We start from the raw sequence: 144,179 nt of genomic DNA, 5'->3' as shown, positions 1-144,179 counted from the left end.
CAGGAACCAAAAAGGGTTCTCCAATGGGGACAGCCGAAGAACCCGTTTGGAAACCTTTTTTTCTAAGAGTGTAGTCCTCTGTAATGTGCTTATGGTTCGTTATATGAAATGTGTCCATTTTGTGTCCCTTTGATGTTTTAAGTAGAAATTGTGCACCAATATTGAATTTGATATTATATTAAATGAAGTGCCCTTTAATATAGTTCAGATGTAAAATTCTATAAATCAGATTTTTAATATGAATAAAGACTTTCTAAAGTGACAAAATTCTGCATTTTGGCATGTCCCTCCGTGTACACTCTGTGACTTCTAGGAAGATTTTATCAATCAATCAAATTGATTTCTAATGCCCATTTTACATCAGAAGATGTCACAAAGTGATTATACAGAAACCCAGCCTAAAACCCAACAATTCCTCCCAAGTTTTCACCATCATTGTAAAAGCCCTAGTTATTTTGTTGCTTTGACAAAGTCATTTCTGGCAATTATTATTTATTTCATGTGATTCATTTTAAGAAAAAGAAAAAACCTGTCCCTCTATTTAAGGTCAACTCTGTTACATGAACTGCACTCTTGTTTTAATATGGTGAAACTATTCATATTTCAATACGTTTTGAACCTTGAACATCTAATAGAAAAATCATAGTGTAAAAGCAGGTGAGCTGGTTCGTCACTTTTTGGTGGAAAACTGAGTGAGTCAAGCATAACACATCAACTCTGCTACACATTGATAGGGGATACCTAGTCAGTTGTCCAACTGAAATGTGTCTTCCGCATTTAACCCAACCCCTCTGAATCAGAGAGGTGCAGTGGGCTGCCTCCACATCTTCTGCACCCGGGGAACAGGGGGTTTACTGTTTGCTCAGGACAACAGATTTTTACCTTGTCAGCTCAGGGATTCGATCCAGCAACTTTTCGCTTCTTGGCCCAACGCTCTGTTCCTCCTGTCACAAGGGGAGTTATGGCTGATTTAAGATGAAATCGTCAACCATGTTACGGTCAACCATGTTACGGTCAACCCTGTTACGGTCAACCATGTTACGGTCAACCCTGTTACGGTCAACCCTGTTACTTTATTTGGCACTTAATAGGCACTTACTATAGTCATTTATTTTACCCCCTTGAGATGGGAAAACATTTTTTTTTTATTAAGTTGGAAATGTGCTCTTTATGACAGAATGTATAAAACAATATATCACCAAGTTACACTACCCAAAAGGGACTCATTTTGTGGAATAACCCTTATATTGACATGGTTGAGGAAGTGTGGTGTCAGGCTGCAATGATGAATTCACTTTGGAGGAAACATACATTATCTGAGAGCTACTCTTCAGGGACAGGATGTATTGCAGTCGGTAATAGAGATTGTAAAACTTATTTTCATCTGAGAACCAGTGGTGGCACAAAATCCCATTAAAGGTTAAGGCTACCATTTAAAGTGGAACTGACAGCGTTTTAACTACATTGTCTATATGAAACAAACAAACAATCATAATATCAGTAAACAATATCAAATTCCCAGTTTATGCTACAAAACCAACTTTATAAGAGGTTTTAAAAAAGGTTCTATTTGATTCAACATTCCATGACGTACACTAAGGCATTTTTGGCAGTATAGATGAATGCAGTACAATGCATGATTCATATGATTCACCAATAGATTTATTAGGAAGTGCCGACTTCAAGAAATGCCCATGGCAAAACGGGCCCCAACCCAGGATAGAACCAGTAGCCCATCAATCAGGGGATTGTGCCTCTGGAGCCAGGAAAACCCCAAAATCACAGGTGCATGAGGTGATTCGATGGGCAGGACCTGCATAAACTCACTGTGATTACCCGACGCTCTCAGGTTAATGGGACACGTGGTGTGGGTGACTCTGCCAATAGAGCGCCCATACAACACTCTGACGTCAGTGGGAATGGAGAGGGGTTGTGTGAGGAGTCCCAGCTCCGACACCAGGTAGCGTCCATAAAGCTCTCGGCGGCCCCAGAGTCTATGAGCACCCGGAGAGATTTGGACCGGTCAATTCACAACAGGGTAGCATAGAGAGGGGTACGAGCAATGGAAGATGGAAACTCCCTGTACGGCTCACCAGCGTACTCGTACTAGTACCTCCTTGATGAGCCTGGTTCTTTAATGAGCAGGTAGATAAAAATGGCCCGTAGCTCGTCAATGCAAACAGCTCTGGGTGTTAAGTCTGCGTAAGCCCTGCCCAGTTGCATGGGCTCCGGAGGAGACGACTCGACAGACCTCGGTGACCTCCGAGAGACTTCGGCCGACATCGGATTCACTCGGATATGTGGGCTTCGGGGATTTCCGGGATTCCTCGGAAGCAAGGTGGAAATCGAGGACGAGCGTCGGCGACAGGGAACAGACTCCCTCTCCCTCCTACGTTCCCGTAGCCGCCCATCGATCCGGATGGTCAAGGCTATAAGGGAGTCAAGGTCCAGGGGCAGCTCCCGGGCTGCGAGCTCGTCTTTAATCACCACCGACAACCTGGAAAGGAGCACGTTGAACAGGGCTTCCGGGTTCCAGGCACTCTCAGCTGCCAATGTGCGAAAATCCACCGCGTAGTCTGCCACACTATGGGAATCATGATGTAGTTGGAGCAGCTTACGAGCCGCCTATCTCCCGGACAACGGAGAATCAATCACTTTCCGTACCTCCGCCACAAACTCCTCCAATCTGAGGCAAACGGTGGATTGTTGCTCCCACGCCGCCGGAGCCCCGGCAAGTGCCCTCGACGGACATCAGCGTTATCACGTACACTATCATCAAGCGATCCGAGGGAAATGAAGAGGGCTGCAGCTCAAAGATGAGAGATCACTGGGAGAGAAATGCCTGGCAGGATCCGGGATCTCCAGCGTAGCGATCCAGAGGAGGTAGGTGGGGTTCTTGGGAAGCCGGGGTAGTTTGGGGAGAAACACCGCTGGTAGCAGGGTAATTGACAGTCTGGGGTGTTACTGTAGTGGCGGGTTGCCTCACAGACATTCTGCGGAATTGCTCCAGCAATGTGTTGAAGGCACGGTCCTGGCGTTCCTCCAAGTTCTGGAATCCTTCCAGAAGACCTTGAAGTAACTCCTTGTGTCTTCCAATGTTGGCTCCCTGGGAGGAGACGGTGTTGTGGAGCTGGTCCAAATCAACTGGGTCAGTCATGCCAGTTCGTACTCTCACGACTCAGGATATGACCCAGATGCAGACACGGGAGACGGATAGTACAGTTCTCAGATTATTTATTAGAAACATGGGGCAGGCAAAGGGTAAGTCGAGTGCAGGCAGAGGTTTGTGATCAGGTCAGAGTCAGGCAGGTACAGGACGGCAGGCAGGCACAGGGTCAGGGCAGGAAGAATGGTCAGAACTGGGAAAAACTAGGAAACAGAACTAGAGAAACAGCAAGGCGGGAAAGAACACTGGTAAGACCTGACAAGACAAACTGGCAACAGACAAACAGAGAACAGGTATAAATACACAGGGGATAATGGGAAGATGGCCGACACCTGGAGGGGGGTGGAGACGAGCACAAAGACAGGTGAAACAGATCAGGGTGCGACACTGTATTGATATAGAATTTTCATAAATGCCTTAGTATACGTAATTCCCAAACATTCTAAGAATTTATGAAAACGTGAAAATGACAATATCTAAGTGCCAGCTTGTCAGAGAATGTTAAAAAAGAGTATTAGATTCTTCCTGGGGGTGTATATGAACAGATTTGAATACGATTTCATGTTGCTAAAGTGCTGTCAGTTCCACTTTAAGGATCACTATTGATTTAAGAATTGATTTTCTATTCTAGTTAGTGTATGTTTTACCGTGTCCTCCTTTATCTGAAACATGAGCTCTAAACCAAGGAAAATATGTGTAAAGGAATTACCATTGTGATACAGGTTTCTGTCTCAAGAAGTAGAGATTGTCATCAATTTTCAAAGAATGATAATGATGAGTGCAAATTGTAATGCCCGTAAAAATATCTAAAATACATGTTTGAATTAAACGTGAGTATGGCATGTTGGCATTTACTTGGTATCTCAAACAAACCATATGACACAGAACACCTCATATGGAAATTTGGCATATAATTTGCATGAAAGTGACAAGAATCTGAAAAATCCATGCTGTAAACCTAGTTGTGGAGATGCCTGCTCCCCAGATGGTCGTTTAATTCAGTCATAAAGGAGCAGTTTGGGCCCAGAGCCAAAGCTAATCTACAAGCAGTCTCTGGAATATAAGTATGAATGGCTGACCTCTCACTCCAAGGGGTAAACAACGTCATATAAATTAATTAACTTGTGAAAAGTACTGTTCTCGTCTCATGCCTAATTGATTTTGTCCTCTGAGCTAGACTGTCACTGGCTTGGGTGTCAGTGGTACATGTTAATCAGATATGATCAATCTTAGTACTCCTTATGAGTGTAAGTCAGTTTAAGGCAGCATTATTCGTCTCCAACCCATTGATAGTGTCTCATTGAAAGCCCATACTGAATGTGTTTTATGCCGTTCCCTGATGACTGTACTTGTGGGATACAGTAGATGTTCAAGCACACTGATATTTGGAGAGATTTGGGGAATGTTGTGTGTTTGACCCAGCGTTTGAAGCAGACAAGCCAGTCTGGATGATTTAAAACGCAGCAGGGCACCAGCTGAAACAGATGGGACTGACTGGCCAGATGTGATGTTTATACTGTACTATAAAATCTGTACTATAAACTACACCTGGATTGGATCGCTCCTCTGATGGACCAACTGAGTAATGGATTAAACTGTAGAACTGTAAGCTCTCGTTGCCAGATGTTTTGGGTCAGACTGCAGCAGAGCAGAAGCTGGCTAATGGACACTGGCTGACGATGGAGAGGAATTTGAGCCCCAGACAGACTCCTCACCCCTCCATCTGTACAGAAGGTGTTCTTACACCTGGACACCTGCCTCACGGCCTGTAGGAATGCATCCCTCACTCCCTCTCACTAAACTATAGTTCAATGTTCTGTGGGGGGAAAAAAACGCATGCATTTTTAATGAAAGCATAACTACATAAAATATTGAGCAGTATATCCCTGAGGCTGTTTAGCTGAATACACCTTTCCCCAGTTTGATATGCTGTACATACAATATAGTGGTCACCCCTGGTGTCTCGACCTTACTTCCTATTTCCTCAATCCCTAAGCTGCTCTAAAGAGTATGACTGAGTTCCAGACTGCCTGAACATTGTTATAGGCAGACATTCAGGCACATTATGCAGGTCTCCTCCCCTGCCTCTCCTCCTGCTGTTTTCTAATGGAGGATGCCTCCCTCGTGGGGTTATTGATGACCAGCTGTCAGGCTGCCATTGGAGGAGCCAATTAACATGGAAAACAGGGCATTCATTAATAATAATGTCCATCTGGGATTCAGAGACTGATTCATCTAGCCTTTCTGACAAATGTGAAAGAACCATAGATACCGTGGAACCATTTTTTTTTTTAAACTTTATTTAATTAGGCAAGTCAGTTAAGAACAAATTCTTATTTACAATGACAGCCTAGGAGCTGCCTTGTTCAGGGGCAGAACAACAGATTTTTACCTTATCAGCTCAGGGATTCATTCCACCAACCTTTCAGTTACTGGCCCAACGCTCTAACCACCCGGCTACCTGCCGCCTCTCGAACAAAATGAGGAACATCTATAACATCTATAAGAACATCTATAAGACCTATTTCCCAACGACCCTGTTTTGGTGACCCCAACGTGATACTTAGATTATCATTAGCGCTATACCTCCTTCATTTGTGCGTTCCTGTTACCTGTGCCTTGGTACTCTGTAACAGTAGTATAGTAGTGCTAATTCAGAGAGGCTGCTGCCAACATGGAGACCCAATCACTGGCCTCTAACAAAGGGATCACTAGTCACTTTAAATAATGCCGCTTTAATAATGTTTTCATATCTTACATTACTCATATCATATGTATATACTGTATTTTATACCATCTATTGGTATAAACATCTGCTAACCATGTGTATGTGACCAATAAAAATGTATTTTTGATTCGATTTGATTTGCCCCAGATCACTATGTGTTATTTAGCAGTAGGAGCTTGCTGCACATTTCTTCCCCCAAGGCTGCTCCTGTCACTTCGAGGTGACTTCCATTACTGCTTTCAAGAGAGGGCAGACTCACCATCAAGCAGCAGCGATGTCTGGATGACATCATCTCCTTATTAATATTGCAATACGAGTAGTAAACCCTGTCTTCACGTCAAGTCGCTGTGATTCAGTCTGGCTGGCTGTTCCGCCACTGTGGAGGTCTAGAGGTCCCAGTGGAACTGCTGTGCTGTAGCTGGGAGGAGACTGGTGAGAGGAACCTCCAGTTATACACGCTGTTCACACTGCTACGGTGTAGGAGGTCCTACGTCTTGCCTGTGTTCAGCCTTCAGTACCCAGGGGAATGAGTTGCCCCGAGAGACTGTCCATTGGACCTCTTTGTCACCATCTCTCGCTTTCTCTCTTTCTTTCTCTGTCTCCCTATCTCTATTCTACCTCTACTCTCTCTCGCCCCTATTGTAATACAAATTTGTTGTTTCCTTTCTTCACTGCAAGAGATTAGCACGGAGGGTTGTGGCCCACTGAACAGCTTATCAGTGTGTGTGTTTGTGTTTGAAATTAGCCCTCCCCTCATTTGCTTTTAGTTCCCTTTTCAATAGTTGCTCTATCAAATACATTTCCATGGTACTGTTATTGACTGCATTTTAGGTCTTTGTTGCCATACAGTGTATGCTATTCTGAAAGTGTGGGTAATGCGACTCTGGTTTGCTCATTAACATAAATGATCATGTAGAAGTATCACCGTACGCCTGATTCCGTGTATGCATCAAATGTGCACGTGAAGGTGCTGACATTGTTCATCTTGGAAAGCATCTGACGACTGCTTTCCATACAGTCCCCTGCGTGAAATCAATGCTGCTGGTTGAAGTGCTATACTGTAGTATTGAATGCACAGTCCAAGGCTGAACTATTTCCATTGAACTTGTCCGCCTATGCCCTGAAATATCCTTGCAGGATCTCACCCCCAGTCTCTGTGCCTCAGGAGAAGCTGGTAGTGGGTCAGCCAAGTGATTCGGTAGTAGGCTACTGGCTCCCCTCAGAAGATCGATGGAAGTAGCATATTTGCACACCGTATGTTCACCTGACCTAGCCAATTCATATGGTTATGATACGCTCCCATATGGTGCTGATGTGAGAGGGAAGGAAGGAGCCAGAAAGACAGCAACATTAGCAGGATCAGGCCCTGAGTGTCAGGAGATGGTGGATTATGGCTGTAATCTGCTCGATTGGCTCGTCTATTGCCTGTAATCTGCCACGTTGTCTCAGATCTGGCATTGAGATAACTGCCTGTCAGGGAGCTTAGCCCCCAGGCAGCCCAGCCAGCTGCAGTCAGTAGAGGACAGCTTCTGCTGTTAGGTTACCGTCCAGGAAACCTAACCTGGGAAATCCTAAACTGCAGACTGGGCAAAAACTGGTTGAATCAATGTTTCCAAGTCATTTCAAATAAAACATCTATTGTGATGACATTGAATCAATGTGTAAAACCGATTGCATTTGAAAAAAAGTTATCAACGTAAAGGAATTTCATTTTTTTCTTCAACCAACTTTTAACCTAAATCTGATGACATGGTGACATTTTTTGTTGATTTCACGTTGAATTCACTTAAATTGACAACTCAACCAAATGTAAATCAAAACTAGAAGTTGAACTGACATGTGCCCGGTGGGTGGTCTCAGATCTGTTTGTGCTGCCATGTGTGACAATGATCATACAAATGTAGGATCTTAATTTGATCACTCCTTTGTTGCTGAGAATATTGTTGGAAATAATAATAATTCATTTAATTTGTAAAGTGCTGAAGAAAATACATCTGATGATAATAAAAACAATCCAAAACACAGAACATTGTAAGCAGATAACAATCAAAGCTATATACAGGTGTCATCAGAACCGGTGGACAGGAGAACAGAATTAACATAGGTCCTTGAAAGCTTTTCTGACAGTCTTTAGCTGTGCCTTAAATGAGGCCAGAGACTCTGCAGCCCTGACAGTTACTGAAAGTGCGTTCCACAGCCGAGGAGCCGCACAACTGAAAGCCCTTTCACCCATCATTTTTAATCTGGTGTGGGGCTGCTGAAGGGAGATGGACTTGGAGGAGCGAAGGGTGCGCGTGGGGCAGGAGGGTAGGATAAAGTCAGACAGGTACTTGGGTCCAGAGTTGTGGATAGCTTGGTAGGTGTGAACCAGGATTTTAAAGTCAATGCGTGAGCATATGGGGAGCCAGTGGAGTTTGAACAGCAGCATGTCACCCTGCATCCCACTGCTGCCTTGCCTGTGAAGCTAAGCAGGGTTGGTTCTGGTTGGTCCCTGGGTGGGAGACCAGATGTGGCTGGAAGTGGTGTTGGAGGGCCAGTAGGAAGCACTCTTTCCTTTGTGTAATTTAAAAAAAATATTGCAGTGATGGGGACATTGCCCCGTGTAGGTTGCCGTCTTTCAGATGGGATGTTGAACTGGTTTCCTGACTCTCTTTGGTCACTAAAGATATCCCATGGCACTTATCAGAAGAGTAGGAGTGTTAACCCTGGTGTCCTGGCTAAAGTCCCAATCTGTCCCTCATGGTCACCTAATTATTCCCAGTTTCCAATTGGCTCATTCATCCTCCTCTCCCCTGTAACTATTATCCAGGTTGTTGCTGTATGGGAATGTATTCTCAGTCAATTTACCTGGTTAAATAAAATAAATAAAGGTGTGGGTGAGGACACGTGCAGCACAGTTCTGGACATATTGTAGCCTTTTTAGGATTTAGAAATGCAAACTTGAGGTTCGAGGTTTAAAAAGGCTTCTAAAGTTTAAAATGATTTGATTTGCCCTAACGAACGTGTATCAACCCCTACAAAAAAATGTCCATGAATTATTATCCACATAATAATAAAAATGTCCTGTTGCTGCAGGATTATTTTCCTTCTGTAGCAAACTGGCTCAAATTAAGGTCCTACATCTGAGTGCAGGCTAGGAGACTCCAGCCTCTGGTACACTCAACTAGGTCTGTGTTCAAGTTGCAGATGGAGACAATGTTGAAGTCTGGTCTTTGGTTGCAAAGTGTAGTAGGATGACCCCCGAGGTAGATGTTTGCAGAGAGTGATACAACACGGGTTTGTTATGTTCTGGTGAACAGGATCATGACTGCAATAGTGGTTGTACGTTTCATTTCCTCATTGGACATATGGTTCAACTTCACTCCCTCTCTCTCTCTCTCTCTCGATGTCTCTCTGTCTCTTTGTCAGTCTGTCTCGCTCTCTCGCTCTGTCCCTCTAGGTAAGGACATGTCTAGTGCCACTGAGCAGAGGCTTATTCTGTTCTACTCCTCATTCCTTTCTCTCCTTTACTCACTTTCCTTTCCTCTGTGTCTCTGCCAGGGGCTGTGATCTCTGTGCTCTGTGGATAAAAAAAGCTGTAGTGATGATGTGATCAGGGCAGACTGGGGTTGTGTGAGAGGCAGGCCATGCCAGAGCTGTGCCACACTACAGATCAGCGACTTGTCTCAGGTCACACCTTGCACTGTCACTTCAGCTTTTTGGACATTTTTGGACTAGTGAAGTGTATTCTAATTCAGAATCATGGATGTGTCAGATGGCCCTGACTCATAACTACCAAACCACACGACTGGACTCTCATCCTCTTTGGAAAGTAGCACATTCAAGTGTAACCCTCTCACCAGGCTCGAATTTGACTCTCACGATATTAACTTAGGTAGAGTATCTCAACAGCATGGGATGGTAGGTGAGAAGGACATCTCCAAGAAGAATCCCTATTGTAAACTATGATTAAAGATTTTTGTTATTGTATAAGGATATACTTTCCCATGCATGAAATTCAATTGAAACAGGAAATGACTCCACCAAGGGAACATACATAAGGTTCAAAATGTGTATTATTACATTTTCAAAGCCCCACATCAAAATAAATACAAATAATTAACCTCAATGAGTTGTGCACACCCGATGTCCAAATTATTTCAAGCATGCTTAAACCCATTGGCGCGCGTTGGAGCTCCAAAAAAAAGGATGACACATATAAAGTCCCGAAGCACCCCACCGTTGTGGTTACTCACTACTGGTAGATATTCCCTCAGTGAAGTATGGCAGTTCCTTGCAGGTTTCCTCACAAGATCCACAGCAAGCGCAGCTATCAATGCAGACAGTACTCCTTAGCCGTAACCGATATCCCATGGGAACATGAACTCGTTAATCTTTCCCAAGCAATTCTCTCTCGGTGTCACACGATGCTAGGCTAACCTCAAGGCTGCCAAATTCCTTCACGATGATACGGTAGCTTCAGTCTTTACTAAGTCTTTCTTAACAAAATTATAACAACTCTCTTATAAAATAAAATCTGTATTTTCCTTCAAAACTCGGTAGGGATGGGTTTTGTTCTATTTCTATCGTCTTCTTTTATAATTTTTCTTCACCAACGGTCATAATGTAATGTCCATCCTTTTCTCAATGTCTCTCCCTCTCTTTTTTTTCCAAGGCCTTCCGTTAATCAGGTCAACTCTCATTGGCCACAGCTTAACAAGCGACCTTATTGGTCAAAACTTAAACTTAAAAGTAAACCAACCTATTCACTTATACATTACCAATTAATTATAACAAATAAATGAAATACTTGGTTATGTAACGGGTCCTATGTGTAGCTGGTGTAGAGAGTCAGGCGCAGGACAGCAGATATGAGTAATCAACGTACTTTTACTCCAAATGTCAAAGATATAAAGTAACAAATACACTCACACCATGACAGACCGAAAATACAATAAACAATCACTCACAAAAAAACATGGGGGAACAGAGGGTTAAATAATGAAACAGTAACTGTGGGATTGAAATCAGGTGTGTAAAACAAAGACAAAAAAAATGGAAAATGAAAAATGGATCGGCGGTGGCTAAAAGGCCGGTGACGTCGACCGCCGAACGTCGCCCGAACAAGGAGAGGGACCGACTTCGGGAGGAAGTCGTGACAGGTTCTAACAAGGGTATTACACAAATATTGAGTAAACTGGGAGAGGTGGTACTGTACACTACCGGTCAAGTTTTAGAACACCTACTCATTCAAGGGTTTTCTTTATTTTTACTATTTTCTACATCGTAGAATAATAGTGAAGACATCAGACCTATGAAATAACACACATGGAATCATGTAGTAACCAAAAAAGGGTTAAACAAATATATTTTAGATTCTTCAAATTTGCCTTGATGACAGCTTTGCACACTCTTGGCATTCTCTCACCCTGTTTCACCTGGAATGCTTTTCCAACAGTCTTGAAGGAGTTCCTACATATTCTGAGCTTTTCCTTCACTCTGCGGTCCGACTCATTCCAAACCATCTCAATTTGGTTGAGGTCAGGGGATTGTGGAGGCCAGGTCATCTGATGCAGCACTCCATCACTCTCCGTCTTGGTAAAATAGCCCTTACACAGCCTGGAGGTGTGTTGGGTCATTGTCCCGTTGAAAAACAAATGATAGTCCCACTCAGCGCAAACTAGATGGGATGGCGTATTGCAAAACATTAGATTATGTTAGGAGAGTACATAGACAACAATAATCACACAGCCATTTTCCAAGCAAGGACATGTGTCAATAAAACCCAAAACACAGCGAAATGAAGCACTAACCTTTGACGATCTTCATCAGATGACACTCCTAGGACATTATGTTACACAATACATGTATGTTTTGTTCGATAAAGTTCATATTTATATCCAAAAACAGCATTTTACATTGGTGCGTGATATTCAGAAAATGTATTCCCACCAAAACGTCTGGTGAATGTGCACATCAATTTACAAAAATACTCATCATAAACGTTGACAAAATACATAACAATTGTTAAAAAAATTATAGATAGACTACTCCTTTATGCAACCGCTGTGTCAGATTTTAAAATAGCTTTATGGAGAAAGCACATTTTTCAATATTCTGAGTAGATAGCTCAGCCATCAAGGCGAGCTATTCAGACACCCGCCAAATTCGGGGCAACCTAAACTCAGAATTAGTATTAGAAATATTGTATTACTTTTGCTCATCTTTGTCAGAATGCACTCCCAGGACTGCCACTTCCACAATAAATGTTTTTGTTCCAAATAATCCATATTTATGTCCAAATACCTCCGTTTTGTTCGTGCGTACAGATCACTTATCCAAAGGCGCGAGTGCGGAACGAGAGACGAAAAGTCAAAATGTTCCATTACCGTACTTAGAAGCATGTCAAACGCTGTTTAAAATCAATCTTTATGGTATTTTTTACGTAAAATTCCGATAATATTCCAACCGGACAATAGCATATTCATTCAAGAAGAAAAAGAAGGAGGGGCGCGCTCGCGGGACCGAGCATATCCAATCAGAGGGCCAGAGTAGTAACCTGTTTAACCTGTTTAAATTGGGTACGTTTTTCATCCGGCCGTGAAAATACTGCCCCCTAGCCCAGACAGGTTAAGTGTGCCTTGAATTCTAAATAAATCACAGACAGTGTCACCAGCAAAGCACCCCCACACCATAACACCTCCTCCTCCATGCTTTACGGTGGGAAATACACATGCGGAGATCACCCGTTCACACACACTGTGTCTCACAATTCTCCAATTTGGTCTCCAGACCAAGGGACAGATTTCAATTGGTCTAATGTCCATTGCTCGTGTTTCTTGGCCCAAGCAAGTCTCTTCTTCTTAATGGTGTCCTTTAGTAGTGGTTTCTTTGCAGGAATTCGACCATGAAGGCCTGATTCGCACTGCCTCCTCTGAACAGTTGATGTTGCGATGTGTCTGCTACTTGAACTCTGTGAAAAATGTATTTGGGCTGCAATTTCTGAGGTTAGTAACTATAACTATTCATCCTCTGCAGCAGAGGTAACTCTGGGTCTTCCTTTCCTGTGGCGGTCCTTATGATAGCCAGCTTCATCATAGTGCTTGATGGTTTTTGCGACTGCACTTACAGAAACTTTCAAAGTTCTTGAAATGTTCCGTATTGACTGACCTTCATGTCTTAAAGTAATGATGACTGTTGTTTGTCTTTGCTTATTTGAGCTGTTCTTGCCATAATGTGGACTTGGTCTTTTACCAAATAGGGCTATCTTATGTATACCGCTTTACCTTGTCACAACACAACTGATTGGCTCAAACGCATTAAGAAGGACATACATTCCACAAATTAACTTTTAAGAAGGCACACCTGTTAATTGAAATGCATTCCAGGTGACTACCTCATGAGGCTGGTTGAGAGAATGCCAAGAGTGTGCAAAGCTGTCATCTTGGCAAAGGGTGGCTATTTGAAGAATCTCAAATATATGTTTTTGTTTAACACTTTTTTGGTTACTACATGATTCCATATGTGTTATTTCATAGTTCATAGTCTTCACTATTATTCTATGATGAAGAAAATAGTACAAATAAAGAAAAACCCTTGAATCAGTAGGTGTTCTAAAACTTTTGACCGGTAGTGTATGTCTGTAGAAATTTTGGCCAGAGCTGTTATTTGCTGATTGTTCCTCAACTGAGGTATGTGTGGTGTCTGAGCCATACATTTAGCACACAAATACAGAAGAGGAAGTTCTGCTAACAAGTTCTATGAAAGTTCCTTGCACAGTCTTTTGCAGGAAATGCTCAATCTATGTGTATTAAATCCATTCTCTGTGAAAATTCTACTCTCTTGAGCTGTCTGACTGAATAGACATTCCTTTTTGCCAAATGAATGAGGAGGAATGGCTGGGCGTGCAATGCTGAGTTGCCCTCTTGGCTGACTGCATCTCAAGCACATCTTCTCAAATCAGATTGGTAAAAGAGAACTATTTTTGAATAGGTTCATTCATCCAAGTGAATCAATGATAGTTTTGGCACTGTGGCAGTTATGTGTTACCAACGAGTTACCAAACTGAAATAACCAATAACGGAAACTGCTAAATTCTCGGTTCATAAACCTCACAGGCTGAGGCACTCATGCAGGACCCATCAAGCTTTTTATTTCAACTATTTTGTTGTGCTGTAATCTCATCAACCATGGTCAGGTCTGTCCGTGTAATCCTGTATCACAGAGCTGTGTCAGAACCCCGGTAGGGAACGACTGGTTAGACAGGGAGAGAAGAAAGGAGGATGAAGGAATGAGAGGAGGAACAGAGGGGTGAATTTCATTATACCCTTAGCGGGCATGGCCCTTCTCTATGAGGCTCTAGTCTGGGATGTATGGAAACAGGGGATGTAGTGAAAGGGCACGTTCTCTCTCTTTCCCTCCCCTCCCTCCCTCCTTTGTGAGGGGTATTTGAGCCAAGGTCCGTTAATAAATAAATAAGTGTGTGACTAAGGATCACCTCATGGTGATGTTTTTTCAAAGTGCAGAACCCCCCCCCTTTCTGTCTTCCTTCCTTCAAGGCTTTGCGTCGGTAAATAATAGACGAGGCGCCTGCAATACTCCACAATCACACAAGGTGACTGGACAGCGCGAAGGGCCACAAGGTCTGGCCAGGTTTACAGACACTAAACAGAAAGAAAGAAAAGGAATACCGTCTGACTGTACATTGTTGTGTCTGCGTGTCGGAGGGATGGAGTGATTCGCGCACTAAACGGCATTTACTTGAGCGTCTCTGGACTTTGCATTCGTGTGAATGTTTGATTGTGTGTTATTGCGTTATTCAAGTAGTTGTTTTAGAGGGTTGTATTATCGCATTTTTTAAGTGATTGTTTTAGAGCACTGGCATGAAGGGAGAGAAAGGTCATTGAGGAAACCTGGTAAAGCTACTGGTACTAAAACAGGGATATTTGATCCCTTCAGCACAGTGCAGTGAAGGAGACCTCTTGTGTTCAGTCAGCACTCTCACTCTGTGGAGCTACAAGCTAACCCACAGAACAGCTCAGTTCTACCCTGTTAACTTCACACACAGACATTGACGGGTTCCCAGCCTTATAAAGAACAAGGCATACATTCATGTCTCAATACCTCAACAGGATGAATTGTAATAGAAGGAATCTATCTTGTATTATTTCACTGAGGCCATATCTATTCACACACATCAACATATCAAGCCATTTAAAACACAGAGGTCGAACATAGAGGTAGAAACAGCGGTTGACTCGGGGGGGGGGGAAAGATGATGTGGGAGAAGTGCCCCTTTAATTCAAACAAATACATTTTTTATTGAGTTTACTGTCAATCCAATAAGGGGTGACCTTGTTACCAGCCTGATAAGGTATGATCAGTGTATGCTGCCCTCACTTGGCCCTTGTGGGTAGTACAGGAATCAATTCACCACAGTGTGTGAATACAGCGGCGCAATGGAAGGAGAAGCAACTGGAGTATTTTCATTGGGTGAAGTAGTTTTAAGTCTCGTTCACTCAGCACATGTTATACTGTTCTGTACCTCCTGGTGGTCATGTTCTTATTTGGACCCTCGTTCCATGTTTGGAGAATTGCCCATTTTAAACAGCTTGATTTGTGACCGCAGCTGTGATCCAACTGATGACCAACTGAAGGACTTAAAGAGCGTACTCAGCCTTAACCTTTCCTGCCACACTCGGTTATCATGTAGAAGAGGCCCCACACAGTCCAAACGTATAAAGTTAGCTAAATATATATATTACTTAGTTATTGTTTGATAATGAGTAATGGCATAAGATGTCCTCAGATTTGTGTGGCGTCAGTCCATCCGTGATTAGGTGTTATTGCTTTGTGGGTTTCCTGTCATTACTTTTAATAGAGTGGGCTGTAATAGGCCTGGTGACTGTGGTGGGCGGATGTTGGAGTAGATGGATGCCATAGTCCAGTGTACTGACTGACTTGAGTCAATAGTCTGCAATGCGCCCAGTCGCTAGGGAAACCACAGAAATCCCGTAATTCAAGGCTGACTTGTTTTACCTCATGCGTTCATGGTGGCCTCTAACAATCAACTGAACATCTGAATTGCCAATGTAACCTTATAACCTGCGTACTCGTCCTAATGCCCTGTAGATATGTCCAATGATGGAAATGTGGGATAAAGCTTTTCTTACTTCAAATGATTTAGATGTACAGTGCATTCGGAAAGTATTCAGACCCCTTGACTTTTTCCACATTCTGTTACATTACAGCCTTATTCTAAAATTGATTAAATCGTTTTTTACCCCTAATCAATTTACACATTTACACACCAAATGACACAGCAAAACCAGGTTTTTTGAAATTCTTGCAAATTTATAAAACATTTAAAACTGAAATATTACATTTACATAAATATTCAGACCCTTTACTCAGTACTTTGTTAAAGCACCTTTGACAGCTATTACAGCCTCGAGTCTGCTTGGGTATGACGCTCCAAGCTTGGCACACCTGTATTTGGGGAGTTTCTCCCATTCTTATCTGCAGATCCTCTCAAGCTCTGTCAGGTTGGATGGGGAGCATCACTTAAAATATATTTTCAGGTCTCTCCAGTGATATTTGATCAGATTCAAGTCCAGGCTCTGGCTGGGCCACTCAAGGACATTCAGAGACTTTTCCCGAAGTCACACCTGCGTTGTCTTGGCTGTGTGCTTAGGGTCGTTGTCCTGTTGGAAGGTGAACCTTCACCCCAGTCTGAGGTCCTGAGCGCTCTGGAGCAGGTTTTCATCAAGGATCTCTCTGTACTTTGCTTTGTTCATCTTTCCCTTGTTCCCGACTAGTCTCCCAGTTCCCTGCCACTGAAAAACATCCCCACAGCATGATGCTATCACCACCATGCTTCACCGTAGGGATGGTGCCAGGTTTACTCCAGACGTGACACTTGGCATTCAGGCCAAAGTGTTCAATCTTGGTTTCATCAGATCAGAGAGTCTTGTTTCTCATGGTCTGAGAGTCTTTAGGAGCCGTTTGGTAAACTCCAAGCGGGCTGTCGTGCTTTTTACTGAGGAGTGGCTTCCGTCTGGCCACTCTACCATAAAGGGCTGACTGGTGGAGTGCTGCTGAGATGGTTGTCCTTCTGGAAGGTTCTCCCATCTCCACAGAGGAACTCAGGAGCTTTGTCAGAGTGACCATCGGGTTCTTGTTCACCGCCCTGACCAAGGCCCTTCTCCCCCGGATTGCTCAGTTTGGCCAGGCAACCAGCTCTATGAAGAGTCTTGGTGGTTCCAAACTTCTTCCATTTAAGAATGATGGAGACCACTGTGTCCTTGGGAACCTTCAAAACTGCAGAAATTCTTCGGTACCCTTCCCCAGATCTGTGCCTTAACACAATCCTATCTCGGAGCTCTACGGACAATTCCTTCGACATCATGGCTTGGTTTTTGCTCTGACTTGCACTGTCAACTGTGGAACATTATACAGACAGGTGTGTGCCTTTCCAAGTCATGTCCAATCAATTGAATTTAACACAGGTGGACTCCAATGAAGTTGTAGAAACATCTCAAGGATGATCAATGGAAACAGGATGCACCTGAGCTCAATTTCGAGTCTCATAGCAAAGGGTCTGAATACTTATGTAAATATTTTAATACATTTTCAAAAAAATCTAAAAACCTGTTTTCACTTTGTCATTATAGGGTATTGTGTGTAGATTTATAAAAGGGAAAACAATTATTTAATACATTTTAGAATACGTCTGTAACGTAACAAAATGTGGAAAAAGCTAAGTGGTCTGAATACTTTCCGAATGCACTGTACTTCTAAATATCAGACACACCAGAGACACCGTAACAAGGTATTTGACAATGTCACAAATTCATAACAATATCACAAGTTGATAATATTAATACTGTGTTTAAAGGGTTGCTATAGCTATCCTCGTCAAAGGGCTTCTTTATGTCTGATGAGACTCTGTGAGCTGCGATGTTCACCAGAACCAGCAATAGCTGCTCTAATCTATTGGCATTGGTCAGAAGAAGTGTCTTAAGGGTCTTCACACATCTGCTTCCTCTCTCCCTGTGCCCTCTCTCGCGCCACCTTAATGCCCTCCTGTTCCCAGCACTATTTATATACCCTTTTTTATCGACAGGATGACAGCACTCTTCACTGCTGAAGCTTTCCTGGCTGCTGCTTTGACCTGAACCAGCCAGGGAAAGAATGCCGACCGTGATGCACTGTTCTGTGGGTGTTAGTCTGCTGTCAATCACAAAGGGTTTTTGCTGTTAGAAAACTTTGATATGAATAGTCCTTGGGTAAGGTTTCCATTATGAATAGACCTTGGGTAAGGTTTCCATTATGAATAGACCTTGGGTAAGGTTTCCATTATGAATAGACCTTGGGTAAAGTTTCCATTATGAATAGACCTTGGGTAAGGTTTCCATTATGAATAGACCTTGGGTAAGGTTTCCATTATGAATAGACCTTGGGTAAGGTTTCCATTATGAATAGACCTTGGGTAAGGTTTCCATTATGAATAGACCTTGGGTAAGGTTTCCATTATGAATAGACCCTGGGTAAGGTTTCCATTATGAATAGACCTTGGGTAAGGTTTCCATTATGAATAGACCTTGGGTAAAGTTTCCATTATGAATAGACCTTGGGTAAAGTTTCCATTACGAATAGACCTTGGGTAAGGTTTCCATTATGAATAGACCCTGGGTAAGGTTTCCATTATGAATAAACCTTGGGTAAAGTTTCCATTACGAATAGACCTTGGGTAAGGTTTCCATTATGAATAGACCCTGGGTAAGGTTTCCATTATGAATAGTCCTTGGGTAAGGTTTCCATTATGAATAGTCCTTGGGTAAGGTTTCCATTATGATAGTCCTTGGGTAAGGTTTCCACTATGAATAGACCTTGGGTAAAGTTTCCATTACGAATAGACCTTGGGTAAGGTTTCCATTATGAATAGACCTTGGGTAAGGTTTCCATTATGAATAGACCTTGGGTAAGGTTTCCATTATGAATAGACCTTGGGTAAGGTTTCCATTATGAATAGACCTTGGGTAAGGTTTCCATTATGAATAGACCTTGGGTAAGGTTTCCATTATGATAGTCCTTGGGTAAAGTTTCCATTATGATAGTCCTTGGGTAAAGTTTCCATTATGAATAGACCGTGCAGTATAAAGGCTACTGAGTTTTGGATCTTTTCAGTCAAGACTCATGGTTTTTTATGATTTTTTATTTAACCTTTATTTAACTAGTTAAGAACAAATTCTTATTTACAATGACGGCCTACCAAAAGGCAAAAGGCCTCCTACAGGGACAGGGGGGCTGGGATAAAAATAAATAAAAAATAATATATATATATATATATATATATAGGACAAAACACACATCACCACAAGAGAGACAACACAACAGTACATTAACCTCTTGGGGCTAGGTGGGACGCTAGCGTGCCACCCGTGGTGCACTCCATCAACAGCAGGTGCATTTCAAGAGCGGCAAATTTGAATCCAAATAAATGTCAAAATTCAAATTTTTCAAATATACAACTATTTTACACCATTTGAAAGATAAACATCTCCTTAATCTAACCACGTTTTACGATTTCAAAAAGGTTTTACGGCGAAAGCATAAATTTAGAGTATGTTAGGACAGTACATTTACAAGAGTTGTGTGTAATGTTTTGTCAAGTCAAAGACAGGGTCACCAAAACCATAAAACCAGCTAAAATGATGCACTAACCTTTTACAATCTCCATCAGATGACACTCCTAGGACATTATGTTAGACAATGCATGCATTTTTAGTTCTATCAAGTTCATATTTATATCCAAAAACAGCGTTTTACTATGGCATTGATGTTGAGGAAATCGTTTCCCTCCAATAACCGGCAGTCAAGTCAGCGTAACAAATTAAATAATTAAAATTAGAAAACATTGGTAAAATATTATATTGTCATTTAAAGAATTATAGATTTACATCTCTTGAACGCAATCAACTTGCCAGATTTAAAAATAACCTTACTGGGAAATCACACTTTGCAATAATCTGAGCACTGCGCCCAGAAAAATACGCGTTGCGATACAGACTAGACGTCATGTTGGGGAGATCTAAAATCGAAAATACTATGTAAATAATCCATTACCTTTGATTCTCTTCATCAGATGTCACTTCCAGGTATCACAGGTCCATAACGAATGTAGTTTTGTTCAAAAAAGCTCATCATTTATGTCCAAAAATCTCCGTCTCGTTAGCACATGATGTAAGCCAGCCGGACTTCTCGTCATGAACGAGGGGAAAAAATATATTTCCGTTCGTTCAAACATGTCAAACGTTGTATAGCATAAGTCATTAGGGCCTTTTTTAACCAGAACATGAATAATATTCAAGGTGGACGAATGCATACTCTTTTATAACGTATTGGAACGAGGGTACCCAACATGAACTCGCGCGCCAGGTGTCTAATGGGACATCATCTTTCCATGGCTCTTGTTCGGTCAGATCTCCCTCCAGAAGACTCAAAACACTTTGTAAAGGCTGGTGACATCTAGTGGAAGCAATAGGAAGTGCCAAAATATTCCTAAACCCCTGTGTTTTTCAATGGGATAGGTTTAAAGTCAATACAACACATCAGGTATCCACTTCCTGTCAGAAAATGTCTCAGGGTTTTGCCTGCCAAATGAGTTCTGTTATACTCACAGACACCATTCAAACAGTTTTGGAAACTTTAGAGTGTTTTCTATCCATATATAATAAGTATATGCATATTCTAGTTACTGGGTAGGATTAGTAACCAGATTAAATCGGGTACATTTTTTTTTATCCAGACGTGCAAATGCTGCCCCCTAGACCCAACAGGTTAAGAGAGACCTAAAGACAACAACACAGCATGGCTGATCCAGCTGATGTTATTGGTGAAGCATGTATAGCATCTGTGTTGTACTCTCACACGCAATTAGATGCTCACTAAGTGAATATTGGACATGTAACTGTAAGCCACTTCATGTAGGCAACAGCTTGTGGCCGTTGTTCACCATTCAGGTATGTTGCTGCCCTATCACTATAGAACAAAACTGTTGTGGTGGTGATGTTGATACAGTATGTGAGCTCTGTAAGTGGATTGAGGTGTTGGAGGATGCAGAACAGGTGGTGTGCAATGTGTGCCCCCCCCCGCCCAGTGAACGTCCCTATAACATACTGTGCCTAGTCAAAGCATCCATTCAAGACATTAATATCTCTGCCCCTGACCCCTCTCTCTTTCTACCAATCGCCCCAAACGTTCTCTGTTAGCCCCCTCCCTGTGTGTTGTTGCTGTTCATGTGTCTTCATTGGAAGCTCCGCTACATGACTAAAACCCGAATGGCGCGGCGGTGACGCGCTCTCTACAGCAGGGATGGGAAGCGCGGCCCCCCCCATTGATTTCGTTAGTCACTCTCGCTCAGATATGGTACATATGATGCTGGGAAATAGGGATGTCACTTTGGTCATAACTTAGGGGCTCTTACTCCTTTAATTGAGTTTAATATGATGATTAAATACAGCCATATTAGCTCATCTCAATAAGTCTGAACATCTCTTCAGCGACCGAGACGCATCTATGGATTTATGATGGGAAGTTCAGCAGACTGGCTCATTGAAAGGAGACCATATGTCTCTTGGCATGAAATGGTGGCCTGCGGATCAATCTGTTTAGCAGCATACTGTGTTATTGATAGGCAGATGTATCAACAGCTTTTCAGCTCAGTACCTTGGGTTTTCCCCGTGGGGTAGAGAAGAGGGGATGTCTGAGTGTCTCCATCTCTGACCCAGTCCGGGGCCCTTTAGCCACCATGAGTAGCAAAGACCGAGGTTCAAGATCTGGAAAACATCCTTTCCAATAAAAAAAATAAAATATCTCACAGTTACTTTCTCTCAGATGTTCTCTGGTCAGTCTCTCATCTGTGAAGATCATTGATATAGTCTGGTTTTCACATCGTCGATCTCATCTAGCGCCTTTTGTAAAAGAGCTTCTGAAGCTGAGCAGCCTGGTCAGCCAAGACGACAGTTTGCCAGAACAATTACGCACCATATTATTATAGTCTGTAAAACTTTAAAACAAAAAAAAACAAAAATTAAATGCTGGCCAATGTTAAAATACTTGCTTCATTACGCCATTAACCCAAAATATTGCCAATGGACATAGCCTACTGACTTCCTAGTATTACCCCCTGCCAGTGGCAGTCTGACTATACTGTGGTGTATAGAAGCCCATCAGAGAGGAGCTGAGCTGGGGATGCGACAGAGAGCCCTGGCTTACTGACCCAGTGGTGGTAGCGCCATCCTGCCCTGCTTCCACCTAACCCCTTAAGGGGATTATTTGCTGACTGGGCACTCATCTTGTAATCTAATCATGGGATTTTCATGAAAGTGGAATTAACAGTGTTGCCAGCGTGCCGTCTGCTGCCTTTTTACAGCGTTTAAAACCCCAAATGCTATGGTGGAAGTGGGACCGACTGGGGCTGAGGGGCGACCTTTGACCTCTGATATAGTCGGAGGGAGGTTGACGTTACAACCATCTGTCAATAATGAGTTATTTACATCCGGATGTGGAATTGCGGCCAAATCCAGTGTGTAGGGGTTAATGCACCACGTTCACAGAGTCGATTTGATATCCCCTCTTCGTAATTCATTTTACGGTTTTATAAAGCGGCAGACAGTATTGTGGCAGGCAGCCTGTTTGCTTAACATAGAAATGTATTGCACTGTACCTTTTACGGCTTGTTGTCCTCCATATCTAGTCTTGGTCTGTTAATTGCCGCTGTCATCGCTAAATGTTAATTTGGGCCTCTGTCTGCGTAACATCACCAGAGGACGATATGTGTCAGTTTTATCGGCGGCACGTGCTGCTGTGATCCAGAAAGCAGAAGGGGAGGAGGGTGGCCAGGGTGGCGCGGCAGCGTCACCACCCTGTAGGCACTCACTCAGTAGGCACCCACCTTATCTGCTGTGCGGCCCCCACTCAGGACAGGATACAGCCAGGGTGATAGTGCTGCTGTCACTGCAGGCCCTCCCAACGCCAGCGAGGTCAGTAGGGCTTCCTCTGCACTGAATCACAGGTTAAACACATCCCCAGACAGCCACACTTAGACAGTTACACGCACACACACGCTCATGCAGACAGTCACACACGCATGTACTCATTCAGCTAGTTCATTCAGCTCTCAGCTGCATACGAAGGATTTTGGCAATTGTGCACACTCACAGCGAAGTGTCAGATCGGTGGTTTGGTAGAACTCACCTGGTTACTCTTGACTCATTGGCTGGCAGGACTGAGGTGACTGAATCGGTGTGATGGCGATATAAATGAGTGACAGGGTTCAGGTAAAAACCCTTCTGATGTCATGTTGTCTTTAGCTCCCATTGTTATCACCAGCCCAACAACCCAATGGGACTGACCCAGCCAGGACAGTACATTGGTTAGATTTGAGCAGGTGCCCAGAGACCATCTGGAATATGCTCATTTCTCTCTTCCTCTTTCTCTTTCTCTCTCTAAAGGATGGAATAAGTCACTCCGGTGAGCTTTTATTAAAAATCTGCCCTCGATTTCTCATCTGTAGCAAGTCTCAGTGGTCCCTGTCAACGACACAGTTAGACCACACCTGAATGACTAGGGATGGGCATTTGACATTTTGTTGACTGTTGAAGTACTCACACAAATTATTTTTCTAGTACTCGAATGAAGAAGAAAAACATGTTGAACATCTGGCCCGTACTGGAGAAAAAAAGAAGAGCGTATTTATCTACATGCCAACAGTGCACAACAACGCCCAATTTATCATAAACATTACAGATAACAAATCCTCATTTCTAATTTGCCCCATATACTGTATATTCAGTCAATAAAAAAAAAAATGAGTGCCATTTAAGATTAATTTATTTAAACCGTAATATCAACTGGTTATTATATATCGGAGAACACAAACTTCAAAAAGCCAGTAACCTTAGCAGTGGTGTGTGCTTGTAGAAGCCTTATGTTAGGAATCAAAATAACTGTGGAAAGGTAGGTTAACGGTTCAGGCTCTGGCGTGGTCACAGCGGCGCTTTTGCAGTGCCACGTGATGTGAGGCGCGATTGCTGCTGCTTGTTCCCCTCCGAGAAAGTTTCTTTGTGCTTGATTACCATGTGATTTGTCAGGGTGTTGATCGTGCTGTGAAAGGAGAGCTTCCTAGCGATAGGGAACGGACGCAGGCCGGGTACATCTGAGCGCACTCAAGCGCACGTGTTCACACAACAGTGACGAGATGGAGAAACCAGACATGTGCTCCAAATGAAATACAAGGAAGAAATTGACATAAAACTGGTAATCATAATTCAAGAAATCACAGCTTTATTATCACAAGTGTTGGGCCGTTTGTGAGCTCTCCAAACAACGTGTCCACTGTGAGAATGAGAACGGAACTATCAATACAGAACCAGTCAAAAGTTTGGACATCTACTCATTCAAGGGTTTTTCTTTATTTTTACATTGTAGAATAATAGTGAAGACATCCAAACTTGAGAGAATGTCAAGAGTGTGCAAATCTGCCATCTATAAAAGCACAAGGTGAGACCCAAATGCAGACACAGGAGGCAGATGGCTGAGCTCCGATATATATTATAACAAAAGGGGGAGGCAAAAGGCAGGTCGGGTACAGGCCAGAGTTCATAAACCAGGTCAGAGTCCAAACAGTACCAGGCGATAAGCAGGCTCGAGGTCAGGACGGGCAGGGGTTCAGTAACCAGGTCAGAGTCTAAACGGTACAAGACCATAGGCAGGCTCGAGGTCATGGGCAGTCAGAGTGGTCAGGCAGGCGGGCTGGGAAAAGAGACTGGGAAAAGCAGGAGCTGAGACACAAAAACACTGGTTGACTTGACAAACAAGACGAACTGGCACCGAGTGACAGGAAACACAGGGATAAATACACCGGGGATAATAAGCGACACCTGGAGGGGGTGGAGACAATCACAAGGACAGGTGAAACAAATCAGGGCGTGACAGTCATCAAGGCAAAGGGTGGTTACTTTGAAGAATCTAAAATGTAAAATATAATTGACGTGTGTTTAACACTTTTTTTGGTTACGACATGATTCCATATGTGTTATTTCATAGTTTTCATAGTTTTGATGTCTTCACTATTATTCTACAATGTAGAAAATAGTAAAAATAAAGAAAAACCCTTGAATGAGTAGGTGTGTCCAAACTTTGGACTGGTACTGTACATTGAATGAATAGAAATGACCGTAACCAAACATTTTAGATGAATGAGGAAATGGTAAAGTCAGTAGCCTACATTTACTGCTGGTGATACTTCTGATATATGGTGGGGAATTCATAAACATTGACAAACAATTCACGCCGTGAAAACAATGAATGTGCGCATTAGCGGAGAAAGACGTGCCTAGTGCGTCTTCGCCGCACAGTATTTGAAAAAAAAAGACCTCTCTATGACCCTATCAGAGAAGTCACAACACAGCGGGGTCACTGTGCCACCCGGGTGATCAGTGAGGTGAACGTTTTAGTCGGCACGAACACAAACACATACACAGAATGGGGATCAGGCTCATCAACACTGTAGTAACAGGCACACGTAGACCTCTAAAGCGCATTAATTTCTATAATACACGTGAACTATTCAATCAATACGCAGGTGTGTAGGATAGAAACAAAGGCAAACTACCTAGGTCTGTACAGAAAACAGATGACAGTGAATGAGAGTGAACTGAGTGGAGGGTTGGTTGACTGCGACCAACTCTTTTCACGCCACCTTGATGCAAAGGGATTGTCGTAGCAGGTTAGGAGAGCGTTTTTGCTAACCCTAACCTTAACCTCAGACTCCTAACCTGCTATGTTAATTATCCTAACCTGCGATGAAAATGTCATTTTGGTTATCAAAGTGGTGTGAAAAGAGTGTTTCCCTTGGGTAACCAGCTTGTCCAGTGGATTATCGATTAGCCTGTGGTTTCTCCAGATTGTATGACCTTTGATTTGCTTTCACAGGCAAGAGGGATAGACGGTCCTTTTAGAGGAGAATTAAAAACCTTAGCCTATGGATGGTTTGTGTTGAAACACAGCGTCAGAGAGAGTTCTGTTTGACTTAGACACATAGGGATTACAGGGTTCAATCCACCGGCTGGAGGAACTGCTGGCTGCAGCACTATTTGAAACCTCACAAAGCTTCTGCCGGGGCCGGCTCTGAATAATAACACATCCCCCAGTCTGTCTGCTGACTGAAAGTTTACATGACACTGAGAATCAACCGTACAGAATTACAAAGAACATAGAAAAGCACTTGATAACGTCATATTCATCCCTGTGCACATCCAAATTGTTCTGGCACTGTGGAGTTAACGGTTGAGTTCAAAGCTGTGGGGAGCATAATATAAAACCCAGGGAGGGGGCATTAGAACTGGAGCCCCTCCCCTCCTGCAGAGATCAGCAGAACTCAGAAACCCTAATCTCTTTTATACAGCAACACTGGGCCAATTAGAATCGGGCTCCTCTCCAACTTCACAGTATCAGTGTACAGAGAGAGAGAGAAAGAGGCGGTCTCCAATGACTACTTGACAAGCCGAGGAAGGAGGAGGAGGATACTGCTGAACGTCCCTCCAGGCTGCCACCCAACGGTGTTTAGTCATTAAAGTCTCTAAGACACTTCTGCTGCCTGCCTGGACAAACAGAGCTCTGATCTCTCTGAGCGTCGCATCCAGAGCCACTTCCAAAGGTTTACTTTTGGACTGTCTGTGTGTGTGTGTGAGTTTGTGTGAGTTTGTGTGTACCACAAAGATCCTCCCGCTGTACATGTCTATATGTAGGCTGAGCTACCCCAGCTGTGGAGCTTCTGTATGAGAGTATGGCTGCTTTTGGCCGACCTTCTTAGAAAGCAGCGGAGAGAGAGTGTGTGGAGAGGTTTCTGAGACGAGTGGAAGATGCCGGCCATTCTGGTCGCCTCTAAGATGAAGTCAGGACTACCCAAACCGGTGCACAGCGCCCTGCCCATCCCTCAGATACAGAACCCTGCCAGGTCCAGGACCTCCAGCCCTCACAGGGCCAGCCACCTCAGACACAGCCCCCTGAAAGCCCTTCACCGGCAGGGAGAGGGCCAGGGAAAGGGAGAGACGACCCCCACCCCCAACAAAAGCCTCTCCACCACAGAGAGTGAAGACCGAGAGGACCCTCAGGTCAGAGCACTGTTCTTCTCAATCTCATATTTGTTACGTACTAAAAAGACTAAAGGACAAAACCCGGAGTGAACTGGGATAAAAGATAGGATCCCTGCACCTGTTCAGCATGCATAGTTGGACAGCGAACACTATCGGCGTTTGCAGCTGCTGTGTGTATAGGAGAGATGCGGGCTAATGTGGGCACGTAATGATGAATGGCATGTGTGTGTGGTAAGTAATGTAAACATATGTCACAGGTTAAAGCATTAGTCGCATGTTGTTTAAGGCAGTCTTAATACTCTAATCAGATGGACATTCAGCGGTGCACGTAGATAACAACAACTCTTCCCTTGTCTTCACTATGTGGAGTTTGTATTGCATTTAACTAGGCAAGTCAGTTAAGAATAAATTCTTATTTACAATGACTGCCTAACCGGCCGACGCTGGGCCGATTGCACACCGCCCAAATATGATACAGCCTGCATTTGAACCAGGGACTGTAGTGGCAACTCTTGCACTGAGATGCAGTGCCTTACACCGCTGGGCCACTCGGGAGGCCCATGCAAGGAAGTGTTTGTTTGAAACCTTCTGTATGTTAGCATTCATTTCAATAGATATCTAATTCTCTTCGGCGTACCTTAGTTACTTTCTCACAGGGAAATTTGAAAAGACTAAGGTTTGCAGTGAGAACAGAATACAACAGCAGGGTTTGGCCTCATGGCAGTTGCTGGTGTGAGAATTTTTACCCCCTTATGTTGGCCTGTGTAAGTGGCAGGCAGATGGGCTTTAAGAGCTCTACACACCTGTTCTGGCTGATGTCTGCATATGCCTTTATATTCATATATTTGCAGAACTGTACAAAGATTATAGTTCAACTGAAAGTGACTATAGATTATAGTCCAGGAGTGCCGGTCTTGTGTCTATATTGCTGGCCTGGCAATGTATAGCCTATATGTAGCCTATGTGAATTTGGCCTTTCCCATAGCCTACTGTCCCAGGCAGGCAGCAGGAGCTGATGTTCTGCTTCATGTGGTGGGGAGGATGAAAGATTACTGCATTGCCTATCATTACACAGTGAGAGTGAACAGCGGTCAGGGGGTTTTCTCCAGCGCTCTATTTGGAGTGGCAGTACTGTGCTGTGGCTCAGTGTGCTCCACACTGCAGCCCGGCTACAGAGTTCATGGAGCTGGGGGCCCAGGGGGCCCACTGGAGAGGAAACGGGAACACACAAGCATAGAATAATATTGTCGTATTTCATATTTCCTTTTTATTTTGTTGTCGTACCCTAATGGGGGACATATGGTGAAAGATTAGAAAGAAAATACCGATTTCTGGGATTGGTACATTATGGAATCATGAAGAGTTAGCCAGTGTGGTATTTTGTGGCGTAGAACTATCCCACTGGACACAGACGTCAATTCAACGTCTATTCCACGTTGATTCAACCAGTGTGTGCCCAGTGGGATTGGGGTGTGTTTGTTTTACATATTGCGAACGTTTGGAGAAGCGACTACCAGTCTTGAGATCCCCCGATATCTTCTGAATGGAAGCACAAAATGTTCATAATGAACACCGTATGCTCAGTGAACCAGACAAGATGAGTGATTCCTTGATACAGTCTCAGCATGTTAGTGAAGAAGATCACAGTGAATCTTACTGCTGATTACCTGCACTCTCTCTACCGAATGAGAATATACACAGCTTCTCTTTCATCTAAAACGTGATTTATCAGCTACATTGATACAGTACATGACATTCGGTATAGTGAAGATAGCTGGTAGTTATTTGCTACTCGACAACACCTGCTGCTGGCAGCATGAGTTTAATGAGATGAGCAGGCCTACTGTGCGTGGGGGGGTGGGTGTCTGCAGGATCTCGTTTGGTCCTACCAGGAAGAGAGAATCCCTTTAAGACACCACCACAGCCTTCTTCTGCAGTAAACACACATCCGGCTGGCCTGCACTGACTTCCAGCCAGACACCACCACAGCCTTCTGCAGTAAACACACATCTGTCTGGCCTGCACTGACTTCCAGCCAGACACCACCACAGCCTTCTGCAGTAAACACACATCCGGCTGGCCTGCACTGACTTCCAGCCAGACACCACCACAGCCTTCTGCAGTAAACACACATCTGTCTGGCCTGCACTGACTTCCAGCCGAACACCACCACAGCCTTCTTCTGCAGTAAACACACATCCGGCTGGCCTGCACTTACTTCCAGCCAGACACCACCACAGCCTTCTGCAGTAAACACACATCCGTCTGGCCTGCACTGACTTCCAGCCGAACACCACCACAGCCTTCTTCTGCAGTAAACACACATCCGGCTGGCCTGCACTGACTTCCAGCCAGACACCACCACAGCCTTCTGCAGTAAACACACATCCGTCTGGCCTGCACTGACTTCCAGCCAGACACCACCACAGCCTTCTGCAGTAAACACACATCCGTCTGGCCTGCACTGACTTCCAGCCAGACACCACCACAGCCTTCTGCAGTAAACACACATCCGGCTGGCCTGCACTGACTTCCAGCCAGACACCACCACAGCCTTCTTCTGCAGTAAACACACATCCGGCTGGCCTGCACTGACTTCCAGCCGGACACCACCACAGCCTTCTTCTGCAGTAAACACACATCCGGCTGGCCTGCACTGACTTCCAGCCAGACACCACCACAGCCTTCTGCAGTAAACACACATCCGGCTGGCCTGCACTGACTTCCAGCCAGACACCACCACAGCCTTCTTCTGCAGTAAACACACATCCGTCTGGCCTGCACTGACTTCCAGCCAGACACCACCACAGCCTTCTTCTGCAGTAAACACACATCCGTCTGGCCTGCACTGACTTCCAGCCAGACACCACCACAGCCTTCTTCTGCAGTAAACACACATCCGGCTGGCCTGCACTGACTTCCAGCCGAACACCACCACAGCCTTCTTCTGCAGTAAACACACATCCGGCTGGCCTGCACTGACTTCCAGCCGAACACCACCACAGCCTTCTTCTGCAGTAAACACACATCCGGCTGGCCTGCACTGACTTCCAGCCGAACACCACCACAGACCATTCCACCAGGATGGTTACATGTTTATTTATGTGAGGATTACATGAACACCACCAATGGTCTGACGTGGTGCGTAAATGCATAAGGTTTGGTTGGGTGGAGTAGTGCTCGGTTGCTCTCTGCAATACTACAAACAAAAAAAGCAGGATCAAACGCAGCCTAATTCTGAATGAGTTATTTGTGTGTGTGTGCGTGTGCATGCATTCATGTGTGTGTGTGTGTGTGTGTAGGACATTAATAATGAAATACAGTGGCTTTGAGGGAGGAAGAGGAGGAGGGGGGAGCAGTAACATGACGTGTTAGAGTTGATTACCTCTGGTCAACTGAAACACATGGGATGCACTGGCCACACACACACCAACACTGCCCCCTAGTGGTGGCTTTTCCCACCTGGACAGGACAGGACATAGACGAGGGAGCTGGTGGACCATAGAGTTTAGACTAGTTTAGTTTATTTTAATTTGCACAAATAGAGACAGTTTGTAACAGTTAAAAAAAAAAACGAAATACATGCAGGAGGGAAAAAGCACAAAAGGGCTTGTCGAGTAGCCTCCACCTAATGACCATAAACCACACATATTCAGCAGTGTGGACAAACAAACAAATTATAAAATAAAAACTAGACGCAAAAGAGATAAAATAAAATAAAATCTAAACAGAAAGTCAAGCTACTGGGGATGTAGAACTGTGATAGACAGTAGGTACCTCTTGATATTTGTTTAAACAATGACGGTGTTAGACATGACTAATGCTTACTAATGGACACCCCAGCTGGATGGTGGACAAACATTGATATATGACTGTAGTTAACTAGCTTTCTGCCAGACCTACTAGCATTAGTATATGTCCAAGTATGGCTTCAAACAGTGTCCAGTTCTGGTCTATGTCCACTCTGTCTTTAGCCCAGCAACCATCATTTTGAAAAGCAAGTGAAGGCGGTGCTCGCCTCATTCAATGTTATATCAAGAATATTCTCACTGTCTGCCGCACTTTGTGGTTGGTGTTTCTTGGCTCACACAGCTGTCAGATGTAAGAAAGAGGATCTTCTCCATAGCGATAGATGGAGGACTCTAGTGCCCAAAAGCTAGTTTTAGCATGGGCAGCGCCATTGAGGACTTTCACCATTTTGAAGTAGTCAACTGGGTGGGACTTCCTATGGGTTAAGAAAGATCATATAATTCCGTCCCGGTCATCGGGAGGGATCAGCCAATGAATTATACTCGCGAGCAAACATTTCATAACTGCAGGTGGCAGTAAATCGCCCACCTTGGCTTTATACCTGTTCAAACAACACAATCCCGGTGGCAGTATTAGCCTTTTCAGTTTGTTGGTCAACTCATGGAAGTAGTAGATTAATAAAATGTACTACTCACAGACACCATAATGGGAGATACAATGATGTAATGTCTAAGTCTATGATCTACACACCCCTTCTCTGTCTGGTTGGAGAGGTAACTTAAGCCCTGAGCCGTTTGTTTTGAGTGGTAGCTAGTTATAGGATATAAATGGCTATTAAAATCAAATTAAATTGTATTAGTCACATACGCCGAATACAACAGGTGTAGACCTTACAGTGAAATGCTTGCTTACGAGCCCTCAACCAACAATGCAGTTTAAAAAAATACGGACAAGAATAAGAGATAAAAGTAACAAGTAATTAAAGAGCAGCAGTAAAACAACAATAGCGAGACTATATACAGGTGGGTGCCGGTACAGAGTCAATGTGCGGGGGCATCGGTTAGTTGAGGTAGTATGTACATGTAGTTTGAGTTATTGAAGTGACTATGCATAGATAACAACAACAACAGAGAGTAGCAGCAGTGTAAAGAAGGGGGGGAGCAATGCAAATAGTCTGGGTAGCCATTTGATTAGATGTTCAGGAGTCTTATGGCTTGGGGGTAGAAGCTGTTTAGAAGCCTCTTGGACCTAGACTTGGCGCTCCGGTACTGCTTGCCGTGCGGTAGCAGAGAGAACAGTCTATGACTAGGGTGGCTGGAGTCTTTGACAATTTTTAGGGCCTTCCTCTGACACCGCCTGGTATAGAGGTCCTGGATGGCAGGAAGCTTGGCCCCAGTGATGTACTGAGCCGTTCGCACTACCTTTAGTGCCTTGCGGTCAGAGGCTGAGCAGTTGCAATACCAGGCAGTGATGCAATCGGTCAGGATGCCCTCGATAGTGCAGCTGTATAACCTTTTGAGGATCTGAGGACCCATGCCAAATCTTTTCAGTCTGCTTCGGGGGAATAGGTTTTGTCATGCCCTCTTCACGACTGTCTTGGTGTGCTTAGACCATGTTAGTTTGTTGGTGATGTGGACACCAAGGAACTTGAAGCTCTCAACCTGCTCCACTGCAGCCCCATCGATGAGAATGGGGGCATGCTCGGCCCTCTTTTTCCTGTAGTCCACAATCATCTCCTTTGTCTTGATCACGTTGAGGGAGAGGTTGTTGTCCTGGCACCACACGGCCAGGTCTCTGACCTCCTCCCTATAGGCTGTCTCGTCGTTGTCAGTGATCAGGCCTACCACTGTTGTGTCATCTGCAAACTTAATGATGGTGTTGGAGTCGTGCCTGGCCATGCAGTCATGAGTGAACAGGAGGGGACTGAGCACACACCCCTGAGGGGCCCCTGTGTTGGGGAGCAGCGTGGCGGATGTGTTGTTACCTACACTTACCACCTGGGGGCGGCACGTCAGAATGTCCAGGATCCAGTTGCAGAGGGAGGTGTTTAGTCCCAGGGTCCTTAGCTTAGTGATTAGCTTTTAGGGCACTATGGTGTTGAACACTGAGCTGTAGTCAATGAATAGCATTCTCACATAGGTGTTCCTTTTGTCCAGGTGGGAAAGGGCAGCATGGAGTGCAATGGAGTCTTCTGGTTGGGGTATGTACTGTACGTACGGTCACTGTGGGGACGACGTCATCGATGCACTTATTGATGAAGCCAGTGACTGATGTGGTGTACTCCTCAATGACATTGGAGGAATCCCGGAACATTTTCCAGTCTGTGCTAGCAAAACAGTCCTGTAGTTCAGCATCTGCTTCATCTGACCACTTTTTTATTGATCTAGTTACTGGTGCTTCCTGCTTTCATTTTTGCTTGTAAGCAGGAATCAGGAGGATATAATTACGGTCGTAATTGACATACACAGAATTGTCCAAATTAGTGAAGTGAAAATAAAAATGAAGAAAAAAAGTAAAAGTGGTGCATGCATATGTATTCCCCCCTTTTGCTATGAAGCCCCTAAATAAGATCTGGTGGAACCAATTACCTTCAGAAGTCACATAATTAGTTAAATAAAGTCCACCTGTGTGCAATCTAAGTGTCACATGATCTCAGTATATATACACCTGTTCTGAATGGCCCCAGAGTCTGCAACACCACTATGCAAGGGGCACCACCAAGCAAGCGACACCATGAAGACCAATGAGCTCTCCAAACAGGTCAGGGACAAAGTTTTGGAGAAGTACAGATCAGGGTTGAGTTATAAAAAAAAATCTGAAACTTTGAACATCCCACAGAGCACCATTAAATCCATTATTAAAAAATGTAAAGAATATGGCACCACAACAAACTTGCCAAGCGAGGGCCGCCCACCAAAACTCACAGACCAGGCAAGGGGGGCATTAATCAGAGGCAAAAAAGAGACCAAACATAACCCTGAAGGAGCTGCAAAGCTCTGGTCAGATGAGACTAAAATGTAGCTTTTTGGCCATCAAGGAAAACTCTATGTCTGGCACAAACCAACACCTCTCATCACCCTGAGAACACCATCCCCACAGTGAAGCATGGTGGTGGCAGCATCATGCTGTGAGGATGTTTTTCCTCGGCAGGGACTGGGAAACTGGTCAGAATTGAAGGAATGATGGATGGCGCTAAATACAGGGAAATTATTGAGGGAAACCTGTTTCATTCTTCCAGAGATTTGAGACTGGCACAGAGGTTCACCTTCCAGCAGGACAATGACTCTAAGCATACTGCTAAAGCAACACTCGCGTGGTTTAAGTGGAAACATTTATATGTCTGGAATGGCCTAGTCAAAGCCCAGACCTCAATCCATTTGAGAATCTGTGGTATGACTTAAAGATTGCTGTACACCAGCAGAACCCATCCAACTTGAAGGAGCTGGAGCAGTTTTGCTTTGAAGAATGGGCAAAAATCCCAGTGACTCGATGTGCCAAGCTTATAGAGACATACCCCAAGAGACTTGCAGCTGTAATTTCTGCAAAGGGTGGCTCTACAAAGTATTGACTTTGGGGGGTGAATAGTTATGAACGCTCAAGTTTTCTGTTTTTGTCTTATTTCTTGTTTGTTTCACAATAAAAAATATTTAGCATCTTCAAAGTGGTAGGCATGTTGTGTAAATCAAATGATAATCAAATGACCCCCCAAAAATCTAGTTTAATTCGAGGTTGTAAGGGAACAAAATAGGAAAAAATGCCAAGGGGTGAATACTTTCGCAAGCCACTGTAGGTAGTCCAGAGTTTTTTTTCCGTCTGGTTGCACATTTAACATGCTGATAGAAATTTGGTAAAACGGATTTATGTTTCCCTGCATTAAAGTCCCCGGCTACTAGGAGCACCGCCTCGGGGTGAGCGTTTTCTTGTTTGCTTATGGTGGAATACAGCTCATTCAATGCTGTCTTATTGCCAGCCTCTGACTGTGGTAGTATGTAAACAGCTACGAAAAATACAGATGAAAACTCTCTAGGTAGATAGTGTGGTCTACAGCTTATCATGAGATACTCTACCTCAGGCGAGCAATAGCTCGAGACTTCCTTAGATATTGTGACTTCCTTAGATACTGTTATTTACAAAAATACATAGTTCACCGCCCCTTGTCTTACCAGACGCCGCTGTTCTATCCTGTCGGTATAGCGTGTAACCAGCCAGCTGTATGTTGATAGTGTCGTCGTTCAGCCACGACTCCGTTGATTTTATTCTCCAAAGATTGCACATTTGCTAGCAGAATGGAGGGAAGTGGGGGTTTATTCGATCACCTACGAATTATCAGAAAGCAGCCCGCCCTTTGGACACTTTTTCTCCGCCTCGTCTTCACGCAAATCGTGGGGATCTGGGCCTGTTCCTGAGAAAGCAGTATATCCTTCGCGTCGGGCTCGTCAGAGTCGTGTAAGGAAAAAAAGCATTCTGCTAGTCTGTGGTGAGTAATCGCAGTCCTGATGTCCAGAAGTTATTTTCGGTCATAAGAGAGGGTAGCAGCAACATTATGTACAAAATAAGTAAAACAATAAGTTACAAACAACGCAAATAAACAAAGAAAAAAACACAATAGGTTGGGGACACGTAAAACGTCTGCCTTCCTCTCCGGCGCCATCTTACTTTCAAGTTCTTCACATTAAGTTTTCACAGTTTCTGAAAGAAAAGTGCACATTTGTAACTATTTATCTATATTGAGCTCCATGAGCTAGTTGATTGGTTTGTGACTTTTCATTGACCCTGTAGTGTTGTGTTGTGTTTTGTTCCGTAGTGAAAGTCATAGCTTTATCTATAGGAGACAGCCTGAGGTTTTAGTGTCCAACTCAACACTCTTTTTTATCATGCAAATCCACCAGAAACAGATCAGCGAAACACCATGCAGGAAACAGAATAGCAAGCTGTGTTGTGCTCTTAGCTGTTTGTAATGTCTTTATAGTACCTTGAAAGATGTACATTTCTTAAAACCATCTTTCTCTGCCAGGCTACTTTCTGTTGTCCACATTAAGCACTCTATACCTACCTTAGATCACCTGTTCAGTTTTGTCATTCAAACCCACAGATTTTCTGCCCGATTTGAGCTCTTTCTTCATCTGTTTCACTTTCATGTCCGATTACCCATCTGGTGCCTCCCTCTTAACCCCCTGTTAACTCCTCTTAACCCCATGGTGAAGTACATATCCCCCTGGTTCTCATAGAGTGTATACTCTGGGTGGATCTGTATTATCTAGCTACAGTATAAGCATAATAATCTCATAAACAGTTTGGGGCAAAAAGTGTAGACTATTTTCCGTCAGATCAGACAGACTTAAAAAATGACTGAGATGTTAAAATGCAGCAGCAGTAAACATCCAATTATGAGCAAAGCTCCTCAGATTACAGACACCACACACCGGTGCTCTCAGCCAGTGAGTTTCTGTCTTAATACGTGATGTCATACTTCCTACTCTTTGAAAGACATGATTTCTCACTCCCAGAGCAGAACTTACATTGTGCTCAGTGGCCTGATTTCTGGAGGAATGTGAGTATCACGCCTTGAAAAGCGAGTGTGTTCTGAAAGGTGTTTGAAAGGTGTTATCTACAGGCTATTGCTTTGCTTGTATTAACTAGTAATGGTCTGGTATTAAGTGAATTGATTGTATTTCTAATATGTCAATTGTATTTCTATGTGTTTTGTTGTCGGGCAGATTTACACGGACTGGGCCAACCATTACCTGGTGAAGTCGGGCCGTAAGCGACTGATAAAGGACTTGCAGCAGGATGTTACAGATGGAGTGCTATTGGCTGAGATCATACAGGTTGTCGGTAAGGACTTGCTTGGCATTCTATTGGTAACTTTTTTTTAATCAGCAGATCAATTGGAATGCTTCCATGTGATCATTATGCGTTTCGTATTGGCTTTCCATTGCAATGCAACGACAAGAACAAACTTTTTGCATGCTTATCATATTATATAGCCTAATATTAGTATGATATGATGAGTATGATATGATATGTCACAGTGCTTCTCTCTTCTCTGGCCTAAAAACTCAGTGGCCTATACGGGCTTTATTGTGGAGAGGTTAGGTGGGATCTTTAGGTCAGGAGGGTCTTTAAAATCAGTCTTTCCTGCTCTGAAATTCAGCTATTTGAGATTCCAGCTCTGCTTTTAGCCTCCCAGGGTGGATGAGAGGTTGAGCAGCCCAAGCCTGTCATTATTTCCTGTGTGTCTGCACTGTACATTATATTTAAGTGGGGTGAATAGAGGCAGTGTGGTTAGCGGAGGCTAAATGAGGATCATAGCGGTGGTATTTGACTGAGATGGCATCAGGTGCAAAACCCGGCTTCTTCCCATGATTAGCGTAAGTTATTACTACTTTCGGATAGATACTGTACGGGCGTCTTCGATGTGACTTGTCGTTGTGCAGGGAAAGTCCCAAGAAGGATGTGTTACTTCATCGTTTAAATATCCTCTTTCTTTTCTTGCTCTCTCTCTCTTTTCATCATTCTTTTCTAGCGAATGAGAAGATAGAAGACATCAATGGCTACCCAAAGAGCCGGACTCAGATGGTGAGTGTTGGGTTTATTCTGTAACATAAGGGAACCAATCCTCCAGCCCCTAAAACAGTGATAACAGGGAGGCGTAAGCCTAACAGTACTTCATAGTACGGATAATGAGTTATCGCATGTGTGATTATTGTGCGAACACAACCGGATGATCCGTCCCAAATCTGAAATTCTGACGCTGAGTGACGACCCTTGGTGGCATGTGCTTCTTTCCTCACTGTTTCCTGTAAGAGAACGGCCTTTCTAGTGATGCCCTACTAACACGGTAGGGAGGCTGTGGGGAGGCGTTAAATAGACTGGTGTCCCGCTGACACCCAAACAACCTCCCTTGCCTATTTTGGGATTGAACCAGTCTTGTCTTTGCCCACATACTGATCCATGGATCCATGGGTTAAACATCCGTTCACTTCGTTATTGTTGTTATCGCGCTCGACATAGTCTAGTAGCCTCTATTTTGTTTATATGATAATCCAAGATAATTAGTTTAAAGGCCCAGTGCAGTCAAAAAACAGATTTTTGTGTTTTATATATATTTCTACACTTTGAAGTTAAAATAATACTGTGAAATTGTGAACGTTTTGATAATGCCCTTTTAGTGTAAGAGTTGAAAAGACAGCCTGAAATGTCAGCCTGTTTTGGTGGGATGGAGTTTTAGCCTGCCGGGAGACATCACAAGGCGGTAAATGAGTTAGTAGGCCAATAAGAAAGAGACCAAACATCTCTTCCAATAAAAGCTCGTTTTCATTTTTCCCGCCCTTACTCAGACCAGGCAGTCCTAGCAAAATCTTGCTTGTTAATTCCTCTTTGCTAAAAAGCTACTTTTGTTTATTTTTTGGCCATTTGAATTAAAAACTATGATAGTAAGGTACTTAATTGTTACCCAGAAATGGCATGATGTTCAGATAAAAACTGCTGTATTGGACCTCCAATATTATTAGATATCTCCCTTGCTTTCAATTTTGCAGCTCATTTTCTTTCTCTGACCTTATTTCACTCCTACAAGCTGTCTGTCACTTGGACCACCTCCCTCAGTCTAATATATCTTGCTCTCCTCTCACTCTAGCTGACTCACCCTGGCTCACCCACCAGCACCAGCTCCCCTACACATTAAACGACAGATCCCATTGTTATACAACATTTTTTCTCTTGTGGCGGGCCAGAATTTGGGAAAATATTATTAAAATAATGAGTAGCTCTATGAATGGAAGTCTTTCAGTAATCTGCGCACCCTCAAAGTGAACTTCCTGGAGTTTAGTGTAATGGGTGGGAACACGTTTAGATTTCCTCAGAAACACGTTGCTTTAGTTGTTGGGAAACTTCCCTGCTCTTACTAATGGGTGATTGGGAATTGCATGAAAAGATCTGTGGTAAGGTCTGAATTAAGAGAGGTTAATCATTTCCTTGTGGCCTGTATGCTAGTCTTGTTCTACTCCTTCACTACTATGTTTGAACTGTCTGAAGGATGATTTCTGCTTGCGGATTATATAGAATTATTTCACCTTGCGTCGTTAGTGGTTGGTTATAATCCACAGAGGACCATATGGTTCTTGATTTGACTGAGGTTTTCCTACATCGCAGACAAACATTAAGCCTAATATTGCCTTATCATTGTATGGGGGAAATCTTTGTTAATTGATGACTCTGCTTTATCTGTACTGACAAAGTACCATGCCCTCCTCTCTCCTCTCCCCTCTCCCCCAGATTGAGAACATCAATACCTGCCTAGGATTCCTGGCAGCTAAAGGGGTGAACATCCAGGGACTCTGTGCAGAAGGTACGTCAAACTGCCGCTATCTACCAGACACTCTCCCCCATATCGACTTCTCATCTAGAGCATCTAATGAATAACTCCACATTAGATCCGACTGTGAAGAGGAAATGATACCAAAGATACCAACCTCTCTGTCTCTCCTCCTATTGCAGAGATCCTTAATGGGAACCTGAAGACCATCCTGGGCCTGTTCTTCAGCTTGTCCCGCTACAAGCAGCAGCAGCAGAAGGTCTTGAAGCAGCAGGCCTCTCATCACCCAGAGCTCAGCAACCAGCCTGGGCATACTCCCCATGGGTCACCAGCCCCCGCTCAGACCCACACCCATCATACCCACAGCTCCACTGCACCAGCACACAAAGCAGCATCAGATATGCTGTCTAGGTAACAGCACCTTGTAACAACCCAACCTCCAGCTTCCACACATGGCAAGTGATCCATGGTTTGGAGAAGCTCAGATATACTATGTGAGGTTACTTATGAGTGACCCCCAGTCGTTCGCCATAAAATGTGACGTTGATTCCTCATGTTTCCTCATGACACTGGTTCCTCAGGGTTGTTTATGTCATCCATTCCAATTGCGTGTAGTCTCGTCTTCTGCGGTTTCCATGAGTAGCAGGCCACCTTCATTCCACGTCTGTGAATCGCGTCGCTTTCCGTTAGCTTGTTCAAGTCTCTGTGATCCTCTTGATCTCACCCAATCGGTTTTCAGATCTCTGTCTACTCTTAACATTCGTTCTTACCTGTCTCTCTCTTTCTCCTCCATGCAGTCTGTCATCCAAGGCTTCTTCCACTCAGAGTAAAGGGCTAAAGCTCTCTGTGGCTCAGAGAAAGTCTTCTAGGTCAGCTGTCATCTATCTCACTCTCATAGACACTGCATGCTGCAATCCACTCACACTGGAGATACACCACGTATTGTGTTTGAAAAGCTGCACCCTCCCCATTCTCCCACCTAATTCCAGGTTGTCTTGTAGTATGTTAGACTACTTTTGATGTATTAACACTTGCTTCCTGGTGGGTTTGCTGTGTGCATGGTTTCAGTAGACTGGAAGTGCTTTTCAACTTGTCCTTAAAAACAAAGTGTTCTGTTTTACTGTATGTGAGTGTGTGAGTATGTGCAGTAGCTTTTGATGAGTTAGGAAATGCCCAGCATGAGGTTATGCAATAGCACCACCTAATGGAATAACTGTGCAACCACGTGCATCTTTCATGAGCTCTTGTCCATAGATGTCTGTTCAAGTACTCACGAAATGCTGAATACACTCCTTAAAGGGAGTTATTTAGACTGATTTGAGGAATATTATTTAATCCTCTTTAGGAGACGATCATTTATGGCTTCCGAAATGACGCTCCGTTAAGATGAGTTTTTACACTGTTGCGTGTTTTATTGCGTGTTTTATTCCCCCCTGTGGCCCACAGACTGCCAGCTCCCACCATGCGGGTCTCAGCTCCAGGCAGCGAGGGGAAGCCCCGCACGGCCTCCAACGGCAACCGCCGCAGCCAGAGCTTCAACCACTACGACAAGCCCAAGCCCTCCAGCAGCGACAGAGGTGAGTTACAGTGCATGAGGATGTAGAGCTGTGCTTTCAGAGGGAAACCACTTTGGGGACCCCCGTTTTAGAAATCAATATGTGGTCGTCCAGGGAAACAACAACAGAAAAATATCTAAACACATCTGGATTGGGAGCGATCTTGTCTACCGTGCAGTCATTAGTTGTGTGCTGTTAGCTGGTTGTAGCTAGAGTAGTGCTGCGGGTTAAAGTCCTCTTCCTTAGAAGGATGGTGTGGGAAACAGCTGTCTGCTGGGAGAGAGCCATTTATCCACTGTTAACAGTCACAGCATTAGAGGTACATTAACAGACTGGACCACAGGGAGGTGAGAAGGCATGGTTTCCCAGAGCCGGAACACACACACACACACACACACACACACACACACACACACACACACACACACACACACACACACACACACACACACACACACACACACACACACACACACACACACACACACACACACACACACACACACACATATATAAATAGCTAACCACATATCCTAAACACACACACACACACACACACACACAGACACATAGATAGATAACCTATGTAAACATGGTTTCTGTCTTTACATTTCCTCTGCTGTTAGAGGAGCAGGTAATGATTTAACAACACGGGTGCCACTCAAGCTGACCTTGCGGCGCACGGGCCCCTCTGTGGATCGTTCGAGGTAAAAATGTTACGCGAAGTTAAAGATATTTAATTATTTAGGTGTCTTTTTACATTAGGTCTTAAGTTTAGGTTTTTAGGTTTATTTGTAAGCGTAATGCTTCACAGATAACCTTTAAGCCGTGGCCATTTCTGTTTGTGAAGTAAAGAGCTATTTCTGCACTCAGACACCTTTCATTTCAGCTGGCTTGCTACCTCTTATTTGAAGGACATCCGCTATTTGAGTATTGCGAAGTGCTACATTTGACATAACAAATGTGTTACTTCCTCTCCTTTCTGAAGCCTATATTTACTGTTTATTCCTGCCTGTGTGTTGGATTATAGTGTGGTGGACATCACATCACACCATGGCTTTACAATCGTAGTGGTGTAAATAAATCTGTATGAAAAGATGGCCTTGTTTGACGTAAATTATACATCTTATAATGTATACTCACTGTAAGACTAAGTCCTAGATTGACAGATTGAGTCATCGGTGGTATGAAGCCAGTCAAGCAGTACTCCCCAAGTACTGTGATGTATGTTAGTGAGAGCAGAGCCGAGCAGAGCAGCGTGACAGTGGGAGTTAACTCTGGCTGGGCCGGGGCCTGGATAACCCAGTCTACGTTCTACTGAAGCCAGCCTGTGGTAGGCTGCTGCTCCTGCTGCTGTGTTGATGAGGCGTTCACTGTGCATTGATTGAGCCCTAATTAGTGTATTTGTGGTAAGGAGAGGGAGAGATCGAGGGAACGACAGAGAGGGAGGGATAGCGACAGGGAGGGTGGGATAGCGAGTGAACGAGAGACCGACAGATAGGAAAGGGCAGAGGTGGGGAAAGATAGGCAGTGAGGGAGAGAGTGTGACAGGGAGTCTTGTTAAAGTGAGAGTGGCGAAGAGAAATAGAGATATGGCAGAGAGAGAGAGAGAGAGAGAGAGAGCCTCATAGCTTGTGTGTAGATCTCTGGTAGAAAGGACATAGTGAGAGTTACGGAAATCAGAAATGGTTAGTGTTCACTTCTTGGAAGAGGATAGAAGCATGATTGGAACTATACAATGACCACTGTCATTCCTGACATGTCAATTAAGGATCATCTGAGAGGGTGAGTAGGGGGGGGGGGGTAAATAGATTTGTTTCTGTTGCCAAATTCAGACTGTGGGGGGATATAGGATTATGCTAGTGAAACAGGAAACGCTAGAGCTTGGCTGTAGGTTGTTTATGTGTCTGTCTGTCCTTATGCTTTACAAAAAGTGTATTGTATTGGAGTCAATAGGAGATGTGATGAAGTAAAGTCACTAGTTCCTCTCTGCTAGAACAGGATGATTAGTCCAGATGGTGTTCTATTTGTGTTTGTTCATGTGAAGGAACTTTCACTTTTTACATCATTTAGAAGACGCTCTTATCCAGAGCAACTTACAGTGGTGAGTGCATCCATTTTCATAAAAGTGCCCCATGGGAATCGAACCCACAACCCTGGCGGTGCAAGCGCCATGATCTACCAACTGAGCTACCAGAGCATACTGTCTGACTCACTTAAACATGCATAACGTAGATGCATTTCTTTAGGCAGTGAATTGCGACACGAAGACTACAACGAATTCGCCATATTTTTGTAAACCAAAAAATATTGTTCACCTCAATTCTGGCATACTATATGATGTGAAAGGTCCAATGTGTTTCTAGTTATACCAGGTAGAACAGAACACTTGTATGAAATGAAATTCTCATGATCGTTAAAGGGTTCCACATAAACAGAATTACTGTCTAGTAATTGAGAATGTTAATAGTTTCCCGCTGCGCTTGAACGTTAGACCCTGGAGCAGCTGCCGGGCTGGGAATGCTGTGAGCACACCATTACACGGCACAGGGACACAGGGAAGTATACAGTATGGAGCATCTGAAGCTACTGAGTATATCGTGTAACTAACGGGGTGTTGAGTGCTTTGGCCAAGTGTCTCTGGTGATTTGACCTGTAAACCAGAGCACTAGTGGTGGACGAAGAGAGGCCAGGACACCTGCTGGGTATCCCAGCGATATGTCAGGATCAAAAGTAAGTGTCAGTGGATGAGGCGGATCACATTTGTTGGGGAAGAATAAACACTTTTTCGGGGTGGGTAAAATGTTTGGTGTTGAGTTGTACATTTTGTTGGAGACTGGTGCGCAACGCTGCTGATAAATGTTGCACTTGGAACACGCTACTTTCTAGCCAGGGTTATGAATATATACAGATATGTTGTGAATGATTGCAGAGCTGAACAAGTGAGCCTGATAACAAATCAAGTCATTGATGGCTCTGAGGTCTAAAAACAACATACACTGAGTGTACAAAACATTAAGAACACCTTCCTAATATTGAGTTTCCCCCCCCATTTTGCCCTCATAACAGCTGCAATTCATCGGGACATGGACTCTACAAGGTGTTGAAAGCGCTCCACAGGGATGCTGACCCATGTTGACTCCAATGCCTCCCACAGCTGTGTCAAGTTGGATGGATGTCCTTTGGGTGGTGGACCATTCTTGATACACAAAGGAAACTGTTGAGCATGAAAAAAAACAGCAGCATTGCAGTTCTTGACACAAACCGGTGCGCCTGGCAGCTACTGTCCTACCCCTTTCAAAGGCACTTAAATCTTTTGTTATTCACCCTCTGAATGGCACACATGCACAATCCATGTCTCGATTGTCTCAAGACTTAAAAATCCTTCTTTATCCTGTCTCTTCCTTTTCATCTACACTGATTGAAGTGGATTTAACGTCAATAAGGGACATCCTTAAGGGATCACCATTTTCACCTGGTCAGTCTATGTCATGGAAAGAGCAGCTGTTCTTAATGTTTTGTACAGTGTATAAGCTAAGTGAATTATGCATGTGTGCGATTTACTGCATGTATGTGTTACAAAGCTCAACATTGTTAGAGCGTTATTTGTGAGCTGAGGTGTGTGTGTGTGTGCGACAGTTGTATATGGTCACTGGTGTTCAGTGTTGAGTCGGCAAGAACAGACAGGCTTTCATGATTGACTCTCTCTCCCAGGTACTCTGCATAGCCTGCACTCTAAACTGTACACCAGCGTCGCTGATGTTTGGGTTTGAAATTTAAACGTCTGCTAGCTGTGGCAGTACATTTTTGTTTACCTCCCCTCAGTCATGGTAAAAGACAGGTATGTGGCTGGGTTTACTCTGAAAGTGTGCTTACTGAGAGTGGATTCACTTCTGAAACGAGTTTCCCTGCTTGTTGTTGCCCATGTAGACTACTGGACTTAGAGGTAGGTCAGATATGCTTAAAGCATGTTAATAACAATACATTTTCCTGCTAATTGATAATTAAATATCTGCATGTTAAAGATTGCTGGGGTACTCTAAATTATACTGAGAAAAATGTATTTCTTTGATCAGAACCGTTTGCAATTAATATTTTGAATTTTGGAGTGTATTTCATGACTCTTATACCAAATTGTAGATAGAGTATGTGTTTACTCAGCATGTAATTCACAGAGTAATAATGTTGTATTGCATTAGATCAGTATTGTGTGAAGCCCAGTGTAGCCATGGAGACCAGTGTGAGTGAGTGAGTGAGTGAGTGGTGAGTGAGTGAGTGAGTGAGTGAGTGAGTGAGTGAGTGAGTGAGTGAGTGAGTGAGTGACTGACTGAGTGAGTGAGTGAGTGAGTGAGTGAGTGAGTGAGTGAGTGAGTGAGTGAGTGAGTGAGTGAGTGAGTGAGTGAGTGAGTGAGTGAATGAGTGAGTGAGTGAGTGAGTGAGTGAGTGACTGACTGACTGACTGACTGACTGACTGAGTGAGTGACTGAGTGACTGACTAAGTGACTGAGTGAGTGACTGACTGAGTGAGTGACTGACTGACTGACTGAGTGACTGACTGACTGAGTGACTGACTGATTGAGTGACTGACTGACTGACTGACTGAGTGAGTGAGTGACTGACTGACTGACTGACAGACAGACAGATCGATCCCAGGGGAGAACGACTGCCGCCTCTCATTGAAGCCACAGAGGTTCAAGGCCAACCTTGGTACTACAGGCAGGCAGAAAACAGGATCCCCCGTTATAGTGAATGGAAAAATTACAATGTTTAGAAGACAATCATGGTACCAATAATTGCTTCTAATACATCAGATCTATGTCCTTGAACCATTTTTTTTTATTGCACACAAAAGAAGATAATTGTTGTTTCTACTGGCAGCTTGGAGTACTCCAGTCAGCCTTCAACTGGAGTTACTCAATGAGAGAGGGCAGCACTGAGCTAGCCTGCAATGTCACTTCCTAGAGTAGCTCAAACAGCGCATGTTATGTCTCCATGAGATGCCATCTTAACCGACTTCATTTGGCTTCAATGCGCTACTGAGTCTTCACATTGGAATGAATGGTGTCACGTGATCGGTGGCTTTGCCAGGGATGGTTCATCCCTTATCCCAACTATAACTATTCAATGAGAGATCTCGATCTACAGCAGGCACTCTGTCCTCCCTCATCTCTCCCTGCCTCTGTTTGTGTATCTCCACAGAGAGAAGCTCCATGGCCTCTCCCATCATGACTGAGCATGGTCTGTCTCCAGGGCCCATCAATGGTTGCTCTTCTTCCTCCATCCCCCAGCCCAATGCAGGCAACAGCAGCAAGCCCTGGAGGAGTAAGTCCCTGAACGTCAAGCACAGCGCCACCTCCTCCATGCTGTCCGTCAAGCAGGACCCTCCCACCAGGCAGCCCGTGGCCCCGCCCCTAGAGGTCCCCCCTAAAGTCATTACCCAGAAGTCCATGCTGGAGAAACTCAAGCTTTTCAACAGCAAAGGAACCTCCAAGGCAGCTGGAGTCCTGACTGACAGTCTGACGGGGAAGGAGATGGAGGCGATGGAGGTGCGCCCCACCGGCGTGGATCCCCTGGAAGAGGCGGATGGGAACTCCCGGCCCCCCAGTGCCATGGCGACCAGTCCCAAACTGGCCCTGAAGGGCATTGCCCAGCGCACTTTCAGCCGGGCCCTCACCCCCAGGAAGAGCTCTCTGAAGACTGGGGAGGAGAAAGACAAGGCCAGGCTCAAGGAGAGAGACAAGGCCCAGGAAGAAGGCTCCAAGTGGGGGTCAGTCACAGAGCAGGAGGTACCCAGGGACAACACCAGGCAGGAGGTAGAAGGTTCAGACGCAGCGGAGCCCAAGAGGAATGCCAAGATCACTAGCTTTATCCCAAAAGGAGGCAAGGCTAGCAGTGGCACAAAGGAGAGCTCAGCCTCGGCAGCACACAGTGGAATACCAAAGCCAGGTTCCAAGGCAGGGAAGACCTCTTCTGGTCGAGATGGAGAGAGGCCCCGCACTTTGAGGGCCGGTGGGGGTGGTGGTCTCTTGGTGCACAAGGGCCAGCTGGACAACAGAAGTTCCTGCTCCAGCCTGGCCGCCTCTGAAGGGAGGTCTCACTATCACCACACCAACGGAGTGCCCCCAGTCGCTACCACAGCCAGCAACACCATCAGTGTCCAGCTGCCTCATCCTCAGCAGCAATACAACCACCCCAACACTGCTACTGTTGCACCATTCATGTACAGGTACTATGCCCGCTTTGATGTACACAATTTGAGCTTTCGTAGTTTGATAGTAGGAATATACCACAATGTCAAACATTTTATACATACCACATATCAAACCTTTTTACTGATTGTCGAGGAGCTGTATAAGCTTAAATTATAGTCAATGACTAAATGGAGAGGACTGAAGTACATATACTCACTGGCAACTGTTTACTCCTGATGGAGCGCAGAGGTAGAGAGAGGCACAGAGAGGTAGACTGAGAGAGGGCTCTGTGACATCTCTCATTGTCTTTGTTGTTGCTGTCATGTCCTATAGGTCTCAGCCAGATGTGACCAGAGCAGACATGACGATGGAGGCAGCAGGGTCACTGGAGTGTCACAGAGAGACTGCAGCCTACAGCAAATCAGCACACAACTCCCTGGAGGACCTCACAAGTAAGACTGGCTCACTATGATGTACAGTATATGTGTAGCTGTTCACTGGTTAAATCTCACGTCTTTCCAAGCATACTAGACATCATTTGTGATTGCTAAGTAGTTCTTCAAGAGATTCTCCCCACACTGTACATGCAGATTGAAACAGGGCATTTACATCCTGTTCTTCGTGACTTCAATTTAAGTATCGGTTTTTCTTTGGCCTTTTTTTCACTGTTCCGGTAAAAGACTGTAGTTAAGAAGATGAGAGTATTGTGAACTGCAAAAATTGAAAATCAAATCAAAATCACATTTTATTTGCTGAATACAACTGTGAAAGGCTTACTTACGAGCCCTTAAACCTCTTAAGGATCCGCCCCTTTTTTTCAATTTTCGCCTAAAATGACAAATCTAACTGCAAGTAACTCAGGCCCTGAAGCAAGAATATGCATATTCTTGGTACCATTTGAAAGGAAACACTTTGAAGTTTGTGGAAAGGTTTAAGGAATGTAGGAGAATATAACACAATAGATCTGGTAAAACATAATACAAAGAAAAAAACAACCGTTCTTTTGTATTTTTTTGTACCATCATCTTTGGAATGCAAGAGAAAGAGAAAGGCCCAGCTGCAATTTAGATTTTGGTGTGTCTTGGTGTGTTTGGATCATGATAGTTTGTTGGTGATGTGGACACCAATGAACTTGAAACTCTCGACCCACTCCCCTACAGCACCGTCGATGAGAATGGGTGCGTATTCGGCCCTCCTTTTCCTTTAGTCCATGATCAGCTCCTTTGTCTTGATCACGTTGAGGGAGAGGTTGTTGTCCTGGCACCACACAGCCAGGTCAATGACCTCCTCCCTATAGGCTGTCTCGTCGTTGTCGGTGACCAGGCCTACCATTGTTGTGTCATCGGCAAACTTAATGATGGTGTTGGAGTGGTACTTGGCCATGCAGTCGTGGGTGAACAGGGAGTACAGGAGTGGACTAAGCACGCACCTCTGAGGGGCCCTCGTGTTGAGCATCAGCATGGCAGACGTGTTGTTGCCTACCCTTACCACCTGGGGGCGGCCCGTCAGGAAAACCAGGATCCAGTTGCAGAGGGAGGTGTTTAGTTCCAGGGTCCTAAGCTTAGTGATGAGCTTTGAGGGCACTATGGTGTTGAACGCTGAGCTGTAGTCAATGAACAGCATTCTCACATAGGTATTCCTTTTGTCCAGGTGGGAAAGGGCAGCGTGGAGGGCAATTGTGATTGCGTCATCCGTGAATCTGTTGGAGCGGTATGCGTATTGTAGTGGGTCTAGGGTTTCCGAGATGATGGTGTTGATGTGAGCCATGACCAGCTTTTCAATGCACTTCATGGCTAAAGACATGAGTGCTACGGGGCGGTAGTCATTTAGGCAGGTTACCTTCGCTTCCTTGGGCACAGGAACTATGGTGGTCTGCTTAAACCATGTAGGTATTACAGACTCGGTCAGGGAGAAGTTGAAAATATCAGTGAAGACCAGTGGCGTTCAGTGCCGTTCATTTTTTTTTTCATGAACATGGCCTTATTTCTATTACAGCATGTTGGATGTCTGTTATTCATATTCCATTCACCCAGCTCAATGTAACATAGATAGGTTTAGGCTACTACATGATACTTGCATTTTCCTTATACCCATCATGCTACAACCTAGCCTATGAATAAAAGTTTACAACGTAGGTGCACACAGGTCGAGAGAAAATGTTGAGATGACAAACAGTGACACATGGACAGACAGTGACACATTAAATTCCGCCTTGCACACTCTTGCCTGCATCTAGGGTGTAATCATTAGTCCAACAGTTACAAACGAGAGTTTCTATTGGACAAATTCAGGTATTTTTATCCCCGTTTCGTTAGCTTCCATTTAAGAAACGTTTTTCAACAGGATCGGCGGAATGAATACACCCCTGATCATGCATAAGCACAGTTCACTTTCATAGGAGCCACGCTGTATTAATTCTAGAATCTATGCACTCTCCTCTCACCTTTTCCCTTCATTTGTGGACTTCAATGAACAAAACATCAGCTGTATGTGACCAGGAGAAAAAACCTTTCCAAGCCAAACCATGTCATAACCGCTACACACAACCTACATCGTTGTCCCCATATTAGCTAAAGGAACATAGCTAATAAAACAAATGCGTTAGTAAACCCGCTACAATCATGCAGTAACGTTACAGTGTACAGTCAGTAAGCAGTTACACCGGCAGACCCTGGTGGCAATAAATGAATGAAGCCAAAAGCTTACCTTGACTTGGAAGAGTTCCAATGTTGTGTTGGATAGTCATAGTCAACTGGCTAACATTGCATCCCTCTGTTTGAGCCAGGTGTTTGAGTAACTAAACTAGCCAGCTGCATTTGTTGTCATAATTACTGTGTAAGTCTATGAAAGGGGGTGAGAACCAAGAGCAACCTAGGTTTTGTATTGAAGTCAATGTACCAAGAGGAGGACGGAAGCTACCAATGTACCTAGAGGAGGACGTAAGCTAGCCTCAGCAGAGTGCTGTTGAGGCTACTGTACACCTTCATTGCAAAACAGTGTGTTTTAATCAGTTATTTGGTGACATGTGAATATATTTAGTATAGTTCTATCTAAAAAGGATAACTTTTCAATGTTTTACCATTTTTATGAAATTCACTGAGGAGGTGAAGACACTTTTTACTTGGTCCGAGCATGCTCTGAGTACACATCCTGGTAATCCATCTGGCTCTGCGTCCTTGACCTGTTTAAAGGTCTTACTCACATCCTCTACGGAGAGCATGATCACACAGTTGTCCAGAACAGCTGATGCTCTCATGCATCCTTCAGTGTTGCTTGCCAAGCATAAAAGGCATTTAGCCTGTCTGGTAGGCTCATGTCACTGGGCAGCTCGCGGCTGGGTTTCCCTTTGTAGTCCGTAATATTTTTCAAGCCCTGCCACATCCGACGAGCGTCAGAGCTGGTGTAGTAGGATTCAACCTTAGTCCTGTATTGACGCTTTGCCTGTGTGATGGTTCGTTTGAGGGCATAGCGGGATTTATTATAAGCGTCCGCATTAGTGTCCCGCTCCTTGAAAGTGGCAGCTCTAGCCTTTAGCTCGGTGCAGATGTTGCCTGTAATCCATGGCTTCTGGTTGGGGTATGTATGTACAGTCACTGTGGGGACGACGTCATCGATGCACTTATTGATGAAGCCAGTGACTGAGGTGGTGTACTCCTCAATGCCATCGGAGGAATCCCAGAACATATTTCAGTCTGTGCTAGCAAAACTGTCCTATACCTTAGCGTCTGCGTCATCTGACCACTTCTGTATAGAGCGAGTCACTAGTACTTCCTGCTTTAGTTTCTGCTTGTAAGCAGGAATCAGGATAGAATTATGGTCAGATTTTCCAAATGGAGAGCGAGGGAGAGCTTTGTATGCGTCTCTGTGTGTGGAATAAAGGTGGTCTTGAGTATTTTGTGACATCCTGGTAGAAATCAGGTAAAACAGATTTAAGTTTTCCTGCATTAAAGGATTTTCTTGTTTGCTTATGGCCTTATACAGCTCGTTGAGTGCAATCTTAGTGCCAGCATCAGTTTCTGGTGATAAATAGACAGCTAACTCTCATTTGCATCAAAGGATCCTGTCCATGGAAACCATTTTTTCAGCCTCGTATTGTTCCCAGGCACAAATGAGGGTCTCTCTTCCCAGCTATACATGTCAGTACTCTATAGCGAGGACTGAATCAAAATGCCACCATGGAGGGCAAAAGCCTCAGTTCCCTGTGGATTCTTTCTAGCCTCTTCGTAATGGATCAGAGATATTGCCTCAAAGTTCACAATGATTTGGCAGGCCCACACAAAGTCTGTCTGAATGCAATTAACAGCACTGTGGAAAAAAACATTCTTGGAAACTCTTAGTTTCTCAGCCAGGAAGTAAGTGGGTTTATGTTGGTTGGTGGTACTGTTCATTTGGAGAGCTGCTCTGCTGCCACACGGGAAACAGAAAAATATTGAGATGGAAAAATAAAGAAAAGTGTAACACTGGATTCGTATTGAGCTTTGTATGAATTGCAAGACTCGTTGAGAGAGTGTGGAGAGAGAGGCTTGTTTTGACCCTGGAGTTGACTGGTGAAGTGATGGAGTTTTGTCCTGAGGCAGCCCCAGCCTGGAATCTGTGTCTCTGTGTCTAACATGGCAGCCAGGAGGGAGAGAAAAGGCCAGGGGCCTGACTGAATGGAACAGAAAAAGCTCATCTGCATGTTAAAGGCTGTGGATGTCATGGAGTTGCCAAGGTTCCTCACTACACACAAGTTGTGTGTGTGTGTGTGTGTGTGTGTGTGTGTGTGTGTGTGTGTGTGTGTGTGTGTGTGTGTGTGTGTGTGTGTGTGTGTGTGTGTGTGTGTGTGTGTGTGTGTGTGTGTGTGTGTGTGTGTGCGTTGTGGATGGCTGGAGAGGCCTTTCTCCAGAAAAACCAGTCGCCACAGGAGGAGTGGGAAACACTGGAGCAGTTGTGTCAGCGGCATCGTTCTCTTTCTGTCAATTCGAGACTGAAGCATTTTCAAGAAAACAAGCATTTACTTACGTTCTGTTCCGATCCGAATCCTAACGTGTCATGGAGAGGATGTGTCAATACCGGACAGGACTTGTGTCAGAGACTTGGAGCACCTAGTAAGGACTTCATGGAGAGAGAAGAAATGCTTCCTCACGGAAACAAGGAGGGTGTTGGTAAGAATGGCAGCAGCAATGACTCCTCACCCAGCAGAGCCAGTGGCAGAGAGGTAGGACACAGCAGAGACCGAACCAGGACCAGGCTGTCCCTGGGCAGTGTTACCCTGGGGGGCTCCAGCCAGCACAGCCACCCCGCCTCTCACATCCCCATCCCCACCAGACCAACCCCAGACGAAACTAGACAACCAGTCATTGAGCTAAACACCTCTGTGGAGACTCTGGAGAGTCCAGGAAGAGAGGGCGCCGAGTGCTGTGACCCTGTGACCCTGAGGCAGACAGCCAGGACGTCAGAGTTCAGAACCAAGCATGTGACCTGGGAGGAGAACTATGTGTCCAGTCGGAGGCAGAGCCGGCTGTACCAGGTGCACCTGCAGCAGACCTGTGTCTGGGACGGCATCGCTCAACTCAACGAGGAGATCCTCCTCACCATGCTGGAGATATATGAGAAACACGAGAGTAAGTGCTTGTGTATGTTTGCATGCGTGTGCCCCCCCCCCCGCTGCCCTCTGCATGTGGTCTTCAGGGCTGCTTTCCTTTACCGTCCCAGACCTCTCGGACTTAGATGCAGCTTTTGTTCATTCGCAGAGCAAAGTTTGTTCATGCTCTCAAAGCATTCAGAGCATTCAGAGCATGTTACCGTTATTCTGCCGGCAGAACATTCCGTCAGCCCTCACCGTTATGTTCTCAGTGAAACGGGACTTCGTCAAGGGAGGTCAGCTTTAAAACGGGAGAAAAGTTACACAATCCCTCCATCAAAGGGCTGCCTGTAAGGAGTTAGTGGTGTTGTAAAGGGCAGGTTTAGCCCTGTGAATGGGCTCGTTTGTGCTCCCTTCAAGACCCCCCTGGAATGCCTTGACTGGTAGTGCTGCTCAGCTCTCCAGCCCACGTTTCCATGTCACGGCAGCGTGTGTGTGTGTGGGGGGCTTCCCCCCCTGCCTCCCCCCTCATGATAGGCAAATACATTTCAATCTGCCCAGCAACACCCTCCACTCACCTAACGCTCATGTTTATTTGGAAAAAGGGTGAATGGGTGAATTAGTTGGCCAAGCTTTTCTCCTTCCCAGCGACTGTTTTGACCGATCGTAAGAGCTTTTTCAAAATGTTCTTTCCTCAAAAGCACCGAGAATTCATATGGTGTTTTTTTTTTTTTATGCATATTTTTTCTGGTTTGGGATTTGATTGGCCCTGAAGGAGCTACAGGACGGTATGCAATGTTTAGGACCCTCTTGTTGTGAATGGTCTGTTTCAAGTGTTAATGGATACCTTTGAAGGAAAGATGCACATTTCTGAGGATGTCCTGACAAGCCTGTGCCACGTGTGTTGTTTGACGTAGCAGCTGTTTCAGGTAGGCTGTCTCTAACAGACCCACCCCCTCTACTTCTAGGTGAAGACCCTGAGGCCAGGCGCTTGCGGACGGTGAAGAACATTGCCGATCTGAGGCAGAACCTGGAAGAGACCATGTCCAGCCTGAGGGGAACACAGATCAGCCACAGGTAGATCACTGACCTTGCTTCAGCACCATCTGTGTGTGTCACTCATTACTCACCCGTTTTATGCGAGTGCGTGTGTGTGTCATTTTTGATGCTCTTATGGATTGAGAGGTTTATTTGAGTGGTTTGGCGCTGCACTTCCCAAACATGATTGCATACTTACTTTGCAAAGTGCTCTCCACAGAGCATTTCATGTTAGGGTCTTCACAAGCTCAGTAATGCGTCAGCGATCTATTACCGAGGGCAGAAGAACATCAGGGTGAAACAAAAACATGACATTCATTTTGATTGATGTGGGAAGGAAGCGTTCAAAATGAGGACCATTATGTGCGGCATGTGGATCCCATCTTGTCTACATGACAGAGTCTGCCTTAGGGTCTAAAGGCTTTAGCCTGATTGGCAGTTGGACTGGTAGATCAGACGTTGATCTGGAGGCATCCTCTTTTGTCTCTGGTCTGATGAATCTGATGTGTTGCCCAGTCGCCTCGTCCTGAGCCCAGCCGTGAAATCGGCTCAGAGGGGTTGACTGGACCCCCGTGGTCAGCCAGCACTGGGTTAAAAGCTGCTTTTGTCTCCCAAGTCGATAAAAGGGGAGAACATACATGAAAAGCACTCCTGGTGGGCTGATTTACAATGCCAAAAGCATTTCTACACTCTTTAGCATCATATGGGAGGGAAAAATTCAGTTCAACTAGTAGGATTTTTCAGCCAGGACAAACATTTTCATAGTATATACATTTGAATGGGGGTTTTGATGGGGTTTTGATTGACATGCTCTCAGAACGGCATGTAAATGCAGCTTTTCATGTTGAAGTGACTCATCTCATCTCTCTCTCCTCTCTCTCTCTCTCTCTCTCTCTCTCTCTCTCTCTCTCTCTCACATTTATTATTTTGTATATTGAACATGTTTTATTTTTGCTATTTTGACCAGTCTGACCTTTAGTTTGTCAGAGAGTAAGAGAGGTAACTCCCCAGCTGAAAAAAAACAGCATAGACCAGCATTGGTTGGTCCAGCATAGGTGCTGGTGACTAGCCTCATCTGTGTTTTCGTGGTGCCTCATTGTGTTTTTGTGGTGCCTTCGCTGTGTTTTCGTGGTAACCAGCCTTCGCTGTGTTTTGCTGGTGACCAGCCTTCTCAGTGTTTTTGCTGGTGAGCAACCTTCGCTGTGTTTTGGACACTTATGCTGGTCACCAGCAAAAACCAGCATCAAGTCACGTCATTCTGGCTTGCACAGTGACGTTTAATTCCTATTGGAATCTAGCCAGAGTAGGGATATCCAACAATTTGAACTTTTCTTCACCTATAATATGTTTGCAGAATGGCTGCCAGGGTTAGAAAGTATGATAAATGAGACAACCCAAACCATCTAAACTGGAACAACCATTTCAGTATCCGGTGCAATAATTCGAACTAACAGATTAGATTAGTTTAGAAACATAAAAAAAAACATGTTATTAATCTTTGTTTACTGTAAGATTAATTAATCAATGTACATGCAAAAACACAACAAACAAAAAAGATATTGAAACAAACAATTCTAAAAATCAACTGCAATAGAGAATTCTGGGAAATATGAAAATGATGGGCATAGTCAACACCGATGCCGATGGCGATTATTAGAGGACCAAAAAAAGCTGATGCCGATTAATTGGCCGATTTGTATATGTATATTTGTAATGAACGACAATTGCAACAATACTGAATGAACAATGAACCCTTTTATTTTAACTTAATATAATACATCAATAAAATCTATTTAGTCTCAAATAAAAAAATGAAACAAGTTCAATTTGGTTTAAATAATGCAAAAACACAGTGTTGGAGAAGTACGGAACCATTCCGTATTTTGTCGAACGGGTGGCAACCCTAAGTCTAAATATTGCTGTTACATTGCACAACCTTCAATATTATGTCATAATTATGTAAAATTCAGGCAAATTAATTACAGTCTTTGTTAGGAAGAAACCCAGTTCGCAACGAGCCAGGCGGCCCAAACTGCTGCATATATAAGTGACACAATTTCCCTAGTTAATATTGCCTGCTAACATGCATTTATTTTAACTAAATATGCAGGTTTAAAAAAAATATACTTCTGTGTATTGATTTTAAGAAAGGCATTGATGTTTATGGTTAGGTACATTTGTGCAACGAATGTGCTTTTTTCACGAATGCGCTTTTGTTAAATCGTCACCCGTTTGGCAAAGTAGGCTGTGATTCGATGACAGGCACTACATTGATTATATGCAACGCAGGACAAGCTAGTTAACCTAGTAATATCATCAACCATTAATGATTAATCGGTCGACCTGTGAAGGCTGGTCACCAGTGTCCAAAACACAGCGAAGGCTGGTCACCAGTGTCCAAAACACAGCGAAGGCTGGTCGCCAGTGTCCAAAACACAGCAAAGGCTGGTCACCAGTGTCCAAAACACAGCAAAGGCTGGTCACCAGTGTCCAAAACACATCGAAGGCTGGTCACCAGTGTCCAAAACACAGCAAAGGCTGGTCACCAGTGTCCAAAACACAGCAAAGGCTGGTCACCAGTGTCCAAAACACAGCGAAGGCTGGTCACCAACAAAACCAACTATAGCATGCTGGTAAACCAGCATAACCAGCTTGACCATGCTGGTTAGACCAGCTTGACCAGCTAGACAATGCTGGTCAGACCAGCTTGACCAGCATCTGACCAGCATATTGAAATGTATGCTGGGCTATGCTGTTGGTTTCAGCAGGCTCCTGTCATGGCCCACTCACCCCCTGTGAACAACCCTTGGATTTATTTGAGTGACAGCCCGTTGCCCTGGACAGGGACTTGTTCATGTTTGGCTCCTGACTCACCACAGCCTCTCGCAGCAGGTGTCTGTCTAATTTTGAATCTGAATCTTACCCCTCCACCCATCCTCGCCTCCCTCTCTCTCCCCAGTACCCTGGAGACCACCTTTGACTGCAGCGTCACCACAGAGGTCAGCGGGAGAGGCATGCTCAACCTGTCCCCCCGCCCCAACCCAGCGCTGCCCTGGCGACTGGGCCCCACCAGCCCCCGTCTGCAGGCGGGCGACGCCCCCTCAGTGGGGAACGGGTACGAGGTGGCAACACGGGGCAGTGCCAGTCGCATGGTGAGCCCCGAGAGCGGGCGCTACCTCCGCGGCGGGCAGACACCAGGCCAGGAGAGTAACAGTGTGTGTGACCTGGACCCGCCAGATAAGATGGAGGAGCTGGAGGGCATCGCCATGGAGACCACGGGGTACATGAGCGACGGTGACGTGCTGGGGAGGAACCTCCGCATGGACAAAGTCTCCAGTGGGTGAGTGCACACGACATCTGTTCTTTTGTGTATTCAACTGAAAGCAACCAGGGGAAGAGCAATAACCCAGCTATGAGTGGACCACCTCAGTGTTCTGCTTTCTTGCCACTAGATGGTAGTGTTTCTGTCTTCTGACCTTGTGAGTGTGACTGTCCTCTCTGCTAATGTCTCCCAGTTGTCAGTGGTAGCTCAGAGAGAACCCCTGAGTCTGTGACAGACGTCAGATGAGAGATTACTTGAGACATCAGGCAACGTCTTTCGTTTGGAAAATAGCTTGGTAACATGCTGTCTTATTTGGAAAGCTCTCAGGGGGAAGAGGGTTATGATTTCAAAAAAGAATCTGACCTTTGTGCGCTCGAGAGAAAGCAGCTCATGGGAAATATTCTTCCTAGCCTTGAGATGACATGAGAAGGTGAGAGCTCTTATTCGTATACAACATGCACTCCTAGAGAAAGAATGCTGGTCCAGCTTCGATTTGAATCCTCTCCTTTACTGGGCCTCAGAGGTTCTGTGGCAACAACCTCACACCGTCAACCAGAGGTCTCCACAAAGAGGTAAATCATGTGACACAGAGCCAAATGCAGGTCAGGATATGTCTGTAGATGATGTGATCACATATTGTGCTGTGTGTTTCATCTCAGTGGAATTGGACCAAATAAGCTGTTTACTTTACCATCATCTCCTTGTCAGCTTGAAACAGGCACTGGATGCTGGAGAACTTGGATGTTGTTCACCACAGTCATCCTTATTATCTGATTTTCCTCTAGGACCCGGAAGCAAGGGAGAATGTCAGTGGTGACATGGTCCTTGTTCTGCTCTGGAAAGGCTTTATACAAGTTCATTACGAATGTCTTGGTGATGTGATCGCACTTTGTCAAAGGATAGGACAACCATACTTAACAAAGGGCGCGAGTTCCAATACAATTTTTAAAAATAATAATTCCATATATTTAACGTCACGTAAAATGTATTTAAAAATACACGTACAGTTGATATATTTGCATCTTTGCTCAAATGCATGTAATGCCTGACAATATTCCAGAAATGCTTGGCTATGACATCTGGTCCACAGGGTGGCCAAACTGGTTCCTAATTCAGCTTCTTAAATAACTCTTTGGAAGTGATATCATTTGGATTGTCACATAATTTGAACATTCCGTCATAAATAGCACATGTTCAACCTCGTAAAAAAAAAAAAGAATTTTCCCATCTCAAGAGGTGAAAAAAAAGACTATAGTAAGTGCCTCTCTTCAGCTTAATGAAATCATGAAAAGAAATCTAGTGCCTGTTTTTGTTATTTCTTATTTCTCGTTTTTATCGATTTAAACTAAAACTATACATCGTACAACACACCACAATATGTCAAGGTCTTGTGCTTCCAATAAGTGGTATTATACGGCTTTACGGTGGCTGGTTAGTGGTGTTATGGTGCATTCGTAACCAAGTGGGAAGTGGGAACATCTGGTAAAAATCCACTTCAACGGCCCTCCAACTGGTAATTACTAGTTAAATCAGCCATGAATCCCCATGTGACAGGGGGAATATAAGCGTGTTGTGTGCAACAGGGAAGGGCAATTGCATGCAAGATTCACACAAAAAAATGTAATTATTCACACATTTCTAGGCTGTCTAACTATGGTTAACAGGGTTAATGTGTTATGCTCAGGATTCACCCCAAAACACCAGAAAATTGCCAAAAAGAGTACTTGCACTAGTATGTCTTCATTCATATTGAAAAGCAGATGTATTGAGCTCTCCATGTGGTGTATATTAAAGGGCACTATATATTTGGCTTTTAAAATTCTATGTGGGTGCATCATTTCTACTTAACTTATCAAAGGGACGCAAAAAAAAGCACACATTTTGTGGAACGACCCAGTACACGTTAAGTTCTGGACGTTCGATGCAATTCTCTCATCAAGTTCATTTGTTTATTTGCCATATACACATGAAAGACATGGAGTCACTAAATGACCGATAATGTATTATGTTTGTAGTCATTTTTGTAGTAATTTAAATGCATTTAAATGCATGTTAGTACTTTTGGTATGCTTTTGGAATGTGTCAAGTACAATAAAAATGAATTTTTACTAGGGTTGGGCGGTATGCAGATTTTCATATCATCATACCGTCCTTCTCTCACGGTATTACTGGCTTAGTACACAAGGGGGTGCCAAAAACTCAAAAAAGCCCATTGGGCGTCTATTACCAGAATGCGAACAAAATTAGCACAAGTAATAGTGAATTTCCATGGAGGCTGCTACCTAAATATGTTAACTAGCACAAATGAAAATAAACAAATTGTAAAGACAGGCAATCCAACTCATAAAGTAATACATATATAGGTAAGAGCAAACATTATTTTTGGTGAGTTTGGATATTTACAAGCGAATGTGAACAAGAGACATTGGGCAAATGAACAAAGTTTTGACGCATGCTTGTCTGAAGGAAGAAGAGTACTGTGTACACGCTGTGTCTGTGTGGTGTCTGGGAGTCTCTATGGCAACGGGCCTGCCTGCTATGCTCAGGAGGAGATAGGGGAGGAGCAGACGGCCCTGAACAGAGAGTAGGAAAAACGCAAGGAAATCAAGCTGCAGTGGCAGCTGTAGATAACTCATGCAAAGGGCTTTGACTTCTCAAACACGGCAGAAAGCTTACAAAATATGATGCTCCGTGGTCTCATTAATTCAGCCACTTACTTAGATAACTAGCAAGTTAAACTTAGGGGTTGTCCTAACACAGAATTATTCATTTTTAACGCAGGAAAAAAAGATAAAACGCATATCTAAAATGCTTCTTATTGTAATTTCTGCTCAGCATCAAACAAATTTTGTTCTTCAGTTGCGCTTCTCCACTCGGATAAGAGTTCACAAATGGGCTTTCTATCAAAGACAGCACTCTGACTGATGTGTAGCTACCTTTCTCCTGTACTTTTCTCGGTGTAGCCAGCCTACAAAACATGAGGAAATGTAGCTGGTTACATTCCTTCTATGATAAACATTAGGTTTAGTTTCACTTTTTTTTTTATCGAAATATTGTGCCTTTAAACGGGATTTTACCTCATACCCTCAGGTCCTTGAATGTTCCATAGTTCCCTACTCTACCTGCTAAGATACCAGTCAGGTGAAACATTTTGTACAAAATCCTAACTATATTTGTAAGTATGGTCAGTGGTGAAAAAAGTACCCAATTGTCCTACAGTACTTGAGTAAATGTAAAGATACCTTAATAGAAAACGACTCAAGTAAAAGTGAAAATCACCCAGTATACTACTACTTGAGTAAAAGTCTTTAGCTTTAAATATACTTAAGTATCAAAAGTAAAAGTATAAATCATTTCACATTCCTTATATTAAGCAAACCAGACGGCACGATTATAAATGTTTACTTTTTTACGGATTGCCAGGGGCACACTCCAACACTCAGAAATAATTTACAAACAAAGCATTTGTGCTTAGTGAGTCCGCCAGATCAGAGGCGGTAGGGATGACCAGGGGTGTTATTTTGATAAGAGTCTGAATTGGACCATTTGAAAAGGATTCAAAATGTAACGAGTACTTTTGGGTGTCAGGGAAAATGTATGGAGTAAAAAGTACATTATTTTCTTTAGGAATGTAGTGGAGTAAAAGTAAAAGTTGTCAAAAATATAAATAGTAAATTGCAGATATCCCAAAAACTACTTAAGTAGTACTTAAAATTATTTTTACTTAAGAGTCCGTGGGATCTCGCATTTTGCAACACAAACGGTTTGAAAAAGCATGTGAAAATGTATTCTAAAATACATTCTTTAATCTATTTCAGAATGTATTTTTAAATACATTAAATACATTTTCTGATCCATTTAACATATATTGTGATATACATTTGACCTATATTTATATATACATTTTAAACGAATTATGTTATATCATTTGGAATGTATTTAAAATGTATAAATCAATAAATTCAATATTTTGCCCATTTTAAATATTTCACAATATTTTTAAATCTATTTTGTATTTTTTTTCTGGTTGGGTGAACACATAGGCCTAATACTAACGTGACCAGTAAACTCTACTGGTTTTCACTCTGTTTTGAACCAAGGCCTGGCGTGGTCGAGAGTTCAGTGACTCAGTACAAATGAGTGACCTGTCTCTGCTCAAACCAACCGGTGTTGTTCAGTAACCAGAGTTAGTGGATGGCCCACTGCAAGCACGCAGCTCTAAAACCTAAACATTGGCAGATATTGAAGTTATTGATTTTATGCCCTTTGAAGAGGTAGGGACCAACATTAGACCACTTCTATGAACTTGTGCTTTGGCCAGGTGGGTTGTGGTTACCATATACCACTGACCTGCTTGGAAATATATTGCTGTGTACTTGGTTTGCTTGCATTGAATGACATTTTTGTTATTTCTTAATAACAAAGTGAGCCAGTCAATGAGTCATCCTCTGTGGCGTGTCTCATTGCAAAAGGCGGTTAATTAAAAATCATAACTTATCTTTTGTTTCCCCATGTAGGTGCTGTTTTTTGTTTACAGGAAGGCGTAAGGCATACACTCCACTCCCTCCTTTCGACAAAGGTTCAGGCTTTTTACCTGTTCGGCTGGTTAGTCAACAACTGGTCTGACTCGGCTTTAATAGCTGCCTACAGTATAGCTCCAGTCACATCAGTCACTGTCAACCTCGAAACACTCAAAAGAGTTCATCCTAGAAAATGACGCTGCTATTTAGGTCTTTTGCTTATCAGAGGAAATGATGGGCTTTTGTTCATGCTAGTGCTGCCGGGGCTTGCATGTAATTGGTACTTCCTGATCTTTGAGATGAAAGGGGATATTTAATTTAGGTTGGTGTCTTTCTCTTTCATCACTCACTATGAAGTATTATTACCTAAAGCCCATAATCAGGTTGGCTTAAACAGTAACTTTTTAGAGAGTAAGGATTCCTTCTATGCAGTATGTCTTTTTGTACAAACGATTTTGGGAAGTAATCATAGTCTCTCTGTTTGCTCAGTTTGAGGGTAATTTCCTGGTTCCTAAAATTCAAATAGTTTGCCTAATTTCAGTTTATATGACAAAAAAAGCTGTCATTGTGTAGAGAATAATTGTACCATCTAAACCACTTTGAAATATATTTTCCATAACCAAAAATATTGTATTTTCAGCTGTTTGAAGCTGGTGTATAAAACCGAAAGTAAATAGGAAACGTAGAAATGGGCAGCATAGAAATAGCGCACATTGAACATATCTACTGCGTCTTATACCGGCTTTCAATAAGAATGACAGATCTATAACTCACATTTCTATGCGAATTTGGTTGGGTCGCCCCCAAAAAAGTGACCTATTGCAGCCTTAACGAATCATATCCCTCCTCCAGTTAGTGGGGGAGGATGCTCTGAGGAAAATCATTCTAATCAGCTCCTCCCTGACTCACAGCCCATACCCCCGGCCCCTCCTCTTACCCCTACCCCTTCCGCAAACAACACCCCCTCCCCTCCTGTGCTGGGGCTCTCCTGTCCTGTACTGCCATGTCCTTCCCCTCTTCCTCTCACTCTGCCTCCGCCTGAAACACTGAGCTCGCAGCTCCCTGGTCCTTCGTCTGCTCCTTCTGTTACCGATGACCCCATCATTCCTCCTGAAGAGCTCCGCCATCTGAACAGACTTGACAGGGATGAGAGTGGTGGAGAGAGAGAGAGAGAGAGAGGCCGTTGTGTTAAGGAGAGAGAGTGTGACAGAGAAAGAGAGAGATACAAAGAAAGAGAGGATAGTAGTAAAGGAGAACTGGCTGGGTGACTCGGATGACTTTGTGTTGGACCAGCCTTAGTTGACCATTCAGTAGTGAAATCTCTCCTCTGACCAACCTGCAGGATTGGCATTTTCTAGAAGCCAACATTGACAGGTATGTTTCCAGTCTACTCAATTTTTTTAAAAAGCAGAAAAAAAAAAAAATGTTTTATGTGAAAAAGCCTGCATTACATATCGCTCTTTAATATGTGTCATTCTTTGGGGTTCTAGTGGCTTCAGTTTAGGGTCAGGCACCTTTTGCCGAGGTGGGTGTGCTAACCCAAGTAAGTGTGAACAAAACCCAAGTTAATCAGTAGTCACATTAAAATGTTGCTTTAATTGTGACTCAAATACACCTTTTCAACAATGATTTGGGAGCTGTTGTGTCTGTACACACCAAGGCCATTAATATACATGGCTATAAATGGCTGTGGGGAAACCAAGCCCTCAGGTTGGGTGTTGGTCAGCTCTCCTAACAGTTAGAGATAGAAAATGCTTTGCAGTAACAAACCCATAAATATTTTTACGAAAGTAGTACTACAGGCTTGGGAAGCAATTGCATGTGTTTAATGAGTGGTAGTTTAAACAGAAGCAGTTTCTCATGATTTCCTGTCACACTCCAAGACAAGCTGAGACTCCCTGTGTCACCTGGATTAGCGTGAAACCGTGCTCGGGATTATGTGAAGTTGCAGGGATGACAGTAAAGCTGTGCTTTCAATGGGACTGCCTCAATGAATTTATCTCAACCTAAGCTGGTAAGCCTATGGCGTTGCTCTGGGCTAAAGGCATGACAATGGCCCTCTAAATGAGTAACTGAAAATGGGTAATTATGGAGGGTTAGTTGGTGTTGACTGAGAGCAAATGTGAATGTTTATCTAGCTGCGGCGGGTTAGTCGTCTCGTATGCCCTCCGGGTACAATGCTCAGATGACTTTGGGCACGTTCTTTTGTTTTATATGTTGTCATTTCTTCCATCATGTCAAACCCCCACCTCTCCAACTGCAGGGATGGTGTGACCGTTCTGAATGCCCGTGCCATATTCTGTAGCCATGTTGACAGGAGATATCGTTGTTCTTCTTTTTTAGCGGTATTATTGGCACTGACATCACCCACATACTATGCGGAATAACAATGTTAGTATTACCAGATGATACGAACCAAATATGCCTCTCCAACTGAGCTGTCTCCAGTGCATTTTCGGGATGACACACGTCATGGTTGTTCTGTATAGGGGTCTTCAGGTCAGACACAGTATAAAAGTATATAACAGGATTGTAATGTGTTTGAGGCTGTAATCCTGTCAGTGAAGTGGATCGGTACAGCCTGTCATGTAACACAGCAGAGACAGAGATGTGACAGATACAGGGACAGAGACAGGGACCGAGACAGAGACCAGGACAGAGACAGAGACCGGGACAGAGACCGGGACAGAGACCGGGTCAGAGACAGAGACAGGGACCGAGACAGAGAGAGAGACAGGGACCGAGACAGAGACTGGGACAGAGACCAGGACAGAGACAGAGACAGGGACCGAGGCCGGGACAGAGTGGCACTGAGACAAGGACAGAGACTGAAACAGGGACCGAGACATATACAGGGACAGAGACTGAAACAGGGACCGAGACATATACAGGGACAGAGACTGAAACAGGGACATAGATATACACTGAGACAAGGACAGAGACAGGGACTGTGGCAGAGACAAGGACAGGGACAAATACAGAGACATGGACAGAGACCAAGACTGACAGGGACTGAGACAGGGACTGAGACAGGGACTGTGACAGAGACAAGGACAGAGACCAGGACAGACACCGATATTGAGACAGGTACAGAGACTGTGACTGACAGGCCTGTTGTGTTGTCTGTCTGCAGCTACATGACGGACGGCGGGCTGAGCCGGTACACACACTGCCTCAACCGCCTGCCAGATGGCATGGCCGCCGTCCGAGAGACGCTCCATCGCAACACATTCAAGGGCCAAGGGGACGCCACTGACAGGTAGGTCAGCACCACCCATTCCCCTGTCCCCTCACCCCACCTGCAGTGTTTGGGTCAGGTGAGGCTTCTGTACAGTCACACGTTCCTATCGAGGAACCATGTACCAGACAGAGGTTTACTGTAAGTTTGGCCAGTTGTGGATTGGTTTGTGGATTAGGTCCCTGCTTCTGCCAAAGAATCCAGTAGAATGTTGAGTCATCCAATAGGATCAGTCTAGAAGCAACAGAGCTGCCATTGTTGGGAGGCTGACTGAGTCTGAGTGAAAACAGACTGCATTTTCCTCAGTGCTACAGGCTATGGATGGGTAATGGATGGGTTTGGAGTAGACAGTAGACACTCACAGTCCCCCCCCCCATTGTCTTCAGCCAACCAACTCATTTTTGGAGGTAATTGGTATTTTGGTATTTTATTAGGATCCCCATTAGCTGTTGTGAAAGCAGCAGCTACTCTTCCTGGGGTCCACACAAAACATGAAACATAATACAGAATGACATAATACAGAACATCATTAGACAAGAACAGCTCAAGGACAGAACTACATACATTTAAAAAGGCACACGTAGCCTACATAACAGTACATACACACAAACTGTCAAGGTCAGATAGGGGAGAGGGCATTGTGCCGTGAGGTTTTTCATTATCTTTAAAAAAACAAAAAACAGGTTTGCTGTTCATTTGAGCAACATGAGAAGGGAGTTCTCTAATGACTCTATATGACGCTGTACGCTTTCCTGATTCCTCTCCCATGTGTCTGTGTTACAGATCTAGACATCGCAGGCTCATCTCTTTTCTGATTCCCTTTGGGGTGTTTACAATCTAATGAATGGAGGTTAGAGAGGTACACAAAGACGATCCAGCTGTGTGCTTTCTGCCCGAACCGACAGGGGTGTCCTGATTTATTGATGAAGGTGTCTACAGTTGTGAACAAAGGTTTACACCAGAAAGGACACTACTATCCTAAATAAATCACAGATGGCATGGCAACACAGTCAACACTTGTTAACAGTAGCGTTTTTGGTTTTGGCCTTTGTTGAGAGATCAAGAATTCTGTCGGGGGGGGTTAATTAATTAAGGTGGTTCCACGTATTAACAACATTAGCATAAAGCACAGACCCGGTGCCAGCCCACCTCCCACAGAGTTAGAGCTAATGGGATACATTAGAGGGGTTCTGGTGGTTGTAATAATGGAGCACCTACAGGAGAGCAGCTGAGCTCACGTACTGGCAGGAATAACAGCCATAACAACAAAAACAGTATCGATAGCATTGATAATTGCACGGACTTCTGCAATGCACGTTCGCCAAAAAGGACTATTTTATTGCCGAACCTATGCCGTCTTTCGTGTACCTGTGTAGTAACTGTACATGTAGCCTAGACGCCTGAGGGTGCAGATTGTTTTACTCGTATATCCATCCTGCAGAATGTTAGATAGTCCCACCCACCGCACTGTGTCCAACCTGTCTGGACACAGCCCTCTTTACTCCAGGCATGGAAACTCAGTCCTCCTTCCCCTCTGGTCCATCCCCTGTTATCCTGGGCTCCTCCACTGGAAAGCCCACAGGCCACGACTCGACACAGACACACTGAGCTTCTGCTTCCAACTGGAGACATAGAGGACCAGCAGACTCTGGCAACATGGCAAACCAGTTGTTTTGTCATAAAAAATAAATGTAAAAAAAACTTTTTTTTTGCCTCTGTTTCAACTGCTCTTTAATATACATCTTAAGAATTGTAAAAATTGCTTGCCATGGTCAGGTGAAGATTGAGACAAAACGAACAAGAGAGCATAACGCCTTAATAAAAACCTACTTTTGCGTCTTTTATACCAATGGTTCAAATTAGGTGACGGACAGGAAGTATGCTGTAAAATCAGACTTGTGTTGTGGCTGACAGGACGGTGTAAGCTGTGTCCTAACCAATGCTGTGTAAATGTATGCATGTGTATTTTGGAGGCTCAGAGCCAGTGTGGGGTAGGGGGGGGGGGGGGGGGGTGGACAGGACTCTGAAAAAGCAGTCCGCTGTCTTGAGGCAGTCTGAGGTAGACAGAACAGTGTAACCTGGCACCCTGCCTGATTACATGCGTTCTTGTCCCCCAGCCCTTGCAGTTGCTCAGCCTTATTGTCTTTGAGATGCTGACAGCGGTTCAAAAAAGCCCCTACGCTGTGTCTCCCGGACTCTGATCGATGCTCCACTCTGTAATCTCAGCCTAAAGGGGCTTTTGGAAAGCGGTATTTTTGGAGGGAGGACAGTGTTGTTTCAGATAGAGATGTATCGGATATTTGATTTGATGTCTATACCTGGCCCATTTTTATAGTTCATACAGTAGTTCCAGAGTACTTGTATTCGTTCGCCAAAAGCTCTTTCCACCGGTCTGTTTGAGCATTTGCGCTGCATTTAGCTCGCCCGCACACGCATTTCAAGTGAGAATACATCCCCTCAAAGCTACACCTACAGTACACCGCAGGGGGGGGGGGTCCTGGGAAAAAATGCATTAGTATTCAGATGATGATCAGAGAGGCAAACACACACACAGACACACACACGCACTGACACATGACACACACACACACACACACACACACACACACACACACACACACACACACACACACACACACACACACACACACACACACACACACACAGAGGAGTGGGGTACCAGTAATGTATGTGTGAGTAGCAGAGTGCGCTGGAGGGGGCTTGAATCTGGTGGAGAGAAAAAAAAGAGAGAGGGGAGGATTTTCCGTGTCTCATTGCTCTAGCCCCAGGACTCTCAACTGTACACACACACACACACACACACACATACACACACACACACACACACACACACACACACACACACCTCAGCCAGAGAGAGAACTAGCAGGGAGGGGCTCCACTCCAGTCTGTTGGGGAGCACAATGCCGATAGTTTAGAATCCTCCGGTTTTGTCTGCCTGGGCTGAGGGCTGATAGTGATCAGTGATAGCCCTGTGCTGTCTGGGTGGCTGGCAGAGGGCTGTCGTCGTGACCGTGCTGTCTGTCTGCTGGGCTGCTTACCTGTTGAGTGCAGCTCCTTGGTGTGCAGACTGGGCTCCGGCTCTGCTCTGTTATGCATGCAGTGGGAATGAGAGGCTGTCTGCAACGCAAAGGGACAAACTGGATACAGAGAACAATATAACAAAGTGGAGAATGTAAGCTGCGGAGTAAGTGTTTTTTTTGTCTGTTTATTAATGTGAATTGGCATGTGTTTTGTTTTAAATGTGATGTGGAGGAATGAGAAAGTTCTCAGGGTCGGTGTGATCGGACGTGATGTCAGTCGGTCTGTTTGCTATTGAAGACTTCCTATCTCGTGTAATGTGATGAACGGTGAGCCGTTCATTATGATCTCGCAGTGGCCCACTGGCTCTCTGTAACCCAATCACAAGCTAGAAGCCCAGCTGTGAAAACCAGAGGAACAGCCCGCTGCACAACAGATAAGTGAGCAGTGTCATGGGGCTCTAACGGTACAAGCAGAAAGTATGAGAACTTACGGAGAGAATGCTTATTGGAGAGAATGAGCATTCTTTATGTCCATGTGATTTGCGCCCTGGGAAGAAGTGAAGAACCTTCCTTGGTTCTCTAGGGAAGACACTATACCGCTGGAACGCGGAGAACAGCTACGAAAGGTTGACGACCTCATATGGAGTTCACGCCAGTAGCTTCTGAGCAGATACCACTTGTTGACACAGTTAAAGGCAGCCTATGTGATTTAGTTTAGGACACTGTATGATATTGGCTGAAATCTAGGCAAACACTACATGAACACAAACACCATATTGTTTTACTGTCTAGGAGTTAAACCAGCGAGATAGAGGAGTCCAGAGTGGTGTGAAAGTGATTTAGCGACGTGTTGCTGGCTGTGTTACATGCCCGTTCCCAGGAGCTGTGTCTGGTCTGGTGAGTCTTGGCTATGAGGGTACCTATGAGGGGACTTAGCTAATACAGCAATGGGGTCCTTTCTGCCAACACAACGTCTGGCAGAGAGGAAGAGCGATGGGACAACGTATTATCTGTTCATCTGGTTAAGAAAGCCACCACTTTCGCAGAGCAAGATCAACACAAGCGATGCATTTGAACGTCGACGATCAAAATGCTTTTTCGCTGACGGCTGTGTGGATGGATGCCGATATATTTTCAAATGATTGGGCCGTTGTCGAGAATCAGATGGAAAGCCAAGCATATACGGGGGAAAAAATGAATGACATAGCTTTTTTTTTGTTACATCTCAGCTCTTGACCAGAAAACGTCATGTGGATAGGAAGAGAGGCCTCTTCAAACTCCTCGCCACGCTGATGTGAAACTACATTGTGTTTGGCCCTTCAGTCAGAGTGTTTCGAAATAGAGGCGTTTCACACCCTAAATTGTGGTAATTGAGGGCTCCAGACAATAGTCTTAATTATGCTTGAGAGGAATAACACCCTGCAGCCGATTGGCATGCAAATGAGCCGGTGAGAAAAGGAAGCAAGGAAGGGAAGGAGTAAATCGTACTCTGTCACCTGGAGGGATGGATGGTAGAAGTGGATTTAATGTGGAAGTGAATGAAGTGCTCTGTCATTTCCCTGCGTTTTTCTCTGCAGAGGCAGTAGAATGTTCAACACTCAGAGAGCGATAACAAAAGAACACTCAACGCTAATGTGACTCTATCAGCGTTTGTTCTTGTGGCGTATCGTGTTGTGGATTTTGAGCTGCATTTTGAGCTTTGATTGTGTGTGTGTGTGTGTTTATGTTTGTATCTGTGTGTGCTCGCCCGCACGTGTTTGTTCTGAAATGCGGTGTGCATGTACGTGTGCTTGAGTAACTTTGCTTGTGGTGTGTGTGTGTGTAGAGCACTACTCCACCCTGTGACCTGCTATTCCACAGTCCGTCTCCAGCTCCCACCGTCTCAGCAGAGTAACACTGGAACAATGAGAGGGAACTTGGCTTGGGTTCACATCAGAGATGTGAAATCACAACCGGACCAGGCCAGAGGAGCACATAACACATGATCACTCTGGGTCAAATGTTTTGCTGGTAGCAGCTAGCTGCCAATAGCTTGTGAAGTAACTGGACTACTTAAGGTACTGCACATGCTCAGAAAAGAAACAATTTGACTTAACTAATTATATTTAGGTCAGCTTGTCAGCAATGTCTTTTTTCTTCATTTCTTTTTCATTCGGAACCGAATTTATTCAGAAGTGGAATGTTTTTTTCCAGGACAGCTGAAACTACAGAATACAGTGGAAATGGTGTCATTTCTCTGCTGCTTGATTACTCCACTCATTTGAGAGACAGACACTCGCGTGTCAGAAAGAGAGAGAGAGAGAGACTGAGTCCGTCGAGAGATTTGTTGTTCTGCTGAATTCCTAGCAGTCCTCTGGCTTTGAGGCAGCCATGCCATTACACACGACTGGCTTCAGAGGTTTGGGCTGCTAGCCTGCTAGCCTGGAATGTGCCAATCAAACTCCCTCTATACACTGAATCTGAAGCTAAATGTATAGCGGTCCCTTTTTATGATGCACTGTTAGAAATAAAGGGTTCTTAAAGGGTTATTTGGCTGTCCCCATAGGAGAACCCTTTTTGGTTCCAGGTAGAACCATTTTGGGTTTCATGTAGAACCCGCTGTGGAAAGAGTTCTACTGGAACCTAAAACTGTTCTACTTGGAACCAAAAGGGTTCTACCGGGGACCAAAAAGGGTTCTTCAAAGGGTTCTCCTATGGGCACAGACAAAGAACCGTTTTACGTTCTAGATGACAACTTTTTTCTAAGTGTGTGTAAAAAAAAACACGCATATAAATATAATACTACGTTTTATATTTTATGCCTGTTTGCTTTTAACAGCTTTCTGGTTTGACATCAAGTGTGGTTCTGCTATATGTGTGTTGTTGGTTTCTGCTTTTGAAGCAAATTTAAAATATGGGTCAGTCAGCTTGTTAGAGTTTAACAGTCCTGGGCGACCACCTTACTTTCAGTCATTCTAAAGATCTTTATGAAATGCATGTCACTTGAATATCACTGGAAAGTGGAGAGATATTGAGATGACCAGGGGGCTGGTTTGGCTTTATTGCTTAATGTTGATGTTTTCCTCTGAGTTAGTGAGTCAGCCATTTTTAAACTTGATCCCTGACCCAGGGATGTGACCCTGAACAATCCTTTTTAGGGAAAGCAGGGAAAGAAAATGAGCCTCATTGGAATGTACAATTTAGATTGGCTTAGGAAAACCCACCAACTTGTCCTCCTGGGGCTGTTGTCTTTACAAATACCCCCCAAGCATACGCACCATCCACCTGGCAAAATAAAAGCATTTGGTTTGGACAAATCTGAGTTTAAAGCGCTTCTTAGGTTAGCTGTTCTGAGATCATGTTAAAAGCTTATTATTGTTTGAACATCTCAGAGGTAAAGCTGTTCTGAGATCTGAGGCTTACCTACCTATGTTTGAAGGACCTCACAGGTTCTGTTCTGTTTTATCAGCTCTGACTTGGCTGTCTGGATGGTGACTCAGAAACTCAAGTGGTGTTTGAAGTACTTCCCAGGTTAACTCTGCTCCCAGATCAGATTACTCCCCTCTGTGGCAGTTGTGAGGGTGTGTGTGTGTTTGTGTGTGTGAGGCCGCTCCCCCCCCAGTGTGTGTGTGTGTGGCTGCCTGTCTCGCTGCAGGGGGAGAGATCAGTCAGTAAGTCAGTCAGTGTGCTGTAGCGGGAGGACTGAGTAGGACGGGGAAGTGTAGTCAGTTCAACTTCAGCCGCTTCCCTCGGCGAGCTCCTAGTAGCTCCTACTGCAGCCAGGGGATATCTGCTGCTGGCTCTCTCAGGTATGGACAGACAGACAGACAGGGGATTCTGGAGGACCACAGCCATGTGGGTCTGAGTTGGCTTTTTCTCACTATCATTGTCTTGTTTGTGCGAGAGTAGAATAGAGAATCTTTATTTTGTGGTGTTGTGGATCTATACAGTTTTGTGTTGGAGTTTAAAATGGGTACATTTCTTATATATTTTTTACAGGTGTGTTTGTTTTAATGGATTCTTTTTTAGATGTGGTGAATATGTGACAAGACCTTTACAGGAGCTCCTAAAATGGCAGCGAAATGCAATTTATCCTTGAATGTAGTGCATCGCTTAATGTCAGGCCACATGTTCCTATTCATGCATGCAAATTGTCCTTAAACTGTGTTGCTCCTTTTGAAGGATATGTTTTATTGATGTGAGCGGTTCATTGTTGAGTGCTGAAGGCCTACAGACAATGGTTACAGAGAGCTTCCCTCTGGGCACAAACTGGTTGAATCAACCTTGTTTTAGCGTCATTTGTCAACGTATTGTGACGTAGAATCTACGTGGAAAATACATTGGATTTGCAAAAAGTCATTCACTGTTGTCTTGAGGGTGAAATTTCAACAACAGAATTATGTCATAATGCTAACCAATTTTCAACATAGACAAACCTTGTGTAAAATATGTTGAATTTGTGCCTTTGAATCAACGTCAGATCTTCGATGTTATATCCACTATCAGAAAAAAACAATAGGCTGGGCAGCACCTCCTACTGGAGAGTTGATCTATCTACGCTATCCATTTGGTCTCCCATCCAGGGTTTTAACGTAGCCCAGCATTGGTATTTGTCAATGACTACTACCAATGTGCTGTTGTGAGAATGACTATTGAGAGATCTCTTAATAACTAAATAGATTCACTGTTGTTATTGAAGTTATTCCAAAGGGAAGGTTTAACAGAGCAAATTAAATGTAACCAAATGTAAGTCAAACACTTAGTGTACAAAACATTAAGAACACCTTCCTAATATTGAGTTCCCCCCTATTTTGCCCTCAAAACATCCTCAATTCATCGGGGCATGGACTCTGCAAGATGTCAAAAGCGTTCCACAGGGATGCTGACCCATGTTGGCTCCAATGCTTCCCACAGTTGTGTCAAGTTGGCTGGATGTCCTTGGGTGGTGGAACGTTATTGATACACACGGGAAACTGTTGAGTGTGAAAAACCCAGCAGGGTTGCAGTTCTTGACACAAACTGGTGCGCCTGGTACCTACTACCAATGTTCCCTCTATATTTTTTTTGTTGGTACTGAGCAAATTTCTGGTCTGCTGAGCACAAACTTTAACGTTGTGAAAATTCTGTGCAACTTCCAGCGCGTGTTTACTGTGAACACTGAGGCTGAACCCACTTTGAGTTACAGTTTCAGACAGTGGTCAAAGTAGGCTACTGTGGCTATTTAAGTGATAATAACCGAGGAGCCATTGTTTGGAGGATATATTGGCACGGGTGTTGTTAGGCCAGAGACAAAGTCGAGGGCCGGCAAACCATACCAATATATCCTCCAAACACCGCCTTCGAGGGTATTATCACTTTTATACAACGAGTTACCAACATATACAAATAATGATTTACATAGTTTCATTAAAATCTTTATTATTATGAATTTATTCATACTACTTAAGCCTTCCACAAGATATAGTCCCGACACAAATCTGGGGTTGCTACCCAAGCCGGCTGGTTGTTCGTTCTATCGGTTCGGTTGCCAGAGACGCTACCCAGTCGTTCAGTCATTTTGTTCTGTATCTATGGGCGCAAGTCAGTTGTTTGTTCGAAATGTTCCATTGCCATATTGGCTGGCAGCGTTCTTATCCCTTGCTTGCTAGTGTAACCCTCTCACCAGGCTCGAATTTGACTCTCACAATATTACCTTACTTAGAATATCTGAACAGCATGGGATGTTAGGTGAGAAGGACATCTCCAATAAGAATCCCTATTGTAAACTCACTAGGGTGTTGACAACTAGGGGATTAACTTCAGATAGAATGATTATAGGTTTTTGTTATTACATAAGGATATGCTTTCCCGTGCATTTAAATGAAACTGAAACAGTAAATGACTCCACCAATGCACAGACATAAGGTTCAAGGTCTATATTATCACATTTTCAATGTACCACATCAAAAGAAATAAAAGGAATGAACCCGAATGGTTTCTCACAACCCATGCCCAAATTACTTGCAAGCTTGCTTAAACCTGTTGGCGCGCGTTGGAGCTCAAAATAAATGACGACACACATAAAGTCCCGAAGCACCCCACCTCACTACTCGTAGATATTTCCTCAGCCAAGTATGGCAGTTCCGCGCAGGTGTCCTCACAAGATCCACAGCAAGCACAGCTATCAATGCAGACAGTACTCCTTAGCAGCAACAGATATTCCATGGAAACATGATCTTGTTAATCTTTCACAAGCAATTCTCTCCAGAGAATTGTTGTTTGTTGCAAGAAACCACTTTACAAAATAAAATGCATAATTATTCCCATACCATTATTACAGAGAATCAGACAAATTATGCTACCCTCTGCCTATTGGCTACTTAGCTTATTCAAGAGGCTAATAACTCACTAACTAGCAGAGGATATGAACATATGTGCACATTGCTGCGTGCAGCTCTCGCTTTTATCTCAAAACAAGCACATCAACTCAGGACCACTCATGCTGTAAACACAGTCTAGTTCAAAGTGAATGGCACAGATCCATATATGGCAATGGTCTATTTGCATACAGGCCTACTGCAGCTCTGATTGGTTATACACACCGGTATGTATAGAGTACTGGCTGAGTCCTGCTTGTCAATGCAACAGAATCCTACTCCGATGCCTTCTGCCTACAACAGAATCTCTTGCATAGTTCATTTTGTTTCGGTGTGTTGCATTGAAACTGGCTAATATTGTGTTGATTAGATCACAATTCCCACAGTAAAGGGAAACGTTGATAGTGTTAACCTCTTACATCTAGACGTTCCGCTAGCGGAACACCTGCTCCAATATCCAATGATAGGCGTGGCGCGAATTACAAATTCCTCAAAAATACAAAAACTTAAATTTTTCAAACATATGACTATTTCACAGCATTTTAAAGACAAGACTCTCCTTTATCTAACCACACTGTCCGATTTCAAAAAGGCTTTACAGCGAAAGCAAAACATTAGATTATGTCAGCAGAGTACCAAGCCAGAAATAATCAGACACCCATTTTTCAAGCTAGCATATAATGTCACAAAAAACAAAACCACAGCTAAATGCAGCACTAACCTTTGATGATCTTCATCAGATGACAACCCTAGGACATTATGTTATACAATGCATGCATGTTTTGTTCAATCAAGTTCATATTTATATCAAAAAACAGCTTTTTACATTAGCATGTGACGTTCAGAACTAGCAAACATCCGGTGAATTTACTAAATTACTCACGATAAACGTTCACAAAAAACATAACAATTATTTTAAGAATTATAGATACAGAACTCCTCTATGCACTCGATATGTCCGATTTTAAAATAGCTTTTCCGTGAAAGCACATTTTGCAATATTCTCAGTAGATAGCCCAGCCATCACGGCTAGCCATTTAGACACCGACCAAGTTTAGCCCTGATCAAACTCCGATTTACTATTACAAAAGTTTCATTACCTTTGTTGTCTTCGTCAGAATGCACTCCCAGGACTGCTACTTCAATAACAAATGTTGGTTTGGTCCAAAATAATCCATCGTTATATCCGAATAGCGGCGTTTTGTTCGTGCGTTCCAGACACTATCCGAAATGGTAAAGAAGGGTCGCGCGCATGGCGCAATTCGTGACAAAAAAATTCTAAATATTCCATTACTGTACTTCGAAGCATGTCAACCGCTGTTTAAAATCAATTTTTATGCCATTTTTCTCGTAGAAAAGCGATAATATTCCGACCGGGAATCTCCTTTTCGGCAAACAGAGGAAAAAATCACAAAGACGGGGGCGGTCAGGTCACGCGCCTAAGCCCACAGTCCCTTGATCGGCCACTTGAGAAAGGCGATAATGTGTTTCAGCCTGGGGCTGGGATGACGACATTCAGGTTTTTCCCGGGCTCTGAGCGCCTATGGACGATGTAGGAAGTGTCACGTTAGAGCAGAGGTCCTTAGTAAAAGATAGAGATGGCAAAGAAGTTCCAGAAATGGTCAGACAGGCCACTTCCTGTAAAGGAATCTCTCAGGTTTTGACCTGCCATTTGAGTTCTGTTATACTCACAGACACCATTCAAACAGTTTTAGAAACTTTAGGGTGTTTTCTATCCATATATAATAAGTATATGCATATTCTAGTTACTGGGTAGGATTAGTAACCAGATTAAATCGGGTACGTTTTTTATCCAGCCGTGAAAATACTGCCCCTAGCCATAAGAGGTTAACTAAGGGGGAAAACTCTCAAGTTCAATCTCATGCTTCTCTGTGTGGGTTGATATTTCTTCTGCGCAGCAGTCCCGGGGAAGCTGTGCGCCCGTGCATGCTTGCAGCTTAGAGGGAACATTACCCCGTTCAAAGGCACTTAAATCTTTGTCTTGCCCGTTCACCCTCTGAATGGCACACATACACAATCCATGTCTCAATTGTCTCAAGGCTTAAAAATCCTCCTTTAACCTGTCTCCTCCCCTTTATCTAAACTGATTTAAGTGAATTTAACAAGTGACATCAATAAGGGATCATAGCTTTCAGCTGGATTCACCTGGTCAGTCTATGTCATGGAAAGAGCAGGTGTTCTTAATTTTTTGTACACTTAGTGTATATTATCAATGATACTATTTAGGCCTATATAGCATTTGCAAAGTCATCAACAGCTATTGTTTCAATACAACCCAGGGTTCAACTAAAAATAGACAATACATATAGGCCTTAGACAATACATATATAGGCTTAGGGTTTCAAGCTTTAGTTGATGTCAAATGTAATCTTCAAGTTAATAATGAATATGTTGAATTCTCCATTTCAACCAAAAATCTAAGTTAAAGAATAGGACTAAATCAAATCCAATTTTATTTAAAGTGCATATGTGTACGGGGTGCGTAACTGGTGGCAGGGATGTCAGACGCAGGAGAGCAGAACTAGGTAATAGCCAGAGCAGTTTAATTCTAAAACAAACGGCATTAAGAAAATAACAACTTGGGTACAAAACCCGACGCACACCAGTCAACATGTGCACAAGCACTTACAAACAAACAATTCCACACAAAGACATGGGGGGAACAGAGGGTTAAATACACAACATTTAATGAGGGAATGAAAACCAGGTGTGTGGGAAAACAAGACAAAACAAATGGAAAATGAAAAATGGACCGGCGATGGCTAGAAGACCGGTGACGTCGACCGCCGAACACCGCCTGATCAAGGAGAGGAAGTCGTGACAATATGATCTGATTTAGTCCTATTCTTTAACTTAGATTTTTGGTTGAGAGGGAGACGTGAATCCAACATATCAATAATTATTTTTAGACAAACTGGAATTAAAGTCAGACTAAGTCAGTGGTACAAAATATACATCTTCTTCAAATGTTGATATTTGGTTGCAATGACAACCAAACACAATTTAATATCATTTTTGCAATACAGTAAATAGCCTATTAACTTGTCAAAATAGTTAACAAATGATATGTTGGATAGTCGCCAACTAAACCAAAAATAAATGTTAAAGAATATGATTAAGCCAGGGGTTCAGATGAAACTATCCAAGCATTAGATACATCTCCTTTAAATGTTGACATTTGGTTGCGTTGTCAACCTAACACAATTCAATATGACTTTTGTAATACAGTATAACCTAAATAACCTAAAGTTAAGACTATCCAACCTGGTCTCCGAGCATTTCGTATGATTCTTTACGTAAATCCGAGACACTCCATTTAGTATGGTATGTTATGTTTCGTATGGTATGTATTAATTTGTGGATGTCCATCATACATTTCTTATGATATGTTACGAATTACAATTCGCATGATATGTTACAAATTCGCGAAACAATTTGTTGTGGCTAACGTTAGCTAGGTGGCTAATGCTAACTTTATCTAGCTGGCTAACGTTAGCTAGGGTACGGGTTAGGGTTAAGGTTAGGAGTTAGGTTAAAGGATTAAGGTTAGTGTTAGGGGAAGGGTTAGCTAAAAGGGTTAGGGTTTAGGAGGAGGGTTAGCTAACATGCTAAGAAGTTGCAAAGTAGCTAAAAAGTAGTAAGTAGTTGAAAAGTTGCTGATTAGCTAAAATGCAAAAGTTGTCCGTGATGAGATTCAAACACGCAACCTTTGGGTTGCTAGACGTTCGCGTTATACGCCCATCCATCCACCCACACCGACACCGACCAACCACCCTCCTTTAGTTTTTGCATTAAGCAACCTTTCGTCTTACGTAACCATACCAAATGTTACATATCATATTCATTTGGGTATCCTGGATTTACATCTACTATGTTACGCCTAGTCTATGAAACTAATGTGACAGTTTTAATTCAACATTAAAATGAGTAATTCATCCATGGCCACGTTTTGAGGTGACTGTAACTATAAAAATCGTATTATGCTATCATAGAAAGTGTGCATGTTCAAGATAGCATGCAAAGGTCGCAGGTCTGTGGAGATCTTCACAATACAAATATCTGTGCAGAATCTCGAACGGCATTGATCACTTGCACTATGTACTTTTAATGTAATCTCAACTGCAATCCAGGTAATTTAGTTGTGGTATTAGATGAAGCACAGTGATAACACATTAAGTTGTATAAATACAAAATATCTGACATTGTATTCCAATTTGAATTTTGTTCTGCTTTTAAATGGTTGAAAGTGCAGTGATAACACATTTACATGACAGCTAAACCAAATATCAGACCTTGTTTTTCTATTGGAATTTGGTTGTGCTTTAGATGGTTGAATGCATAATGATAATACACTGGGAATTCAACAAACTTCTGCCTGTCTTTTTGATTGGGTGAATAAAGGTTGAAATTTCATTGATCAACGTCTCAACCCAAAATGACCCACATTTTCACGTTGAAATGACGTGGTGTGCCCAGTGGGTTTGTCTTTGCCTGGTTTGTTTTCTCTCTAATCTGTCTGCTTTAGTGTACTGACAGACTCGCTTTTTTATGTCAGCAATCAGCCATTCTAATATAATTTGTTATCAAATTATAGTTATGGTGTTGTTTTTATTCCAAGCAAGTATAAAACGGTTATGTGGCACTTTTGTCTGAGCAGCTTGGAGTTAGGTATTAGGTGTTCATCGCTTGGCAACAGCTTTGAATATTTTGCTGAGGGGGTGAGAAGTCTAGTCGAACTAATGGCTTCCCACCCTGACCAAACAGAGTGGACATACAGGACAGCGTGGTGTGGGGGCCTCTGGATTGAGCTCAGCTCACTTCCCTCCACTGGCCTCTCAGACCAAAGTCACCCAATGTCCTGCCCCAGAGAGTGTCCACTGATCCCCTCACTCCTCTGGGGCCCTGTTTCTCTAATCCTGCATTCCCCACACGGAAACAAGGGGGGGGGATATACAGTGTGTACCGCCACACCACCCCCAACTCACTCTATAGAGACTCCAGTCTTTAATATCTAAACAAACACAACAATATCAACTCATTTGACCCCCAACTCCCCACCTTAGTCTTTCACATACTCTTCTGGTCATGGAATATATTGGTCATCTTTCTTTACAAGTACACATTTTTGATAAGGGACAATCTCCCAGTCAGGGTGAAACGAGAGGAGGGAAGGGAAGAGAGATGGGGAGTAGAAAGAGAGAGTGAAGTGTCTGGGCGTGAGAGAGAGAAAATAGAGACAGAGGGAGACTTATGGTGGCTTAGGGGCGATGTTGATTAGGGACCAGGTGTACCCTTCCAGCTCCAGTCTCTGCTCATTATTCAGACTGGAGGAAACAGTGACAGCAGCACTGCAGCATCAGGTGCCGGGGAGGGGAGGGCCTAACCTATATCTCCTCCGGGCCCTGGAGGAGCCACAGTATCAGTCAACCTACATGGGTTGAGAGCTCACTCTACCCCCAGTCAATCTCTGACTCACAGCCTAGAACACCCCCAGGAGACTCCCTCCTCCATTTAACAAATAATCAGGGTTGATAGCATAGCAAAGGGTGAACCGTAACCTGTCTGAACCTCAGCCCACCAGTCATGATTAGTCCTGTGCTGGGTGGCTAGAAGCAGAATGGGTCCATCTGAAATATGTTTTGTTTTGACCACTTCAGTTCTCACAAGTCCATAAAGTATACAGTAGAACTCTCCCAAGCTGAAACGGAGAAAGGGAGACATTCCGAATACTGAGTGACTGTGTCTCTGTGCTGGACCTCTTCCACCTTTGCCACCCCCACTCCAGCCCCTGGCCTTGTCTTGCATGTCTCAGCCCTGGCTCAGTGAAAAGATGAATTGTTTTGGTGTAGCTGTGTGGATGGAGTTCTAGTGTGTGTGTGTGTGTGTGTGTGTGTGTGTGTGTGTGTGTAGACCAGTGCAGTGAAACAAGGGCTGGATTGGGCACTGCAGGATACCGGGCAGGCATCTGGCCAGCAGGACACACCTGGTGCTTTACCACTGACACTTACCCCCACACCAGTGGGCCGCCAGTGTTTTATGTTAATGCCAGCTCTAGTGTTATGGTGTTTCCATCAGGACACTAAAGACTTCTGGCGAGCAGATTCAACAACCTCGGCATCATTCAAGACTGTTGCTTTGTGAGAAGGTGTTAAAGTTCACAGTTAGACCTTGTTATGTAAATGTAAGCTGAAAAGTACCCAGGGCCTTGCCTTGGCTCCAAGTTAGAGTAGGTCCGCAGGAGCCATGGCCTTGGGAGACACCGGTGCCGGCCCATGTAGATGGAAACAGAAAAGTCTGAGCCTTTTTGGTAAAACATTGTGGTAAATCCTCAATGGAAATGTAGCAACTGTGCCTGGCTTAAGGTTGCAGAGGGAGGGTATATTACTGGAAACTTTCAAAGTTTACCAGTAAACTACCAGAATGTGGGCAACTTTCAAGGATTTTATGTAATCTAGCACAAGACATCTAGTGGCACTTTTGGGTACTTCAGATTATCACAGGTGTCTGTAATTATCTCTGGCCCTCTGTCTGGCCTTGTCACATGTAAAATATATGAAATAATTAAATAAGATGATTTCAAAATAAAAAATAGAATGACAAAGCTGTAAAACATTATCCTAAATACAAACCATCAACTGAGTGAATACCATTGATGTTTAATATGAGGGTTTCAGTATGAACTATCCGTTATTTTTTACACACTTCATTTGACTATGTCAATATCTATTTGTTGTCACTGTTTTGGTGTCAAACTGGTGGCAGTTGTGAAAAAAGCTGATAGTTGGAAGGAGTTGCAGAGTTAATTGAAAATATTGCCATTGTTGATGCTTTTTTCATTAATTAGGCTATTTTCTCTTGAATCATATGGTCTATCTGTTACAAACTTATGGACAATACTATATATTAATAACAAATAAGTTAGATTGCCATAGTTTTTGGTTAATTACCAAAATTACTGGAGATTCTGGTAACTTTGGTAAATTACCGGTAGCTTTGCAACCCAAGCCTGGCTAGTGTTAGATTAGAGCCAGACCTCTGCCCACCTACCTGGCAGACTGGAACCTGTGGTTAATGTTTAGGACACCTGTTTGCAATTCATCAGTTCATCATTCATTATTGTCATCTATGGACTCTGATTTCCCCCTGCTACCATTTTATATTCCTCACAGTAAACGTGGTACTATACTGAAATGGTTGGACTTAGTTGAGACAGTGGACTGAGTAGACCTGTGTATTGAGGGGTCTGTTGCTTCTGGCTGAGGTGTTGATGCTCTCACAGGGAACACTCAGCAGTGTCTGGCTGTGGCTGGCCCGAGTTTGTTTTGGTTAGCTCAGCAACAATCACACTGGCATGGGAGACTGAGGACAGACAGACAGGCAGACTTGGAAGGAGTGAGCGTCTTGATCCGTGTGAACTTAGAATCATAAAGAGAACCCTCCCACCCAACTCCCTCCACACTTCAACACCTCTGTGAATACTGTGAAAGGAGTGGTTCTGTCACACAGACAGTAGATGATAAACTCCTCACACGTCTACATGCACGCAGACACACACACACACATCTTTCAGTCCGTTCACACACAGATAGAGCCTTTGGCCCTGAGAATTGCAACATTTTCAGTCAGACCTCCACTCCTGTAATTAAAGGTATCCTCAGTGTGAACCCACAGGGAAGCCGTGGTGTGGAGCTGTCTGTCTGTCAAGTCCTGACCAGTAAAGGGGTTATTTGTGCTTATAGTTTGGTCAGGACGTGGCAGGGGGTATTTGTTTTATGTGGTTCAGGGTGTGTTTGTGTATGTGTTCATGTAGAGGGGGTATTTGGTTTATATGGTTCGGGGTGGTTGTGTATGTAGAGGGGTATTTGATTTATTAGTCCAGGGTTTTGGTTATTGTTCTATGTTAGTTTATTTCTATGTTCAGTCTAGTCGTTTGTATTTCTATGTTTAGCTAATTGGTGTTGGGGCCTTCAGTTGGAGGCAGCTGTCTATCGTTGCCTCTGATTGAAGGTCCTATAAATAGGAATGTGTTTGTCATGGGATTTTGTGGGAGATTGTTTCTTGTTTTGCTGTGTGCCTGATGAGACGGTCTAGTTCGTTTGTTTTTGTATACGTTGTATGTGTTTTTCCTTCTTCACTAATAAAAAGAAGATGAGTATACATTTTCCCGCTGCGTTTTGGTCTACACCCTACGACACCCGTGACACTGTCATTACACAGAAGGCAGCTTGCATGAGACCCAGACATCCCAACTATTTCTTATCTCCTGGCCTCCACACAAACCTCCTTTAAAACGGTGTCTTGGTTAGGGCCCATCGGGGTTGGTGACAGGCAGGACGTGGTGTGGTGGGAAACTCTCTTACCCAGCAGCCCCCGGTCCTGGGAGACACTCTGCTGAGCGCTAATTAAAACTAGTTAGGAATTTGGAGGGAGACGTTCCTAACGTCACAGGCATGATGGGAATGCTGATTCTGGCCAACAGACCTGGTAAAACAGGGAGAATAAGAAAGAGGGAGAATAATAGGAGTTTTTTTTTTCTTTCTACCCTGTCTAGTCTTATTACTGTATCTCTGTCTCTCTGCAGCGCGTGTTAAACTCAAGGCCCCGCGGGTGGTTTGAGTATTTGAATCGATGTTGAAATGGCTAAAACCAAATTGAAACCGTGAAGAAATGATAACGGGCCTACGCCTAAAGTCTTTTCACTCTGTCCAGCTTGCCGATGTCGTCGAAGCGAACAGTGGCGTGCGGTAAGGTCCGAGGCCGGGTAGACACTTTCTATTGTCTACCACTCACTCCCCACGCACACATCCATAAAGCAGATTTGTTGCTACGCTGTTTTTCAGTATGACGCGATCACATAGATAACCATCAACCAACCATCAAACAGCAACAGGTAGGCGGCGCAACCTTTAGGCACACATTCACAGGCCCTAATTACGCAACTGACCTGCACGACCAGGCAACTTTCAGCACCACAGACAGCGACCCAAATGCCAGCGATTAGGGCTACTTGTAGACAGCGCTACACACACTAAATGCCTAGTAGTCAGTGCTACTGCTTGAGATATATACTAACACAATAGACATGTAACGTGATAATAGTAGAGGGCGCTAAACACTTGAAGTCCATCCCTCTTTCCTTCTGGGTAAAGACATCAGTTACTGAACTGCAGAACTCCTCCCTGTTGGCCCTCCGTTTTAAAAGTCTCTCGGTCTCGATTCTCAATGGAGATGCTTGCAAGGGATGAAAATTCCATGGGCCGTGAGCAAAAAGCAAACACGGTGGCGTCTCTAGATGGGTTGCTAACTGTTCATCTTTTTCAGATAAGTCTTAAGGCGTGTACTAGATCCACATGGTTGCCCCTGGGCCTGTTTGATGAGCTGGCACTCTCATCGTTGCCACGAAATGCCATCTCCTGTTTAGGTAGCATGTAGCATTAATTAGCTAGGTCTTTCGAAATCTCACGGCTCTCTTTTACCTTTGCATTGTGCATGCTGATGTTCAATCTCCGTTGTTCATTCAATGGCAGATCTAGCGGCGAGCTACTGAATCTCTTCAGAGCTATCTGGCTCTGGATGTGAGACACTCACATCCATTCTCATGCTTGTTGAGTGCTGTAGGCTAGTTGTTCAAGTCGCAGTAACCGGCTCCTGTCCACACGCTGTTGCTGGTGGAGAACAGCAGGCAGGGGAAGCAGTAGAGTTGATTGCTAGCAGCGCAGCCAGAGAGCTACTTTTTCCGTTGATAACACTCAGTTTGAAATGATCGTGTTATTTTCTGTCCCTTCTTTGGATGTATGTCCTTAAGCTCATTGATAACATGATTATTAATCAAATGTGTATTTATTTATTTTACATTAGTTATTTTTTCATAAATTTTCACAGGGTGGGCACCCAGACCGCATGTCGCTAGACCGCCAGGGAGGAGACCAATCTTTTGTACATTTTGATGACAAGGAAATATAGTACATTTTAAGCGCCGCCCTCCGAACCTCTGTGATTTTATTTTTATTTATTTAACCTTTATTTAACCTGGAAAAGCCCATTGAGACCCAGAGTCTCTTTTTCAAGGGAGACCTGGCCAAGAAGGCAGCAACAATCAATACATTACCTAATTAAAACATACAACAATACAATACAACAACATGATCCAGCCTAAAAAAAAACATTTACACTCCTCTGTAACAGTCTCCCATCAATATTTTAAATTCATTCAGTGGCACTAACATATCTAGATGAAGCATGGATTGTAGACTATTGCATGCGTCTGGTGCACAAGAAGAGAAGGCAGTCTTGCCTAATACTGTGAATGTCCTGGGGACTTTAAGTAGCAACCACCTAGCAGACGGGGTATGGTAACTGGTGGTGGTGAAGGAGACCAGACTACAGAGGTAAAGAGGGAGTTTCCCAAAAGGGCTTTGTAGATGAACACATACAAATTAATCTTTATGCGCATATAAAGTGAGGTCCAACCTACCAATTTCGTTCAATGTGCAATGGTGGGTGAGTGACTTGGCATTTGTAATAAAGCGCAAGGATGCATGATAAACAGAGTCCAGTCTCTATAAGACAGAGGAGGTTGCATGCATATACAACAAGTCACCATAATCAATTACAGAGAGAAAAGTGGCATGAACAAGCTTCTTTTTTACGGTGTCAGCATCTTTGGCTTTGAAACATGGTGATGATCGAATGCGGCACGTGGGGGGAAGGGGGGAACTGGTCTGACACCCCTGCTCTACAGTGTCTCTTGCTTTCTCCCTGACATTCGGTCTATCATGTCTTCCCCCTTTCTCACTACGATCTCCTACCATATAATATTCAAACTCACACTCTTTCTCTCTTCTGTGTTCCTCGCTCCCAGTTGGGACGACAGCAGCTCGGTGAGCAGTGGGATCAGTGACACCGTCGACACAGATGACATCAACACCAGCTCCTCGATCAGCTCCTATGTCAACACTCCGTCCATCTCCTGCAAGGACCTAGAGGGACAGGTAGGTTCTTCCCCAATCACACTGTAGGAGGTGGCAACCATATTAGTAGAATTACTAGAAGGGTGAATGAACATGCTATTTCTAGGGTGGCGGCATCTTTGGCTTTGAAACATGTTGATTTTTTATTAAGTTAAAAAAAAAATTAAACTTGCATTTCCCTTTAAGAGACTATATTGATCACATGATGTCTACAGCCAGACATTACCATAGTTTATATTCTTATTAGTCTAATATATGAGCGCTTAGGCTCTCCCATCTAATATACCAGGGACTTACAGGGAATCTAAGTGTATATACTTTGATTCTCTTGGCGCCAATCATTTGAATGGGTATAGTAAGCTGAAAGGAACTGCATACACTAGGCTGCACTTCAACTTTCTCACTGCAGTTATAAGCAGAGTGAAATATACATCTGTGTCTGTTCTGCAGTATGTGCTGATGTGGTTGCTTCAAAAGTGTTTATTGAAATCACAGCCAGGCACACCACCCCCCTGTTCACGGTTCATCTTATCCCGACAATCCTATCAGTAGGTATTTATTCTTAAGTGCACATTTTCACCTTTTAGACCATCGATCTGAGGTGCAGACTTTGTTTGCCATACAGTAAAACTGTCTCAATCTTGGTTCTAGAGATTTATGATGCATTTCCTTTAGGTCATCGTTCTCCAACTGGTGGCCCGTGGCCGAATTTGGCCTGCGGGTGGTTTTATTTGGGCCCCCAAGTTTTATGAGCAAAACAAAACCCGGTAAAAACACAAGGAAACCAGCTCCAAGTTAATTACATTTTTGAAATCTGGCCCTGAGAATTGCAACATTTTCAGTCAGACCTCCACTCCTGTAATTAAAGGTTTCCTCAGTGTGAACCCACAGGGAGGCCCTGGTGTGGAGCTGTCTATCATTATACAGAAGGCAGCTTGCATGAGACCCAGACATCCCAACTATTTCTTATCTCCTGGCCTCCACACAAACCTCCTTTAGAACGGTGTCTTGGTTAGGGTCCATCAGGGTTCGTGACTGGCAGGACGTGGTGTGGTGGGAAACTCTCTTACCCAGCAGCCCCCCAACTCCTGGGAGACACGCTGCTGAGCGCTAATTAAAACTACCCTGAACAAAAATATAAACGCAACATGTAAAGTGTTGGTCCCATGTTTCATGAGCTGAAATAAAATATCCCAGAAATGTTCCATATGCACAAAAGCTTATTTCTCTCAAATGTTGTGCACAAATTTGTTTACATCCCTGTTAGTAAGCATTTCTCCTTTGCCAAGATAATCCATCCACCTGACAGGTGTGGCATATCAAGAGGCTTGCATTTTATCGATGGCAATTCGAATGCACAGAGATATCGTGACGAGAACCTGAGGCCCATTGTCGTAAGGATCTGTACATAATTCCTGGAAGCTGAAAATGTCCCAGTTCTTTCATGGCCTGCATACTCACCAGACATGTCACCCATTGAGCATGTGTGGGATGCTCTGGATCAACGTGTACGACAGCGTGTTTCAGTTCCCGCCAATATCCAGCAACTTTTCACAGCCATTGAAGAGGAGTGGGACAACATTCCACAAGCAAAAATCAACAGCCTGATCAACATTAGGATGTGTCGTGCTGCATGAGGAAAATGGTGGTCACACCAGATACTGACTGGTTTTCTGATCCACGCACCTACCTTTTTTAAAATGTATTTATTTTGTATATGTAGGGGTTAGATCAGCTTTAATATTGCATATAGATTGTGGCTTCCATCAATATAATTGTCTGCGTCATTTCCAATCCCCATATATATTTTTTGTGAATATATTGTCCTTTATTATGTCCCCCTAACCCGACCACCCCTCCCCTAATTGGAGTAAACTAATGGACAAAAAACTTAGGCTTTTACTTCCAGCTTATACATACTATATACATTTCACAGACACGGTATATTTTACAATAGTTATCTTTTGTTTGTTTTTAGTTCCATCCTTCAGCTCCATAAGTTTTGATTTCTATTTGCCATAGATTTTTCAACTGTGCTGTGATGTTTCACAAAAGTTCTGAACCTTTCTATTTTCATAGATTCTACATATTGTAAAATAAAGATAAACATTTTTGCTAAGAGTATTAATATATTATTGATCAATTATCTATGACTTTTTAAATCACCCAGCAGTGCTATTTGCAGAGTTAGCTCCTAGTAACTGTTGCAATTTTTCAGTCATTCCTGAACCTGTCAACAAAAACAAGCTACATAATTCTGTCTCTTCACAGCAAAATCTTCAGAGCTGGGATGGTTGTATCCCCCATATATATAATGTTCTATTGGTTGCAAGAATTTTGTATAATAATTTAAATAAAAAAACTCAAATCCAGCATCGTTTTCTGTATCAGTTTATTAACCACGTGCAATGGAATTGCCACATTGAAAATCTCTTCCCAACTATTTTGTAATCTATATGGCACAGCTGTCAAGTTTTTGGTCCTTAAATGAAACTGGCATACTTCTTTCTTTATCACAATTTTATTGAACCAATTTTGGTCTTCAATGCAGGGCCAACAGACAAGTTCCTTACTTTCTCCCCCTTCCACTTGCCTCTTTCATTTTTGCAGTAATTCTGCAATTAGTTGGTTGCAATTTTGAGTAGAGTAGACATTTCCATATATTTTTGTTAGCTGCATGTGTGACATAACTCCACCAGTCCTATTTGGATATAATTGATAGATTATACCGTTTATATAATTTTGTCTATTTGAGTTTAACCATAATATTTGTTCTTTCATTTCTGGTGGATTCAACTGAAGTTGCAACCAACTTTCTATAGCTTGTTTTAAAAATAGCGATATTTTGGAGATGATTTCATTTTCAAGTGAGAGTTTGTAATCTGAATAAAGGGGAAAAGGCCATTCTTGAACATGGGGTGAGACATTCTTACTAATCTTCTAGAGAACCAGTTCAGATTTAAGTATAACTGTTATATGACTGAAGCCTTTAGTGAGAGGTCTAATCTTTTAATATTGAATCATTTCTGCCCACCAAATTCATATTCATTATATAAAATAGGCCTGTTTAATTTTGTCTGGCTTGCCGTATCAAGTAAAATTAAATATTTTTTGCTCATATAATTTAAAAAACTGTTCGCTAGGTGTAGGCAAGGCCATAAGCAAAAAGGTCAACTGGGATATGACTAAAGAGTTAATCAGGGGGATTTTTCCACAAATAGACAGGTATTTTCCTTTCCACTGTAGCAAGATCTTATCTATTTTTGCTAATGTTCTGTTAAAAGGTATTGTAGATCGTTTCTTTCTTTCGGGATATGAATACCGAGTATGTCCACTTCACCGTCAGACCATTTCATTGGTAAACTACACAATAATGTAAAAGTTGTATTTTTTTGTGATCCAATACGTAACATAGTACATTTATCATAATTTGGTTGTAATCCAGAGAGGTTAGAAAAAGTATCTAGATCTTCTGAGGCTGTGGAGGGATCCAAATTGTGGATTTAAAAGAACATGAATCATCAGCGTACAATGACGCCTTTGTTTTTAAGCCCTGGATATCTAAGCCCTTGGATATTATTGTTGGATGTGATTTTAATAGCTAACATTTCGATGGCCATAATAAATAGATGTGCTGATAGTGGACAACCTTGTTTTACTCCTCTTGACAGTTTAATACTTTCTGAGAAGTAGTCATTATTTACTATTTTACACATAGGGTTATAACTTTAACCCATTGTATAAGAGATTCTCCACAATTAAAATATTCCAGGCATTTATATATAAATTCCAGTTGTACTTTATCAAAAGCCTTTTCAAAGTCAGCTATGAAAACCAGGCCTGGTTTCCCAGATTTCTCATAGTGTTCTATTGTTTCCAGTACTTGCCTTATATTATCTCCACATTTTTGTCCATGTAAAAAAATCTGTCTGATTAGGATGAATAATATGTGACAATAGCTTTTTTATTCTGTGCTCTATACATTTTACTAGAATTTTTCTATTACAACGCTGAAGTGTATTGGGCCTCCAATTTTAAAAATGGACTGGATCTTTATATTTACCACTTGGGTCCTGTGCGCTGTTGAGTTTTGGCCGCATGAGGAAACATTTTTGACTATTCAGCTCTAGATAAGAAATGACTGAGGAGGTGTTTTTGGTGTAACATATTATACACCTACTACTACTGTACAGAACATGCTATTATATTCTGTTCTGTAAAATCATGATGTGATTTTGTGAGGCAATGATTCAGCTTGGATCTAACTTTACTAAACGATCACCATTGTGAGAAGTGATAGTCTTTTTATTTGTAATAGCAATACTAATAATACTAATATGTGATGAGTCGGTGTAGGCCGCAGAACTTGATAAGGGTTCATTTAAGCAATTTGAGCGCCCTTTAAAATGTGGTGCTGGACGACGCACTTGAACTCACCCTACTGTCCGAGTGCTTAAGCTTACAGAGAAAAACAAGTTGGTCAACTCCCTAACCGGGTTGGTCACATATCGTTTTGGGTCCCACTGCTTAAGAGGGGGACCGTGGAGTTTTATGAACATCAAGGCGGACACACAGTGAATTTGGATGCTAGATCTCGTTGGTGGGATGATACGGTTCATGCGGTGGATCAGTTTGCCTGCATGCGCAATAGAGTTAGTACTTTTCTGTAAGCTTAACACTCGGACAGTAGGGCGAGCTCAAATGCATTGTACATGAACACCAAGTCCATAACAAACTGTTTTGAGGACAGACGTTTTATCACTCACTGGTCGTGTTTTCAGTCTGTGACTGTTCTTGGATTTGGCCCACTCGAAGTCAACCCTCCCACTGACAGGCCTCTTTACACACATCTGCAGTTCTTCATCATTTGCGCCACCGCCAGAGAGAGAGAGAGAGAGAGAAGGTCAATGAATTGGCAAGGGGCACTAGAAAAGTCTGCAGCACCCGGCCTCACCCTACTAGAACCTGAAGTCAAATGTCTACTGTTTGCTGATGGTCTGGTGCTTCTGTTACCAACCAGGGAGGGCCTACAGCAGCACCTAGATCTTCTGCACAGACTCTACCAGACCTGGGCCCTGACAGTAAATCTCAGTAAGTCAAATAATGGTGTTCCAAAAAATGTCCAGTCGACCAGGACCACAAATACAAATTCCATCTAGACTCCCTAGAGCACACAAAAAACTATGCATACCTCGGCCTAAACATCAGCGCCACAGGTAACTTCCACAAAGCTGTGAACGATCTGAGAGACAAGGCAAGAAGGGCATTCTATGTCATCAAAAGGAACATAAAATTCGACATATCAATTAGGATCTGGCTAAAAATACTTGAATCAATTATAGAACCCATTGCCCTTTATGGTTGTGAGGTCTGCGGTCTGCTCACCAACCACGAATTCACAAAATGGGACAAATACCAAATTGAGACTCTGCAAAAATATCCTCCGTGTACGACATAAAACACCAAATAATGCATGCAGAGCAGAATTAGGCCGATACCCGCTAATTATCAAAATCCAGAAAAGATCTGTTAAATTCTATAACTACCTAAAAGGAAGTGATTCCCAAACCTTCCATAACAAAGCCATCACCTACAGAGAGATGAACCTAGAGAAGAGTCCCCTAAGCAAGCTGGTCCTGGGGCTCTGTTCACAAACACAAACAGACCCCACAGAGCCCCAGGACAGCAACACAATTAGACCCAACCAAATCATGAGAAAACAAAAAGATAATTCCTTGACACATTGGAAAGAATTAACAAAAAAACAGAGCAAACTAGAATTCTATTTGGCCCTAAACAGAGAGTACACAGTGGCAGAATACCTGACCACTGTGACTGACTCAAATTTAAGGAAAGCTTTGACTATGTACAGACTCAGTGAGCATAGCCTTACTATTGAGAAAGGCCGCCGTAGGCAGACCTGGCTCTCAAGAGAAGACAGGCTATGTGCACACTGCCCACAAAATGAGGTGGAAACTGAGCTGCACTTCCTAACCTGCCAAATGTATGACCATATTAGAGACACATATTTCCCTCAGATTACACAGATCCACAAAGAATTCGAAAACGAACCCGATTTTGATAAACTCCCATACCGTATCTACTGGGTGAAATACCACAGTGGACCATCACAGCAGCAAGATTTGTGACCTGCTGCCACAAGAAAAGGTCAACCAGTGAAGAACAAATACCATTGTAAATGCAACCCATATTTATGTTTATATATTTTCCCTTTTGTACTTTAACCATTTGCACATCGTTACAACACTGTATATATACATAATATGACATTTGTAATGTCTTTATTCTTTTGGAACTTCTGTGAGTGTAATGTTTACTGTTCATTTTTATTGTTTATTTCACTTTTGTATATTATCTACTTCACTTGTTTTGGCAATGTTAACATATGTTTCCCATGCCAATAAAGGCCATTGAATTGAATTGAATTGAATTGAATTGAATTGAATTGAATTGAATTGAGAGGTTGGGAAGAAAGCATGGATTTTTGTAGCAATTAAATAATTTCTTTCAAATGTATTAGAATTGATTTTCCAGAAATATTTGTTACTACGCTACGGCAGCGCTACATCCCTGTTCAACTCGTTAGTGGCTGAAACTATCTCACTGGAGAAAGAATCCGAGTGAGCGAAACAGCGCCCCTCTGTCTCACTGTATGTGAACCATGTATCTGATGCTGTCTGGACAAAAAGAGTACGACATGCCATACTCTTGTTCAGACAGCATCAGATACATGGGCTACACGTACTGAGACAGAGGGGCGCTTTTTCTCGCACGGATGCTTTATATGAGATTGATGTGTCGTTCTGCCTGTCGGTCAAATCAATTATTCATATTTCAATGTTTTATTTAGGACAGTCAAAGAGGTATGGTAGGGCGTGCCAGACCCCCTAGGGCCCGCCCACAACGCCCGCCCTGATTAGAAGTACATGGTGCAAGTAATCAATGCTATTTGAGATTCTGCAGAGATTATTACAGCTATTGTGAATATCTACACAGACCTGCGATGATCTATGCATGCTATCTTGAACATGCAGACTTGATATAATTATATAATAAGAATTGTAGAGTTACAGTAACCTCAAAATAGCGCCATGGATCTGTTACTCATTTTAAGGTTGAATGTTACATTAGTTTGTAAGATAGCCTTAACTTTAGGCTATTTACTGTGAATGTAATATTGAATTGTGTTAGGTTGACAACACAAAAACATCAACATTTAAAGGAGCTGTATCGACTGCTTGGATAGTTCCATCTGAGCCACAGGCTTAATCCCATTCTCCAACTTTTATTTATTAAAGAATAGGACTAAATCAAATCAAACTTTAAATGCACTTTAATCAAAGTATGATTTGATTCAGTCCTATTCTTTAACTTAGATTTTGGGTTGAGATGCAGACGTGAATCTAACATATCAATGATTCATTTGTAGACAACATGTTATTAAAGCCAGACTGTCAGTGGCACAGATGGAACTATCCAAGCAGAAGATAGATCTCCTTTAAATGTTGATATTTGGTTGCGTTGACAACCAAACACATTTCAAAATCACAAAATATCATAGCATTTGAAATCAACCAGAGCTTGAAACCCTAGGCCTATTGTATTGTCTATTTTTTGTTGAATTCTGGGTTGAATTGAAACAATAGCTGTTGATGACTTTGCAAATGATAGGCCTAAATAGCACCATTGACTATATAGGAGTGATAAAGTATGGTCACATTTTATTTGCTCTGTTAAATCTACTGTTTGGAATGACTTCGATAGCAACAGTGAATCTATTTAGTTTTTAAGTGGAGCACAATCAACAATCATTCTCACGATAGCACATTGGCAATACTCAGTGACAAATACTGTATCATAGCAGGGCTGGGCTTGGTTAAACCCCTGGATGGGAAACCAAAGGGTAGCTGTTGATAGGTCAACTCTCCAGTAGGAGGTGCTGTCCAGCCTTTAGTATTTTTCTGATATTGGAAATAACATTTAAGAATCAATGTTGTTTTAAAGGAACAGATTCAACATTTTTTACACCAGATTTGTCTATGTTGAAATTTGTTACCATGATGACATGATCCTGTGGTTGAAATGTCGCCCTCAAAACAACAGTTGCAGACTTTTTATTCAAATCCAATGTATTTTACACCTAGATTCCACATCACAATATGTTGACAAACTATGTTGATTCAACCGGTTTGTGCCCAGTGTGTTATGTCTGTCTACATTGCTTATGTTGAAATCTGTGTGACAGAAGTCTGTAGCCTTTCCAAGCAGTTCATGTTTTTCCAAAGTTATCCACATAATGCTCCTATAGAGACAGTCTCTTTTCAATGGAACATCACGAGAACAGCACTGAATGAGTTTTCTCAGGAATAAAGCAGTTGGCATGGTTGTGATATTGTACACTGTAAAAATAATCCTGTTGTTTTTACGGTAACTTATTGGCAGCCAGTTACCTGTAAGTGACTGTAAAAAAAAAAAAAAAGTACAGTATGTTACCATAAATTCCAAATAAACTTTGGTTTAGCAGTACATTACTGTAAACTTCATTTAAAACATATGATAAGTGGAGACTGGAGAGTGAGACACTAATATACAGTTAAACCAAAGGTTCTGTAGAATATACGGTAACATACTGTACATTATTTTACAGTAAAGTACAGGTAACTGGCTGCCAGTAAGTTAACGTATAAACACATTTTTTTTTTTTACAGTGTAGAAGACTGCAGCAAGGTTATTTCCAGTCATAAAAAAAACACTGATAGACGAGAGGAGAGACTGCTGCTTTGGCACCCGTTTAGCTTTCATGTTTTCTACCATTAAGATTTTCTCTGCATCCTCCCGTGCCAACGAGTGACTTAAACATCAACAGATGATTGAAGTCCGGCCCCAAAACCAGCTCTTCAAGCCAACAATCAATCACAAAATCCCTCCCATTTTCTCTGTAACTATTGCCTTGTATAGAATTGCTTTGTGTTGCATTTTTCTGCTGCTCTGTAGAATACAGTTTGGATTTATTATTGCAGGGATAGGCCTAGAGATAAATGTTTCAGATTCATGCTGATAAAGAGCAAGGCCATTAAAATTCTTTCCCTGGCAATCCATTTTTATTAGAATTTTCAGTAGCTATTTAAACAATGACCTGTTATAACCGGGGCTTAAGTGAGCTTGGTGAGCGCTGGGAAAACACACTATACTGCTCCAACACATTGTTTATTTGTAGGGCCAAAGTAATTGTCCTGTTCGCCCGCCTCACTCTCCAGTTTCCACCTTTTTTTATTTCAAGGCGGTAATGTTGATTCGTGAATCATGAAAGAGCCATCTTTGCTGATTTCCTGTGGTAATCACTTCAGGTCTTGTCAGGATTTGTAGGCCTCCATTGTAGTCCACTACTTAATTCTTATTTCTCAAATGACTGCCTCGCCTGGTTCACCAACTACTTCTCAGATAGAGTCCAGTGTGTCAAATCGGAGGGCCTGTTGTCCGGACCTCTGGCAGTCTCTACGGGGGTGCCACAGGGTTCAATTCTCGGGCCGACTCTTTTCTCTGTATACATCAATGATGTCAGGATTTGCTGCTGGTGATTCTCTGATCCACCTCTACGCAGACGACACCATTCTGTATACATCTGGCCCTCCTTTGAACACTTTGTTAACAAACCTCCAAACAAGCTTCAATGGAATACAACACTCCTTATGTGGCCTCCAACTGCTTTAAAATGTTAGTAAAACTAAATGCATGCTCTTTAACCGATTGCTGCCCGCACCTACCCCCCCGACTAGCATCACTACTCTGGACGGTTCTGACTTAGAATATGTGGACAACTACAAATACCTAGGTGTCTGGTTAGACTGTAAACTCTCCTTCCAGACTCACATTAAGCATCTCCAATCCAAAATTAAATCTAGAATCGGCTTCCTATTTCGTAACAAAGCCGCCTTCACTCATGCTGCCAAACATACCCTCGTAAAACTGACTATCCTACCGTTCCTTGACTTCAGCGATGTCATTTACAAAATAGCCTCCAACACTCTACTCACCAAATTGGATGTAGTTTTGTCACCAAAGCCCCATATACTACCCACCACTGCGACCTGTACACTCTCGTTGGCTGGCCCTCGCTTCATATTTGTCGCCAAACCCACTGGTTCTAGGTCATCTATAAGTCTTTGCTAGGTAAAGCCCCGCCTTATCTCAGCTCACTGGTCACCATAGCAACACCCACCCATAGCACGCACTCCAGCAGGTATATCTCACTGGTCATTCCCAAAGCCAACACCTCCTTTGGCTGCCTTTCCTTCCAGTTCTCTGCTGCCAATGACTGGAACGAATTGCAAAAAAAATCACTGAAGCTGGAGACTTATATCTTCCTCTCTAACTTTAAGCATCAGCTGTCAGAGCAGCTTTCCGATCACTGTACCTGTACACAGCCCATCGGTAAATAGCATACCCAACTACCTCATCCCCATATTGTTATACATTTTTTGTTGTTGCTTTTTGCACCCCGAGTATCTCTACTTGCACATCATCATCTGCACATCTTATCACTCCAGTGTTAATGATAAATTGTAATTAATTTGCCTCTATGGCCTACTTATTTCCTTATCGCCCTAATCTTACTACATTTGCACACACTGTACATAGATTTTTCTATTGTGTTATTGACTGTAAGTTTGTTTATCCCATGTGTAACTCTGTGTGGTTGTTTTTGTTGCACTGCTTTGCTTTATCTTGGCCAGGTCGCAGTTGTAAATGAGAACTTGTTCTCAACTGGCCTACCTGGTTAAATAAATGTGTAATACATTTTTTTACATTTAAAAAAAAAATGTCTTAGTCTCAGCAAGATTGAAGTGACAAGTGGATTTTGCAACCCTCAAACACAGGAGATAGATGACTGAAAAAAGACAGATCCTCAGGTGGATGGGGAATACGCATTGCTACTAAAAAAAGCACCCTGGTCTTGACTGTGTGTTTTTAACGCGTGCTGTTTGCTGATGAGAATGTTAAAGCATTCACAGTAATAGGGGCATGTGGAATTGTTTAACTGGAATGATAGCATAAGGGTGAGCTTATGAGGGGAGATACTATAGTAGATCATTGCTTTTCTTTCTGCTTGCTCTCCTTGTGAGATGATTCACATGTTATTATACTGATATAGAATGTATAGTATCTACACCACTTGAATAAACAGAAGTAACAGATGTTTTATGTTTGGTTTCCCCCCAGCTCCAGACGGATGCGGAGAAGCACTCAGCCGTCGAGCAGAACTCTGTGTGGTCCGGCAGCGACGAGGTCAAGAGGTCAGACGGGAGCTCGGACAGCGGGTTCAAAATGGAATCGGGCTCCAAGTGGTGCCGCCGCCCCTCAGACATGTCGGACGAGTCGGGCAGGAGCTCCTCGGACCGCAAAACGCCTTCCATGGCCCACACGGGCTCCTGGAGGCGAGGCCTGAGTGCCCAGGTGGGCGTGACCTCGCCTAGGACCAAGGCACCTGTCACGCCAGTCTGCGGCACGCTGAAGACCCATGGGACAGGTACGTAACATACAGAGTAGAGCCATGTTGTCTCTGTCTGCTGTCCCAACAGCCACACTGTCTATGTATTGTGCTCTGTCAGTCTGAACTGCATGGGTTCCTGGAGCATGTGAAAAGGCAGACAGCAGTCAACCACAGAGATATTTTATCTGGTGAGATCAGGGCTCAGGTTGCCAGGTGATGAATCCACTCTCCGGAGAACCGTTCTGAAGAGTTGGTGATCTCTTACCTTTTTATATTGAAGTGGTAGATAGAGAGGCCTTTGAGTTGAAACATGTTGGAACTCAGCAGGATGTCTGATGCTACTGTATAACCGCATTTCTGAGTGAATGTGCTTGGTCCACAGTTGACAGACTGTGTCATGTCTCCACCCACAGGTAAAACGGACGACACCAAGGTGTCTGAGAAGGGCCAGCATCATCTCTCGCCCCGGGTCAACAGCAGCATGCAACGCTCCCCATCAGACACGGGCCGCAGCAGTGGAGACGAAGCCAAGAAGCCCCCCTCCACATCCAGCCGCACCCCCACCACCAACACGTTTGGCTTCAAGAAGCACGCAGGAGGAGGTATGACCATGGTGACAGCCAGCGGAGTCACCATCACCAGTGGCTCTGCCACCCTGGGGAAGATCCCCAAATCAGTGCAGCTCCACGGTGGTCGGGGTCTTGGTCGCCAGGCCAGTGTGGATGATGGCTACCTGCCTGTGAGCTCCCACTCCACCCTGCAGTACCGCAGCCTCCCCCGGCCCAGCAGAGCCTCTGGCGGGGTTCGCAGAGCCAACCGCTCCTCCAGCACCAGCATCGAGTCCAACCTCAGCTCCAGGTCCAACACGCACCACGGCCCCAAAAGCCGCAGCCAAGTCCCCAAGCCCAGCGCCGGTGGCATCCCCCTGCCTGGCTCGGGATCTAACCAGACAGACAAGGAGAAGGGGGTGTCCTCTGAAGACAATCCCATGGCCCAGGGCTCAGCAACACTGCCCCCTCAGGGAGCCAGGCAGCCAGGGGGAAAGTACCCAGACATCTCCTCCCCTACTCTGCGCAGGTGAGCCCACCACCTCCATACTACAGTCTACTTAAAGTACACCTACCCCCATATATCAGGGGCTGTCTTACACTAACAGTCGATGAGTCTGATAGTTCCTTCCTCCAGCCCTGAAAGCACTACCACACCATCCTGCTTGTGTTTCAAGGGGTGACGTATTCAGGCACAGTGCAAACAGATTTGAGTTGGGATAATCATCATATCAGCGTTATAGTAACATTAAAGAACATTTAGAGAGCCCTTATCAGGGTTTCATTATGTTTTTTTGCCCATGACTTTTTTGCCCATAAACCAAAAGGCTTGTTTTATCACTAGGCAGCTAGAGGGCCTCTCTTCCCTTGTGGCCTGTGAAATAATGGCCTATCACTGCTCATTAAAAGCAGGGTGACAGAGCCCAGGCTGAGGGGCCAGTGTTTTCTCTAGCTCGAACCCAGGAGCTCGAACCCAGGGGCTGCCTGGTGTTGCTTTAACTGATGCTGCTGGTGCTTGGACTTATCTGACTAATCGCCTGATGAGGTAATGAGAAAAGAGAGCAGCTGTTCTCCCTCAGTGGTCTGAGAGTCTCCCTTCTCATTTAACCCTTGTTGATTTAATGTTGTCAAAACGAATATGGTGTCTGTGGCACACGCTTTACATCCTGCTTTAATTCACATAAATGACCTGTTGATTAAAAGCCACGGTAGAAGATGTATGATAGCTGTTCACACGGACGCCCAAAACGGACCGGTGAATCAGAGAGAGAGATTTATTTTTCATGTGATTACGTGGTTATACCATGAAGTAGGTATTGTGTTCCTGTGGCAATGTTATGATATGTATTTGTTTCACTTCTCTTTGCATTTAACCAGCATTTTCATCACAAATTCCTTCAACAATTCTCTACTTAAAACCCATGCGCCGCATAATTCTCCTGTCACTCCTCTCCGCTCTCCCGTGCCGTCCAGACTGTTCGGAGGCAAGCAGGCTAAGCAGCAGGTCCCAGTCACCACCACGGAGAACATGAAGAACGCCACCGTCATCTCCAACCCCCACGCCAACTCTAGCCAGCAGGGCGGCGCTCTGGACTCCCCTTCGGCCAGTAGCGGGGGCAGTAGCCCTCTGTATGGGGGTGGAGGTCGTCTGGGTGTTGAGGCCAACTCCCTCTCCCCCCCTGGCTTCCAGCCCCGGCTCGACCCTGTCCACCCCCTCCCACAGCCTGGCCTGGAGTAGCACCCTGAGCAGGGACACCCTGAGCCCTGGCTACCCCTCCCTCAGCAGCCTTGCCACCAGCAGCGAGTCCATCGACGTGTCCCTGGGCAGCGGTGGCCACAGACACCATGGTCACGACACACTGCCAGCCTGCATCAGGAACAATGGCATCAAAACGGGAATCTCAGAAAGGTAGGGGCGGGGGGGGGGGGTTTCCGGAACGGCCAGGTGTGGCTATGTGTTTTAATATCTACTACAAGCTCCCCTCCCTTTTCCTCCCTTTGTATCTCGACCTTTAAACTGTTGTGTGCATGAGGGTTAACAGAAGTGTTTGACTGGCCATATTGATGATAAAGGAGATGATAGGAGACTGACTCCTAGCAGGTGTTGGTGGGATGAAAGCATGGATTCTATCATGACTGATGATCTCTCTGTTTCCCCCTTCTCTTGGTGCTGCTCCTCTCTCTGTTTTGTCTACCCCTACCTCCTAACCCCCTTCTCCCTGCCCCCTAGTCTTAGCCCCCTCTCCTCTCCCTCAGCTAGTCCCAAATTCAGCAGAAACACTTTACCCCGGAAACAGGACAGGTAAATGTGTCTATATGGAGCTAGGCTTGCTTGTTAGTGAAACAGCTGCCTGTGTGTGGTGTACTGTGTTGTAAAGTGAAGTGACCGTTGGATGTTTTCGCTGCCTGCATCTCTTTCACAGCATGCATAGCGCCATCTGCTGGCTGAACTAGGAAGGGCAGGCCTGTAGTCTGAGGCCTGATCTTGAGATGTACATCAAAGCATATAGGACACAGCAGCTGTGATGCTTCTATAGATAAGATAAGAGATCAGTTATCTGAAGCTGTCACCTGTCTCTATATGTTCATAATGACAACACACCTACCTGCACCAACACAGGAATTGGCCCTGTGATTAGATGTATATTACAACAGTTTTCTTTTACTTTAACAAGGGCGGAACTCCCAAAATACTTCTCCGTAAATCACCATTTCCATGAGATATTTACTCAGGGAAAAAATACATACATTGAGAAAAAACAAGCAATTAAGTATTGTTTTCATGAAGGTACATTGACGTGCAACTTCCACCTGTGATTTGTGACTGTACTAGATGCACATTATCAGACAGCCTTGACGTTATCCATGTGCCTCCCTGTCCATCAACAACCTAGGTCATTATATCTGTGCAGCTAGTGACTTGCAACGTTCGCCCATAGATGTGGATGTGAGGTGGCTTTTCAGCATCTCCCATCTCTCTCAAGGTACGGCCACCTGCCCCAGCTGCGTAGTCATGACGACCCCCGGGACTGGCTGCGTTCCCACTCTGCAGGAGGTCTTCAGGAGTCTGCCGGCAGCTCCCCCTTCTCCCCCGCTTCCAGCCTCACCTCGCCCTCCGGAGCCCGCTTCAACTTCTCCCAGCTTGGTAGGTGTAGCCTCAACCCTCCCCACTCATCGCTATGATAATCATTGCAGGAGCAGTGATAGTCATCTCTGCACCCAGAACTAAATATTGTGCGCATGCTGGCTTAACGTTTCGCCTCTTTCAAGAGACTACAGTGATATTAGTGGTGATGTAAGGAAAAGTAGTAGTGATTATATCTATTTTACACCACGGGTTGGTCTAATCCTGAATGCTGATTGGTTAAACCGCATTCCAGCCGGTGTCAATTCTACAAGTTGCCACCGGGCTAAATCTATGATGTTAAAATGCCTGTTCCATCTGACTGCGCAATCCACTGTCTCATCAGCCCAGCCAGACAATTTATAAACTTGATCTCCACTATAAAAAGCATCTAGGTTCTAGACATTATCTCACATTTCTTTGAGACTAACATTTAGTTTTCAACAGCAGAGATTTGTATAAACCTTGCGGTCTGTCTCTCCGACATTTGCAACATTGTTTCAATATTCAAATTTGATCTCCATGTGTCCCATAGTAATGAACATGTCGGGAGTCGGGACGAGACAGACAGACAGGCAGTGTTTCTCAGCCAGTCGAACTCGTGAATCAGCTGGCATCATTTTCATGGATATGTACAAAGAAATGGCATTGAAAAAAAGGTCAAACTAAATGAAGTGCAGATAGTTTGCAGTCTTTCCAGCTTCAGTTTGAAGTGATTGTGTTAACTGTGTTGTTGTGTAGTTCCTCTGAACAACAACAGTGTCCTGAAGAATGAGCACATTTTCTATGCCATGTGAAAATCGCACCTCATTAGCTCATTGTTATCGATATATTCAAATAAATGTCACTAGAAAACAGCTCAAACAAATGCAGCTACTTTGCTGTTATTCTGGCTGCACTGTTTGACGTGACTGTAAGTTATGTTGGCTAGCTAACAAGCAAGGGATAAGAACGCTGCCACCCAGTATGGCAATGGAACATTTAGAATGAACGAATAGATACAGAACAAAAAGACTGAACGACTGGGTCGCCGAGTCTCTGGCAACCGAACCGATAGAACGAACAACCAGCCGGCTTGGGTAGCAACCCTAGATTTGTGTCGGCATGAAATAGTATGAATAAATTCATAAAAATAAAGTTTTTAATGAAAATATGCCAATCATTATTTGAATATGTTAGTAACCCGTTGTACAAAAGTGATAATGCTCTCGAAGCCAGTGTTTGGAGGATATATTGGCACGGTTTGCACGGCTCTGGCATTATCACTTAAATGTTGTATTTCACTCTTACTTTCCACTTTGAGTGAAGAGTAACAGACAGCAAGCAAAGATGTCTGATCATTGCCCTCTGCCCATGTCTGTTTTTAAGATAACCTTTGACCTGTGTTATGTAACGGATGTGTCCCAGCAGGCAGCCCAACCACAGCTGCACAGATCAACCTGGCCAACCTCCGCAGCGGCCTGGCCAATCAGGAAGGGCCGTATGACCCATACAGTGAACGCTTGAGGAACTCGTCCATGTCTCTGGAGGAGAAGAGTCGCACCATGACCAGCTCTGGGTCCTTCAGGGATGGACTAGAGGAGGGTAAGACAGACACACTCTTCTACCTACAGTATCCACTCTCACACATGGCCTCAGAGAAATACTGGTCAAGTCATTTTTGTTTATTCAAGTTTTTTTAGAGGGTTGTTTTGACACTCCACATACATGTGTGAACTATCATTTTACTTCTGAATGGATTATAACTCCCTTAGAAAATCAAGCTTTTGCTTAGCTAAGATCATTTTTTGAAAGCTTTCATTCTTTACAGGACGCTAGTGAAAGATTCATATTTTTCTTACAAAATGAATATTTATTGAATCGACATGCTTGTTCAACCAACCACTTAAATCACCAGTGAAATCATTCATTACATTTAGTGTGCCAGTGTCATTTGGAACCTGTGTTGATTTTCCACACATCTACAGTTGAATTGGGAAATAGAAAGAAGCACTTTGTTCGATTTGCGAAATGTACATAGACTGAGGTTTGATGATTGACTGCACTTCTTTGGCTCTGAATGGCTTGTTGCTCTTGTGGTTTGTGCTTGTCCTGAGGCTCTCACTTTAGCTGATCCCTCTATGATGCCAGGTTCTTGGCTGGTGTTGTGGCATGCAGGCCAGGGTGAGGAGGAGGAGGAGAAAGGCTGATAAGTATCTCCTCTCCTCCCCCCATCGCAGACAGACATCTGACTCAACACCAGCCTCCTGACAGGAGCACAAGGCCCTGTTTGACGGCACCCCAATGTCTACTTTTCTACTTTAGATCACAGACTATAGAGTAAACACGGGAAAATCCCTGCTCCAGTAACAGTATACATATCAGTGTTGTAGGTCTCGAGTCCAGTCTCGAGACCACAGTCTCGGAGTCTGATGCATTTGTACTCTGTCTTGACTCGTTCTAGGACAGTGAGGACTCGTAATTTCTTCCCGACACCACTAAAGAATAAATCCTGATTGGATATGTTTTTCACATAATTTCACATAATCCAACAAAAACTGAAAAGATTGAAACAGAACATCATTGAAAAGAATAATGTAATTAGAATTATTTTTATTCTAATTATTATATAAATCCTTAGCCCTTCTCTGAAGGTTTAGAAGGGCCTCATTGTTCGATTGGGTTCAAGTCCGCGCTCTGGCTGGGCCACTCAAAGACATTCAGAGGCTTGTCATGAAGCCTCTGAATGTCTCACCTCACTCCTGCGTTGTTTTGGCTGTATTGAGCTGACAAGGTACAAATCTGTCGTTCTGCCCCTGAACAGGCAGTTAACCCACTGTTCCTAGGCCGTCATTGAAAATAAGAATTTGTTCTTAACTGACTTGCCTAGTTAAATAAAGGTAAAAAGGAAAAAAGAAAGTATGCTTAGGGTCATTGTCCTGTTGGAAGGTGAACCTTCACCCCAGTCTGAGGTCCTGTGCACTCTGGAGCAGGTTTTCATCAAGGATCTCTTCGTTCATCTTTGCCTCGATCCTGACTAGTCTCCCAGTCCCTGCCGCTGAAAAACACCCCCACAGCACGATGCTGCCAGAACCATGCTTCACCGTAGGGATGGTGCCAGGTTTCCTCCAGATGTGACGCTTGGCGTTCAGGCCAAGAGTTGAATCTTGGTTTCATCAGACCAGAGAATCTTGTTTCTCATGGTCTGAGGGTCTTTAGGTGCCTTTTGGAAAACTCCAAGTGGGCTGTCATCTGCTTTTTACTGAGGAGTGGCTTCCGTCTGGCCGCTTTACCATAAAGGCATGGGGAGCCTAGCGGGCCGGCTGAGGCATGGGGAGCCTGGCGGGCCGGCCGAGGCTTGAGAACCTGTAGAGCTAGCTGAGGCATGGAAGCCTGACGAGCCAGCTGAGGCATCCTCGGTTGCTTCGTCTGCGGCACTTGGAGCCGACGTCACTAGTAAAAAAAAATTATAATCCCTGTTGCTGCTTTCCCTTGGGGATGCATTATTCTATAACGTGTACGCTGGGAGTCGGGAAGCAAGTACAGGGAGTGCAAATTTTATTATAAAAATAACATAGTACAAAACAAGAAACACGAAAAGCGTACAGACAGAAACAGAGTCAATAATGCCTCAGAAAAGAACCAAGGGGAGTGACAGATATAGGGGAGGTAGTCAGGAAGGTAATGGAGTCGAGGGGAGTGTCATGAGGTGCAGGTGCGCGTAACAATGGTGGCAGGTGTGCGTAATGATTAGACAACTAGCGACGTCGATCGCAGAGGAGCGGGAGTAAACATCAAGGATGATCAATGGAAACAGGATGCACATGAGCAATATCGAGTTTCATAGCAAAGGGTCTTTATATTTATGTAAATAACGTATTTCTGTTCTTTATTTGTAATAAATTAGCAAAAATGTATTATGGGTTATTGTGTGTAAATTGCTGAGGATTTCTTTATAATTTAATCAATTTTACATTTACATTTACATTTTAGTCATTTAGCAGACGCTCTTATCCAGAGCGACTTACAGTAGTGAATGCATACATTTCATACATTTTTTTCTTTTTTTTTCGTACTGGACTCCGTGGGAAACGAACCCACAACCCTGGCGTTGCAAACACCATGCTCTACCAACTGATTTTAGAATAAGGCTGTAACGTAGCAAAATGTGGAAAAAGTCAACGGGTCTGAATACTTTTCCCGAAGGCACTGTATAGGCCTACTGCAATGATATACAGTTTATTAGGTACACCACCCTGTTCACGAAAATGGTTCGCTCCTACAGACAGTGAGTCACGCGGCCGCGGCTTGCTATATAAAGCAGGCAGACAGGCATCGAGCATTCAGTTACTGTTTGATTAAACGTTAGAAGGGGCAAAACGAGTGACCTAAGTGACTTTGAGCCTTGGAAGATCGTCGGTGCCGGGCCCATCAGTTCCAGTATCTCAGAAACGGATTGCCTCCTGTGCTTTTCACGTACGACAGTGTCTAGGGTTTACCGAGAATGGTGCGACAAACAAAAAACATCCAGTCAGCGGTAGTCCATTGGGTGAAAGCAGCTCATTGAGGAGAGGTCAAAGGAGAATGGCAAGAATCATGCAAGCTAACAGGTGTGCAGGTAAAATAACAGGTAAATAACAGCGCAGTACAACAATGGTGTGCAGAACGGAATCTTGGAACGCAAAACTTGTCTCTCCTTGTCATGGATGAGCTGTTGCAGCAGACGACCACACCGGGTTCCACTCCTATTGGCTAAAACAAGAAGAAGCGGCTACTGTGGACAAGCGATCACCAACACTGGACAATTGAGAATAGAAAAACCTTGCCTGGTCTGACGAATCCCGGTTCCTGTTGCGTCCGCAAAGTCAGAATTTGGCGTAAGCAGCATGAGTCCATGGCCCCATCCTGCCTGGTGTCAACAGTACAGGCTGGTGGTGGTGGTGTAATGGTGTGGGGAATGTTTTCCTGGCACACAATAGGTCCCTTGATATCAATTGAGCAATGTTTCCATGCCCCGAAGAATTCAAGCTGTTCTGTAGGCAAAGAGGGATGAGACCCGGTACTATATGGGTGTACCTATTAAACTGGCAACTAAGTGTATACCTGGGCTAAATGTCACTATCTGTAACTAGCTGACCCCCGTAACTCTTCAAGGTTTCCTTGAGCTTGTAGTCCTATAAGACCTGCCCTTGGTTTTGACACCAGTGCCTGGAAATCCAGACTGTTATGGACTGATTTTACCCCACCATACATCCACACACTTCAGTGGACTCTGGGACATTGGAGAACACACTCAGGGCTCTAAATAATTGTACAAAGGCTTGGTAAGCAGCTAAGCATTTAGTTAAAGGCCCAGTGCAGGCAAAACCGTGATTTCTCTGTGTTATATATATATATATATTATACACACACACACACACACACACACACACACACACACACATTTCCACACTGTGAGATTGGAGAAATACTGGGAAATTGTGAAAATGATAATGCCCTTTTAGTTTAAGTGCTGTTTGAAAAGACCGCCTGAAATTACAGCCTGTTTTGGCCTGCCTGGTAACATCACCAGGCAGTAAATTATACTGAACAAAAATAAAACACAACATGCAAAGTGTTGGTTGCATGTTTCATGAGCTGAAATAAAAGATCCCAGAAATGTAGTATTTATGTATGTAAAAAGCCCTTTTATGGAGAATAACTCATTCTGATTGGCTGGGCCTGGCTCCCCAGTGGGTGGGCCTGGCTGCGAAGTGGGTGGGCCTATGCCTTCACAGTCCCACCCTGCCGAGTCATGTGAAATCCATAGATTAGGACCTAATGAATTCATTTCAATTGACTGATTTCCTTATGAACTGTAACTCAGTCAAATCTTTGAAATTGTTGCATGTTGCATTTATATTTTTGTTCAGTATAGTTAATAGACCACTAAGAAAGAGTTCCAAACAGCTAGTTTTCCATTTTTCCGCACCTACTCAGACCACCCCCAGACAGTTCTAGCAAAATTCTTGCTTGCGAAATTTCTCTTTGCTAAGAAGCTATTTTTGTTTCTTTTTGACTATTTTAATTGAAAACAATCACAGTAAGGTGCTTCATCATTACCCAGAAATTATTTGATATTGAGATATAAATGGCTGCATTGGACCTTTAAGTTTGGCACATCCCCCTGCTGTCATTTTAGTCCTGCGGTGATGTTGTGGTTCCATTCCATTATGATTAATGAGAGAGACAGCTCATATAGCGAGGCTGTGTTAGTGTAGTAACAGCACTCACTAAAGCGTAATGATGATGTATAGGCTGATGACTGCTGCTGAAGTGTGAATGTGTCATACTGTATGTCTCACCAGGGCGATTTAAAGTTTGGACGTGTGATTATGTTTGTGTAGTCAGGCAGTTAGATATCGGGGCTGATGTGTGGATGTCAAACCATATCAGCACAATTAAAGGGTAGGCTACAAAGTAAACTAGTTACAGTAACGTAACAGTGCCACGCACGCGCTCACACATACACACGCGGTCATACACACACACACACACCTAGAGCAGCAACTCTGTTGTAAATGTTCACCCAGGGGACCTGTTTATGCATGTTCCTGTTTCCAAAGTCATCAGGGGGAGATGAATCACTGCTTGCATGAAGCCATTATCCATGATTGATGTCACCAGATGAATGAGTTGAGGGTTGTTTTTGTTTCTCTCCAGTGCACGGCTCCTCTCTGTCTCTAGTGTCCAGCACTTCCTCTGCCCACTCCATGGTGAGCAACACTTTGATTAATGTTTGATGCACTGTCCAAACATATAGTACGAATGTTAATATACTTAGGGCTAGTTTCCCAGACAAAGATTAAGCCTAGTCCCGGGCTAAAAAAATATATTTTAATTGAGGTTCTTCATTGAGCATGCTTTTTAGTTCAGGACTAGGGTTCATCTGTGTCTGGGAAACCAGCCCTCAGTGAGCTATATGGGTGAAAGTGAAGAGGGACCATCTCAATGTGTCTGACTTGACTGCTGAGTTGCATTGCTAATTAACTGCTTGTGTGAATCCTTATAGCCTTAGGTGGAAACTGAATATGTTCAGATTGTCTGTCTTGCTGTCTTATCCCATGCATACTGTGACCTGCATAAACCTCTCTTCTCTTCTCCTCTCCTCTTTTTCATAGCCGGAGGAGAAATCTCAGTCGGAGGTAAGAACAACTTTACTTTAACACAAACAATGTGCCACCATTGATTACCTTTGGGACTGTAACATCATAACTGTTTATGAGCCAGCAAGTTATTTAGGTACTACATACTCTATATCCTAATATGATGTTTCCTGTAGATAAGCATGATCTTGTTTTTCTGTTCTCAGATTCGTAAGCTGCGGAGAGAATTGGACGCTTCCCAGGAGAAGGTGTCTGGTTTGACCACTCAGTTGAGTGCTAATGTAAGTTTGATGGCAAATGGTTACTATGCTAAGCACTGTGACATCATGGTTCCGCTGGTACTAACTGTCAGGGTTGGGGTCAATTCCATTTCAATTTCAGTCAATTCATAAAGTAAACCAAATTCCAGTTCCACATTTTCCTCATTGAAAAGCATGGAAGAGAATTGGAATTGGTGTTTCAGTGTATGTTGTGAATTGACTCGAATTGAAATGGAATTGACCCCAACCCTGCTAACTGTATATAATGCCTTGGTTGTGGTCATTGGAATGGATTCATCCTAGCGTTGCGTGTTACCAGAATTTAAAATACCTACAAGTCAAAGAGTTCCAGCATTGCGCATGGTGTTTTTGTTTCCCTTTGCGTGGCGTCCTACAGCACATTGAACATGACACAGGGTAATGGTCTGAGAGGGGAAGCAGGCGTTCAGCCCCATTATCTGCTCTCTGAATGTAAACAAACATGACAGCCCTGCAGCAGAAACAGCGTCAGTAACAGCCTAATGAAATGGTACATCCTCGGGCCCGCACCCACACTGGTTATGTGATCTCACAAACAGAGATTTCACAACAAAGCAGGCTAGAGCAGCTGTGGGGGCTTGGGTGGAGTATGAAGGCTGTAGTTCCTTGTAAGAGAACTCGGGTTAGGCTGCTAGAGTATGGCCTGAGCCCCTGGCCTTACCAGCCCTGTAAGACATACCTGCACTAGGACCTGACAGACAGTACAGCCTGATAGTGGAGGAATCAGCCAGTCTGCCACATGCCCCAACACCAGCCCCTCTGTCTGATGGAAACCCTCCAGATCTGTTCCCCGCCTTCTCTTCTGCCTTCTGCCAAGCTATCAGCTCATATTCCGTGGCGGCCGGGCTCTGGGCTGTGATAAGAATCAGAACATGTGTTTACTCATCCCTCTGTGTGATGATCAAAACAGAAGCACCTAACTATCAGTCTTCAGTGTCTGTCTGCTACCGGACTCATACTTTATCAAAGGCAGACTGGTCCCTGACTGGACCTGGATCACCCTGAGCTGAGGCGCTTTATCCATGTCAGCGAAAAGCCCCAGTCCCGGGGCTAGCAGCCTGGTGATGGTGACGTGGTGTCCCCTGAACCACTACCCGTCCCTGGGGAAGGAGGCAACCAGAGAGAAGGCCAGACGCAAGCTGCAGCCCAGGCTGAGACGCAGCCAGAGCTACAGCCCCGCAGGCCACAAGGAGGACAGCAACATACAGCAGGAGGTGGGATCTGACTGGAACCTCTGGGCTCTCACAGGGCTTCAGGAGCTTTGAGTCTCTGGAGGCTTTGTTTTGGGAAGTGAGCTTGTATGTTGGCATGTGGGTATTTGTCTGTTTATTGTGGAGCTAGCAGTATAGCCTACTACTACATCCTGGGTATTTGTCTGTTTATTGTGGAGCTAGCCGTATAGCCTACTACTGCTACTACATCCTGGGTATTTGTCTGTTTATTGTGGAGCCAGCAGTATAGCCTACTACTGCTACTACATCCTGGGTATTTGTCTGTTTATTGTGGAGCCAGCAGTATAGCCTACTACTGCTACTACATCCTGGGTATTTGTCTGTTTATTGTGGAGCTAGCAGTATAGCCTACTACTGCTATTACATCCTGGGTATTTGTCTGTTTATTGTGGAGCTAGCAGTATAGCCTACTACTGCTACTACATCCTGGGTATTTGTCTGTTTATTGTGGAGCCAGCAGTATAGCCTACTACTGCTACTACATCCTGGGTATTTGTCTGTTTATTGTGGAGCCAGCAGTATTGTGTACTACTGCTACTACAGTACATGGCTGGGTTGTGAGCTGTAACTAGAGGTTGGAGCTCAGTGTGTCTGTCCCAGATATGTCAGAGGACACGCTCGTCTCTGTTGCAATACTCAATGTTCTGCTTTTGTTTTGCCTGTAAAGCTGTTATCAACTACCAGGAGCGTGATGTTTGATTTCATGTTTGATTTCAAAACATGTGCACGCTTTAGGTTTTCTGTGTAATGTGAATCGAATGCGCTGATTCTTTTTCTGGCAAAGTATATCAACAACAGCAATGCATAAGAGAATATGTACTATCTAAAACCCACTACAGCTTTGGAAATCCTAACACCTCGGTATGGAATAGTTTTAGCATTTATCTTCTAAAACACAAGCCATCCATTGATTTCATGCATTTGAGGTGGTTTCTTTGGATGTATATGATTGCCAAACTGACTGCATACTGAGCCGGTCTGCAATCTCTTTGTACGCCTTCATCATATTTCCAACTGTGACATTGATGAGTAAATCAACGTGCAAGTTGATAACGAGCATGACTTGAAGCAGCATGTTTCTCTCATACCTGTATCTCTACAGAAGATAACGAATACTTGTGATCAGTTTACTCTGCATATGAGAAGAAAACATCCAAAATGTTTTTCGCTTAACCGGAATTCCTCTTTTTCCTTTCTCTCTGCTTGTCTGTGGCTGTGAGAAGGTAGCAGGTCTCTGGTTTCACGAAGGCAGATGATAGCTAGCTAGAGTGTTTTTTTTTAGGACTCGTGTTGGCCTCATGTTCATCTCTACTAGGCTACTGAACCATGGAACCCTGCCCAGACAGGTAAATAGGTAGTCGGCAGAAAGCCTGGCCCATTATATCAGCATGGATCCATTTCTAACATGCAGTGACTTCCCCAGCTGTCCCTGTGGAGCAACTCAACTCCTGTCGTTCTTACTCAAAATACTCAGTGTACACCATGACACGGAAGCCATTATCACCTGTGTATGTTTTTGTTTTGGCTCTGTGTATGCATGTCGTGAAAGGCATGTGGGTGTGTTCTTACGAGCGAGACCTTTTCCTAAAACTGCAGCGTGTCGCCCGTTTCACAGCCCTGAGTGGGGCTTGCGAATCAAACAAACGTGTGTCAGTTGAAGGAGAACAAATGACATTGTCAGCAGGTCAGTTTGCAAACTTATACATGGATAGCTGAATGTGTACTGCTGCGTGCATGTCCGTAGGCTCACCTGGTAGCAGCGTTTGAGCAGAGCTTGGGGAACATGACCATCCGACTCCAGGGCCTTACCACCACGGCTGAGCAGAAGGTACGGACTGGAGCCGTCAAAATGTCGGTTTCCTCAGAAATATGCCTTTCCTTGGCTGGATCGTGACGCTAACTGTGTTGCTTCATCGTGTTGTGGTATTTTAGGATTCTGAGCTGAACGACCTGAGGAAAACCGTAGAGCACATGAAGAAGCAGAACACAGCAGCCCAGGCAGCCATCGACGGTGTCATCAACCTGCCAGAGCTCACTTGCAAAGGTGATAGGCCAGGTGAGAAGTTACCTCCCACATCAACATGAAACCCAACAAGAACAGATGTATATTGGCTAGTGAGAAAAAGGGCATCTGACACCCAATCAGAATGGATTAGAATTCTATGCTGGTCCCTGTCTCACCCTCTCTCTTGTGCATCCCACAGCCTCAGCCAATGGAAGCCCCCAGTCTCAGCAGGATCTGTGTATCCGCAGACAGCACTCGTCTGACAGTGTGTCTAGCATCACCAGCGCCACCAGCCACTCCAGCGTGGGCAGCAACTTGGAGCTGGACGCCAAGAACAAAAAGACGAAGAAGAACTGGGTAGGTCCTCCACTCTCTGTCTATCTAGCTGGCTGGCTAGTTGTCTGTCTGTCACTCTATGTCTGTCTGTATATCTACATGGCTGGCTAGCTGTCTGTCGCTCTGTGTCTGTATGTCTGTTTGTCTCTGTCTGCACGTCTAATCTGTCAGATGTTCTTGCCCTTTCCTCCAATCCTTCTGTTTGTGCTCAGCCTGCTTGCGCAGGAGCAAAGGTGAATATGGTTATTGTTGTTAGTGAGCTGCTCTAGAAACTAAATTGTGAGTTGAGAATTGTGAGGTGTTCCCTTATTACACATGGCAAAACCGCAAAGAAACTGCACGCAACTACGAAAAGGTCACCTGTAATCTGTTAGTCAGGCGATACGAGCTTAGGTCAATATACTCATGCATTTTCTGCCTGTAGAAAAGAGGTGTGTGCACAGTATGTATGTTGGCTGAACACTGCCTGTACTAACCTATGAAGTCAAATTAAAATGTCTGCGTGTGTGTTCTTTTGTCCTGATATAATGCTGTTGCGTGTGCTGGAGGGAAGGTGAATGATGACTATGTACGCAGACGGTGATGATACTAGCATCTGTGTATTAGTTAGAAGTACAACCGTGGCGTACCTGACTATTTGACCACAACGGGGCAGATGACTACTGAGTTTAAATATCTAAATCTCCCCTTTAGTGGTTGAGTAGTCGTGTCAATTAGTGAGAAGTGATAACTCTTGCTCCCTAGCCTAGTGTTCATTCCTTGTTTGTAGCAGTGAGGGTATAGTTTGCGTTCAGTCTCTTTAGTGAGCTGCCTGGTGTACGGCCTATTCTATGTCCTTAAGACCTGTACATAAGTTCTTGCATTGTTCCTGTCTTAACAAAACAAATCCACCCTACCTCTATTGTGCTAAAAGTTGAAATTGTCTATGATCAGCATGCTGTGGTCTTGTCTTTCCCCTCTTGTGCTCTCCTATCGTGTGGAGGTTTATGAGGTAAGATTAACACACTAATTTCCAAAATAGACTTTTATTCCTTGATTAGCTGGAGATAGTGAAAGAGTAGAAGTTTGTAACTGTTTTGTGATTCAAAATGTATTTCTGGGCCCCTTATATGTCTGTGTGTTTTACTATGTAATCAGGTCTCTCTGTTTTCTTCTCTGACCCCATCCCCATCCTTGGCTGCAGCTGCGGAGCTCCTTCAAGCAGGCATTTGGGAAGAAGAAGTCGTCCAAGTCTGCGTCCTCCCACTCCGACGTAGAGGAGATGGCCGACTGTTCCCTGCCCTCCTCCCCCAAGCTAACTGCATATAACGGCTCCACCGCCTCAACGCCCATGATCCGGAACTCCCACTCCAACTCTCTGTGAGTACCTGGGCCCAGGCTATTAGACACTCACCTGTTTCTAAATGGGAGGTGATAGTGGATCATAATGGAGGCTCCCTGTTTTCTCATTTAATACAGTCAATTCAGGGGACTGGAAGATCACATGACCGTATTAATGATTACTACTGACTCCCATGGTGTCTGATACAGCTATCTCAACTGCTTTATATTATATATTCACTACTGTTCAAACGTTTGGGGTAACTTAGAAATGTCCTTGTTTTCCATGACAACATAGATGAAATTAGTTGCAAAATGAATAGGAAATATAGTCAAGATGTTGACATGGTTATAAATAATGATTTTTTTTGTGTCCTTCAAACTTTACTTTCGTCAAAGAAGCAATTACAGACTTGCAGACCTTTGGCATTCTAGTTGTCAATTTGTTGAGGTAATCTGAAGAGATTTCACCCCATGCTTCCTGAAGCACTTCCCACAAGTTGGATTGGCTTGATGGGCACTTCTTACGTACTATACGGTCAAGCTGCTCCCACAACAGCTCAATCGGGTTGAGATCCGGTGACTGTGCAGACCACTCCATTATAGACAGAATACCAGCTGACTGCTTCTTCCCTAAATAGTTCTTGCATGGGTTGGAGCTGTGCTTTGGGTCATTGTCCTGTTGTAGGAGGAAATTGGCTCCAATTAAAACCTGTTTGGAATAGGGGTTCCGCTAGCGGAACGTTTCCACAACATCCGGTGAAACTGCAGAGCGCGAAATTTAAAAAAAAATATTACAAATATTTAACTTTCATACATTCACAAGTGCAATACACCAAATTAAAGCCTAACTTCTTGTTAATCTAGCCACCTTGTCAGATTTCAAAAAGGCTTTACGGCGAAAGCAAACCATGCTATTATCTGAGGACAGCACCCCATGAAACAAACACATGGCAATCATAATTCAACCCGCCAGGCGCGACATAAAACTCAGAAATAACGATATAATTCATGCCTTACCTTTGAAGATCTTTTTCTGTTGGCACTCCAATATGTCCCATAAACATCATAAATGGTCCTTTTGTTCGATAAATTCCGTCGTTATATCTCCAAAATGTCAATTTATTTGGCGCGTTTTATTCAGAAAAACACCGGTTCCAACTCGCGCAACATGACTTCAAAATATCTAATAAGTTACCTGTAATCTTGATCCAAACATTTCAAACAACTTTCCTAATACAACTTTAGGTATTTTTTTAACGTAAATAATCGATAAAATTTAAGACGGGATAAACTGTGTTCAATACAGGACGAAAACAACGTGGAGCTAGCTTTCAGGTCGCGCGCCCCAACCACAACAGTACACTAGACTCGACCCTCGTTCTGAACAGACATACTTCTTCATTACTCAAAAGAAAAACATCAACCAATTTCTAAAGACTGTTGACATCCAGTGGAAGCAATAAGAACTGCAAGCAAGTGCCTTAGAAATCTAGATCCACATAGAAAACTTATTGAAAACACTGTCACCTCAAAATAAAATCCTGGATGGTTTGTCCTCGGGGTTTTGCCTGCCAAATAAGTTCTGTTATACTCACAGACATACTTTTAACAGTTATAGACACTTTAGAGTGTTTTCTATCCAAATCCACCCATTATATGCATATCCTAGCTTCTGGGCCTGAGTAGCAGGCAGTTTACTTTGGTCACACTTTTCATCCGGACGTTCGTTAAGTGCCGTCCACAGGGTATGGCATGGCGTTGCAAAGTGGAATGATAGCCTTCCTTCTTCAAGATCCCTTTTACCCTGTAAAAATCTCCCACTTTACCACCACTAAAAGACCCCCAGACCATCACATTGCCTCCACCATGCTTGACAGATGGCGTCAAGCACTCCTCCAGCATCTTTTATTTTTTTCTGCGCATCACGAATGTTCTTCTTTGTGATCCGAACACCTCAAACTTAGATTCCTCTGTCCATAACACTTTTTTCCAATCTTCCTCTGTCCAGTGTCTGTGTTCTTTTGCCCATATTAATCTTTTATTTTTATTGGCCAGTCTGAAATATGGCTTTTTCTTTGCATCTCTGCCTAGAAGGCCAGCATCCCGGAGTCGCCTCTTCACTGTTGACGTTAAGACTGGTGTTTTGTGTGTACTATTTAATGAAGCTGCCAGTTGAGGACTTGTGAGGCCTCTGTTTCTCAAACTAGACACTCTAATGTACTTGTCCTCTTGCTCAGTTGTGCACCGGGGCTTCCCACTGCTCATTATATTCTGGTTAGAGCCAGTTTGCGCTGTTCTGTGAAGGGAGTAGTACACAGCGTTGAACGAGATCTTCAGTTTCTTGGCAATTTCTCGCATGGAGTAGAACAAGAATAGACTGACGAGTTTCAGAAGAAAGTTCTTTTTTTCTGGACATTTTGAGCCAGTAATCAAACCCACAAATGCTGATGCTCCAGATACTCAACTAGTCCAAAGGCCAGTTTTATTGCTTCTTTAATCAGAATGACAGTTTCAGCTGTGCTGACATAATTGCAAAAGGGTTTTCTAATGATCAATTAGCCTTTTATGAATTCCCAAGATTATCAAGACATTTTGCAGGAGAATATAAGGCTATCTGTCCGCCAATTGAAGCTCAACAGAAGTTGGGTGATGCAACAGGACAACGACCCAAAACACAGAAGTAAATCAACAACAGAATGGCTTCAACAGAAGAAAATACGACTTCTGGAGAGTCCTGACCTCAACCCGATTGAGATGCTGTGGCATGACCTCAATAGAGCAGTTCACACCAGACATCCCAAGAATATTGCTGAACTGAAACAGTTTTGTAAAGAGGAATAGTCCAAAATTCCTCCTGACCGTTGTGCAGGTCTGATCCACAACTACAGAAAATGTTTGGTTGAGGTTATTGCTGCCAAAGGAGGGTCAACCAGTTATTAAATCCAAGGGTTCACATACTTTTTCCACCCTGCACTGTGAATGTTTACACAGTGTGTTCAATAAAGACACGAGTGTGTTATTCGTTTAAGCAGACTGTGTTTGTCTATTGTTGTGACCTAGATGCAGATCAGATCAAATGTTATGACCAATTTATGCAGAAATACAGGTATTTCCAAAGGGTTCACATACTTTTTCTTGCCACTGTATATATACAATACCAGTCAAAAGTTTTAGAACACCCACTCATTCAAGGGTTTTTCTTTATTTGTAAAATGTTCTACATTGTAGAATAATAGGGAAGACATCAAAACTATGAAATGACACATATGGAATCATGTAGTAACCAAAACAGTGTTCTACAAATCAAAATATATTTGAGATTCTTCAAAGTTGCCTTGATGACAGCTTTGCACACACTTGGCATTCTCTCAACCAGCTTCATGAGGTAGTCACCTGAAATGTATTTCAATTAACAGGTGTGCCTTGTTAAAAGTTAATTTGTGGAATTTATTTCCTTCTTTGAGCCAATCAGTTGTGTTGTGACAAGGTAAGAGTGGTATGCAGAAGATAGCCCTATGTGGTAAAAGACCAAGTCCATATTATGGCAAGAACAGCTTAATTAAGCAAAGACAAACGAGATTTCATCATTAATTTAAGACATGGAGTCTGTCAATCCAGAAAATTTGAAGTTTCTTCAAGTGCAGTCTCAAAAATCATTAAGCGCTATGATGAAACTGGCTCTCATGAGGACCGCCACAGGAAAGGAAGACCCAGAGTTACCTCTGCTGTAGAGGAAAAATTCATTAGAGTTAACTGCACCTCAGATTGCAGCCCAAACAACAAATGCTTCACAGTGTTCAAGTAGCAGACACATCTCAACATCAACTGCTCATAGGAGACTGCATGAATCAGGCCTTCGTGGTCGAATTTATGCAAAGAAACCACTATTAAAGGACACCAATAAGAAGAAGAGACTTGCTTGGGCCAAGAAACACGAGCAATGGACATTAGACTGGTAGAAATCTGTCCTTTGGTCTGATGAGTCCACATTTTAGATTTTTGGTTCCAACCGCTGTGTCTTTGTGAAACGCAGAGTAGGTGAACGGATGATCTCTTCAGGTGTGGTTTCAACCGTGAAGCATGGAGGAGGAGGCGTGATGTGTGGAGGTGCTTTGCTGGTGACACTGTCAGTGATTTATTTAGAATTCAAGGCACAGCATTCTGCAGCGACCATCCCATCTGGTTTGCGCTTAGTGGGACTGTCATTTGTTTTTCAACAGGACAATGACCCAAAACACACCTCCAGGCTGTGTAAGGGCTATTTGAACAAGAAGGAGAGTGATGGAGTGCTGCATCAGATGACCTGGCCTCCACGATCACCCGACCTCAACCCATTTGAGATGGTTTGGGATGAGTTGGGCCGCAGAGTGAAGGAAAAGCAGCCAACAAGTGCTCAGCATATGTGGGAACTCCTTCAAGACTGTTGGAAAGCATTCCCCGTGAAGCTGGTTGAGAGAATGCCAAGAGTGTGCAAAGCTGTCATCAAGGCAAAGGGTGGCTACTTTGAAGAATCTGAAATATAAAATATATTTTCATTTGTTTAACACTTTTTTGGTTACTTCATGATTCTACATGTGTTATTTCATAGTGTTGATGTCTTCACTATTATTCTACAAAAAAAGAAAAACCCTTGAATGAGTAGGTGTGTCCAAACTTTTGACTGGTACTGTATGTGTGTGTGTATATATATATATATGCGTGTTATCATTAGAGACTGCATGGCCTCATTGTTTTAGTCAATAGTTGGATGTTTGTATTGAAGCTGTTATTCTCTTGTCTGTCTGTTTGTCTGTGTCTCTAGTCCCTTTCTCTCTCCCCTGCCTGTTAGTGGGCGTGGCTGGGGCGGTAGCACTGGGGTGTTGAGGACTGGTTCTCTCGCTCGGTAATAGAGTATGAAAAATGTCTGAATAACCCACATTCACTTTATGAGCAATTCTGATGATGGCTAATCCTAACAAATGTCCTTGATGCGCCAAATGATTATTTAACCAATTAACATCAACTCGATCACTCATGCCATGTTGTGCCATTGAAAGTGGAATTCTGAGCCAATCACACACATCCTTCACAGGACTTTGATTTTGTCCTGTTTACAATTGCCTGAACCCCTATCTATCGCACAGTGATTCAGTGCCTTTGGATTAACTTGGAATACGCGACAATCATTTTTTGCAGTGACAAACAAATAATTTGTACAGCATGTTACTGAGTAAAAAATTTCAAAAAATAAAAAAGATCTTTGTAAGAAAATGAGAATTGTGCTCCATGAGGTTTCCCAGGGATGTGGACCAGCATTCTGTTTAACCCTGAAGTGACCAGACATCTGTCTCGTCTGCAGGATCTCAGAGTGCACAGACAGCGAAGCGGAGACAGTGATGGCGCTCCGCAGCGAGCTCCGAGACAAGGAGATGAAGCTGACTGACATACGCCTGGAGGCCCTCAGCTCCGCCCACCAGCTGGACCAGCTCAGGGAGTCCATGAACCGCATGCAGGTGAGGATGACTGAAACATGACCACATATGACCATTGGTATGACATGATGAGGGCCTGGAGGTTTCCCTGACCTTGTGACCTGGCATGTTCCTGGTCAAGGTTTGCATGGTCAGGGGAAAACTCCTCACCCTCGAAATGACCACGCGAACATTGGCCATCACAAAGCATGTCAAATACAAAGTGGTACGATGCTGTGAGTTATGTTTGACCTGATGTGTTCTAATCTGTCCTCAGGGCGAGATAGAGAGGCTGAAGACAGAGAACGACTGTCTGAAGATGGAGAGTCAGGGCAGCTGCAGCAGAGCAGCCTCACAAGCCTCAGTGGCCTCACCCTCAGCGGGCCAGTCACAGCATAGCCTCGCTCTAACAGAGTCCACCAGCCTCGGTAAGAGAGAGAGTGTGAGTGAGCGAGCGTACGTGCATGCGTGTGTGCGCGCCAGTGTTAGTCTTTGTGCGTGAGTACGTGCATTCACCTGTCCATGTGTGTTTGTGTGTGTGTTTGTAGTCCTGTCTGCTATAGGTAATATCTATGTCCCTGTCTCTGTAGACATGTTGTTGGAGGACAACGGGGAAGGTAGCTCACGGAAAGAAGGACGTCACGTCAAGGTGGTCGTAACTCTAGATGAGGATGCCAAGTGGAAAGAGGTACGAAACTTCTTACACTTCCAACTCACCAGAAATTACAATGGCTACCAAAAAAATGTATGCCTTTTACCTTATTTGTCCTTAATATCAGATCTTATGATGAGTTCGTCCTCATATTTTATAGGAGCGTAGACCTCGTCAGTTCCTGATTGGTTGCATTGGTGTCAGTGGGAAAACCAAATGGGATGTGCTGGATGGGGTGGTCAGACGTCTCTTTAAGGTAAATCAACAGACACTTCAAACTCAGCCTGGTAGAGGAGTGACTAGAGTGACACTTGTATCTGACATGTGATTGGTTTGTGGTCCTTTGTCTGATGTATGATTGGTCCATTGTCCTGTATCTGATGTTTGATTGGTCCCTGGTCCTGCAGGAGTACATTATCCACGTGGACCCAGTGAGCCAGCTGGGTCTAAACTCAGACAGTGTCCTTGGCTATAGCATCGGGGACATCCATCGCACACATGAGACTGACACCCCTGAACTCCTGCCCTGTGGATACCTCGTTGGAGACAGTGACACCATCTCTGTCTCTCTCAAAGGTATGGGCAAGAATGGACCTCTCGGAAGTTTGGAAAATTAGAACTATACCTCTCTCACTCGCATTGTTTTTGCTAGCAGTCAATATTTAAATAAATTTGAACCCTGTAATTAAAAACTGTCTGGATCAGTCAATAACAACACCAGTGAACCTATCCTTTAATGTACGTGTCCTGTGCTGCCCCCTGCCTGCAGGTGTGTGTGAGCACAGCCAAGACGACTTGGTGTTTGAGACGCTGATCCCCAAACCCCTGCTGCAGCGCTACGTGTCCCAGCTCCATGAGCACCGGAGGATCATCCTGTCTGGCCCCAGTGGCACCGGGAAGAGTTTCCTGGCCAGCCGATTGGCCGAACACATAGTGCTGAGGGAAGGGAGGGAGGTCACCGACGGGACCATTGCCACGTTCAACGTAGACCACAAGTCGAGCAAGGTCTGTCAAACACAATCATGATTAATAAGTTGAATGTAGGAAAGAACCTTTACCAAGGGATACTTTCTGTATGATAGTGGAGGTGCCAAAATGTAACCGATATGGAAGTATATGAGAGAGGAGATTCACAAATGGAAATGCTTATTCCCCTTACATTGCAAATTGGAACTGTTGGAGGATACAGTATTTGGAAAAGAGTGTTGCCGGTGACATATGACGTAGATAGATCAACGATCAGTGGAGCGAGGTTCGCCATCTCTGGTAGTTACTTTTTTTGCTTTTGTAGTAATACTCTACTTCTTACTAAGATGTCTAACGTTTACAAACCCAGCAGGTTTGGCCTGCTCCAGTTGTAATAGGTTTATACATTGTGCGTGGCTTTTAAACTGTATTTTTGTTTACAACATTTGCTAACATAGGTACACATATAAACCATGGTATAGAAGGATGTACAGCGGCTTGTGAAAGTATTCATCCCCCTTGGCATTTTTCCTATTTTGTTGCCTTACAACCTGGAATTAAAATGGATTTGTTGGGGGTTTTGTATCATTTGATTTACACAACATGCGTACCACTTTGAAGATGAAAAATATTTGTTATTGTGAAACTGCAAAACTGCTACAGCTCCTTTAAGTTGGATGGGTTCCGCTGGTGTACAGCAATCTTTAAGTCATACCACAGATTTTCAATTGGATTGAGGTCTGGGCTTTGACTAGGCCATTCCAAGACATTTAAATGTTTCCCCTTATTAAACCACTTGAGTATTGCTTTAGCAGTATGCTTAGGGTCATTGTCCTGTTGGAAGGTGAACATCCGGCCCAGTCTCAAATCTCTGGAAGAATGAAACAGGTTTCCCTCAAGAATTTCCATGTATTTAGAGTAGAGGTCGACCGATTATGATTTTTTTTACCGATTAATCGGACGCTTTTTTTAAGAATTTATTTATTTGTAATAATGACAATTACAACAATACTGAATGAACACTAATTTGAACTTAATATAATACATCAATAAAATCTATTTAGACTCAAATAAATAATGAAACATGTTCAATTTGGTTTAAATAATGCAAAAACAAAGTGTTGGAGAAGAAAGTAAAAGTGCAATATGTGCCATGTAAAAAAGCTAACGTTTAAGTTCCTTGCTCAAAACATGAGAACATATGAAAGCTGGTGGTTCCTTTTAACATGAGTCTTCAATATTCCCAGGTAAGAAGTTTTAGGTTGTAGTTATTATAGGAATTATAGGACATACATTATAGGACCACACGCTCTTCCTATTGTTGTTCAAATAATTTGTTATAATAGTTTATTAGTTTAGCCTATGATAATCTTTTGTCTTCAGCATCCTAAATAATGAACCTAGAAGAAAAAAGGGAAACCTGGATATGGTATTCCTATCCATTGCGCCATGACATTTTGATGGGTGCAATGGGAAAACAAGTCTATGTAAACATCAAACATGCTTATATGTTACTAAGAACACTGTGATAAAAACTCAGAGTAATGAACCATTTATTCGGCACAATTTGGGAAATGGGTGCAATTGCGGCCCACATTTCGGGGCGTTCCTGCTTGTTGGCATTCCTCCATCTGCAGGAACCCCTCTTTATACTTCTATTGGTACATTTTTTGTTAGGACAGACGGAAGGCGGGGAGCTCCGGTAAGGTAGATGGCTGTAATGCACAATAACGTTGGATGCCAGCAGCCCATCAACCCCGCAGAAGGAGTGGCGGGGGTGACAACGGTAGCTAGCTAGCTAGCCGTACACCGGTAGACAGTGTCCTTCACCCCTGCCTTTCGGGCAATGTTTTCCAGCAGTTCTCTTAACGGCGGCGAGGACAGGTGTTCGGCAGGCGGGAGAAAAGGACACTGTCTGCTAGCTTAGCCAGCTAGTCCTAAGGAGGACTCTGGTACACAGCGGGCGGGAGCCGGGGGCGACACTGTGTGCTATCTAACTAGTAAGCGTTCATGCAGGAACCAATGGGATGCTCGAGGGGAGGCGTTCTTGCAGATGCAGGAATGCCCACATGCAGGAACGCCCCAAATTGCGGGCTGCATTTGCACACTATTGGAATTTCATGAAAGTCCCAAAGGGTTCACAAAGCTTCGGTTTCCCATCACCACAGCCAGCCATGTGGAAGATTGGAGGACACACAGGGCACCAAAGTTCCAGCAGACTGACTCGGTGATTTGTGACTCAACTGCAACCCCTCTATAGATGAAATGCTTAATATGTCATTAGTAATATACTGTGGTATTTTAGAGGCTGTATGGGGAATCATTTTGTGGTTAATGTGGAAATGATTAACTGTACTGTCTTTGTAAACTCTTCTCTCTGGTGCCCAGGAGCTGCGTCAGTACCTGTCTAACCTGGCTGACCATTGCAACAGTACGAGTCATGGGGTGGACATGCCCCTGGTGGTAATACTGGACAACCTGCACAATGTCAGCTCTCTAGGAGAGGTCTTCAATGGCCTGCTCAGCTGCAACCACCACCAATGGTCAGTATGCGCGCACACACACACACACATACACACAGAGAGAGAGACTCACACACGCAGAGACACACAGGCGCACACACACACACACACAGGCTCACATACGGGCATGCACACAGGTGCACACACTCACACAGTGTTTATTTGCTTGTTCTTAATCTTAAATGTATTGCCTTGTTTGTTCCCAGTCCTTATATCATTGGAACAATGAACCAGGCTACATCATCCACTCCCAACCTGCAGCTTCATCATAACTTCAGGTACATCATATCTATAATGTTGTATGTGTTACTGTCTTGTTTTCAGTTACAAGATAATGTTATTTGATGTCATCTGTATTCTGAAATGTAAAATGTAATTGCTATGTCATGTAGCCGCCACAAGAGGGCAGTATTTAAACATTGATATGTCCTCTGCCTAACCCTCGTTTGAGGAGGTCTGTTTGAACAGTAACTGATCACCCTCTCTGCTGTTGTCTGTTTCCTGTGTGTGTCCTCTCTAGGTGGGTGCTGTGTGCCAACCACACTGAGCCAGTGAAGGGCTTCCTGGGTCGGTTCCTGAGGAGGAGGCTGATGGAGACGGAGATTAGCAGCCGGCAGCGAAACGCTGAGCTGGTGAGGATCATCGAGTGGATCCCTACTGTCTGGCATCACCTCAACCGCTTCCTAGAGTCTCACAGCTCCTCGGACGTCACCATCGGTAAGATTCACAGGAAATCACATTCATCTTCTTCTTTTCTCCTTTTGCTATTACATTATCTGGCCATGTTTTTTTACATTATAATTTAAGAAATATATGAATAGACTGTACTTGAATGAACACATACTTCTCAATTGTATATTTGAGATTTGTCAATAAAGAAAATATATAAGGGACAAGATTGAAGGGTTCTATGGAATGAAAGGGATGTTTTGTTGACGTTTGTCTGTCTCTTCCTCCCAGGGCCTCGCCTCTTCCTGTCTTGTCCCATGGATGTGGAGGGATCCAGAGTGTGGTTCACAGATCTGTGGAACTATTCCATCATTCCCTACATGTTGGAGGCTGTCCGAGAGGGGCTGCAGGTACAATGACATAACGTTTGAAATGTGGCATCAATTTGCATTTGTAGTAGCGCTAGCCCTTTTAATAATGGTTTGTAAACTAACGTACGGACACAGAGAGATACTACATAGAGTATACATTGAGTACGTACAGTGCCTTCAGAAAGTATTTACACCTCTTGACTTTTTCCACATTTTGTTGTGTTACAGCCTGAATTTAAAATGGATTAAATGTAAATGTTTTTGTCATTGGTCTACACACAATACCCCATTATGTTTTTCAAAATGCTTACAAATTAATAAAAAAATTAAAAGCTGAAATGTTATCTGTAAGGTCCCTCAGTTGAGCAGTGAATTTCAAACACAGATTCAACCACGAAAACCAGGGAGGTGTCACAAGTGTCGTCAGGAATGGACCAAGGCGCAGCGGGTTGCGTGCTCATCATTGTTATTTATTTAGTGAACACGAAAAAAACAAAGAAACACGACAGTACAACAGTCTTGCAGGCTATACTAAAAACAATGCAAAAACAACTACCCACAAAACCCAAACCAAACACACACCTAATTATAGGACTCTCAATCAGAGGCAACTAGAAACACCTGCCTCCAATTGAGAGTCCAACACCCAAACTTAAACATAGAAAAACTAAACTAGACAGAACGTAGAAATACATACAAAAACACAAACCCTCTGCCACGTCCTGACCAAAACTAATACAATTACTCCCTCTGCTGGTCAGGACGTGACAGGAGGTTTTCCAATCCCTCACAAAGAAGGACACCTATTGGTAGATAAAACAAATATATATAAAGAAGGCATTGAATATCCCTTTGAGCATGGTGAAGTTATTAATTACACTTTGGATGGTGTATCAATACACCCAGGCACTACAAAGATACAGGCGTCCTTCCTAACTCAGTTGCCGGAGAGGAAGGAAACCACTCAGGGATTTCACCATGAGGCCAATGGTGACTTTAAAACAGTTACAGAGTTTAATGGCTGTGATGGGAGAAAACTGAGGATGGATCAAAAACACTGTATTTACTCCACAAGACTAACCTAAATGACAGTGAAAAGAAGGAAGCCTGTACAGAATCAAATATTCTAAAACATACATCCTGTTTGCAACAAGGCACTAAAGTAATACTGCAAAAAATGTTCCAAAGGAATGAACTTATTTTCCTGAATACGAAGGTAAAGTTTTTTTCTTCATTTTTGTACATTTACCCCCTTTTTCTCCCCAATTTCGTAATATCCAATTGGTAGTTACATCGGTTGTCCCATCACTGCAACTCCCCTAAAGACTCGGGAGGAAACTCCCTACAAATCCTAGAGGAAAAACCTGTTTCAGTTTACTTTCCATCAGACAATGGGAGATTAATTCAACTTTCAGCAGGACAATAACCTAAAACACAAGGCTAAACTGGAGTTGCTTACCAAGAAGAAGGTGAATGTTCCTGAGTGGCCGAGTTACAGTTTTGACTTAAATCTGCTTGACAATCTATGGCATGACCTGAAAATGGTTGTCTAGCAATGATCAACAACCAATTTGACAGAGTTTGAAGAATTTATAAAATAATAATGGGCAAATGTTGCATAATCCAGGTGTGGAAAGCTCTTAGAGACTTACCCAGAAAGACTCACAGCTGTAATCACTGCCAAAGGTGATTCTAACATATATTGACTCAGGGGGTTGAATACTTATATAATCAAGATATATTACTGTTTTATTTTTTTTTAAATTACAAATGTTCAGATTTTTCTTCCACTTTGACATTACGGAGTATTTTGTGTAGATTGCTGTCAAAAACTGACAATGAAATCCATTTTAATCCCACTTTGTAACACAACAAAAAAGTTAAGGGTTGTGAATACTTTCTGAAGGCACTGTTTATAATAAGCTGACGCACACTTACTGTTTTTAATGAAAACCGCTGAGCAGTTATTATGATTCTGTCCGTCTTTCAGATGTATGGGAGGAGAGCTCCGTGGGAGGATCCAGCACGGTGGGTGATGGAGAGCTACCCCTGGGCAGCCAGCCCCCTGCAGCACGAATGGCCCCAGCTGCTGCAGCTCCGGCCAGAGGACGTAGGCTTCGATGGATACTCCATCTCCAAAGATGGCTGTCCCAGAAAACAGCTTCCCCAGGGATGCACAGACGGAGACCCCCTGGTACGTTGATATAAGGCTTACACCTCCTGTTAACTTTTCTGACAATCTTTAACTCAAATATTGGTTGGATTTGGAAATAATCATGAAGGTATGTTTGGTATGGCATTACACAATAATCCTGTATGTGATGATAGTCTGTATGAACAAAGGTTTGACTTGATATTTGTATCCAAGAGCATACTCTTTAAAAGCACCTTATTGAAAGACTATCTATGGCTTTATGTTTAGCATGAGTGTCTGTATGTAGGCGACAACCTATCTGACCTCTGACCTCTATAAATCTCCACAGATGAACATGCTGATGAGGTTAAAGGAGGCAGCCCACTGCTCCGGCAGCACTCAGATTTACGACAGCGACTCCAACAGCAACCAGGATCCCCATGAAGACAACATGCTGGACTCACCACTGGAGTACACACTATGAGTCTCCCTCTGTCAGCTAGTACTCACTCTGGGACACATCCTAAATGAACATACCTTTTGTGTTAATCATCCATTGATATGAGGTTCAATGTTCGGTTATGTATTTCAAGTTAGAATTTGACCTCTGCGATTTCATGTCTTTAGGCAGTCAGAGCATCTTATATACCAGTTGGAACTCACTATTTACACTGTGTACTGATACATAATAGAATAAATAGATTTACTGGGTGCAGGTAACCCGAGATGAAAAACCCAGTCGAAGTTCAATAACCTGAATAATTTCAACTCGGTATTTGTACTGTTTTCAGTGTTTATTAGGAGTCTGTTTACAGTCCCAGACAAAGACACTCAGCCATATAAATGAATGACGTAGTTTATGAGACATCAAACCAGTTGCCTTGACTGTGACCTAACCTAGGCTATAGCTATGTGATCCAAACTGAGTAGAAAAAAAACTATACATACATTCACTCAGCTTCACAGAGCTTGACCTGTGTGCATTTTCTTAGTGAAGAGACATCTTTTTGGTGCTTAACTTTCAAATGATGCCTTGCTACCTTTATAACAACGGTGGTCACATGCATTGACAATGCCTTTGATATACTTGATTTCTATAAGAGGCGGTGCAGAGTTTAGGGGATGCTAACTTGCTCATACTTTGATGAAAATGATTCCACATCGTTTATGTGCAGCTAGCTGGTAGCAAAAAGGTCTAGGCTTTTGTTATGGATATCTTGAAATCAGTGATACTTTTAGGATTTTTGGTGCTCTCCTGAGGAAGATGAGAACTTTACACCTCATGAGTGTTTCAAACAGTATCCCAAAAGCCCTCATTTGTCTTTTGTTCAGCTCCAGACAGAGCTCCATCCCTGCATGAAATGTTCCAACACAGTGTTTCCCTATATAGAGGCACATTGGACATGTAGACCCACATCTGAAAGGTCTCTGGCTAGAAAAGATCAGAGCGACTACATGGCTTTGAGACGGAGGTTGGCGTGTCTAGTCGCTCACTCTGAAGAATTTGCGCTGGTTCCATTCGCGTCCAGTGTTAATGGGATCCTCGGTGTTGCTGTATCGGAGTAACTAGGCTTTATTCCCTCATAAGATGGAGTATTCTCAGAGCAGCTTACTCTACTAAGAGGTACCACTTTGGTTGCTCCCCCTCAGAATGTCCACTTTATCTGTCAGTGCTGTTGCTATTCATCCCATGAGTGTTCTTAGTAACACATTATTTGCAACATTCATTTGGAACTTTCGACTGAAACCAAAACAGTTTACTTGTATTTTTAAGTATTGTCAAGATTTGTATTGCAGGTACATTGATCTGTGAATATTTTGCAAGGTTTGAATTTTCACTACCACATCTTACTGGACTGTAAAGGGTGGTGCAAGCACAAATCGAAATGGTTGTTTGTCTTTTCTTGGTCCCACACAGTTAGGATGTTGGAATGATGTGAAAGGTAGGCTGTTGAATCTAGTGGTTGATAATTGTTGAATTCTTTGATATGTGAATTTTGTTTATGCACATTTTTATTTTGTAATGTGAAGATGTAAATATTTTATCTGAATCCCACGTTTTCAAAACATTTCCTATACATCTTTTACTGAACTACAGAGTAATGTGTGTAGGCCTATAGTTAGGATTCCTCCATAGGTTGCTCCTTTTTCTATAAGAGTGAAAAACTATGAGACTGTGAGAATAAATCTGGTCACAATACTGTACTTTCCATCTTTCATCTTTTTTATTCATAGAGAAATCAATAAACCAGTGTTTATTTATTAAGTTGTTTTAAATGGTCAAAGTTTTATTTGACCTCACGTGGTTTTAAATATTGTTCAGCAATGTTCTGTGTGTTGAACTCTGTTCATTTGTCTCAATTCAGTAGCATTGTTGGAAATAATGCAATGGTCTGTTATTATTTAGGCTACCTATGTGACTGACGTCCTGGTGTATAGCCCTATACTGGGGCGGCAGGTAGCCTAGTGGTTAGAGCGTTGGACTAACTGTCATTTCTAAGACAATAGAAGACACTGCACTCTCTCATACTGACCTCTGTCTTTCTTATGAGAAGAAAAGCAAAAAAGCAGTGGCAGACCTTATCAATCATTGTTTACTTGTTATAGTGGGAATATAATGAAACTATTTAAGTGTTATTCTGATTGTTGTACCATTGTCAAGAAAGCAGCAGTTGTTCTTTACATTTTAGTTCTATTTGAAAAAAATACTCTCAAAGTACAACATTTAAACAAAGCATACAAATAATATATTTATTTTTAAGTTATAGATTTAACATCTACATAGATTAAAAGCAATGCATCTAATATAAGCATTTAAGTCAGGTATAATCCTCTTGGTATAAAAATGGCCCTTACAAAATATGGTACAAATAGCAAAAGCTGCAAGAATACATCTAATTTACTAAGTGTATCCCTTAATAAGTACTGAAATATCTACCACAACCAATATGGCCCCTACATTTACGTATAGGCCAGGTGAATTGGTAATATTACGGACAAATAATATGCTCAAATCAAAGGATGAGGGGATCTAATTTGAGTAATAATGTCTATATACAATATATGCAACAATATATGTGATCAAACAACTTTATACAAGCATAATGTATGTATTATTCATAATTAAGACACTGTGATCTCTTCCTCCTCTGATTCTGAGAAGTCGGAGTGCTTGCTGGAGTTGCAAGGCGAAGAGAGGTGCGACTCCACACTGTTCAAAAGTTCGCGCTCTGACGGAGAGCGGCAGAAGGCCGCGCGCGGGCTGAACGCGTCTACCTCCTCCTCGCAAGACTTCTTCCCGACGTCACTGAGGTCCGGGTGGGGGTTCATCTTAGTTGGAAGGGTTTGCTCCCGGCAACCTCCGGACGACAACAACTCCCTCTCTTTGCAATTGCGCCATTTCATTCTTCGGTTTTGGAACCAGATTTTCACCTTGAAAAATACATGAAATATTATAAGGCTATCTAGTCATGGTTTATTCTAATAAAGATATTAGAACATGCCAGTAATCAAACTATACATAAAATGAATATTTTACATTGATGTGGGTCTATTGGTCTTATTCACTTAGGCTACTGGTTGTTTTTGTATTTTTGTTTTATTCGTTTTTACCTGTGAGTCTTTAAGCCCAAGTTTTGCTGCCAGCTTCTTTCTGTCTGGTTTGCTGATGTATTTCTGTTTCTGAAACATTTTCTCCAGGGCTTTGCGCTGGACATCAGAGAACACTGCCCGTCGTAGCATCCCCCTCCTGGGCTTTCCTCTTGCAGCCAGCGGCCATGAAAATGTACCGGGGATAGGAACCACTGAAGAGGATGCTAAAAGTAAAGAAAAAAACATACCATTAGCTTTGCGTCGTGTCATTCCAGGAAATGCACACATAGGCTAACAAAGTAGCCTTGCTTAACAAAGTAGCCTAGCCTTATTTTCTTTTCAGGGAGTGGGTGGAGGGGATAAACGTGCATAAAAGCGAATTCTTTCGTAGTCTAAAGCGAAGTCTCTCGAAGTCTATAAATATTGACGGGTGTTTTGTTCTTAAGTTCTTAAATGCAGTCCGTCTGAATGAATTGGCACGAAGCAGCTAATTAGCACATTGCTTGGTCCCTTATAGCATTGGTATGGTAAAATGGCAGAGTATCCCTTTCGAAAGTCCCAATGAAAGATAGAGGGGCTGATGAAGCGTGAACGGTAATTGTGTAGTAATGAACTAACTGAAAAAGGCTTAGGACAGGACACTAAAGCCATATATTACTGCCACAAAAGAGATTTATACTTTCAAACTAAACACAACCGCATGGCTAGATCATCTGGCCCCGGTTTCCCAATAGCGATTCTAATGGCTTACCCTCTAATAAAGCACTAGCCTAAATCACAGATTTGGCACATAATTGCGCACATGTTACACATCATGAAATATATTGAGGCAGATATTTACATAGCCTAGGATACAGTAGCCCACAATTAGCAAAATATAACTAAATAGATTGAACATGATATTGATTTCAAAACTCAACGATTGAAAAATATAGGCCTAGGTAGCCTACTGTTTTATATTTGAATGCACTCCCCTCTGTTTTCATTTTACGTCTATTTTTATCCTACGCGTGTTTGTAACAACTGAAAAGACATTGGCTAATTTGTATTTGTAGGCTACTTCGTTCTGAAATTATCGGTGGTCACAGAGAGACAGATACTGTAGGGCCTACACATCTTGATATGTTTAGTGGGAATCCTCTGTGTATGAAGTGACGCGGAAGGGCAAAAGCATCTAAAGCCGCTGTTAGCTGTTCTACATGGTCTGAGGCAGTCGGTAAATAACGAGCGTTTTCAATTGCAACTTTAGTAGGCCTATAACGATGGTTTTGGGAAACAGCTCAGATATTTAGGGCTCTATTCAATCTGTATCGCTGAAGCATTGCCGATTGCGCCATATAAGCTACATTTAAAAGTCATTTCCTATTGAACCGACATATGCAGCTTTTACCGTGAATGCTGTCTCAGCCAACACGGGAACATAGCCTTTACATTTCAATCACGCTGTAACGCTGAACTTCTGTGATACGGATTGAATAGACCCCTTAGCGATGCTCCTACAAAAGTTCTAACGATGAACTAACTTAAGCCTTAAAAATGCTTTTAGGAAATTGGGTCCAGGAGAGTAGCCTACTGATGGTTGGGCCTTATTTGTGTCCCATCATTTTCATTAAATTAACACAAAAAGCTATTTATAAGGCTGAAGTTGTTTTATTGCTCTCAAAAGAAGCCGCCTTAACCCATATCTGTACCTTATAGCGTAGCCATTTTAGATTCTTCTTATCACTATCTTTATTGTTGGCTATTCAAAAGCCAAAGCATGTGTGAATTCACTATAGCTGTGTGGTAAATAATACACGTATTCTTAATCTTGAAATATATATAACACCTAGCATTGTAGCATTAGCTAGCCCGTCATTATATTTTAATTACATTACTCCAGGATCCTGTGCCATTTATTGTTTGCTAACTTTAGATTTCTCACAACAGCACTATGCATAAACATGCATAACACGCTATGTGGTCTTGTGAGAATATTGAAATAGTGAATAGCCTCTAATGGGGAATTAGTCCATGACTGGTAAATGCCTATCAACAGCATGTTTAAGTCAAGTGTGGCTTCCCGGAGGGAGCTGACCAATTGGTCATGGTGCTGAAAGCTTTGTGAGTTATCAGTAGCTAAGTTCACTGGCTCGGTGGGAAAAAGAAGCAATGAAGAGACGCCAGCAGCTTCCTTGTGAGAGGGGATCCGCCTCAAATTTAGACCATGACAATTGCGGCTAATTTGTAGATTAGGGGGACTGATGCAAAATGTCAGCACTGCTAAATAGGGCATCAAATTGGCGAGACTGATTCCACGACGTTCTACGGCTCCCAACCTCTGAACTAATGATTGTATACCCCCTTAGGTTCAACTAATAAAGGCAGATTGTTATTAGGTTCAACAACATCAGCTGAATACATGGGCATGACAGGGTTAAGTGGATTTACCTGGAAAATATGACGCTCTGATGAAGGGATGAAACGAACAGTCAAAATATGGCAGAGGGAAGGCTTTTGCGTGCATGGCATGATGCATTAAACGTGGAGAGGATGCTGTGATTCAAAATGAAAGAAACATTTACATTAATTGGCTGTCATTTCGTTTCGTTAAATCATATAGACCAAATATACATAATCTCCATGCATTTGCATAAATTCAAAGCAGCACGCCTGTTTGTAGGCTAAATTCACTCTAACCATTTTTACATTAGCCTATACTTTCGCAATAATCTCACCGTTTCTCGTTGATGGTGCTAGGATGGCATTAACTCCAAACTTCAGATAGTTAGGGTCGTGGTTGACGGAGAGTGCGGTCTGAGGAGAACCCGTTCTTGTCTGTGCTAAAGTGGAGATGACAGCTTGGTGAGTGTGATGACTGCAGGTCAGCGTGGTGGCTCCTGATGCCAGGGGAGACACGCTGGGTAAGGGAATCGTCCGATGGAAGTAGCTCACTGGCCGACTGATCCGCAACAGGTCCTCCACCAAAAAGCTCGAGTGGGCGGGGAAAGCTGAATGCAAGGACTGGGGCAGCGAGAGAGTCGCCGGCGGTCGAAGTAGACTGGGGCATATAGCGGGAGGCGCAAGTGCACTAGGGAACATCATTGCTCAGTTTGGATGGGTAAAGGAAAAGTAATTGTAAAGAGCTCTTTCTCACTAAAGGAGTTTCCCTCGACTATAGGATCCAAGTGGAAAGACTCACAGTTCTCTTCTGGCCCTTCCCTTTAGAAGAAGGGTTTTATAGTGGACCTTTACCAAAGCCCTTTCGAAACTGACAGCCTGACAATGAAGTTCAACAAAGTTCTCGACGTGAATTTCTTTCAGGGGAAATTCAGTGCCTCCTGATTGGTCCGAATAAACAATTTATGATTGGATTAGACTTCATAAGCAAAGACTAGACAATGTCATTTAACAAAGGAAGTGTAGTCATCCGTTTTACATATACTAACCACTCTGGTATAACTTTCACTGTGATAATGGTGGCAGCACACACAAACTAATAAAAAAATGTTATTTTTAAAGGACTCCAAACAACGTTAGTCTGTGAATAGGGGGTTTATAAAAAATGATCTATTCAATTAATTTGAGCACCTAACTGCATAATGTCGTTAGTTTCAGACTTGTTAGAGGAACTATGATAATATAGTGATTCCCTCATTTCTATTAGGATGCGTTGCAATGTGAGACAATTTACATGACCACAAAAGTTGATTGTAAAATGCCATAATTGTAAATATTATCCGCATTCACTTGTATTCAAAATATTGTTGTAGTTAGGCTATTGTTTTATTATTAGGGTATTATTGTTATTATTATTATGGTATGATGATAATGATCATAATTATTATTGTTTTTGTGATGATTATTGTCAGCCTACTGTATTATAATTTTTTTGTATGACCTTTTTCTCTCGTTTAAAAAAATTATTGTAACATATTCAGTAGGATATTATGAGCACAATAGGTTTTGTCATATGTACCAATCAGTTTTTCTCATTGGAAATCAGACAGGTTTCATATCCGAGCATTTTAACTGGTGCGTTAATAAAAACTGGTGATCTGAGCGATCACGTTTGATGTCGCTGGTCCCGCTGAAAATAATGTGCAGCTCTGGCCTTGGCGCTCTTATCTCTTATCAATGAAGTAACTGTCAAACTCTCAAAAAAAATGTATGTCTTACCCTGACACAAATCTTTCTGGAAAATCGTTTCCAGCTTGATTTCAATGTGCGGTTAGAGTATCATTCTTTAATGAAAGTGCATTTGTGCTGTAAGACACCATTAGATGAAACGGTTTTGATTTTAATGACTGAATTTATTCAAAATAACTGTTGTGTGCCAGTGTGCGCCTTGGCAATTTGTGTCCTATTTCTTGGAAGACCAAAACACAGGACAAAAAAAGAAGCACTGAGCCTACTGAGCCTAATTGCTTATTATCTTTTAACAGTCATTATAAGCTTTATATGGGAGGAGAATGAACCCTATGATTTATCTATAAAAAAGAAAAAGAAATGACATAGGGCATTTTTTATTTAGAAATTCATGATAGTTAGGGTAGTAGGCGGTGACTTGCCCCCTGGGGTAACAACCCCCCCCCCCCACCCCACTGTAATTCACATAAAGAACACAAGATGTCACCAAATTATTTTCTCAGCACTTTCCCTGTCTGTGACTGTTCTTGCTGAACAAAAAAAAATAATTTATGGTAAGTTGATCAAAAAGTTGTAGATATATTCCAGTGAAGTTAGATCTATATATTTTAATAAATATATACAAGTAGGAAGGCCTTAAGATAAATAATCCACAAAAATGTGATAATTTTTTTGTGAAGTAGTAATAAGTTGGATGAGTGTGTTGGGGGCAACTCACCCTCCCAGTTAATGCTAGTTTATGCTAACTTGCTAGCTAGCAACTTCACTAGCAGCAAATGCTAGCTAGTTAGCATAAACTGCTAGGAGTACTAGCTACCAACATTTTTTTTTTTTTACATTTAAGTCATTTAGCAGACGCTCTTATCCAGCGACTTACAAATTGGTGCATTCACCTTATGATATCCAGTGGAACAACCACTTTACAATAGTGCATCTAAATCTTTTAGGGGGGGGGGTGGGTTAGAAGGATTACTTTATCCTATCCTAGGTATTCCTTAAAGAGGTGGGGTTTCAGGTGTCTCCGGAAGGTGGTGATTGACTCCGCTGTCCTGGCGTCGTGAGGGAGCTTGTTCCACCATTGGGGTGCCAGAGCAGCGAACAGTTTTGACTGGGCTGAGCGGGAACTGTGCTTCCTCAGAGGTAGGGAGGCGAGCAGGCCAGAGGTAGATGAACGCAGTGCCCTTGTTTGGGTGTAGGGCCTGATCAGAGCCTGAAGGTACGGAGGTGCCGTTCCCCTCACAGCTCCGTAGGCAAGCACCATGGTCTTGTAGCGGATGCGAGCTTCAACTGGAAGCCAGTGGAGAGAGCGGAGGAGCGGGGTGACGTGAGAGAACTTGGGAAGGTTGAACACCAGACGGGCTGCGGCGTTCTGGATGAGTTGTAGGGGTTTAATGGCACAGGCAGGGAGCCCAGCCAACAGCGAGTTGCCGTAATCCAGACGGGAGATGACAAGTGCCTGGATTAGGACCTGCGCCGCTTCCTGTGTGAGGCAGGGTCGTACTCTGCGAATGTTGTAGAGCATGAACCTACAGGATCGGGTCAGCCCCTTGATGTTAGTGGAGAACGACAGGGTGTTGTCCAGGGTCACGCCAAGGTTCTTAGCACTCTGGGAGGAGGACACAAGGGAGTTGTCAACCGTGATGGCGAGATCATGGAACGGGCAGTCCTTCCCCGGGAGGAAGAGCAGCTCCGTCTTGCCGAGGTTCAGCTTGAGGTGGTGATCCGTCATCCACACTGATATGTCTGCCAGACATGCAGAGATGCGATTCGCCACCTGGTTATCAGAAGGGGGAAAGGAGAAGATTAATTGTGTGTCGTCTGCATAGCAATGATAGGAGAGACCATGTGAGGATATGACAGAGCCAAGTGACTTGGTGTATAGCGAGAATAGGAGAGGGCCTAGAACAGAGCCCTGGGGGACACCAGTGGTGAGAGCACGTAGTGCGGAACCAACCTTACTATGAGATCATCTGAGGTAAAATACATTAAAAAAAGATAACATAACTTACATTTCAGTTGTAAATGTTACAATTAGTGACTGATAGCTTTAAAGTTAATGCAACTTTATAACCTTTTAGCTATTTTACACAGCATTTTATGTCATATAGCTAGGTAGCTATCTACATTTTTAAGAGAGAGCTTGTCAATTGGTCTCTCTCCCCCTGTTTTTAGCCACAGGTGGAGACTGGATTAGGTGTGAGCAGTGCAGGAGGTGGGCTCATGAGTTGTGCTCCAATTTGAGTGGGAATAGCTTTATTTGGGGGGCTCCTGAGTGGTGCAGCGGTCTAAGGCATTGCAATGCTGGAGGCATCACCACAGACCGTGGTTCAAGTCCAGGCAGTATCACAACCGGACGTGATTGGGAGTCCCATAGGGCAGTGCACAATTGGCCCAGCGTCGCCAGGGTTAGGCTTTGGCCGGGGTAGGCCGTCATTATAAATAATAATTTCTTCTTAACTGACTTGTCTAGTTAAATAAAGGCTAAATAAAAGTCTAAAATTAAAAATGTGTGACCTACAGGTACAAATTAGAATCGTGCAATAGCAGAGCATAAGAGAGTTGCCACATCAATGTTAATTAGTTAAGTTAATGTTAATAAATGTTATATTCCAATATTATTTCATTGTATTATTTATATTCCATTCCAGTATTATTTTTGTATTCATTAAAAATATCTGTTGAAAACCTTTTGCTCCCGAATGTAATTTTAAAGACTGCTGGGATTTAAAATCTTGCATTATTCAAATCATATTTAGTGCAATTGTACATAATGGATGGTATGGAAAAGGAACAACAAAGAAAAGAACAAAAAAAATTTATGTGCAGGTGAGATAGAAAGAGGGACTTTACATCAAATCTCGTCATAGTGCAGATATTAATGGTGACATGTGCAACACCATTTCCCCCCCATATTTGATTTAAATCGTTAAAATAAGACAACTAGACTTAGCTTTTAAGTATCACTTACTAACAAAGCTCTAAATAAAATGGATTAAATGGATTTTAACACACTTGTATGAAACCCTACGCCATAATCTTCTACCGGGGTAACTGGTACTATTAAAAAAAACGCCCCTTTTCTAAAAACAAAATTTCATGAAATAACTACAAAAGTGAAAACTGTAGCCATTTATTTCCCTTTATAGTTTATTCGCCTAAGCATGACCTTCATCCACATACCAATTTTTTTCTCCAAATGTTGCTTTTTTGTGTCAGCAATTAGACGTTGTTCTTAAGGGGGGCTAGTTACCCCCTAGTACCCTATGTATAGGCCTAGTCAAAAATCACCAATAAACCGGGCAGCCTATAATATGACAGCTATACATAGTTTACACTGCTGTCATTCAATTATTGTCAGATAATATTTTGAAGAGTTAAAAGTTTACAAACAAGTTGAAACAAATATATGGGGGTCATGATTTTTTTCCCCGTTCTTTTTTTTTTTTTTTTCAAGCTCCAGAAGTTTTTCTTGCGCGGTATACTGCGGGTAGAAAGGTAGACATTGTTTAGAGGGCTAGATCAGACCCATGCTGGGCCACACGTGGGTTCATTTCATTGTAGTATGTCAAAGCAAAAACGTTTCAGGATAGCTTGCAGGAGGAAAATGATAAACGCCCATTGATGAAATAGATTATAAAACAGGGGGGAAAGTGACCAAAATAGTTTATTTGAGGAAGAATCTATTTCGAAGTTATTTTCTGTGTGATCCGATAGGAGAGGTGAATCCTGAGGCCTGTTGGCTAAGACCTGCAACTAATGGTTGACTGCTGCTCTCTCGGTTTTGTTCACCTAAATCCTAACCATTCATTTTCAAGTGGTTACGTTACACATTTCTTTCTGAAGAGTCAACTGTTCTGCTTTGAATGCGATGGGAAGAGGAAGCCTGTGTGTGTGGCCTAACTGATGGCACAGAAAGTAAATCTCCATGAAATGATGCTCTATAGGCGCTTCCCAGGAAGATATATGCATGCACTGTAAAAACAACAACAAAACACACCAACAAATCTAGTGGTTTAACTAATTATTATTAAGTAACTTGTTCCACCGCCTTTGTTTTTGTTCACTAAACTTTTCGGTCAAAGTGTTACCTGAAGTTAAAAAAAACACGACCAACCAACATGATAAAATGTACTCAAAAGTGAAATCAATTTCAAATGATGCGTTTGCTCAATTTGTCTCATATGTTCATGCAACTAAGAAAAGGCTGTGGAACAGGCTTTTGCCATACAATGGTTTCAAATTACATATTTGAGACGTGATTACATTGTTCATGTATACAGTAACCATTATTCAATATGTCCTTAGCTGGGATTTGAACTCACAACCTCTTGGTTCATGGCATTCCGATCTTCCTGCTATACACCCCATGTCTGTGTAGATGATCAGTTAATCTATCTATTATCTCATCATTGATTCGATGTATTTGTTTATAGTTGTACAGGTGTCTAATGGTGGAACATAATACTCTGTTTTAATGTTACTCCTTCAATATGATAAATAAAATAGCTTTTCTTGAGTGTACTTTTAACAGAGCTGAGATTTACTTTGAAGTGCACCAATACAGGTGAAATCAGTTCTTGACAGACATTGTGGGGTAACAGGAAGTTTGGAATACTGTTTAAAAGGGGGATACCTAGACAGTTGCACTCAACTGAAATGCGTCTTCCGCATTAACTCAACCCCTCTGAATCATGGAGGGCTGCCTTAATCGATGTCTCACGTCAAAGGCGCCTGGGGAGCCGTTGTTGGGGGTAACTGCCTTGCTGAAGGGCAGACTTTCCCACCTTGCCGGCTCGGGAATTCAAGCCAGCAACCGTTCGTTACTTACCCAACGCTCTTAACCCCTATGGCTACCTACTGCTCCATGAGGTTGTGAGTTCAAATCCCAGGTGAGGACATGTTTAATAGGCTACTAATTACTGTAAAAATAAACATGCACAATGTAGTCAACGTGTGTCAAATATGTTAGTTGTAAACGTTGTATATTAAAAGCAGTGTGTGTAACTAGTTCCTCGGCCCTTTTGTTAATGTAAAATGCCAAAATAATCATTTCTAGTTGAAAGAACATACGAGACAAATTGAGCAAACACATCATTTTAAATTGACTGATTTTTTGCCTTCGTTTTCTAAGGTTGAAGCTAAGTTTGGGCCAACAACATGTTTTACATTTAGGTAACACTTTAACCAAAAAGTTGAGTAAACAAAAAAAGGCTATGAAACCAGTTACTTAATAATAGTTGAAACAACTAGATTTTGTTTACAGTGTGGTAGCCTGCTTCCATAACTAAGAACAACATGAATTGTAATGATTTTTAAATATATTTGACAAATGATCTCACACTAGTAGGCTGGCTACCCACTATCCCTCTGATCCAGTAGTCTTGCATGTTACGCAAGCAGGGTCGATTTAGTTCATTTGGACTATTTATCCTATTTTCAGGTTAATACGCGTTGGGCTATGGATCTTTTATGCAAAAGAGCCATGACAATAATAACATAGTCAGAAACACTTCCACATTAACATAGATAAAGCCTACTCTTATCTTTTCAGACCATTGAATAATGTATTTATCAGGGCAAAGACAAACTGTAACCAAACCCATATTAAGACACCTTAACACAGCACCCACCTTCACAGAAGAAGAAAAAACATCACTGGTATGTTCAAAGCATTTTATTCTTTCGCGATCCTTCGAAAATCCCCCTATTGTACAAATCAAGCAGATGGTTTGCAGGAAATATAGCTTAGCCCCAGTGACCGAAACTAATTTCTACTAGCTTTCCAAGCCAGCACGATTGTTTCTCTTTACCAAATAGAGATACAACAGCTGGTCAGTCGCTGAATTCATCAATTTTAAACATTTAAACCCATTTTGAAGATATTATATCCACATAAGGTGCACTCACCACCCACCCTCCTTGTCCCTAGACACAAGATGTGGCTGCATTAAAATTAAAATGATCCAGTCGTTAATACTGCTTTATAATTATTTGAACCGTTTAACCTACTAGAATAACTGTTTTAAATTCAGGTTAATTAAGTAAATGATTTAACATTTTGAAAATATATATATTGCTTTCTTGCGACCTATTTATTTGTTTAACCGAATATATTCGACTCTTTACCTGACTTTCACTCTGCCAGTCTATTCAATATATTTAAGAGTAGCCAATTTAGTGAGCAGATGCCCATCATTTGCATTTAGACAAATTCTATTATTTTCCTTTAATCAAATAAATACCCTAATAAGGAGGGTTTTTGATCATGATTGCAAATTATGACAACATTCAGGGAAATGTAAAAAATACTATACTACCAAATCTGTTAAAAAGTAACGTGGCCTATTATTGGTTATATTATTAGAAGATAATCATCAAGTTTAAATTGTGTTTTTGCATGGTATTTATTTTACACGCTGCTTTGCTTTGGTCTCAACACCTTCGCTAAGCCGACTGCTTGCGCAGGCTCTCCCTCTTCAAGTCTGGCTCAGCATCTGTTTCTGACTAGGATCCGGCCACTGCGGAACATTGAAGGGATTAGGAATGGCCTAAAATACAGAGAAGCTCTGACCAGCATTACATCGATATTAACTTTGCATTAAACATAACCCCCGTTTTCAAACGGAGAGAGGCACAAGTCCAACGGACAAAGCGTTTCAGTGTGTGTTGCTCTCAATGCACCTGTTCCCCAATTTCATTGGTAGCCAATCTGTCTATGAAGGCTTTCCTTGGAACCCCTACCAATGTCAGTTAGTCCATCCTATATATGGTCATAATTATGTTTTACTTAGTTAACTATATATATATTGTTTTTGTCGTTTAGAAAACACTCTTACCTAGAGTGACTTACAATAGTGAGAGCATACATTTTCTTACTGGTCCCAATGGGACTCAAACCCACAACCATGGCATTGCAAGCACCTTTCTCTAGCAACTGAGACACATGGGTTTCGTCATAACAATTGATGGTTTTTGCGACTGCACTTGAAGAAACTTTCAAAGTTCTTGACATTTTGTGGATTGACTGACCTTCATGTCTTAAAGTAATGATGGACTGCCGTTTCTCTTTGCTTATTTGAGCTGTTCTTGCCATAATATGGACTTGGTCTTTTACCAAAAAGGGCTATCTTCTGTAGACCACCCCTACCTTGTCACAACAACTGATTGGCTCAAACGCATTAAGAAGGAAAGACATTCCACAAATTAACTTCTAATAACAAGGCACACCTGTTAGTTGAACCACTGTAGCTCAGTTGGTAGAGCATGGTGCTTGCAATGCTAGGGTTGTGGGTTCAATTCCCACGGGGGGCAAGTATTTAAAAATGTAAACAAATGTATGCACTCTACTGTAAATCGCTCTGGATTAGAGCATCTGCTTAATGACTAAAATGTAAATGCATTCCAGGTGACTACCTCATGAAGCTGGTTGAGAGAATGCAAAGGGTGGGTACTTTGAAGAATCTCAAATGTAAAATATTTGTTTAACACTTTTTTGGTTATTAAATTGATTCCATATGTGTTATTTCATAGTTTCGATGTCTTCCCTATTATTCTACAATGTAGAAAATAGTAAAAATAAAGAAAAATCCTTGAATGAGTAGGTGTGTCCAAACTTTTGACTGGTACTGTATATGGGAAACATTTGCCTCAATATTGTCTTTGTACCCTCCCTTAGCTCAACTAACCATTTCAATTCAAAACTTGGTTATTTTCTCTCATTAAGATAGATGGCTAAAAACATTGGACTTTTTGAAACCCTCATAGAATGCTCATTAGTCTTAAATCAGTCATGGGAGCTCAGGGGACATATTTAATTAAAATTCTAATCTCTTTGGTCCTCATAACGTTACACTGCCCAGTAGGATCTTTAGGGATCCCTCTGCACCTGGCAGGTTGTTTAGAAAAGTCTGGTTAAAATGTGCTCCACAAAAAAACCAAAGCGCTGCCACAAAGCCCAAAAAGGGGGGAATCTTTGTGGTTGTCAACACCAGTTTAAACGAAGGGCTGGCTGCTAACCTTTCGGTTATGCTAACTGTGGAATTATTATTGTTGATCATTATAATGTCCAGGGGCGTCGTGTACCCGAAAAATCTGAGGGTGCACAAAGTACATGAGGCTGGGGGGTGGTCCGGAGGGGGGCTAGTCCCCCTGCCCAGAAGTTGTAGAATGTTGTATTTTTCAAACACCTGAAACAGTTTTATCCTGTTATCTAGAGCCATAATCAGTATGCTTAATTTTATGTAAAAAATGTGGATATTTTTCTGCGTATCTAAGCATACCTCTTGATCTGTCTGTATCCTCCTGACTGGTGGTTATTTTTTCAAAGAAACTAAATATGCTTCTCTGCATCTCTGCTAAAATCTGGGTAAAAAATTGAAAGGAATCTGAGTATTATTCAGTACATTAAGTTATTGCTTGCTTTTCTAAAGTCTTACCAACCTTGCCAGGAGGCATACCACCTAAGATACAGGTAACTGCCAAATAATGGAAACACTTCAGTAAATGAGGGATACAAAGTATATTGAAAGCAGGTGCTTCCACACATGTGTGGTTCCTGACATAATTAAGCAATTAACATCCCCTCATGCTTAGGGTCATGTATAAAAATGCAGGGCAGGCCATTATTTTGGCTAACATGGCTATGCCCCCATAGGATGACAATGTCCTCATCCAAGATTAGTCACTGAATGGTTTGATGAGCATGAAAACAATCTAAGCCACATGTCATGGCTGTCTCAATTACCAGATCTCAACCCAATTGAACACTTACTGGAGATTCTGGAGAGGTGCCTGAGACAGCGTTTTCCACCACCATCAACAAAACACCAAATTCTGGAATTTCTTATTGAAGAATGGTGTCGCATCCCTCTAATAGAGTTCCAGACACTTGTAGAATCCATGCCAAGGTTCATTGAAGCTGTTCTGGTTTGTGGTGGCCCAACACCCTTGAAGACAATTTATGTTAGTGTTTCCTTTATTTTGGCAGTTACCTGTAGTTAGACAAGCTAGCTACTCTAACTTGATTGACACCCTGAAATGGCTTCTTCGTAGCTAGTTATTAGGTTGGGAGATCTGGGCTATAAGCCAACTTCATAAAATTACTAGGTGGCTAGTAGTATTACACAGAAACAACAATATTATTATTATTCTGCATTTTTAAACAGGACAAATCTGAGGGGGCACGTGCCCCTGTGCCCCCATGGGCATGGTGTCTCTGATAATGGGAACACATTGGGAAAACCTACTCAATAAGATGGCACACCAAAAGAGCCCCGAGTCCTTGGAGGGGAGAGTATTTTTTTTAAACCTGAGTACTTGTATGTGCTGACGGGGCTGCAGTGGGAGTTTGGGCACGTCGACACAATCTTTAGCTTTGTTTTAGGCCGGAGCTTGGAGAGCTGAGGAAAGCACCTTGTCGAAAGGGCTCTTTTGAGTTTGGCTGTTGGGTTGAGCGTGGGGGCTCTGCAGCGGCAGCGAGGGCGCTTGTGTACCAAGGAGGAGCTGGGGTTGTTCTCTGACAACTTGAATGGGGGACGCTAGCGCCTGTTGGCTGGATGGTATTGATGTGGTTTAGCCGAGTAATCGGATTGAAAGTGAGCCATGGTATATATGTCAGTTCGCATTTCGTCAAGTGCATAATATGCGTGGCCGTGGCGTGGGGATTCTGTATTGAGACTTCGCCTTGCAATTCAGTTATAGAAAGCCAAAAACTCATTTAATTAAAATATAATTCGCATTTAACCGTTTACCGACTGATACATTTGCATAACAGCAAAGGCCCTTTGCCTTTTCTGTGTGTGAGTATGTCTTTTTCTGAAGGGTTTCCTGGCCTAGACCCTGTAAGTGTAAAGTGTAATTGGAAGTGTATAGTATTCATGTACTTTAGGAGGAGCAGGGTTTCTCACAGGGATAATCAAAAGGGAGGCTAAAGAAAAAAAAACAATAGCCAATAGAAATGTGAAAACACAATTTAATTTAGTAAGGTTTGTTTGGTTTTGCACTCCCAACGAATAGCAACAGGTCCCACTGACATTAAACAATATATGGTCTCAGGAATGAAGCTTTCGGTTCTGGTTCTGGAGCACAGTGTTGTTTGACTCGTCTGTTTTATTTTCAAAAACAGAGTGGGCCTATCGAAAGGCTGGGTCCATACATGTGAACATTTTACGTTTCAACTTTTTCTCTGTCTCAAAATGTGCATCAGCCAATTGAAATCGTCAACTTAGTTGCACGTGATAAAACGCTACATGCTAGCTGTTCCCACCACATAACCTGGCAGACTTAGCTCTATATGCTAACCTGACCAGCTGGACATGATTATTTCCAGTAACACATTTTGCATCAGCCAATTACATATGTTGATGTAGGTGGACGTGACTGAACACTTTTTCATGAAAACGTCCTTAACAGAGAAGTCAAATGGCATGATCTGATAGTCAAACGAACAAAAACGTGTGCAAAATATAAACTTGGCAAAAAAGCTCACAGTGTAGCGAGCCTGGCTCATGGTAATTTTCACAGTTTGTGGTAAGTTTGAATCCCAGGTGAGATATAGTTTTTTCCTTTGAAATGTATAATTATATTTATTGTGTTAGTGTGGTGCGAAGGGAAGTGCTGCCAAAACCTTGAAAATGAAGATTAAGATGAACAACATTTGACATGCATTATTAGAATCATCCACTTCATGACAAATGCATTATTTGAATCAAGCATCGAGGACTAGCAGTGAACAGTGTTTTGCTTAACAAAACATCTTCACACGGGGGGGCGCATAGCAACAGTTAATGTGCCCTGCAGATTTCAAGTCAACCACTTTAACGATGCGTGCCACCTGGAAGAGATGGCAATAGTGGTACATGACAGCTATTTGAATCCATAGGCGCTTAATCTTTTTTTATGTACAGTAAACTTACACAGAGCGCAAATTACGGGGGAGACATGAGCTCCTCTTAATGAAACAAAAGTCAAACTTTAGTGGGGAGGGGGGGTCTCTAAATATTGATAATTTGACCAAGACACGTGCCGACAGCAAGAGCATCAATCTCACCGGAGAAAGCATCCAAGCGAGCGAAACAGTGGTTCTCTTTTTGGCCAGACAGCATCAGATACATGTGCTACACATAGAGAAACAGAGGGGCGCTGTTTCGCTCGCTCAAATGCTTTGTCCGGAGAGATTGACACTCTTGCTGGAGGCGCACGTTTCAGTCAAATGATCAATATTTAGAGAGGAGCTCATGTCTCCCCTGTAATTTGCACTCTGTGTAAGTTTATCGTACATCAAAACAAAAACAAAA

At 43.2% G+C, this 144,179-nt stretch overlaps 2 protein-coding genes across 2 annotated transcripts; one reads left to right on the top strand and one right to left on the bottom strand.

The window, feature by feature from the left end:
• The first annotated feature begins 26,449 nt into the window (after positions 1-26,449).
• On the top strand, positions 26,450-127,432 carry LOC106573239 (neuron navigator 2-like). The gene is given in 39 exon segments (XM_014148126.2): positions 26,450-27,052; positions 36,502-36,619; positions 37,311-37,363; positions 39,062-39,134; positions 39,284-39,512; positions 39,899-39,970; positions 40,548-40,678; positions 45,857-46,883; positions 47,182-47,300; positions 53,380-53,488; positions 56,409-56,789; positions 64,425-64,550; positions 84,791-84,920; positions 96,141-96,447; positions 96,825-97,488; positions 98,433-98,628; positions 98,630-98,868; positions 99,190-99,261; positions 99,944-100,104; positions 101,494-101,667; positions 106,765-106,817; positions 107,223-107,246; positions 107,414-107,488; positions 110,483-110,566; positions 110,671-110,794; positions 110,943-111,100; positions 112,263-112,438; positions 117,741-117,894; positions 118,130-118,280; positions 118,443-118,540; positions 118,665-118,760; positions 118,912-119,080; positions 119,274-119,509; positions 121,859-122,013; positions 122,199-122,270; positions 122,513-122,709; positions 122,953-123,071; positions 125,023-125,226; positions 125,516-127,432. Coding segments are annotated over 39 exon segments (7,113 nt in total). The 5' UTR covers positions 26,450-26,800; the 3' UTR covers positions 125,651-127,432.
• A 458-nt stretch (positions 127,433-127,890) lies between these two features.
• Positions 127,891-132,006, bottom strand: LOC106573241 (homeobox protein DBX1-B). The gene is made up of 4 exons (XM_014148127.1): positions 131,475-132,006; positions 131,188-131,292; positions 128,779-128,981; positions 127,891-128,598 (listed from the first exon to the last, which is right to left on the bottom strand). Exons 1-4 carry the CDS (start codon positions 131,839-131,841, stop codon positions 128,290-128,292), a joined length of 984 nt encoding a protein of 327 aa, XP_014003602.1. The 5' UTR covers positions 131,842-132,006; the 3' UTR covers positions 127,891-128,289.
• Positions 132,007-144,179: the final 12,173 nt, after the last annotated feature.

The sequence above is a fragment of the Salmo salar genome, chromosome ssa16, assembly GCF_905237065.1.
Source record: "Salmo salar chromosome ssa16, Ssal_v3.1, whole genome shotgun sequence".
NCBI classification, from domain to species: Eukaryota; Metazoa; Chordata; class Actinopteri; order Salmoniformes; family Salmonidae; genus Salmo; species Salmo salar.
This window is presented reverse-complemented; position numbering and strand designations above follow the sequence as displayed.

Coding starts and splice junctions, on each gene's coding strand:
- LOC106573241 (XM_014148127.1), bottom strand. CDS start 131,841: ATGATGTTCCCTAGTGCACTTGCGCCTCCCGCTATATGCCCCAGTCTA. Junction 128,982..131,187: donor CAGAGCGTCATATTTTCCAG/GTAAATCCACTT, acceptor CTTTACTTTTAG/CATCCTCTTCAGTGGTTCCT. Junction 128,599..128,778: donor TTGGGCTTAAAGACTCACAG/GTAAAAACGAAT, acceptor GTATTTTTCAAG/GTGAAAATCTGGTTCCAAAA.